We start from the raw sequence: 123,658 nt of genomic DNA on the forward strand, positions 1-123,658 counted from the left end.
TTTTGACTCAGTTTCCTCATCTGCAAAATGCAGGGTGATAATAGTACCTACCTCCTAGGGATGTGGTGACAATCAAAGGAGATGATATTTATAATGTGCTTTATAGACCTTAAAATGCTTGCAACTATTATTACTCAATAAACATTTATTAAGTGTTTACTATGAACCAGCTTTGTACTTGGTGCACATTCTCATTTAAATCCTGATAAGCAAATAAATTGGATTTAAATGATTACATATAATATAATAATATATTTTATATTATAATTCCTTGATGTCATGATTCTCTTCCAGGAGGAAATACTACAAGACAACAACAACAACAACAACGAAGGCAAAAAAAAAAAAAAAAGAATCATTCTTATTTTGTGTGTGTGCAACATGATAAATGTGAAAATATGTTTAGAAGAATTGTATATATTTAACCTAGATTAGATTACTTGCTGTCTAAGGGAGAGATGAGGGAGATGGGAAGGGTAAAATTTGGAACACAAGGTTTTGTAAGTGTGAAGACTGAAAATTGTCTTTGCATGTATTTTGAAAAATAAAAAGCTATTATTAAAAAAAGAAGAAGAAGAATCAGTCCCTTCCCTCAAGGAATTTACATTCTCTGGGGACTTAAAGAAAGGAAAAAGACTTATCTAAGGTCACTTAGCTAGTCAATAATAAAATTTAGTTAAGGAGCCAGATCTCTTAACACTCTATCTAGGGCTTCTCCACTCCCTCCAAGGAAAAGGCCTAAAGACATTTCCAAATGAACAAATAATCTCTTCCTTCCCTTTCTACCTCTTACTTCACAGGCTGCATCATGGACAAAGGCCTTGATTTGGAAACAGGAAAACTTGGGATTTAATTTTGCTGCAGATAATTCATTTATTAGCTGTGTGACTCTAGGGAAGTTTCTTGTCCTGTCCTTTGTAAAAAGAAAATAAGGGGCAACTAGGTGACCCAGTGGATAGAGGACCCAAGTTCAGATCTGGTCTCAGATACTTAACACATCCTAGCTGTGTGATCCTGGGTAAGTCATTTAACCCTAATTGCCTCAGCAAAGAAAAAAAGAAAAAGAAAAAAGAATAATAATATCTAGAGCACTACCCTCATAGTATCCTTTTGAGGATGGTGTGACAACATAAATAAAATATTTTGAGGTTTAGTAAAGAGATTTATAAAAATCAGTTATTGTTATTGTCACTCAGCATCCAAAGAGAGGACTATTGGAATTGAATGTGGATCACAACATACTTCTTTCACCTTAAAAAATAATAAAAATATATATTATCATTATTTGTTTAATGGCAGGTGTGCAGAATAGATGCAAATCAAGCCTTCAGTTAGTCTCTTTTTAGGTTAGTGTCACTTTAGGGTGTCCTTCTTTAATGTGTCTCTTTTCTAGTTACCTACTTTATAAAATTTCTCAAGGACAATGACTGAATCTTGTTCCTTTCTGTCTCTACTTTAGAGGCTGAGAAATTGGGGCTTAGTAAATGTTAACAAAGGCCTTCAATGCTCTAACCAAAAGGACTGAAATTCTAAGGGTGGGATTTTAGGCAAGAAGGAAGACATTTAGGGGTAGGAGGATCCTTTTACAACACAATATGTGAGCCATATAAGCAGTTACAAATTCTACCAGTTGATACTGACCATGGGAGTGAGGGCTAGCTCTCTTGGATGACTAAGGACATTTGAACAACTCCCCCTCCTCTTCTGAGTCACAGGTGTGAGTCACAGACCTAACTTTTGATTCTTATGGGGAGAGACCCAAAGGATTCAGAGATGCCATCTGGTGGGTGGGGTCAGCACACCTGTTCCTAAGTGGGACCTAGAGTCTTGTTGAGTGATCCCTAAGGGAGCCGAGGTTTCTCCTTAACAGTCAGCTTTTTAGTAATAGAAACCTGATAGTGAGGGGTGAGGCAGACAAGAGGGCTTTTGTTTAGGGGCATTGTGGGGACTCCTGATGAATGGCTTTTGACTTTTTTTTTACTTCCCTCCAAGCAAAACTATGATACCAGAATGTCCCTTCCCCACACCCATTCTACTTGGACAAAGTAGTGTAGAAATGAGGACACCCTGGGAAAAGCTAGGCTGGACTCTTGCCCAAGGAAATATTGCTCATCCACAGAAAGAGGACTAGGGAGATTGGGGATGGGGAGGAATGCTTGCTCTGGAGATGGGAAACTTGGACCACTTCTATTCATTTATTCTTGCTGGGGTTTTTTTTTTTTGTTTGTTTTTAATAGCTTTTAATTTTTACCAAACACATACAAAGATAGTTTTCAACATTCACTTTGCAAAATCTTGTGTTCCATTTTTTTTCTCTCTCGCTCCTCTCACTCCCTCCCATAGATAGCAAAGCAATCCAATATAGCTTAACCATATACAATTCTTCTAAACATATTTCCATACTAATCATTCTGGGCAAGAAAAATCAGATTAAAAGGCAAAAGAAAAAATGAGGAAAAAAAGCAATCAAGCAAACAACAACAAAAATAAGGTGAAAATACTATGTTTTGATCCATATTCAGTCTCCACAATTCACTCTCTGGATGTGGATGGCAGTTTTTATAAGCCTATTGGAACTGCCTCGAATTACTGCATTGCTGAAAAGAACCAAATCCATCACAGCAGATCATGATATAATCTTCTTGTTGCTATGTACAATGTTCTCTAGGTTCTAGTTACTTCATGTAGCATCAATTCATGTAAGTCTTTCCAGGCTTTTCTGAAATCAGTTTTTAATGGTCATCATCAATCATCATTATCAGTTCTGGTCCAGCCTGTATTTCACTACTAGGAAGAATTTTAAGGGAACTCTCCCAGTGAAGAAATTCTCTTTTTGTATATGTGTTACTGTTCTATAACTTTTAGTATTTGAGAATTCTACAGGGCATTGAGAGGTTAAGTAATTCACTTAGGATCATGACAACAGCATTTTTGCTTCCAGCTTAGCCTCCTGAAGGTGAATTACTCAATGGAAAATTGTTCATGACCCAGGATGAGTCCAGGCTGGCTTCTCTTCACTTCATCTCTGTTTTCTTTCTTTCCCCCACCAGTCGTGCTGCTCTGACTGGGGCATACCATTCATTTACTATTTTAAAAAAATAATCTGTTATTTAGGATGATATTTAAAAAAAACATACTTGAAATAAAAGCAAATTTTGTTATTTTGGATTATCCATGCATTGCAATTAATTAAAAGTCAGTCATATGTTTTGATCTAGCAATTCTGCTTTTGAGTCTATTTCCCAAGGTGATTGAGGAAGGCAGGAAAAGAAGTAGAAATTGAGGGTATGTTCATTAACTGGGAAATGGATGAACTTGCTGTAATATATGGTTATAATAGAATATTATTGTGGTATAAGAAGTGATAAGCTAGTTGATTTTAGAAAAACATTGGGAAGACTTGCATAAAATAATGAAAAGTGAAATGAGTAGATCCAAGAAAAAGTATGCTATAACATACAGCTTTTATTTTAGTAAGTGGAAGGAGACACACATATGGATAAATATGATTCCAAGGCAAGAGCAGCATGCTATATAGTGCAATGATATCAAACCCAAATAAAAACTGGTTTCCTGAGGGCTACATATTGACTTTGAAAACGACAAATTAACATTATCTATGTTTTGTTGTATTTTTATTTATTATATCTCAGAACTAGAAGGGAGCTCAGAGGTCATCTACTCAAGGCTTCTTAAACTTTTCCCACTTGTGACCTCTTTGCACCTGAGAAATTTTTATACAACCCTAGATATATAAGTATATAAATTAAATAATTTGCTGGTAATAAATCATAACCATGACCCTCACATTCAGTTGTGTAGCCCCATATGGGGTTGTGACCTACAGTTTAAGAAGTTTTGATCTAGTCTAATCTGCACCCAATTAGGAATTCCCTTCCTAACAGCATCCCTGAGAAATAGCCATGTTACTGGCATAATAGATAGAGCACCAATCCTGAAGACCAATATTCATATTCAACCTTAGACATTTCCTGGGCAAATCACTCAACCCCGATTGCCTAAAAAACAAATAAAAAAGAAATAGTTATTTATCCTCTATTTGAAGACTCTTCATTTATGAGGTACTCCTTTCTTCTTGAGGGGACCATACTATATTTGAGCCATATGAGCCCATACTATATTCACACAACTTTAAATCTTGGGAAATCTTTATTTCTACTTGAAAATTTTCTTGGAAGCTTCAACCCACTCCTCCAACCCACTCCTGTTCCTCTATGTAGAACAAATCCAGTATCCCTTCTGTAGGAAAGCCTTCTGAATATTCAAAAACAGATCATGTGTCCATCAATTTTGAGCTTGAGAGGGACCAAAAAAGCCTTCCTTTATTTGTGATTTGGGTCTTAATGCTCACTTAGCCTGTTCACTAACCCTTTGCCCTGTGAAGGAACAATTGTGAACAACCAAGTTATTCTGAGTAATATAAATATTCAGATCAAGTATAAAGGAAGATAATATTGACCTTCAAAGCAAGAATTGATGGATAGAAATACACATAGTATGATTTTACACATATTTATAAATCTGCCTCACATGCTGGCTTTCTTTAGTACGAGGGGAGGAGGGAGAGAGATAATTCAGAATTGAAAATGTAATAAAAACAAGAAAGAAATTAAAACAAAATTTAAATTCAGTCAAATAAACATTTATTAAGTACCTATTATGTGCAAGGAACTGGGCTATGTGCTAAGAATACAAAGAAAGGCAAAAGACAGATGATTAAAATTCATTTTAGCAAAAGAACTCTCATATTCTTTCTCACTCTCTGTTTACATTCCTATATGGGAAGATAATACTTTATCATTATAGGATAGTTAGGAGGAGTGTACGTAGTCAGAGGGTACAGGTATGAATTGACTGAAATGGGATTATATCTTAAAAAAATTGAGACATGAAAAGGAGGGATACATTAGGAGAAGAAAAAAAGGAGAGGTAGAATGAGGATGAATTATCTTCCATAAAAGAGATTACAAAAGAGTTTTTACTGTGGAGGGCAAGATGGCAGGGACAGCAGGCAATATGAGAATTGATTCAAAGAGAGAATAACATATAGTTAGAGAGAAATAAAGTAAGAGCAGAGACAGATAAAAGGAAGGTATGGTGAGAGAAGGGAGGTTGTATTTGGGGGGAGGTGATCGTCAGCAGTAAAACACTTTTGAGGAGGAACAGGGTCAAAGGAGAGATGGAGAAGGATAAACAGGAAAAATAAGATGGAAAGAAAGTCACAGTAATCTTAAGTGTGGGTGTAAATGGGATCCTTAAAACGGAAGTAGATAGCAGAATGGCCTAAAAACCAATGTTATTTATAATATGTTTATATGAAACACACTTGAATCAGACATACACAGTAAAGATAAGGAGCTGGAGTGGAGTGAAGTAGCTAAAATAACAAAAAAGGAGGAGTAGCAATCATGATTTCAGAAAAAGCAAAATAAAAAATAGTTAATTATTTAAATTAAATTAAAGAGACAAACAGGGAAACTACTTTTTGCTAAAAAGTACCTAAACAATGAAGTAATATCAAGGTATAGTATCTACATTTTTCAACAGTATTTTCCTCCAAATACATGTAAAAATAGTTTTTAACATTCACTTTTGTAAATTTTTCTCACTCCCTCACTTACTTACTTCCTTCCTCCTCAAGACAGCAAGCAATCTGATAAAGGTTAAATATGTGCAATCCTTTTAAACATATTTCCATATTTGTTACATTGTGCAAGAAAAATCAAACCAAAAGGGGAAAACAACATAAGAAAGAAAGAAACAAACAAGCAAAAAAAAAAAAAAAAAAAAAAAAAAAGGTGAAATTACTATGCTTCAACCTACATTAAGTCTCTCTTGATGTGATTGTCATTTTCCATCCCAAGTTTTAGAATTAGCATCTAAATTCTTAAAGGAGAAGGTAAATGAGTTACAGGAGGAAACAGCAAAACAATACGAATGAGGAACTTCAAATGTCCCCTTCAGATTTAGATAAATCTAGCCACAAAATAAACAAGAAAGAAGTTAAAAAAGTGAATAGAATTTTAAAAACATTAGATGTGATAGACTACTGGAGAAAACTGAACTGGAATAAAAAGGAACATAACTTTTCCCAGTGTACACCATGTTGCCTACACAAAAATTGACCACATATTTATTAAGACATAAAAATCTTACCACCAAATACAGAATGGGATAGGGGTTCTGGGACCTTGTAGACAATGTAATGAGTATAGATCTTTCCATAGGCTAGCTCCTATGATGGTGAGACATTTCCCAGACTGAGGGGTAAGGCTATTTCTCCATGTTCCCCTTCAGAAGTGAATGAAGAATATATAAGAATATTTATATTCTTTATTTATTATATTGTTTATTTATAAAGAATAAACCTATGAAGGCTCCAGCCTATGGCCTGCTGTCCTTCCTCAAAGTAAAAACTGGTCATTAGGTATAACTGACATTTTAGTTTAGAAAGGACTTTTGCATCTATGATCTCGTTTTATTCTCAGAGCAACCTTGAGAGGAGAAGGTCAGGGATTTATCAAAGAAAATCTTCACAATCTTCAATGATGATAATATGGATGAGGAAGAAGAGGCAGAGAGAGAGAGAAGAGACATCATGATAGAATAGGTAGTGATCCAACAAGCATTTATTAAGCACTTACTACATGGTGGGCACTGTGTTAAGCACTGGGGATACAATTAAAGGCAAAAAGCTCTATCTACTCTCAAAGAGTATACATTCTACTAGGGAAGATGTGCTTTAAGTAACTAGGTACATACATGATATATATTGAAAACCCCATGATGGGATTCTGATTGTTGCGCCTAGCCACCACAACCCAAACCTGCTCCCAGCCCCAAGTCCCATAGAAATCACTAATCATGGGTCTCACTAGAACAATGAGTGGGCCAAGATATTCTGTAACCACATCACTAGGCTACCATATGATGGTTACTACAAAACAACAGAAATCAGCCAATACGAAAGTAGCACCAACAGGAATCAGACTAGGTCTTTTGACTGAAACTCAATAATCTTTCCCTTCACATGGCATTTGTGCCCTTCCCTCTTCTTTGCTGTCCTTGGGTGAATCTATGCTGGCTAAATATGATTACCATAAATTAATAACCCCCAAGTGGGCTATTCTGTATGCATTCTGGGGTTACCACATGCAGAGTTCCACCAAGGCTTTAGGACCTCTTCATGCTAGAAAACTCCTGTAACCTCAACTTTTACATATCTTGTGATATAATCAGCACCATTTACTCTATAAAAATCCTTGTCTTATTTTGCTGGGTTGCTGACCCTTTCAAGGAGCTTGGCTGCTCACTGAATGCATAAATCTCAAAAGACACCTTTGCTTGGGTTGGAGATTATCTGAGCTTGAATTCTTTCAGAGATCACATTGCATCATATACCTGATATCTTAATATTTCTGGCACCCAATCTGGGGCAAAGTCTGTGAATCAAATCCTCTCCAACCCAAGGTAAGCCTTCTCCCCTCCCCACATTAGCTGGTGTCACACAAGAACATTAGTAAAGCACACTTGGGCAAGCTTGGTGGGACTACTTGGGTCCCAGTACCTTTAGGACCCTGTGCCTGGCAAATTCCCTCTAGACAGAGGACACTCTTTTGGTAACTTTGCAGTGAGTTCCTGTGCTCTGTCAGCCTCTGTGCTCATTGTCTACCTCTCTTCAAGATGCTGTGTGACAGGTGAATGGCTATAGTGAGGATTTTTTTAAAAATAGGCTTACTAGACTTTAAAGTGAGATGACTTTTCTTTCTTCTCCCTCCTCTCCTGACTGCAGCAGGGTAGGTGAATGAGAAAGAGAAAATATACTCAGTGTAAGTGAAGGTCATTTGAGATATGATGGTAAAAGCATGTTTCCTTGAAAGTTTTAAGAAATGTAATTAAAAGAAAGTTACCTTGAAAGATTTAAAATGCAGCCAGCCAGAAAAACTTCTGAGGTCTAGAGTAAGAGAGTACAGATTTATTAACTTTACTATCTCCCACCTTAAAGTTTCCATGGGAGATTATAAGAAAAGAGATAAACTAAAGACACTTTTTATTCTGTAGTCTCAACCCTTGCCAAGTTAGTGATACAGACATAATGTTAGATAATTAAAGTTGTAGAACCACTAAAAAAAATCCTAGTAGATTCTGGAGCTTTTGAGATTCATTATTAAGGAGTTTGGCAATTAGTCATTTTAAAATTACAGGAAAAAACCTCTGGGGACTCTGGGGATAATTTCAGGAACTAATCCTTTTCTAAAACATCTTAGTAAGTTTTGAGGTACCACCCTGTAGAATTTATTTTAAAGAAAAATAAGGATTAAATCATATAAAAGTTAAAAAAAGATTTTAAAAGTAATTGACAAGATTAATAACTTAATTGTTCTAGGAAATGAAAAAAAGCTAGCTGGCAGAGTGAAGAAAAAAGAGGTAAATAGAAGCTTTTGTTACCTTTTTTGACTTCTTATTTTGTCCCTAAGACCCTTTCTGCATGATTAAAAAAATGATACCTTTAAATAAAGGCTAGGGTAGATGCTGAAAAAGGGAAAACAACCTAGAAAAATATTGAGAGACACTCTCCACTACTCAGCGTGCTCCTTCCCTGAAGTCCTGAGTATATCTCAGTTGTGGAGATTGCTAGCAAGACCATTACAGCCCAAGTCCCTCTGTTAACCTCTCCCATCCCATCTCACAACAAGAAAAGATAATACTGGAGAATTGTAGTGAAACTTAAATTTCATCCCACCTAGTAGAAAGTGGGGAAGCAACTTCAGAGAAGCTCAACGCACCTGACCCACTAGCTCCTCAACAGCCAGCACCTGCAGCGGATGGGAAGGGATGTGATCATCATTCCCTGAGTCCTGTCACCTGGAACCGTGACCAAAGGGAGATCCCAGCACCAGCCACTCCAGCACTAGCCACCCCAGCACTCACACAGTGTCACATCACCCAAAGCCCGGTAATTGACTGTGTCTCCAAAGCAGATCTAGCCCATAGCAGTTGCTACCTCCGGGAGAGTCTGTGCTAACATGACATACAAGGTGAGGGAGCCCGGCAACCTCTGTTCTTGGTAAGCCCACCCTTCTATGTTCCAGTTTGCAGAAAAGTATCAACTATGTAATTTATCATAAGTTACTTTATTTCTGTTTGCCCCAGTTTTCTGACTTGTAAAGAGAAAAATAACAATGGTGGTTGTTCTGAGAGATATAATGATTGTAAAGTACTTAACACTGTGAAAAACATATACTAAGTGTTACATTATTATTATTTCTGTAATTGAATGTATTTGTTACATATTTAATAACTTTAAAGTGGTCTTAAAATGCCAAAGATAATAAGATCAGTGATTTTTATGTGTGATAACTTATAAATGCAGTTGATGTCATCTGAAGTTTATTGTTTGTGTTATTCTAAATTGTAATGTATTTCCAAATTTATGTTGTAAAATTTGAGAGATAATTGTAAAACGGAAATGCTGTTAAGGCAAAGCAATTTTTAAACTGAATGTTGCCACACATGAATTGGGCTTTTAAAAAGATGTGATCATTTGAAAATCTGACCATTATGAAAGTGTATAAAGTGTTTGATATGTAGCTTCAACATATTAATAATGAGTCAAACATCAGGTATTTGCTCTATGTCTGAAATCCCAGAATAAGAGTGTGAATTTAGTGTTTGAGCTTTGATTATTGGGATAGTTATCTGTATTGTCATAAAACTAGTAGTAGAAAATGGCATGTGTGGTGGTCTGAGGAGTGCTAAGGTGGATGTTTGTGCCTGGAAAAAGGTTGTAGGGGCAACCTAGGACACTGCATAATGTTCTCCTAACTCCATTTCCCCGTTGTTCTATTTTCTCGCTGAAAAAGAAAATCCCCCACCTGTTTAATCTTAAACCTGTGACTATATTATTAGCTGTCAGATGCTACTCATGTCTGGAATCAAATAGAGCTAAGGGAGGTTTTCTCCCTGTTATGATATAACTATGTCCCTCTTTTTCCTTATATAGTAAAATTCAACAATCAAGAAGTTTTATAGGTATAGTATTAAATATATTAAATAATAGAGTGATACTGGAATATCTGAATTTCTATAATAGAATGCAAGTATGCTAGTATATTAACAATTTTAAAATTACAATTTTAACCTATATTTCAAATTGTAATATAGGGATGATAGCTTCAAAAGGGAGGAAATGATTAAACATGTTAATAAGACAAAGATGTATTGTAAAAGTTTTCTTATTAAATGGAATAGTAAAATTTGAAAATAGCAATAGGATTAGATTTTTCTCTAAGAATTATCTACAGATGTATATGATTGGATTGGGTTCCAAATTCATCAATCATGGAAATTCAGGCTTTAAATATTTATTGGAATAAATTCTAAGTTTTCATTAATTAAGGATTAATTGGGTTTTATACACAAATTGTATTGATAATGGTATAGAAAGTGAAATTTCCTCCATTTTAAAATATCTCTCCAATAATTTTAAAAGGCAGAAGAATAGATCACAAATGAACTTCCTAAGAAAAAGCATTAGAACCAGACAGATTTATAAGTGAATCAAATATTATATCTGGGACAGTATTGAAGTAAGGATAGAGAAAGCTAATGATATGTAAACTAAAATTCTCTAGTTTCAAAATTTGGGGAACCAAACTTAAGTGATTATATTACAGTAGATAAGGACATCTATATTTGGGATCAAAGAAGCAATTCTCCTTTCAAAGTTATCCTGAGAATAAAATATATAATTCAAGAAAAGATATTTTAAGGGCCAGGTAACTACATGAAACATCTAGGAATCTTTAAGTTTTCTTGGTTACTTTGGTGACATATAAATCTCCCCTCTCAAAATTAGTCCATTGCGATCGTTCTAAGTAATTTAATTTATACTTGAATTTATATAATTATGTAATCATGGGGTTTGTGAGAAAAACTTTATTGTATTGTTTAAAAACTAGATCGTCTGAAGCAAGCCCCTGATCTTGAATGGACAGACCTATCAGTAGTCAATGATCAGATGAGACAGTTGACCCAAGTTCCAGAGAGGGCTGTGTGTACTGTTAACTTTTTTCCTTCATTTTCTCACTCCTTTATGTACCTAACTAGCAAGACCCTAATTCAAGTGTGTGTTGACTTTTTTTCCACTCATATTCTTGGCCCCCTCTCTTTTTCTTATCACAGAAGACCATTCTTCTCCCAAATGAATTTGGGTCTTAGCTCTTTGAGGGGAGAATGATGGAATTCTGATTCTTTCCACAACTCCCACAGTAATCATTAATCATGGGTCTCACTAGAATAATGAGCACACCAGCATATTCTGTAACCACATCACCAAGTTACCACATGATGATTACCACAAAACATAACACAGAAATCAGTCAATAAGAAAGTAGCATCAATAGGATGCAGAACAGGACATTGGATTGCAACCCTCAGACTTTTCCCCCAACATGGTGCCTGCACAGCTCCCCCTTCTTTGCTGTCTTTGCTGTGAACCTATGCTAGTTATAATATTATCATCATAAATTAATACTCCCATGTGAGTTTTTCTGTATGAATTTTGGATCACCACATACAGAATTCCACCAAGGCTTTAAGAGCTCTTCATGTTAGCAAATTCCTCCTATAATCTTAAAATCTGTACATCTTGTGATATAATCAATACCATTTATTTACTCTATAAAAATCCTTGTCTTGCTTTGCTGGACAGCTGACTCCTTCAGGGAATATGCCCAGTTCACTGAGTACATAAACCTCATCAAAATACCTTTGCTTGTGTTGGAGACTATCTGAGCTTGAATTCTTTCGGAGGTAATGTCCCATAACTGTTACCTCAACTCTCCAAGCTATAGATAGAATGACAGAGCTGGAAGAACCTTTAGAACTGATGTTCTAAACCTAGAGCCATGAACTTTTTTTTTTCTTAAAGAAAAAAGTTATCACTTAAGTGATAACTGTTTTAATATCATTGGAATCCTTTGTAATACTGTGCATTTTATTTTATGCATTTAGAAACATGATTCTGTCCATGCATATGTTTTGAAAAATAAAAAGCTTTAATAAAAATAAATTTAATCTAAAAACGGGGAAAAAAACATGATTCTGAGAAGGGGAAAATAGGCTTCACTGGACTGCCAGAAAGGCAGGACACACACACAAAAAATACAAAGATATTTAAGAATCCTTATTTTAGGACATCACCATAATAATAATAAAAGGTGTTTATACACACTTTAAAAGTTGGTAAAGTATTTTATGGGCATCATCTCCTGTGATTCAGGACTTAGTACAGTGTCTGGCACATAGTAGGTACTTAATAAGTGCTTAGTTATTTGACTTGATCCTGATAACAGACTTGTGAGACAGATGCTAGTATTAGCTATTTTACCAATAGTTACTGTAATTTTACTGGTAGTAAATGAAGGGAGATTGTCGAAAGAGAGATTCAGTTAGAATCACAGGACTTCAAAGAAAAGTCATTTCCTTCCTGGGGTAAAGGAAATACAAATAGAATGTTTTTTGTTTGTTTGTTTTTTGTTTTTGTTGTTGTTGTTGTTGGCTTTTTTTTTTTTTTTTGAGGCAGTTAGTGTTAAATGCAGGATCACACCACTAGTAAGTGTCTGACGCTGGATTTGAACTCTCTTCCTCCTCTCTCCAGATCCAATACTCTATTTCATTTCTGAAGAGGACCAAAGACACCATAGAGTAATGGGATAGAATGAAATCAGAGAGGAAGTCATATTTAGTGACTTTCTTTCTGCATGCTCCAATGCCAAAAAGATGGAAGAATTGAGATAGTGAGGAGCAAAGGAGGGTAAGTTCTCCCCTTGTCCAAGTTCTTCAGTCAGCCCAACCCCACCCTGCCCCATTCTTCACCCTCTGAACTGTACTTCCCCTTCCCAGCTGGGGTACAAGGCACCGCTAAGTAGAGTTTCCTGCCTTAGGCGGGGCTTTTGGGAGGAGAGGGAGCCACACCTTCTGGCTAAGGACTGAAAAAGCAGGTGCAGGGCTGCTGATCAGGCTCCCAAAGCTCCAGGAGGGAACAGCTCAGGTACGTGGGTATATTGGCTCCTAGTCCTTCCCATCTCTGCTTTTTTTTTTTTTTTTTCCTGTCTTGCTCCTTTCCCAAATACTTCCAGGGGTTCTCCCTTTCTGGCCCCAATCCCAAACTCTTTAGTTCTCCTCCTGGGGTGCCTTGAATTTTCCTTGATGCATGAATCCTAATCATCCAGCAGTACATGGGCTGAAACTCCCCTAATCCCCAGTACAAAACATTCTCCTATAGTCCATTTGGGAGGTCCTCTGGAGTGAGTCCTCTCTGCCCCCTCCCAGGGTAGCTAAGTGCTCTCAGAGAGACTCGGGAAAGATGGCTTTGTTAATAGATTATCTGTCACAGGTGACTGTTATTGGGTGCAACTACAGCATTTTGGAGGAAGATGTAGAGAAAACTTTGTAAGATAAGCAGCCAAGATTATGTGGGATGAGGAGTTGTGCTGTCTACCCCCAGATTTCTTGCGGATATTATGGGGGAGAATGAGAAGAGGGCCGATGAGTGGCTGTTAAAGGTTTGGGTGTCTCCCTCCTGGTTCGATGCCTTTGCTCGGCATTCAATCGCTCTCTCACAGGGCAAGAGTGAGATCCTGTCCGTGCCTCACAGGATCCTCCCTATTTTTTCCCAAGATGAAAGTAGGATCCAGTCTCGGCTCCATAGAATTCCCCCATTATTCCTTCCAGATCTGTTCTCTGTTCCACTGAATCTCCTTGCTCCTATAGGTCAGATCCTTTCAGTCCCAGAGATCCGATCCTACCTTCTTACTCCCTCCCTATAGATCAGGTGGGCATTGTTCTCTCCCCAGATGGCCTCTCGACAAGCAATGAGCTCCCTCCTCTGTGGTCCAGGGGTCTTCCTCCTCTTCCTGGCACTGGGTGAGTATGGATGGACAGATGAACAAAGAGGGACGATGGGACACTAACTGATTCTTTTTCTTGCTCACCTGAGGACAGGTGTTTTCTTGTCCTCACCCCAGGGTTCCTCAGGAATTCCAAGGATATATTTTCTTTGCTTGGTCCTTGACCTCAGTTAGATTTATGGTCTTAGGGGCAAAATCACCCTACTCAATGTCACTCATGAGTAAACTGAGGCCTATCCAGCCTTTTCCAAATTCACCTAACAAATTTGTGAAGCCTTAAATCCAGATCTTTGTTATTTTAGTACAATTCTGATAATTTCTCTATGTCCTTCTGGGGCTCGGTTTTATTTGTTAGTTATCAGCTTTCCTGGACAGAGCTTTAGGAAACCTGGGTTCTGATGTCTGGTTCAGTCATTAACTCACTATGTAACCTTGGAAAAGTGATTTTCCCACTCTGAGGTGGTGATGGGGACTATACCTGTACCTTAGCACTGTTGTGAAAAATCCAAAGAAATTAATTAATTAAAGTATAAGGTGATGTTTATTCATTATGATCACTAGAAGAACTGAACTCTCTTCTTAGCTCCTCTTTTATAGTTTTCTCAAGTCCTGTAATGAGATTCCTTCCCCTATCCACACTCATCTCCACCCCCAACCCCCAGACAGACTATTAAGGACTTGGGCTAGCCCAGCCATAGTTAGGGATTTGGGGAAATCCTAAATTGAGCACCTAAGTGCCCATAGAATCTGGGCCCCTCCTTCATTCCCTGGGAGATGTTGGTTAGGAGGCCTGCCAGACTGCAATAAAACAATTGGGATGTCTGACCCAGGCCTTCTACCCAGCTGAGCATTGAGATCTGGGTTCTAGAAGAATTTAACCTCAAAGGGAGGTTGAATACTCAAGAATTAGGTTCATTCCATTCATGCTTCTGCTTGTGGCAGGATCACAGTCAACTTCCCATGATGGACAAGCTGGATGCACTCTCAGCCTCGGAAAATTAGGGGAGGGGAGAATCTGGGTCATGAATTGGGGAATCACCTTCTTGCCCCAATTAGACTTAGATGAAGGAGCTTTAGAGACCACCTGGCCCTCTGGTTCAACTTCAAATCAGCGTCCTTTCCACTGCCAATCTGTCCAATAATCCCCAGCCAGGTTTTACCCTGATTGCAAAATCTTGAAAGAGAACTATATTTGAGAATCCTGAGATCTGGGTTCAAGTCATATGTTACAGTATCTTAAAGAAGGAAGGGAACTTGGAATACAACTTGGCCAACCTGTGTCAAGGCAAGAATCTTCAAATTTCAAAAAAGGAATCTTTTTTGGGGGGTGGGGGGTGGGAAGCAAGTGGAATTAAGTTACTTGTCCAGGTTACTTGGCTACTGAGTGTCTGAAACCAGATCTGACAACAGGTCCTCCTGATTTCAGGACCATTGCTTTATCTACTGTAGTACCATAGTGCTTCTAGAAATCTTTTTTAAAACTCTATTGGCATGTTTGTTCTTACATCACCATTTCCCCCCTTTATCCCTCTCTTTTCTCCTCCCAGACATCCATTCCATAAAACAACAATAACAAATTTTAAAGAAAAAAATGGAAGAAGAGGGTAAAAAATCAGTAAAACCAAACAATATACTGAAAAAAATATGACACTGCATGAAATATTCCACATCTGTAGATTCCCCCATCTTGGAGCAGAAATTTTCTTGAGAGAATCTTGGATTAATAAGTTATCCAACTTCTGCTTGAATATATTCTGTGGTAGGAATGCACTACCTCTAAGCCAAATCACTAAACCTTTGTTTACTTCTGTTTCCTCTTCTGTAAAATGAAAGAGTTAGATGATTCCAAAAGTCCCCTCCAGCTTTAAATCTATAATTCTATGAACCCTTCAATTAACTGAGTACAGTGATTTACTGCCTCCCTTCCCCTCAGTCTTTTCTTCTCTAGGGCTAAACATCCATCATATACATTTGTATATGAGACATGGATCATATCTGTATGAAAAATTATCATACTGCTTTGTATTTAGCCCAGGCAATGCCACTTATAAGCTATGTGTAGTCTTGGAAAGAGTACTTTACCTTCCTGAGACTCAGTTTCTCTAGATTTAAATACAGAAGGTTAGACAAAATAATCTTTAAGGTCCCTTCCAGCTCTGACTCTCTACACATCTCTAGGCTCTTTTAGAAGGGAGGTAAGGGGAGAGATTGGATTTTGAAATTGTGTCCTCATTGATTCCCTGCTTTTATACACCAGATACTCTTAGAGCCCTTTTGCCTCTTACATGACAGCCACTTGCTGTGAGCAGAAAGCTTCAAGTCCCAGGAGGACTGCCTTGCTGGGATGCTTGGAGTGCAGAGTGAGAAACAATATGGTGTAGCAGAGGGGGCCTTGGACTGGGGGTCTGCAGAGCTCTTCCCTTCACTTGCTGGAAGGTGATGTTAACAATGTGAGGCTGAAGTGGCTTTTATGGTGTGGGCTATAGACTGTGGGCTGGACCACTAGGTGTTTCAGGCTACCTGGATAGGATAAGGAAGTGGTCTTCTAATAGTTTCAGACATTGTTCCCCACCATCTTTATTCCCTTGCCCCTTCCATGAGGTATAGAGTCAGTAAAGAGACTGAATGGGAATTAGGACTAAAACACAAATGAAGGGAAGCTTCTATGCTCCCATCAAGCTCCAGATTGATGAACACCTGATCTGTTTTGGAGTATGTGAAGGGCTGTCATGCAGAAGGGACACTGGACTTATTCTACGGGGCCTCTAAAGGCAGAACTGAAAGGAGTGGGTGGAGACTGCCAAGAAAATTTTCAGAAATGAGAAGACATTTGCTAAGAGTTGGAGTTGCATAACATAGTACGGGCTGTCTCAAAAGGCAGGGAGTGCCACATCACTGAGGAGTCTTCAAGTAGAAGATATACAACTTTTTTTTTTTTTTTTTTTTAGGTAATTAGGGTTGAGTTACTTGCCCAGGGTCACACAGCTAATAAGTGTCTGAGGTCAAATTTGAGCACAGAGCTAGTACTCTATCCATTGTACCACCAAGATAGCCATTTCTCAGGGATTTTGTAGAATGGAATTCCTTATAGGATATAGATTAGACTAGATCAAAACAAAGCTTTTAAAACTGTGAGGTGTAACCAAATAACTGAATGTGAGGGTCACAAAATTATGATTTATTATTAGGAAATGTTTATTTTATATACCTATTTCATATGCCTGTATACCCAGGGTCACATAAGAATTTCTAAGGTAAAAAGGGGTCACTAGTGAAGAAAGTTAAGAGGCCCTGGACTAGATGAAATTTGAGTTCCCTTCCAGTTCTGAAATACAATAATTCTGTGACTTGAGTTTTACTAGAGAAGACTGTTATCCTGATGGAATGACATATTAATAATAGGATGATTTTCAGCCTTTTCTGGTGGAGAAATTGTGAAGTAAGGAGGGTTCCTTGGAATGGGGACAGTGGAAATGGCTGACTAGACCCCTCTGACTCCTTTGTGTGTTGGGAGGGTTAATCTGAAGAGAAACACACATAGGGCCCTGTCCCAGTCACCTTATGCCCTTTCCCAGGAAACCTCTTCTCCAGAAAAAGATTGGTTCAGATATAATATAGTGTCAGAATCTTGCTCTTACAGCCTTTCATCACTGCTCTTCCTTCCTTAGTATTCATATTGCTCTGGAAAGTGGGCATTAGGATCTTAGTCACAAAGCACCTCCCTCAAGTAGTCTCTTCCAGATCAGCACCCTATGTACAGTTTGGGCTCATATATATGTGCACATATATGTATATACAGAGAGAGAGAATAAATCAATATAGTCAGCAGAACCAAGCATTTATTAACAGTTTACTAGGTGCCAGGCACTGTACTAAAGACTGGAAATATAAATATAAATGAAAAGAAATATAATCCCCAACCTTAAGGAGCTTACAGTCTATTGAAGAAAAATAACATACATAAAAGAGCTGAAAAGGTAGGAGAAGGTACTTACTGGGGACATGGGAGCAAAGTTTGGAGAGTCAGAAATAGAACTGGAAGAAGAATGGAAGATGGCTGACCTGGGGCCCTTTCTTAAAATGAAGATTTTGGGAGGAATTCCCTAATGGGACAAGAGGGTCACAGGGGGAGAGGGCAGTAAGAACGTGGTTGGGGTAAAGTGGCAAACTATGGGGTGTTAACTAGAAATAGAATCAAAGTAGTTTAAAGAAAATGAAAAAATAAGTTATTTACAAAAGAAGGGAGGCCAAAAGCAGTTGGAGATGGGAGAACGGAGTTCCTGAGCTGAATATTAAAGGAAGAGGAAGACTTCATGACGTATGAGGAGAGCATTCCAGGCACAGAGTATGGCTAGTTCAAAAGCATGGAGATGGAAGATAGATTTCCTGTGTTCAGAACACAGAAAAGGCCAGTTTGATTGGATTGGAATGTGGGAAGGGGGACTAATATTTAATAAGACTAGACATTTGAGTTAGGAAGAACTTCAAAAGCTAAGCAGGGCTAGAGATACAGTGGAGTTCATCTTGACCCTTCCTTTACCACTCCCAGATTCATTTCCCAACACTGGCTACCCGTCAGTGCCCATAAATAGGATGAACTATAGCCGCAGGACTTTAAAACTTCAGAAGCTCCACAGCTTCTTTTTCTCTGAGTCTTCAATCAAACACAGCTGCTGACCATTCCTTGGCAAGGAAGAGTTCTGGAGATGCTGGCACTGTAGAATTCCCTGGAGCAGAATATTAGGAAAGAGGAGGGCATGAAAGGGAGACAAAAATGCTCAGAGAATAAGGGAGTAAGGACGTAGGTAATGACTGTGGTCTCAGATCTTTGCCCTGCTTATGGGCAAATATAAGTGGGCTTATGAGTTAGGCAGACCCAGACATAAGTCCAGACATATACTTCAGACATAGAGGGAAATTAACCAAGCTTTTTGTTTCCTAATAGCCTTATTTCCAATTCTTTCTTTTAGGCTGCACCGCAGCTCCAGGAACCCAACTGGTAAGAAGGCCCCTTTGGGATTCTTTTTGATGGAATTAGGTTCTCTTTGGCTAGAGAGGATTCCAGGTCCTTAGAGAAGGAGTTTCTAGGCAGTGGATTCCAAAAGGGATTAAAAGGGTGATAAACCTTTCTAAAGACCTCAGCTTAAAAAGACTAAGGTCCCCGTTTCATCCAGGGCCATCTCCAGTCGATTTATCTATCTTGCCCCAGATGGTTCTGGAGGGGGAAAAGAGGCAGGTGACCTTGTACCTCCCTTACGTCAATCCAATTCACTTGTATGTCACAGGATCATCTCCCTGTTGTCATAGTTCTCTTCGAGAACAAAAGACAAACAATAACAATTTAGTAGGTGGGAGGAGACACTTGTACTAATAGACATACTTCCAAAGATCTAAGCAAAAGCAGTATGGTGTATAGTACAGTGGTATTAAACTCAAATAGAAACAATTCATGAGGGCTGCATGTTAACTTAGAAAACCAGAAATTAGCATTATGCTGTATTGTATTTTTATTTATTTAATTAAATATTTACCAATTACATTTTGATCTGGTTTAGAATAGTGAAATGGATAGAAAGACAGAAAAACCTGGCTTCATATCACATTTCAGATGTTTACTAGTTGTCACTTAACCTCTAATCTCAATGTCCACATCTGTCAAATCAAGAACTTGAGCATCTCAAATCTCTCTTCTAGCTCTATTATGATTGTATGTAGGTATAAAGGCGAATATAGAATACTAATTCATGAGTGCAATGGTAACTGAGAAGAACCAGAGAATCAATTTATAAGTATTTATTAATAAATTCTGACGCTTACATTGCACTGGAGAATTAAAAAGAAAATGAAATAAAACCAAGCAGTCACCTATCCATTCCAATGTTTACAGGTTCATAACTCTTAACTGGGAAAGACCACTGTCAATATAAAGAATATAATTATTTTTAAAGCTGAATTACTAGGTATAGGAATATGGAGAGTCATAGTCAATGGAACGGTACAAGGTGAGAAGCTATGAGTTTATGTTGAATTAAATACATCTTGTAAAACTGGATTTTAAGAAATAGGTGAGAAGATCAAGACAGGCAGCACACCTAGGTCATATAGTGTGACAGAAAGCTTAAAACTAGTTTTAACTGGACAGTAGGGTATGTATCAGGGAGTAATGTGTAGCAAAATTGTACTCTATGCTAATTTATGATTCTCTGTATAAGAACTGTATTCATTGAGAACATGTTGATGAGTAATTCTCTCTGTCACAGCACACTAGAAAGGGAAAGACAGGAAACTTAGATGCAGCTGACTGCAAAGTTGTCAGTTAATAGGAGCAAGAGAAGCATTAAGATATTACTTCTATTCCCAAAGCAATTTGATTTGATTGCAGTAAGTCAACAGAATCTGAGTGGTAAGTCAGTCTTTCTCCACCTCTGAAGAAAACTGGATTGAGAGGAGTCACTTCACTACAAATCTTAGTAAGTGATAATCCAACCTCTGCTTGGAGACCCTATACTTCCTGCCCAGAGATGCTACTAACAAAATTTGGCTTTTGATCAGTCGCTTCTCCAATTGTTAAAGATTGTATGATCTACTGAAAAATCACCTTGTAAGTGCACTACTCAATCTCAGGAAAAGAGCCATAATGACTTTCCCTCTTTCCCAGTAAACTATTTAGCTTTGCTAGTTCTAATCAAAATGAGCATCCACGAATCTATTATGGTCACTCTCCTTCACTTCGACTTCGAACTAATCCTTCCTTCCTTCCTATCAGCATTCTAATCCTTCCTTCTTCCATCCTCCCTTCTTCTCCCCCTCCCTTCCTCCTTTCTCTCCTCCCTCCTTCCTTCCTTCTTCCTTCCCTTCCTTCCTCCCTCCTTCTTCCTCCTTTCTTCCTCCCTCCCTCCCTTCTTCCCTCCCTTCCTCCCTTCTTCCCTCCCTTCCTCCCTCTCTCCTTCCCGTCCTCACTTCCTCCCTCCCTTCCTTCCTCCCTCCCTCCCTTCTTCCCTCCCTTTCTCTTCCCTTCTTCCTCCCTTCTCCTCTCTCCTTCCTTCCTCCCTCCTCCCTTCTCTCCCTCTCCTTTCCTTCCTTCCTTCCCTTCCTTCCTCCCTCCTTCCCTTCTTCCTTCCTCTCCTCCCTTCCTCCTCTTCTCCTTCTCCTCCTTCTCCCTTCCTCCCTTCTTCCCTCCCTCCCTCTCTCCCTCTCTCCCTCCCTCCCTTCCTCCCTTCCCTTCCTTCCTCCCTTCCCTTCCTTCTTCCCTCCCTTCCTTCCTCCCTCTCCCTTCCTTCCTCCCTCCCTTCCTTCCTCCCTCCTTCCTTCCTCCTCCTTCCTTCCTCCCTTCCTTCTCTTCCTTCCTTCCTTCTTTCCTTCTTTCCTTCCTTCCTTCTTTCCTTCCTTTCCTCCCTTCCTTCCTCCCTTCCTTCCTCCCTTCCTTCCTTCCTTCCTCTTCCTTCCTTCCTTCCTTCCTTCCTTCCTCTCTCCTCCCTCCCTCCCTTCCTTTCTTCCTTCTCTTCCTCCCTCCCTTCCTTCCTTCTTCCCTTCCTCTCTCCTTCCTCCCTCCTCCCTCTCTCCCTTCCTCCTTCCTCCCTTCTTCCCTTTCCTCCTTCCTCCCTTCCTCCCCTCCCTCCCTCCCTCTCTCCCTTCCTCCCTTCCTCCCTTCTTCCCTTTCCTCCCTTCCTCCTTTTCTCCCTCCCTCCCTTCCTCCCTTCCTCCCTTCCTCCCTTCCTCCCTTCCTCCTTCCTCCTCCCTCCCTTCCCTCCCTTCCTCCCTTCCTCCCTCCCTCCTTCCTCCCTCCCTCCCTCCTTTCCTCCCTTCCTCCCTCCCTCCCTCCTTTCCTCCATTCCTCCCTCCCTCCTTCCCTCCTTCCCTCCCTTCTTCCCTTTCTTCCTTCCCTTCCTCCTTCTTCCTTTCTTCCTTCCCTTCCTCCCTTCCTTTCCTTCCTTCCTTCCTCTCTCCTTCCTCCTTCCTCCCTCCCTCCCTCCCTCCCTCCCTCCCTTCCTTCCTTCCTTCCTCCCTCCCTTCCTCCCTTCCTTCCTTCCCTCCCTCCTTCCTTCCTTCCTTCCTCCTTTCCTTCTTTCCTTCCTTCCTTCTTTCCTTCCTTCCTTCCTTTCCTCCCTCCCTTCCTCCCTCCTTCACTCTTCCTTCCCCTCTCTCTCCTTCCTTCCTTCTCCTTTCTCCTCTTCCTTCCCTCCCTCCTCTTTCTTTCTTTGAAGCAATTGGGGTTAAGTGACTTACCCAGGGTCACACACCCAGGAAGTGTTAAATGTCTGAGATCACATTTGAACTCAGATCCTCCTGACTTCATGGCTGGTGCTCTATCCACTGCACCACTTAGCTGTCCCCATGACATCTTTTTATGGTCTCTGACCTTTCTAGTTTCCCTCCCCTAGAAAAGCTCTGACTTGGCAATGTCCTTCTGAAAATGACCAGAATGTCCAAAATATTCCATAGACTCACAGGATTTGAAGCTAGAAAGGACCTTAGCGATCATCTTGTACCACTCCCTCATTTTGGGAATTGCTAAACTGAGGCCTGTGGAGGTTAAATAAGTTACTCTAAGTCATATAGGTAGTGCATAGTGGAGCCAGTGTTGGATTCCAGTGTTTTATAAGTGTGGACTATCTAGAGAGCAGAGGGCAATGGAGCTGTTACTTCCAATTACAGCAAACTGAGTCTTCTGATTCTTAAACTTCTGCCTAGGTTGTTTCCATTACTAAATAAAAACAACCTTGCATTTCTGCTTCTGTCTTTGAATTTCACAGGGGTATGTTGGTAAATGTTTAACAACAAGCTCTCTGAAAAAAAAATGTAAGCACAACATACTTTTAAGTTTAATCTGCCTTGTTTACATTTTCCCTATCATTTTCTGAAGACAATCAACAAAATAATAAATCAAACCTTGCTCTTTAGTCTTTGTTAATATGAAGTATAAATACTCACACTGAAAATTTAACAATTGGGTTTTATGAACTAGTTGAAGCTGCTTCCAGTATACTCTTGCCTATATTGCTTGCCAAGAAGAGTATTTGGTAAAAGCTTTATGTATCAGTGCCACTGACAAAGGTAAAAGGCCTTCATTTAATGAATAATTAGCTTTGAGAATGAAAGCATGAACAGAAGCATAATTGATGAATTTGCTCATTTTTCTTTGATGCTGAGGACCTGAGTCATTAACATCAACCCATTTGTATCTTTGAACAGAAGCCACTATCTGTTCCTTGGTGCAGAGGTGAGTGTCTGGATTTATTCGGGGAGTTCCATTTAGAAAATACGGTCTTTCACTCTTAAGCTATATGCACTGCATTTGCTACTGCAGTCTTCTTATTGGGCTAAATCAGGGGAAAGAAGGGCAATGTTGTATGTGGCTATGGGGTGACAGACCTGACTGAAACCTTCCCTTCATTCTGCAGCATCAGTAAAGAGGAAGTCAGGATAGTCTTCAGTGGGAACCATTACCCCTGCCAGCTGACGTTTGCCCAGTATGCCTGCATCCCGGTGAGGATCCAATTTTGCCTGTATGACTGAAATCCTATAGTGATCCCAAAAGCCTCATTATGAACACTACATTTCACTATCTCTTCTCCTTCTTCCTTCTAGCTTTTCCCTAGAACTTCATGTGGTTTTTTTGGCCATAGCCTGGGCTATACTAATAATTCATTATGTGACCTTTTTCTTTCTGCTAAATGAAGGGATCATTGATTCCCCTTCATTTTATATGTAGGGAAACTGAGGTCCAAAGAAGGAAATGGCTTGTCCAATTTTTTAAGCCCTGAGTTCATCCCCCAGTTTCTGAGATTGGAAAAAGCCCTATGTACATTAAGTTAACAGTGTAGGTGTGTGATCCTTGTGTGTGAAGGTGATCCTTGAAGTCCCACACCATCTCGCCCCCAATCCCACAGCAATGAACAAAGGGAAATAGATATTTCTGTGTCCCTAAAAGTGGAAACGGGATGCATTGAATAATCTATACCCTCTTGTAGATGATAAAGGAGGGCATAGCGGGAGGGGAAGATCAGAGGTCATTTTGGGGTTGAAATCAGACTTTAATCTGGGGCTAGAATCAGAGGTTAGTCTGGGGCCAGGTTTAGGGTTCATTTTTGAGGTTCCAAGCTGGAGTACAATTAGGGTGTGAAGCTAAGGATCTCTTTCCCTCAGAGGTCATGGCTCCAGGTCTGGAACGAAGATTTTCTGACCCTCCTATATCCTTGCCTTATGGCCAGTGGCCCACCCAGTGCCCTGGACCCTGCATACTCCATCCTGCTCTTCTCCAAAATTGACCTTTCTGTTCTTGAGGCTGCGCTAAAGAAATTTTCCCAGCAGGTAGGTGGCACAGTGGGCTTCAGCCCTTGATGGGCAACAAAGGTCAGCTTTGGTGATGGGAAACCTATTGTTATAGTTAGGCTATGTGTCCTCTGCAAAAATACCTGACTCCCTCATCTACTTAAGCCTGAAAGTAGAGAAGCAAAGGAAGATTTTTGAAGGCATGGAAGCCCTTCTTCTGCAGGAGGATAGGCTAACATTTCCTTAAGTCCAAAAGCATCTAGGAAAACCTAACTGGAGTAGGGCTGGAATTTTAAAATCCCAAAGAGAGAAGTGAGTAATCATGTGCTTTTTAAAGATATGTGATTCTAGGCTAACAATAATTGCAAGGGATTGCCATTCCATTTTTGCCTCTAATCTCATGTTATCTGCATGATAGGAAACAGCTTTATCTAAATCCCTTCCCATCAAGGGGTGTGGTGTAAACCTTACAATCTCTTAAGAATATTGACCTTGTCCTACAGCCTCTAGGAATGGTCACAAGCCCTTGGGTCCCATATGTGTATCCCATATGTAATCCTTGGATTCTCAGATATGGTCATATTGCTCAGTAACTGTTGGTTGATAGATTGATTAATCCTTCTTGTGTAATCAGGATACCATCCTGGGAATCAGGAGTCCATCATACAAGAGTCAGCTCTGTCCCTACTTAACTTTATGATTTTGGAAAAAGTTACTTCTCTCTGGACTTCTCTTTCCTCATCTTTGAAATAGAAATCATAATCAATGTCCTGCCAAGATTTCAGGGTTGTTTTGATGCTTAAACAGAATAAGGGATTTGAGAACACTTTATAAACTATCCAGATTGGATTTGACATAGTCATTGTTAATTTTTTTTTCTCTCTTGTAGTCATCCTTTCAAACAGTTCTCTCAGACCAGTGGGCAGCAGTATTATTCAATGGCCTCTGGATGAGACTGGGACCAGCTTTCCAGGCCAGGGAAACCCAGGCCACACGGTCCCAGTTGCTGTCCTGGCTCCAGCCTTTCCTCCTGAACCCTGAAGCCTTTGACTGTCTGACTGCCCAAAACACATCCTGCCAGACTTTCCACAACCTGTGAGTGACCACCTGCGGAAGGAGATTTTTGCCTTAGTCAATAAGCTTTCTTCTTGAGAATTCTGCTCCTACCTTAGACAGAAGTAGAACTGATAAAGAGTAGTTATAGGGAGATAAATGAATATAAGGAAAACCCACCTAGCAATAATTGCTATCCAACTGTGGGATTAGCGGCATTGAAGTGCAGAGAATTAGATGAGCTTCCAGTCACTGGGTATGTTCAAGCAGAGGACAGGTGACCCCCTTTCAAAGATGCAAAGGAAGGGATTTCTATACTTTGTAAGAGTTTGAACCAAATTGCCCCTAAGGTCCCTCTCAGCTCTTAGAATCCACTAGTGAGTTTGACTTGCTCTTCTCCCTAGCATCTCAACCCTGAATGACATCTACTCAAGCTTGGAAGTGGAGAAGCAGAGGAAGATTTTTGAAGGCATGGAGTCCTTCCTTCTTCAGGAGGGTAGGCTAACATTTCCTTAAATCTAAAAGCACCTGGGAAAACCTACCTGGGACAGGGCTGGAATTTTATAATTCCAAAGAGAGAAGTCAGTAATCAAGTACTTTTTAAGGTGTGTGCCTCTAGGAAGTCTTTTACACTTTATAGGTCTCATTTTTCCTCTCCTACAAAATAGTTTGAACTACATGACCTCTAAATTCCCTTTGAATCCTGAAGTTCTAGATATATTCCAGGCACTATCCTTTATTAATATGGCATAATGAGAGAATGTGAAACTAGAAGTCAGGGGACTCGGAGTAGCTAGATGGCTTGATGGGTATAAGACTACTCCTGGAACTAGGAAAATCAGGAAGATCTGAGTTCAATTCCAGATACTGGGCAAGTCACTTAACTTTGTTTGCCTTAATCCACTGGAGAAGGAATAATACCTTGAATATTGGATGGATGGAATGGAACTCCCTGAATTGAGACCTACTCCCCCATAGTTGCCAAGAAAACTGCATGGTCATTATGGTCCATGGGGTTACAAAGTCAGACATTACTGAACATGCTGGGCCATCTCCAGTTGTCCTGATCTATATCTGGCCACTGGATTCAGATGGCTCTGGAAGGGAAAGTGAGGCAGGTGACCTTGCACAGGCCTCCCTCATTTTCAATCCAATTCACTTGGATTATTCCTGATGTCATGGTCCTCTTTGAGAACATAATTAGCAAACCAAGTTCTTATGTTCAAATATAATTCCTTTCCTTTTCTTGTCCTTAAGGAATTCTGGGTCCTTTGTGGACATTTGCAAACAATATATTTGCATTTCTGATGTATTTGGATTTCATGGACATTTGATTTTACAAATATTTGAGTAAGACAGTGCCATTGACTAAAGTAAGAGAGCTTACTTAAATGAGGGGTTAACTTTGAGCCTAGAGGAGTAAACAGAAGCATAATAAATGACCTTACAAATTGTTTTCCTTTTCTTTGGCCATAGCTGGCAATCAATTTGTCCTTAACCATAATATATTAAGTAAAATGTACCATCTTCTATACAATATTAGCACTTTATAAAATCCAAAGTATTTCCCTTATCGGAATTCATTTTACAAATGAGGAGACTGAAATTTCTTGCCCAAATTCATGTAATTATTAAGCGTCAAAGCTGGGTCTAGACTCCAGGTCTCCCAGCTTCAAGTTCAGGTTTCTTTTTTCCAGTCCCATTGACTTCATCCCTGGGTATGAAAGAGACACCACTGGTACTTCCATGATATATTGAGCACTGTGGTGGTAGCTTATCCTGAAGCTTCCTTCACTCAGGGCTCTTTTTTGACCAAAGGCAATGTCTGAGAGCAGAGTTGGGGTATAATGGGATGGGAAGGAAGGGAGGAGGACGGACACTTGATACCTAGGCCTTCTCTGCCTCCTTGTGTTGTCAGACTCTGGGTCCCACTGCCAGGATGAGGCTGTACCAGGCTTAAATTCATCATCCTGGTTGGCCAATTATCTGGGCTTCTTCCTGGAACGTGCCACTGTAGAGGAACTCAAGAGATTGGTAGATGAACCCAAGGTAGGTGGAGGAAGTTCTGGCACTAAGGTGTCCCCAGGTGAGTCTGAAGATCATAAAATGAGTCTATGAGCTCCTTTCCCATCTACCTCCTACGAAGGCCATTCCTCCTACTCTGAATTCCAGGGCTTAGGACAATGTCTGACATATGGTAAACACTTAATAAATGCTTGTTGGCTGACTATCCATTGAGACCTGCCTTTTCTTCAAAAGCCAATGAGCACCAGCTCCTGATAACTAGGGGCTCTCCAAAGGCTCTCTCCAGAGAGAGGGAAAGGGAGAAGAGAAAGGGACAGAGGGAGTGAGGGAGAACGTGCAATCTGTTTTCAGACACAATCAGTTCCTTTTCTGGGCATGGAAAGGATTTTTCATCATAAGTCCTTGAGAGTAATCATGGATCATTGTACTGCTGAGAATAGCAAAGTCATTTATAGCTGGTCATTCCAGTACATTGCTATTACTTTGTATATAGTACATTTCACTTTGTTTTAATTCATGGAGGACTTTCTAGGCTGTTTTTTTTTTTGTTTTGTTTTGTTTTGTTTTTTCTGAGAGCATCCTGTTCATCATTTCCCACGGAACAATAATACTCTATTACAAAAACACACTATACTTTATTAAGCCATTCCCCAATTGATGGGCATCCCTTTAATTTCCAATTTTTTGCCCTGGGAAGAGCTGCTATCTTTCTTTATCCATAAGTTACTCTTCTCACAGCTTCTTCTTTCTCAGCTCCAGATATTGGCAAGAGACCCTGCTGCCCTCCGCCTGGTCAGCCAGCTCCACTTGATGCCAGATCTAGCCAGGTTTTACACAGCTCTACTCACCTCCCCACCTAGCCTCAACCTCTTTAGGTGAGATGGTTTTCCCTTGCTTCTCTATTAGCCCCTTCATCCCTGGTCACTCTGGCGTGGGATAAATTGAAGAAAGGACCATGATATGTGATATGGAGAAGTTCTGAGTCTCTCTCCTTGATTCCCAAGGAGAAGGCCTGTATGGCCTTCGAAAAATCCATAGGTTCTTCCCTTAAGGTATTTTAGAAAATTAAAAGAATAAATAGGCTTCTCCCCAATCCCTGGGTCACTGAAGATATATATCCTTTCTGGGCCAAGGAACAATGGTATCTTCTCGATTTTCCTTTAAAACACCATCTTCTGCATAAAGCTTTTTCTGACCCTTCCCAGTAGCCTTCTTTCCAAACTCCTTATAGTTAGCTACTTTGCATATATTTGAGTTTATTTATATTTATGTTGAGTATATTTTTACATGTTCTTTTCATTTCTCCCATTAGCACTAACTTATTGAGAAGAGGATTGTTTCATTCTTTGTATTTGCATCCCCAGGGCACTGACAAAGTGCCACAAGGTGACCCTTAAAAATACATTTGCCTGATTAGTTGATTCTCTCATTAGCATCCCAGACAACCTCATCTGTTACCTCAGTCCAGAGGCCTTGAGAAACACAAAGGTTGAAGATGCCCTGGTCCTGGCCCAGAGACTCAATAAGATTTGCTTTGACCCCCGTCTGCAGCTTGATGGAAATACGTCAGTTCCTGAACCACCATTTTGGGAAGCTAAACAGGTAATGAGGACTGTGTTTTCCTTGGGTGACCAGCTGGGGAGGATGGATTTTCCCTCTCTCCCTAGACTTGACCACTACCAAATTAGGTAACGTAGGTAAAAGGTCTGACAAACTTTAAAGCTCTAGATCAGTGGTTCTTAAAGTCTGGTCCAGAGCATCTTGGGAATTTCTGAAATCCTTTCAGAGAGTCTACAAATTCATAATTAGTTTTTATTTTTAATGTGATCAATATCTATAACTATAAACCACATAAACAAAAACTTTTTGGACAGATCCTCAATCATTTTTAATAGGATAAAGATAAAGATATTGAGAACAAAAGTTTGAGGACCGCTGCTCTAGATAAATGTCAATTATTGTTGGCTATGGTCGTGCTGATGGTATTATCATCTTCAGGCCTGTATTCAGAAAGGAGCCCAGTGGTTTTGGATTATTCCACTATTTTCTTAATTAATTGAGACAGCTCTGCATACATGACTTATTTATTTGGTGATTTTCAGATATTTACCTGCCCCAGGTGTGTCTGTTGGGGATATCAAGATTCAAGGCCTCAGTCCTGTGCCTTAGTTAAGACTTGACTCTCTTACAGATGGCATCTGGGCTGCTGAGTAGCTTTGGGAACTTTTCAGAGGTCATCCTGCGCAGACTGGGTCAAACAGCTGTGGGGCTGTCAGTGTCACAGATTGAGGGGAAAATCAGTGGCCAGGACCTGGTGGCTGCCCTGCCCACCCTGGCCCAGGTGAAGGGCTGGAGCATCGGGCAGGCCCGGGCCCTCATTCAAAAGCTCTTGGACTCTGGCTATGAGGTAACTGAACCTAAGGTACAAAGGAAGAAAAAAGGGTGGGTAGCACGAGGCCTGTGAGGTTATTTATGTCTGTCTCCCCCCATGTAGGTCTCAAGTGCCCAGAATCTAGCAGCTCTGGGAAGCCTGGTGGTGGGTCTCAGTAGCACTTTGCTCCAGAGCCTGCCCCCAGACATAGTCCTGGAAGCTGTGAAAGAGCCAGAATTTGCTCAGCATCTTACCCACATCCCAGCCATGCTGAAAACTGCATTTGTGGAACAGGTGAGGCTCAGGTCTGACTGGTGTAATAGCTGTTATTTCTACTTGCCTGCAACAAAGAATATGGGACACAGAATATAGGTTTTAGAATAGTAGGCTATAGAATATAGCTCTGTAGACTACGGAGCTGGGAGGGGATCTAGGCCATTTGGAAAATGAAGACCAGGAGGCATTAATGACTTTGTCCAAGCTATTGAGGCAGAGCCTGAAACAGAGCCCAGGTGTCCAGAAAGCTCCAGCATCCCACACTCTGTCTGGCTTCTTTCCTTCCTGTGCTCCCTCACTAGCTGGCCCTGGCTGTCCCGAGCCCCACTGTCCTGGTGCAGGCCGTGCCGGACACACTCACCAGTGGAATACCCAATGCAATGCTGGCCTTCGGCTCTGGTGACCACCCCAGATTGGATGACCTCAACAGCCAAAAATGGACGCGATTACAGGTGACTCATCTGAACCTCATCTACCTTGATCTCCCCCTGGACTTCTTGGTTTTTTAAAACTGGCTCATGGGAAATTATCTGAGGTCCTGGAGCCTTCTCTGCTGCATTTCCTCTCTGGTGATCTGGATTCTCCAGAAGAATTTTTAGGAGGTTATGAGATATATTCTGAAGACACTGGTGGAATTATCTCAGTTTTTTTAAAGGGAAGCAACTGTTTAATAAGCATTTTTCAGCATCTCTTTATTCCCTATCTCCTGTGTCTCAATGAAATACCTTCCAAAACCCACGAATGCTACCCTATCCCCAGAAGCACCAAATAGTGACATCCTAAGGATTTGTCTGGCCAGTTTTTCTGAGATTGCCCCGCATTGTGAATTGAATCCCACTTTTGGAGAGGGGGACACATTTGTCAAGAAGATAGAGTTCCAGGTGGGGGGACGGGGGAGAGGATGGAACATTTTGCTACAAGATACTTTTTCTATTTCCCCAGGCAGCCATGTTTTTTGATGAAGTGATAAAGAACGTATCTGACTTTGATAGGTGAGTTCCCCATCCTCCCTAGGTCCTGGCCATGGCCATGGGAGACCCTGGTAAGTGCTTATGAATTATTTGTTCTGCTTAAAAATGGAAGTTATTAGTATCAGATGGATGAGGGAAATGTTATTATGGTGAACACTGCTATCATCAGGTCTCACTATTTTGGTAGATGCATCTATCTTACAAACTCATTCCCACCTTGGCTCCTACCAACTTTTCTCCTAATCCAAACCCTTGCAATTCCTTCTTCTCCTTTTTTTTTATCCATATCATCAATCACAAGTTTAGACCACAAAAAATTCAGAGTTCTTCATTGGGCAACCAAAGATGGAAAACACACACACAACACACATGACAAAGAAATTTGTTTTTCAGACTGAGTGTATATTTGTTGCAAGGAAATTTGTTTTTCAGACTGAGTATATATTTGTTACAAGGAATTTATTTTTATGTTTTTTTTCCCCAAAAGGTTGGGGGATAGGAGAGAGAGAAAACAGATTTCTGTTACATAAAAAAATAAAAATTTAATTTAAAAAGTCATCACTAATTGATAATTATTGATTGTTGAGACATTATGAAAGATGCCCAATAGGAGTGTTTTGCTCCTTGTGATGTAGCTCGTGCTTGTCCTGGACCAGGTCTAGTTCAGACTAACCCAACCTCTTCTTCCTTTCCAGCCTCTCCCCCTATATTTTACACGGTTTCACATGTGCATCAGCCTCTAGCTTGAATGTGGAGCAAGTTCGACAGCTAGCCATGATCATGAAAAGGAAGAATGTCACCTTGAAGGCAGAGCAGGTCAGTGGGCTTTGTCCATATGTCCATATGTCTTTGTCCATATGTCATACTGGCCAGGCTATATGCTTTCAAAGCAATATTTTTCAGTGCTCCCTGAACCAGAATAAATTGTAATTGGGAAATATTTAATAAAAAAAAATGTAAAAAAAACAAAACAATAGAACACAAATTATGCTAATATATCTTTTTTTCTGAGGCAATTGGGGTTAAGTGACTTGTCCCCGGATCACACAGCTAAGAAGTGTTAAGTGGCTGAGTCCGGATTTGAACTCAGGTCCTCCTGACTTTAGGGCTGGTGCTCTATCCACTGTGCCACCTAGCTGCCCCCTGTACTATTGTTTTTTATCTGATATTAGTTAATGTTAATATGTAGTGTTTTTATTTTTATAATAATAGCTTTTTATTTTTAAAACACATGCAAAAATAGTTTTCAACATTCACCCTTGCAAAATCTTGTGTTTCAAATTTTTCTCCCTCCCTTCCCTCATTCCCCTCCCCCAGACAGCAAATAATTCAATATATGCTAAATATGTGCAATTCTTCTAAACATAGTACATAGTTTTCTAAGGCAATATGCAGCTTCAAGACCCTCATACATTGTTTACTGGCCTCCCTTTTCTATCTGAGCTTGATATTACTACCCAAGGCTACTTTCTAGGAGTCTAAATTGCTATTATTATTATTATTTTTTAAATATTTATTTATTTTTATAATTTTTGATTGACAGAGCCCATGCCTGGGTAGTTTTTTTACATTATCCCTTGCACTCACTTCTGTTCCAATTGTTCCCCTCCCTCCTTCCACTCCCCTCCCTCAGATGGCAAACAGTCTTATACAAGTTAAATATGTCACAGTGTATCCTAGATACAGTGTGCAGAATTGAACAGTTCTCTTGTGCTATTATTATTATTATTAATAAAATTAATATATAAACTGATGACATGAGAACTGAACCTGCAGTGCCTTAGCCTCATAGAGTAAAGCTCTGTTGAGAGGATTTCAGACCTGAGAAAGAGATATTAAGGCAACCTCAGATGATTCACAGAGCCTCAAGTAGAAACTTCACTCTCTCTGCAGCTGAGCTGTTTGGCCAAGAAAGTCACTGAAGATGGAATTCCTGAGGACCTGGATAAGTACCCCAGGGACATAGTGCTATTTCTAAGGTAATGACCCCTCCTTTACTGCTTTCACCCTAACTCAGGATTTATGGGATCAGAATAATAATAATAAGTACAATAATAGCCACTAATACTTATGTAACACTTTAAGATTTAAAAAACTTTTTACATTTGGGATATGCCCAAAGTCTTAGGGCCATTTTAATGAGTAGGGACACTTTATATATTAGCTTCTTTGCCATGATGGTAACCAGACTCTAGTTGTGTGACTGAGCAAGTCACTTAATCCTGGGTCACTTTCATAATCCTAGCACCATGTTGATATGTTCAGCTGAATGGCCAAGTGGATAAAGACAGAAAGACCTTACTTACTATGTCTATGTAACATTGGGCAAGTCACTTAACTCTGTTTGTCTCAGTGTTTTCATCTGTAAAATGAGATGGAGAAGAAAATGATAAAACTACTCTGCTAACTCTGCCAAGAAAGCCCCAAATGGGGTAACCAAGATTTGGACATGACCGATTAACATCAAAACTTGACTCTAAGATCAGTGTTCTAATCACTAGACAACCTAGGTGTCTATAGTATGATCCTATGATCTAATCTACCTTGCAAGGGTGAAGGAATTTTCACCATTACCTTTTAGGTCCATCCTACCTATCCTCCCTGCCACCATGATGGGGGCCACAAGTGGCCCCTAGCCTCCATAATGGACTCATAGAAGGGCAAAATTGAGAATAACCTTGGAATCTATTTAGTCCATTTTATGTAGAGTGAAACTGAGGCTCAAAGTCACTTGTTCCGTCACACCACAATTTAATGGTAGTCAACATTTGAACTCCAGACTTCCTGGTTTCCAGTCTAGCATATTCAGCAAGCACTTATTAAATGCTTATTGTATGTAAGATATGGCACTAGGTGATGAGAAAATGAAAAAAACAGATACTGCCTCCAAGGTATTTAAATTTCAGGCTGTTTCTATCATAGCTTACCCCCTGAGATAATGAGGACACAGCATTAGAGATGGGTGTCATGTCCTAGGAATCCAAAGTACCCCAGGCCATATTCAGTTTCCTTCCCTAGGAAGTGTGATAGTTTGATAACATGATTTCCAAAACCCTTTCCAGCTCTAAGATCTTATGAATCTGCCACATTATTATGGTTCCCCTCATACTGAGTGGGTCCTACCTTGCCTCCCCATCCCTCACCCAATTATCTATCCAAAGTTCCACAGATAATGAGGTATTGTTATGGAGGATTCCTGCCAACACTGAGGAAAGGGGCATTTTCTCTGGCTTGGAAGGTTATTCTCAATATGTCATGGGAGATTAGCTTAGATGTACTGGGAGGTTCCTTCCTGCTTTGAGCATCTATGATTCTGTGAAATTCTCCAGGAGTTGTTGTGAGAATATCTTATTGATTCCTTTCAGCCTTTCTGCCTATACAAAGACTGGAGACTGTAAACATTTCTTCATTCGGGTGGGAGAGTCCAACTTGGATATTCTCCAGAAGGATTCGCCCCTGAGATCAAAACTGCTTTCGGAGGCTCTGACTTGTCTGGTAAGGGGCTTAGAGTTTGGGCTGGGGAAAAGTGGGAGAGCTTGGAAGGGATATAAGGAAGGCCAGGGAAGATTGGGCCAAGACTCCAGTTACTTTTTGGTCAGGGCCAGCTCTGACCCTGGTACAGAACTGGCCCTGAACCTTGTATTGCCATTTGGCAAACTATATCCCTGACGATGCTTTAGACTTTGCATTTGACAGGGTGCTGAGGAGACTGGCCTTGACAATGGTCTATAAATGGAAAAGACTACCCAGTCTGAAGTCCCCACCAACACCTGTTGGGATGGTGGTGGGGAAAGAATACTGGGTTTGGAATTTCTGTTCTATTAATTGCTTACAGCATGATGCTAAGCAAGTTGCCTTAGTTCTTCTTCTGTAAGGATAATATAATACTTATTTTACCTACTTCTAAGAAATGTTATAGAAATGTGAGCTATACTTCTCTCTTTTATTCTTCAGAAAGGAGGGAAGGAAAGATTCAGATTCAAAAGTAATTTTTTAAAAGGGGGCTGAGGGAGGGAACCCGGAAATTAAAAGTGCTGATTTTTAGTTATGTGTCCTGCATAGAAATAATATTATGTTACCTTATAACCAAAGGCAAGGGACTAAACATTCTTCAGACATAATTTCTTGATCTGCCAAATAAGGATGTCGGATTAGAAGGTTTTTAAAGTCCCTGATAGCTAAAATAGATGCTAGCCATTATAGTAGTACAGCACATTTATGGGGCCTTGTGAGTTTTGCAAAGTGACATAAACATTAGCTCAATTGATCTTTGCAACAGCCCAGAGTAAGTGCTATGGTTATTCCCATTTTACAGACGAGGAAACTGAGGCTCAAAAAGGTTAAATGATTAATTTGCTTAATTTTCTGAGATCCTTGTTCTTTTCCCTAAATCACATTACCTCTCCAACAGTTGCTGGTACAGTCACAAAGACTCAGAAGTTTTAGATTGGGTGTATCCCAATCTAAACAGAGTTGGATACCTATAGATATATATGTTAAGAAATATTTCTTATATTTTCAATGTGAGAAAACTGTTTTCTGGATGGCTTACAAATAATTACTTGGAACTGAGCTACATTGAAGGTAATATAAAAAAGCCCTAAAACATAAGCTGGATATTAATAAATGGGTTAATTTTTAAGACTCTTGGGGCCATGTCTGGGTTCTGTTCCAGAAAGATGAGCGCTTGCCCAGGGACAGGAAAAAATAGCCAGGAAACTGTCCCCAGCTGTCAAGAACTTGGGTGGGAAAGTGATGATATAAAATAGCGGGACCCTGGATTTGCTTTGGCAGGGATTCTAGATTTCAGGGATTGGGCCAGGCTGAGAAGGCTGGGTTGCTATTATAGGGCATTTCGGGCACACACATCAGCAAGGAAGACATTCGTATCCTGGGCCAGTTGGCCTGTGACCTGGATGGACGCTATATAAACAACTCTGCAGAAGTGCTATTGCCTCGGTTGGAGCAGTGTGGGGGCCCCTTCAGTCTTGATCAGAAGGAGGCCGCCAACCTGGCCCTACACTCTGGTGCTTCTCCCTACGGGTAAGGACCCTCCTTCAGAGCCTGTGGAAGTGTGAATGAGAGGGTCTCTGTGTGAACTTGTAGTGCACAGGCAGGAATATGCACCTGAGAACATGTATAAGTGAACATGTATGTGGGCATATATGAGATCTTCTGTCTTCCTGAGGGCATTTTTGTCTGCTTCTAGCCCAAGGGGGAGGTAGCTGGGCCTGAGCTAGGCTAAGTCAGGGCCTCCCTCAGCCACAATTGGGTCAAACTTTTCCATTTGATATTCTTTTAACTTCTGCCTGTTCATCTGTGCAGCCCCCCCTCCAGATGGTCAATATCTACCCTGAATGCTCTGCGGGGGCTGCTGCCGGTTTTTGACAGGCGCATCATCCAGAACATCCCTCAGGTGAGCTCCTTAGCAGGAGAAGAAAGGAGAAAAATAATCTTGATCACAAATAAGTGTTGGAGGTGATGGAGGAAGGGTGGATGGGTGGGGGAACCAGGATCTGGACATATAAGAGATTATATGAAATTTCTGAGGAGTGGAGCAGAAGCCTCAGAATATATGGACACATTAAATGGCATGAAAGTTGATGCCTGAAATTCCACCTTTAGAGCTTTGTTCCTTTGGTTAAAAGTCCTGAGGTCTATGAGAATAACCATCTGTCATTTTTCAGTCTTTGACTTCTCAATATGAAATAAAATCTAAGAGCAGTTCCTAATGGAGATGAGTGGGAAAGGGTCCAGAAAAAGCCCCTTGGAGGGAAAAAAAAAAAAACTTTGTTGAGTTTCTCACCTTCCTGCCTCTCCCCACCATTTACACTGTTGCTGCCTTCCCAACCCTCCCATCCTTTTTCTCTTTTTCTGCAGTTGGGGCTAAGTGACTTGCACAGGGTCAAACAGCTAGTGAATGTTAAGTGTCTGAGATTTGAATTCAGGTCCTCTTTGTGAAGATCGCGTATTTTAAAATCAGCAGGCGTCCGGAGTTCAGGTTAGGGGAAAATCGGCAGTCTTTATTCTCAGTGAAGAAGGATCGGAGGTGGAAGAGAATCGGCGATAGCAATGTGTGCAGCTGAGTCAAGAAGCTAGCTAGATCACCAGCCACACGAACAGCCACCAGGAGAATGGACCCAGGCCCAATCTCTCCCAGCTTCTCTTCCTGTTCCTCTCTCTGCCTCCACCCACCAAAATCGTCATTTCCTGTACAACACATCAGGACTTGCACAGAGAGTGGGCAGGGACCATTCTTTATCCAATCATGTATATTAATAGAGTATAGCCCAATTACTATTTAGCCTCATGTACTTGGGACCTAAGTGCATCAACTCAAACTTCAGCCCATTACACTCTTGACTCCAGGATCAGTCCTCTATCCACTGCACCATCTAGCTGTCCCTATCCCCATACTCCAAAAAACCCAAAACAAAAAACTTTACCTCTAAACAGAGGACTTGAATGGTACAGTCTTCACCTAACCAAGAGTTTTTGCATTTTGTGATGATCTTAGGGTCAGGGTAATGTTTATTCCAAAGGGACAAGGCTCTAACATAGGAAATTCAGGTGATGGGGGAATTTGAGGAATGGGAGATTTTGGTATCTCTCACATCAGCTCTGTTAGATCAGTGGGGAGGGCATTCTCTGGGTTTGGTGACTTACACAGAATTCCAGTGAGTCAGAGCAGACCTACATCACACCAGAGCTATGTATCAGCTTTGCTACCACTCAGACATGGCCCCTATCTCTCAGAATGTTGTAACCTCCTGGCTGAACCATGCCCTCTTGGATCCCTCCTGGCCCCGGCAGAATCTGAGAGCCTTCATCCAAAACCTTCCATCTTCTCGATATAGGCGGGCTGCTGGTGAGTGTCTATGGGTTCCTGAGGGGTCAGCCCTCAGTGACCACATCTTAATACAATGGATTCAACTATCAGGAACTTCCCAACATGGGATCCTGGTCTGCCAACCTGGGGATGGAGCAAAGGCAAAACCTGTCAGTCATTGGCAGAGACAGGGAGGGGGAACATTTGTGGAAATGGTCAAGGCCAGAAAAAAGGTGAGTGGGGACCAGGGGGAATAAGACTATCAGGTATAAGGGGGAAAGTTTTCATGACTAGGAGTTAAGGAGGAGAGAAAATTGGAGGAGAAAGTAATGGGAGAGAGAATTGGGGGAAGGATAAAATAGGAGAGATTGAAGGAGAAAAGAAGAAGAGAGGAGTGGGAGAAAGGAGGAAGAAGGGAATAGAAGTGGATGAGAGATAAGGGGAGGAAAGGAAAGGAGAGAATAATGGAAAAGAGAGAGAAAGGGGAAAAAAGATAGAGGAAGAAGGAATGGGAAAGCCTCTCCCCTTTCCAGATCTCTGCCAATAATCACCATACTTGACCTTTGCTCCAGAGAGCAGGGGAGAGTAAGAACAAAGGGGGGGAAAAGGGAAGAGAACTAAGCAGATGAGAAAAGAAGGAATGTTGGGATGGAGAAGGTAATGGAAAGGTCAGGATGTAGCAGGAAGAAGTTTCAGTATCTAACTAGTGCTGAAGGAGGGGAAGAGAATGAGAACAGTATCCACAGGCTCAGACTAACGCCACCCAATGTGGTGCCCACAGCTCAGTGCCCAGAAGAGATCACAGAGATAAATGAAGAACTAGTGATTTTCTCAGAGAGGGAGCTGCAGGACTGTCTAAATGCATCTTTGCTGGCAGCCAACCTGGACAAAATAAAGAATCTCCCCTTCACCTATGAACAGGAAAGGGTCTTCAAGAGCAAACTGGATGAGGTAACTGGGCTTCAGCCTCCTCCACCCTTGTCCCAAAGTCCCTCCTTCTTCATACACTCATCAGATCTGTAGTGGAAAGAGCTCCAGGTTTGGCATTTAAATAGAGTGTGGGAGAATGGGAGAGGTTGAATTCTGCCTGTGATCACTACTTAATTTCTCATCTGTAAAGTGGGGCAAATAACAACTGCTCTATTTAGCTCCCAAAGCCCTGGTGAGGACTGAATGAGGTACTGGATATTAAACAACCTCTCAAACACTATCACTGTCAGCTATTGTTATCCTCTCTGGAAAGGTCCCACAAGGCAAGAACCCCCTCTTGTTTGCTATTTGCCTCCAGCTAGAGTCTTTACATGCTGCTATAGAATAGCTATCCACTTTACCCCCTCGTTGGAGAAAACCTGCTCAATACATTGTGGAACAGTGGAAGAAACCTGGACTGGTAATCGGTCCTGCTTCTGCTCTTTGTTATCTATGTGACCCTGGATAAATCCTTTTACATTTCTTCCTTTATAAAATGGAGTTGGACTAAAGGCTTTCTGAACTCTCTTCCAGCTCTGACATCCTGCCACTCCATTTTGACTAGATTATCAGATGGCAGTGCTTCTCAAGGAGAACTCTGGAAATTGTGATGCCAGGGTTTTTGCTTGTAGATTAGCCACCCAAGAGTGATCTAGTTAGTGGATCATCTATAACAGGGGCTTGAATCCCCCAGTTATCCCTCATCAGCCACCCTGCTGTGCCCAGGGAATACAATTCATTTCATATTTTTATTATCTTCCATTAGAGTATAATCTTGGGGAAGATTATCCATCTTAAAATCAAGTGGGATTTTCCACACTCTGCTGGCACAATAAATTGAGAGTTGATTCGAATTCATTTAAGCAAAAGAAATATTCAAAGCTCTCTTACACTATTCTTCCCTTTCCAGCTCTATCCAAATGGATACCCTGAGTTTGTGATCAATAACCTCGGCAGCCTTTTTAAGCTGGTTACCCCTGAAGATATCAGGAAGTGGAACATAACCTCGGTGGAGTCTCTGGATACCTTGCTCAAAGCCAGCTCTGAAAATGATGATTTGGTGATTTCTTGGCTCTCTAATCCTTAATATATTTCAAGACTTGGGTGGAAGTTCTGGGGGCCTTAGTTAGTAAGTATAACTCTTTCCACAGGCTAGTTGCCCAGGATGGAGAGATATTCCCTTTAATTACGAGTCAGCAGAATGAAGTAATAAAGGCCTCAGTCCATACATTGTTCCTTTTTCCCAAAAGAAAAAAAATTAAGAAAAACATTTCTTTTATGCATGTGGCTGGAGCTGTAAATTAGATTATGAAGGGCTTCATGACAGCCCTGGGTAGGAGGAAGGTCCCAAGGTTATTAAGTAAATAAGTATTAAGTAAGAATATAAAGCTGCTCTAATCAATTGATTGGTGAGGATTGTCCTGAGGTCTCCCCTCTCTGTATTAGATAACCCTGTAGGGTGTCTCGGTTGGTATCTCTAAGACAGGGGTCCTCAAACTACGGTCCGTGGGCCAGATGCGGCAGCTGAGGATATTTATCCCCCTCACCCAGGGTTATGAAATTTCTTTATTTAAAGGGCCACAAAACAAAGTTTTGTTTTTACTATAGTCTGGCCCTCCAACAGTCTGAGAGACAGTGAACTGGCCCCCTATTTAAAAACTTTGAGGACCCCTGCCAGCTCCCAGACCTACAGTCCCTAATCAACAGCATCTGACCTTCTGAAAGCTGGATACAAAGTCAGACTAGATGGCCTCAAATTCCCTTGCATCCCCTAGGATCCTAGGCTTTTGATTTCATGAATCCTGTAAGTCTGAGCTTCTGTTATTATAGGCTATGATAGTGATTAATCGCTATATCCAGGGGGGGAGCCCCCTCAATGCCACCGCCTTGAACGTGATCGGTTCCAAATATTTCTGCCGTCTGACCGAAGAGCAGCTCAATTCCATACAGCCTTCTGCCCTCAGGTGAGCACGGGGCTAGGAGCCAGTAGCCCTCCCCACGCCTTCTGGCTAGGAGCCCAGAGCATGTTTTAAAGAACATAGATTCATTGTCTCTTTTTGTGTCCCTGGCACTTAGTACAGTGTCTGACACATTGTTGCTGTTAGTGATCTCAGCTACATCTTCCTGATCTCATTCAGGGTTTCCTTGGCAGAAATACTGGGATTGTTAGTCATTTCCTTCATTTTACTGATGAGGAAACTGAGGCAAATAGGGTTAAGTGACTTGCCCAGGATCACACAGCTGATAAGAGTCGAAAGCTGGATTTGATCTTCCACTAGGGGAAGATAAAACCATTTTAGTCAAACCTAGTTACAGGGCAGCTAGATGGCATAGTAAAGTACCAGGTCTGGAGTCAGGAAAACTCATCTTTTTGAGTTCAAATGTGACTTTAGACACTCATTAGTTATGTGATTCTGGGCAAGTCACTTTACCCTGTGTCTCAGTTTCTTCCTCTGTAAAATGAGTTGGAGAAGGAAATGATAAACTAATTACTCCCAGTATCTTTACCCCAAAAATCCCCAAATGGGGTCACAAAGAGTCAGACATGACTGAAATAATTGTATATCAACAACATATTTCAAAGCCTAATCAAGGTGACTTTGGGGTAATCTGCCAGTCGGTGGATCACAAAAACATTGTCATTATGGGTTTGGGACATTAATTCAAATAATCAAAAGCTTATAAAGAAATGATCCTTTCTGTGGTACTAGTGAAGAGGGAATTCAACTTAATTCAATCAGCACTTATTGAGTGCCTACTATGTGGAAGGCACTGGACTAGCTATTGAGAAATCTAAGGGTATAAACAAAGTATTTTTTATTATCAAAAAAAGCTTACCTTTTCCTGAGTGGGGTAGAGTTGAAGTAAACTGTGCTTATTACCTGATGTAGAGGTTGGGCCCCAGTGCTCACACTGGGGAGTGAGAAGGTCCTGCAATTACTAATGAGGTATTTTCATGGTCACTCTAAGTTCTGATTCCAGAATTTGGAAGGAGCAAGAGCAAAGGGTCTGACCAGATGAAATCATCAACAGACATTTGTTAAGCATCTGCTCTGTGCCAGGCACTGAACTAAGCACCAGAGATAAAAAGAAATGGGGGGAGGGGGGAGGAAACAAAAACAAAAAATGAAGCAGTCTCTGGTCTCAAGGAGCAGAATCTCATAGTCGAGTGTGGGAGACAACATATAAGCAAACAACAAAGATATACAGGATAAATTAGAAATAACTTAGGGAGGAGGAACTAACATTAAGGGGAATTAGGAAAGACTCCTTGCAGAAGGTGAAGTTTTAGCTAAGGCTTTAGCCGAGAAACCAGGAGGTAAAGAGAAGGAAGGAAAACACACCAGGAATAGGGAGGGGATAGATAGCCAGTGAGAAAAGACATTGAGTTAGGGTTCAGTGTTTTATTTGAGGAACATTAAGGAGACCAATTATTGCAACACAGAGTACATGCAGGGGAGTAAGATGTACGAAAACTGGAGAGGAAGGAAGACAGGTTATGACGGCTTTAAAAGGCAAATCTGGAAGAAATAGTGCTATTGGATTTTTTTTTAGAGTTTTTAAAAAATTCTCAGTAATATTTTATTTTTCCAAATACATGTAAAGATAGTTTTCAACATTCACTTTTGTAAGTTGTGTTCCAAATTTTTCTCCTTCTCTCACTTATCTCCTCCCTCCCTAAGACATTAAGCAGTCTGATATAGATTAAACATGGCAATTCTTTTAAATATATCTCTGTATTTGTCATGTTGTGCAAGATCAGACTAAAAAAGAAAAATCATAAGAAAGGAAAATGAAGTAAGCAAACAAAAGAGGTCAAAATACTATGCTTTGATCTGCATTCAATCTCTGTAATTTTTTCTGGATGTAGATAATATTTTTCATCCTAAATCTATTGTAATTGCCTTGAATCACCACACTATTGAGGAAAGCCAAGTCTATCATTCCAAAATCTTGTTGTTACTGTAAACGATGTTCTTTTGGATTTGTTCACTTTACTCAGCACCAGATCTTGTAAGTTTTTCCAAGTGTTAATGGATTTTATCTAATAGGGGAGTAGTAAAGATTACTTTAACAGCTGAGTGAAGGATGGGTTAAGATGGGTAGAGATTTAAGGCAGGAAGTCAATTAAAAGGTGATTGCAATAGTCTAGATGTGAGGTGACAGTGACCTACATCAGAGTGGTAGCAATGTCTGAGGAGAGAAGGGGCCACATATGAGAGATGTTGCAAAGGTAGATTAGATAGACCTTGACAAAACATCAGATATAGGGGAGTGATGAGTTGAGAATGACACCTAGGCTAAGTCTAGATGAGTGGGACAATTATTGTTATTGTTGTTGTTGTTGGTCTTGCTCTTACAGTAAGAGAAAATTAGGTAGAAAGGTGGGTTTTGTGAAAAAGATAATGAGTCTTATTTTGGACATTTTGAATTTAAGATGTCTACAAGACATTTAGTTTGAGTTGTCCAATAAGCAGTTGGAGATGTGAGATTAAAAGTTAGGAGAGGGATTAGGACTGGATAAATAGATCTGAGAATCATTTGCATTGAGATGATCCTTGTTCCATGGGTCCTGATGAGTTTACCAAGGAGAGAAGAGGGAACAAGATAGACTTACGTTAGTGAGTGTGACCTAAAAGAAAATCCAGCAAAGGACATTGAGAAGAGACACATAGATAGAATGAAAACTAAGAGAGTATCAGAAAAACCCGGAAAGAAGAAAATGTGGAGGAAAAAGAGGTTGTGATCAACACAGTCAAAGGCTGCAGAGATATTAAGTAGAATGAGGATTAAAAAAAGACTACTGAATTTGACAACCAATAAATCACTGGTAACTTTGGAGACAGCAATTTAAGCTGAATGATGAGTTCAGAAATCAAATCCCAGCGTTTAAAAAAAAAAACAGTCAGAGAAACATCATTGTAGATGGTCTTCACAAGTTGGTTTAGCCACAAAAAAGAGAAGAGATATAGGACAATAGCTAGTAGTACATTATAACTCTCTATCATTCTATAACTCTCTACAACTTGCTTTAGGAATTTAGACTCTCTTAATTTTCTCAAAATTGATTCATAACCTTTTGGAATACTTCTGTGTTAGCTCTGGGTATGAAGGGATAACTACATGGTGCTTGTAGAGATCTGGTAGGGAGAACATGGAAGAGAATAAAAAATATGTGTGTATGTATACCCACAGGGGTCATGTATATGTGTATGTGTATATACATATACATGCAAATGTGTATTTGTATATGTGTATGTGCATTTATATGTATATGTGTATATATCTCTATCTATCTATCTATATCTTAAGATTGTCCTTTTTTGCCTGATTATGTGGAAGCATGATCCTTGGTACTGGGTTGAGGTAGGAGGAGAAAATAATTGTTAATCTTTTAATCCTTCTCTTTCCCTCTCTCTCTCTCCTGTTCCCAGAATGGCCAACCAATTGAATCCATCTGCCTGTTCCCAGTCACAGAAGAATATCCTCTATCCAAAGGCCAAGATTGCCTTCCAAGACACACAAGTATTCTCAAAATACTATAAGCTAATCCAACCTTATCTAGGTAAGGCAGGATGAGGTGCGTGGTAGGGTTGCACTGGGGAGAGAGGAGGAAGGGAGTAAGATGAGTAAGAATGGGCAAGAATTTATTGGAAATGGGATGGGATGGAGAAGAAACACATGGTCCATCAAAAAAGACACTAGACTTACAGTCAAAGGACTGTGGTTCAAATTCTAACTCTATCACAAATTATTTCTGTGTTTTTGGCTAGGTCACAGAGTTTTCTGAGCTCCTCTGAGTCTTCTCAGGTTGGACTAAATGGCCTCTCCAATTCTAAATTCATGGTCTTACGATCACTATCTTTAATATTGAAGGTGTACTATGGGAAATAGGAATTTAATTTATTCTGCTTGGTGTCAGAGGATAAAACAAAGACCAGTGGAGAAAGGTCATAGGAAGGCAAATATTGGCTTGATAATGAAGAACTTTTCAACAATTAAAGTGAAAGGCAGTATGGTGCCATGGAAAGGACACTGTATGAAGTCAAAAGATCTGGGTTTGGATCCCATCTCTGACACCAGCTCTGTATGTAATCTTGGATAACTTCTCTCACTTTGAAAACTTAATACCTGTATATAGATAACCTCTTTCAAGGTTTGAATCAGATGACCTATAAGGCCCCTTTCAGATCACTATATGTGACCTTTTTATCCCATGAAAGGTAAAATGGGTTGCCTGAAGAGGTGGTGAATTCCCCATCATGGCAAGACTTCAAACAAAGATTGGTTGATCTCTTTTCAGACTTGTTATAAGGTGGGAGCTAGACTAGATGATCCTTGAAGTCACTTCCAACTCTAGGATTCTATTTCAGAGGATTAGAGAAAGGGAATAAAGAGACAGGAGGAAGTGGATTGGATTTGGCTATGGTTTTCCCATGGGATATCACCTCCACTTGATTCTCCTTTCAAATCCATGCAGGTCCTAGCTGAGCCAGGAGTGAAACTCAGTATTTCTGAGCCCCATGACTTCTAAGAGCTACCTTTAATTCTTAACTTCCCCATCACGCCACCATCCCCACAACATCAGAGTGACTCAAGGGTCTGAAAAGTCATGAAACACCAAATATGAAAGGGACCTTGGAAATCTAGTCTAATCCCCTCATTTTAAAAAAAGATGAAACTGAGGTTCAGAAAAAAAGACTTGCAGAGCACCCCAAAGTCCCCTTAGTTGGGCTTTGAAATATGTTGTTATACAATTGTTTCAGTCATATCTCTATCTCTGTCTCTCCTTCCCTCCCTCCCTACTTTCTTTCCCTTCTTTTCTCCCTCCCTCCCCCCCCAGGTGGAGCCTCCACAGAGGATCTTAAAGATCTCAGCCAAAAGAATGTTAACATGGACATAGAAACATTTAAGAAACTACAAGAAAAGGCCATCTTGGTACAGTAGAACCTTCAACTTATTTGGGGATGGTGAAAGGGAAGGGAAGGCAATCAAAGGGAAGCGCCAGCACAGGGGACCACCTTGAGGATGAGGATGGTGTGGCAATGGTCCAGGTTAGGTTCAGGGCTTAGTTGAGGGCAGCTTAAATCTTCAGTTTTGATCTTAATTTAAATTCCAGGCCCTCCAGACCTGGGTGAGGGGAGGATTTATGCATATATAGACCTCTTTTTACCTCAACTATCCTGGGGGGAGGTGTCCTTAGAAATCCCAAGATTGGGCTCTGGGACCCTCAATAAGACACTGGATTTATCCTTCAGCCACTGACCCCGGAAGAGGTACGTGGACTCCTGGGACAAAATCTAATGGGGCTGAAGGCTGAGAAGAAAAACTCTCCAGTCCGGGAATGGATCATCAAGCAGCGTCAGGAGAGCCTGAATTCCTTGGGCATTGGGCTTACTGGGGGGATCCCTAATGGTTACATCATCATCAACCTTGGGAACAAAAATTAGACAGCAGTCTTCCTGATTGGGAGTGTGGGAAGCCTGCACGGGGCTGTAGCCCTCTCTCATTCCAGGAAGTTGTAAAAATAAAAGTAATAACTTATATTCTGAGCCTTGTCATCTCCATGAGGTTTGGCTCCCCAACCAAAAACTCTATAAATGTGAGCTTTTAAGCAGGACAGATGATTTTAATAGAACTGGAAGAGAAAGAGATCTTTAAAGTCATCTGTTACACCTCATTAGACAGAGAGGAAGTGATCTGAACAAACTCACTGGACATGTTAATGAGAGCTAGAACTGGAACTTGGCTTGAGCAAAAGTTGGGGGACAGGGAGAAATAGGTGAGTGCTCCTGACTCTGCCCATTGCTCTCCAGTGTCTTCAGCTCTTTTCCTCTGCAAACCCCAAGTCCTGAGAAATCAGTCTTTATATATTAGTTTAAGGTAGACTCTGTCAGTTCAAAGTGCTCTTGTGATGAAAAGGAAGGGCTAACAAGAGGCCCAGGGTCTGTAAAATCCCCTAGAAAGAGAAACTAGGAGGCCCTGGTCCACCTCTGACAGGCATTTTGGGCTCTGGGGGCCTCTGAACTTTTGGGGGATTGCTATGGGATGGCTCATTGATGGCTGGTGCCGATTCAGAAGGGGGCCAGTGTGTCCTGGGGCTTACCTAGCCCTTATAGGGAGGAACGAAGGGGTAGGAGGTGCTTTTTCAGTGTCTGTGTGGTAGGACCCTAGGTGAAGGACAGGAGGAACTTGGACAGATCTGAGCAATGGTCATGTCCTTCCTCTGGACTTCCTTGATGTTTTGGTTAATGGCTTGAAAGCCTGTGAAGCTTGCAGAAAGGCATTAGTCTCCTGTGCCAAGGACCTGACCAAGTGCTCACCTGGGGTCACTAATCCATATTGACATATCACTGGGGACCTGAGGTGTTAGTTCCCTGTTCCCACCTCCAGTGCTGATGGACTCAATAAATTGCAGAGAGTGGGATTGAGGAAAGGGGAGAGACAGACTGAGTCACCAAACAAAGCTTTAGGGAAATGTTTGATGACTCTAGTGTAATCATAGAAGACCACAAAATGGACCAGTCTCTCTGGGAGTCTGAAAGGGGGTCCACTGTCCCCTCCTCTAAGACACTAAGTACAGGAAAGGGAAGGAGTGGTAGACAAGTTTGAGGAGAACCTCACATTTATTAAAATCAGAACATAAAGATAACAAAACTTGAGCTTTCCCTAGAGAACCACAGTTCTTGGCCAGGGTGCAGTGACTTATTAAGGGAGACCTGAGTATCCAAGGCATTCAAGTGGTTCCTAAGCATGTTCAGCCTGGATTTATGCCCTCTTGGAACCTAAGAAAACTTGAGAAGCACATGACTGCCCCAGGTAAATTGCCTTTTGTGTCTTCAGCTTATGGACAGTGGAGAGCCCTCCTTTTGAGGGTAGTCCAGTCAGCTCAGGTGACGAGCCCAGCCCTTGGAATTGCCCCCCCCCAAACAGCCTTCAGTCCAAATTCTCTCTGGCTGAAGTTCAGGGGTGGTAAGAGCATCTGTGATGATAGCTCCTGTGGGAAGGGAAGGGCAGAAGTCTCTGAGCTGGTCCCTTTGCAGTCCTGTTATCACTTCTCCAATGGGTCCCAAGGTTCTGAGTGCATGTAGTTGGGCCTCCCAAAGGCCAGGGCCAAAGTCAGCCTCATGGCACCCTTGTCCATTTGGAGTCTATATATTGGGAGTATATAGAGGGACCATGTTTTGGGAAAGGGAAGTTTTTGATTCAAAGAGAGCAGTGAAGTTCAAGGTGTGGTTGGTAAAAGGAGAAAATTCTTGTCCAGGAGTCTCAAAGGAGCTTCAAGGATAAGATAAAGGCCATGGGGAAGCCAAAAGCATTGAAGAGGTGGAGAGGTGCCAGGACACAGCAGCCTAGAAGAGAGAAACAAGGAGGAGAAATTGGCACCAGTTTGAATCTTGGAAACATTCTCAATTAAATATACCAGTGTTGGAGGGGAAGGACAAATGTTCTTTTTTAAAAGGGCAATTAAAAGCTTTTAATTGCCCTTTTAAAAAAGAATATTTTTAATTTTTAAAAAATGTGGCTTATAGAATTTGGAATTGGCTTATTTCTTATACTTGAATGTGGGTGTGTCTGATCTCAGAATTCATAACATTCCAGGAACACGATAAAGATCAGCTGATAGCTGTTTCCATTCTTAAATTCACCCCTATATCACCCCTTAACTCTATGTTAGCGGCTCAGAGTACCAGCCTGAGCACAGCAGCCCCCTTTTCCCCTGAGCTTGGTCTCCCTCTGCCTCATAGCTTCCCCTGTTGTAGAAGAGGAAAGTATGTACTATGGCTTAAGCAATGTTTTTTTCCTGGAAGCTGAGGGTGATTGGGGAGCCTTATACTTCCTTCCTACACAACTTCCTCCCGGATAGAAATCTCCATGCTAAGTGAGAGTTAACATGGGATACTAGGGTGTAATAAAAGGACGTCATGAGTGTGGTCAAAGGAGGTGAGCTGGTGATTGCTATAAAAAATGAAGCACCGAGGAGGCCACAGATACCACGAAGGAAATTATAAGCAAAGACACTAAGAGCCTGACGCCGCATTATGGATCAAGGGGAGTGGGGCTGCAGTGTCTCCCTGGCAGCTGCTGAGGGATTGGGTACGTACCAGAGGTAGTGGCTAGAGTGGTGTGCCCACCAAGGGAAGCAGAGTTGTGCCCCTTGTCAGTGACCCAAGCTGAGGGGGGCTTCCCGGGGGTGGCAGGGCTGGCGTGCAGGTGCTCCGGGGCCCGGTCGAACCCCAAGGCCTCCAGAGCCGATTGGTTTTGGCTTTGGAGCCAAGAGCTTACAGCTGGATTGCTCCGGGCCTTCCGAAGGTCGGCTACGTTTCGTCCAAGCAATTTTGCCACGTTGCTAAGACTCAGGTTCTGTAGGAAGAAAAGGAATTTGAGACCCTCTCTTCCTTTATCAGACATTGTCTTGTCCCTAACCCCTACCTCAAACCAAAATACTTTTTTAAAGCTCTATATTGCTTTATTTGAAGGAGGGAAATAATGGAAAGAACCAGATCTGGGACTCAGAAGACCTGTAATCTACTTCCATCTCTGCCCTTATCTAATCCCTGGATGACCTATTTCTCTTTCACTCAACCAATTTCCTGATCTGTCAGATAGGAATAATGATAACCTTTCTAAAAGCTCTGTGAAATAGGCAGGGTAAATATTGCACGTAATCATATGCTTATATAATCCTTTCCAGCTTTACAAAGAACTTTTCTATGGGCTCTTGGGGTGGAAGCACTTTGTAAACAGCACTATACAAACAGGAGGGGCTATTATTCCTAATAAGTCTGGCAAAGGGATCACTCCCATTTACCTTCTTTATTCCCTCTAGCTTAGCCTGATATTAAAATGAACTTGCTTTCCATTGGACACAGAAGAGAAGAAGCCTACTTAAGTTTGGTGGATAATACATTTGACAGTAAGGGGAGAAACTGTGAAAGGATCATCCATTTTATTCTCCTGGATTTTCCCCCAAAACAACTCTAATTCCAGTTTCAATAACTCTTGTCTAGAGAGCCAACCTGGGGCCCAAGTTCAATTCCACTTAACAAATTCCTTTGGAGCACCTTCCCTATGCCTTGGATCCCATCCTTTGCTTCAACTTCTTCCCTCTAATCCAGAGTTCAAATTCAGACATTTTACATTATTTCATCTGATTCTCATGATAGCCTTGTGTGATCAGTCTGTGCTACTGCCATCCCCCTTGTGATGAAGCTGAGAGGTTAGGTGATTTTTTTGTCATTGCTACCAAGCTTTTGGGTCAGCATTTTAATTCAGGGCCACCCAACTGCCAGTAAGCCATATTACCCAATACATTATGCCCTCAAATCTGTCTCTAATTTTCTTTCCTAAGACTTCACACTTAAATCTACTTTGCATACCTCCACTTTGATGCCATCTATGGAATTTGTCATCTTCTCTCCAAAATCTCTCTCTCTTAGCTTCTCTATTTCTATTGAAATCTCAATCATCTCAGTAACTTTAGGCTTGAAATTTAGGATTCATCTACTATCTTCTCTCTTTCTAACCACCTTCCTCCCACCCAACTGTATCCACTTAAGCTCTATGGATGAAGCATTACACCTAGAATCAGGAAAACCCAAGTTCAAATCCAGTCTCAAACATTTACTAGCTATTCAACCGTAGGCAAGTCAATCTGACTCCCTTAGTTTCCTCAACTGTAAAATAGGGAATAATAAAAACAACCAACTCTCAATGACAATCATTACTCTTAGTTGTTAAACCTTTCTACCCTACCTTTGTTAACATTTCTCAAGTCTGTGTTTTCCTTTTGACTATCACCACAACCACCCTAGCTCTAGACTCTTCTCATTTGGATTTTTTAAATAGCCTGTCAACTGATCTACTTGCCTCTAGTCTATCCTCCTTCAATTCATATTTCAACCTGCTATTAAAGTAATTTATGTAGTATTATAACACATAAGTCCACTCTCATCATTCCTCTGCTCCAAAACTTTCAGTGGCTCCCCATTTCCCACTGGATAAAATACAAATTCCTTAGCCTGTCTCCTGGGCTCTTTTACATTTTTAGCTACAGCAGATCACTGTCCTTGGTGTTGTCATACTGTATTATTCATCCCTGTGTTACATTATCCCTTTCACATTTCTGCCTTTGAAATTTTTCCTTTCAAGGCCAGGCTCACTCAGTTACTACCTCTTCCGTGATACATTCCTGATCCTTCCCAGCTAAAAGTGATTCCTTTCTAAATCTTGGCTTCACTATTTGGACTTTCCCTGGACATTCAGCCCAACTTGTATTATAGTGATCTATTTGTCTTATCTCTCCCACTAAATTATAAGCCCTTTGATAGCAGGGACTGTGACTGTTTTTCATTTTATTCTCTGTGTAGCATAGTGTGTTGTACATAAGAGGCATTTAATAAAAAGTTTTTGAATTAAGTTTGTACTTTGTTGTATGGTATTAAGCAAAAGTCTCCAAAGTGAAAACAGGAGATTCAGGCATGATTATGTGATTAATCAGTTAAAGCTGGAAAGATGGATCATATCTGACCTAACCTGGAATAGCCAATTGTGGGACAACTTCAACACAACCCACATCTGTTCTTCATCTATTATTTTCTAATGGTCTTTCCCTCTATCCTCTCCCACTCTCTCCCTCTATCCTGTCCTGCAAGCTCCCAATCTCCCCCCTTTTGCTCCAATTTGACTGCTCATGACAGTAATTTATAATCTAACAATTAGCTACAGGTGCCCAGGTGCCACATTTCCCTAATAATCTTGCCCCTCCTCCATATCCATCCTCTGCTCTACATATTCATGGTTCAGTCAGGTAACCTTGGGAGGGTGGGCTCTGTGCTGTGGGGCAGTGATTAGTGAGTAAAAGCTCTCCCTCACTCTCCCCCTTCTCCCCTGCTAAGTAGCTAAGGCACTTGGGGAGATCATGTCCTGAGACTCTCCCTGAACTTCAGGGGCAGTGAGCAAAAGGAGAGAAAAAGGATCACTAGGTATTACAAAGAAGGAATCAAGAAGCTTGGAAACAAAGAATTCAGACTCCAGATGTCAGCTGAAATTGTTTTTTTCTCCCCAGAAGTTCTAAAAAGTTTCTTCATTTCACATCTTTCTTTCCTTGGCTCTGTTCAGTAACAGGTGCTAATTAAACACTCTTCCCTTTTTATTTAACAATTTCTTCTATCTTCATTTTACTTTATATATAAAAAACCCAAGATCCCCTCATGAAGGCTTATATGTTATTATTAGACTGCTGAGAAAAAGAGAATAGAGGAAGCCTGGAGTTAGTTGGAAATACACAGCATTTAAATTAAGACAGAGAACCTAACCTCTATCTAAATATCAGTAATTTTCTTTTTTATAATATGTATAGCTTGACTTTATTTTTGAGCAATGTGTTCTCATTCCTTCTGGCCTTACTTCTGTTCTATTGTGTGTATTATTACAATCCATCAATTTTCTTCCTTGCTATTTTGGCATGTGGAAGATATGGCAAGGGCAATCCTATTCTTAGTCCCCTTTCTACTGCTATTCTTTCCTATCTCAAACTGGAAAAAAATCAACAATTAAAACATTGTTAGTAATTTTCTTAATTAGGGACTCTGAGCTAATTTATCTGATAAAAACTCCCAAATGAGGCAACTAGATGGTGCAGTGGATAGAACACAGGCCTTGAAGTTTGAAGCACTCGAGTTCAAATCCAGCCTCAGACACTTAAAATATTTCTTAGCTCTATGACTCTAGGCAAGTCACTTAACTCCAATTGCCTCAGCAAACAAACAAACTCCAGAAAATAAAATGGAGAGACCACATAGACCTGAGAACCCTTATATTATTTCTAGGATAAAATTAAATAAATTGTTTTTTTTAATAGCATATGATTAATTAAATTTCCAGAGAAAGGGGCCAGAGAGGAAAGGGAAATGACCAAAGAGGTCACAGTATGAACTAACCCCTAATAAAGACATAAATAAGGTCTAGGAGGATTTAGTTCCACCCCACTTTGAAATAAGTAGAATGCAGACCAACTTTATGTTCATCTTGTGGTACATAGAAATAAAACTAACCAAGCTAGGATAAGATGATACAGAGAAAAAACAATAACTTTGCATTACAAATTTCTGTTAAAAGTTCCACATCCACAATACATAAGGAATATATGCAAATGTGTAACATCAAGGTTCATTCCCTAATAGAAAAGTGATCAAAGCATAGGAATAAACTGTTTTCTAAAGAAGAAACAAAAACTATCAACCATCACCTCAAAAAGCTTTAAAGATCACTGAGAACCAGAGAAGTACACTTTAAACTAATTCTAAAACATCATCTCATATCAAGGGTGTGCTGGAGCCAGACTGAACTGGCTCTCAAGAACCAACTGTTAAATTTTCAGTGTGAATATTTACTAATATTACAATTTAGAACTTGATTTATTGTTTTGGTGATTGTCTACACTTGAAAAAGTAATGGAAAAAATGTAAATATTGCAGACTTAAAAATATTTCACACATATTTATTTTTTCTGACAGCAGTAATTAAACATCTATCAGCATGTTCATAAAATTGAAAAAGAAAGAAAAATTCAACATTGCTGGGACTATGGGAAAGCAAGGGCAGCAGGTGGCACAGTTGATGAAACACTGGGCCTAGAGTCAGGAAGATTCACCTTTCTGAATTCATATTGGCTTTGGTTGTTTACTAGCTGTGTAAACCTGGGCAAGTCACTTAACTCTGATTGCCTTAGTTTCCTCCTCTGTAAAATGAGGTGAAAAGGGAAATGGCAAACCACTCTAGCATCTTTGCCAAGAAAACCCCAAAAGGGATATAACTTTGAATTAGTCATTTTGGAAAGTTATATGGAATTATATAATTAAAAAAAAATTTTAACCTTTGGTCTCCATTATTAGGTTTATACCCCAAAGGGTTATTGACCAGAAGAAAAAAATCTATCATTACAACAATATTCATAGCAGATTTATTTGTATTGGAAACAGTTGGAAACAAACCACATATACAGTGACTGGGGGATGACTGAGTAAATTGTGATATGTGCGGGAAATAGAATATTATTAATATTAATAATAACATTTACAAAGTGCTGTATTTTAAGCAAAGCACTTTCCTCATAATTTCATGAAGTATATTAAAAATATTATTTTCATTTTGCATGTAAGGAAATGGGGACTCCACAAGATTAATGGACTTCCATATGATGACACACACAAGTAGCTAGTAAAGGGAGAGATAAAGCCGGGTCTCCAGACCTCCACATGCAGTGCTCTATACCCTGACAAATGCTGGCTCTCACACACTTTCTGGAATAATACTGTACCAGGATGAATGGGGAATAAGAAGAATTCAGAGAAATATGAGAAAGACTCATAAGAAGTAAAGTAAAGAAAATAAAGCAGTTACAAAAGTTACACACAGTTAACAACACAGTTATAACTGTGTAAATGAAGGCAACATTAAATGACCACAAAAACCTCTGGTCAGAAACAATAGATAATTGGAGCTAATTACCTTTATTAAAATTAAAGCACCTATATTCACAATTTCTTTCTGTGTATTGTTTTTCTTAACTCTTCAGGGATTATACATTTTTGTTTGTAACAACAAAAATGCAAACTGCGCTTTATGCTTTGTAAATATTATCTTATTTGATCCTCACACCAACCATGGGAGGTAGATGCTAATTTCTCTATTTGGGGGTGCTATCCCCATCTTACAGATAAGGAAACTGAGGCACAGAAATGTTTGTTATAACAAAAATTACCAACCCCAAATGCAAAATTATTATTACTTTGTACTACAGAAAAGTAAGAAACAAGTATTTATTAAGCATCTACTATGCATTAGGTGCTGTCCTTTACAAATGTTACTATCTCATTTGATCTTCATACCAAACATGAGAGAGAAAAACACTATTTTTTCCATTTGGGAGATGCTATTCCCATCTTACAGAGAAGGAAACTGAGGCACAGAGATGTTAAATGACTTACACAGTGTCATACAGATAGTAAGAGTTGAGGATAGATTTGAACTCATTCTTGCCTCCAGGCCCGGGCCCTCTTAGTCACCAGCTGACTTTAATTTGCTGTTTAATCATTCAGTTATGTCTAATTCATGCTCCACAGAATACATATAACAGAACTTCTTTTCTCCACTGTCTCCTGAAGTCTCTCCAAGCTCGTGTTCATTGCCTCCCTGACACTATTTATCTATCTCTAGATAGCCACAAGTGTATTTGCACATTCTTAATCCCCTATAAGAATAAACTCCTTGAAGTCAGAGACCAAATCTAATTTATTTTTCTCTCTTCCTCAGAACTCTGTACTTGGTCTGTGGCAAGTATTTATTGAAGGACATCTTTTCCCCAGTCAGCCTGAGAGTGAATTAGGAGGGCCAATGCTGGGCACTCACCTGCAGCACCTCTGGATTGAGACGTGTGAATGTGTCAATGTCCATAGAAATATTGGCCCGAGCCAGGTGCTTCAAGTCTTCCACAGATGCACCACCTAAGTGAGTAAGAACAGAGAAACCCCCATCACCTCCCTATTTGGGGTTCATGGAGAGAGAGGAAAGTGGATGAGGAAAGGCTCCTGGCTTAACAGAATAGGAAGGAGTTCTAAATTCCCCGTTCCCCACAAGCTCGGACTTCTTAACCCTAGGCCAAATAGCACACAGTTTAGGAGACACAGAGGAGCAACAAGCACAGGAGCTGCCTTCAGGAAAGGTGGAGTTTTGGGGAGTCAGAGGAAAAATGGACCTGAAACTAAGCCTTTGATATTGCTCAAATTGTCCTTGGGGCCAAGGCAGAATGGTCCTGGTTAGAAAAGCTGACTTGGTGGAAGCTTAAACTAGTTGGACAAAATCTTCTTAGTCTCTAGAAATGATCAGAGAATCACCGAATTTGAGACCTGGAAGTTCCATTCATCTAGTCCAATGCATCCACAAAAGGAATCCTCATTATAACAAATCTAACAAGTGATTTCCAGTATCTGCCTAAAGACTTCCAAGCAGGAGGAACTCATAACCACTATCAGGGGTCCTCAAACTTTTTAAATAGGGAGCCAGTTCACTGTCCCTCAGACTGTTGGAGGGCCGGACTATAGTAAAAACAAAAAGTTTGTTTTGTGGGCCTTTAAATAAAGAAACTTCATAGCCCTTGGTGAGGGGGATAATTGTCCTCAACTGCCGCATCTGGCCCATGGACTGTAGTTTGAGGACTCCTGACTTAAGGTAATTCATTCCTTTTCTGGACTGCTCCATTGGGGAGGGCCTTCTCCTGGTCTACATGTTGTCATCTGACCCAGATGGCTCTGGAGAAGAAACTGAGGCAGGTGACTTTGCACAGCCTTCCCTCACTTAAATCCAACTCACTTGCATGTTATGGGATCATCTCCACAACGTCATGAACCTCTTCAAGAATGAAGGACAAATAATGACAATAGCTCTATTGGTAGGAAGTTTTTCCTAACATCCAGTCGAAAGTTGCCCATTACTCCTAATCTCCAGGACCAAAAGCCAAATAAAAATGGGAATTCAAAAATAGGGATTTTCTTCCTAAGGCAAGAGTCAGGGTTCAGAAAAAAAAAAAAAAAACTTCCTATTATCCAACATCTATGGATTTCCTGGGGATCTATATTTTGGCTCTGCTTTCCTGCCTCGGTCCTGCAGACAGCTCCCATCTCCCAGAGGCAACACTCAAGCATCCTCTGTATGGCTCTAGAGCAAACACTAAGGAAAGGAACCCAAAACCTCAAAGTCTAGTATATGTTTCTGCTCTTTCTTCTCCTCCTCCAGGAAGCCTCCCATGACTATCTAGTCCACAGTGATTTTATTTTATCTTCCCCTTAACTTAAACACCAAAAGCTTAGACCATAAATTCGCCACATATAAGGCTCCAGCCTTATTTCATATCAATCCTCCCAAAAAACATTTTGTTCCCCAAATGTAACGTGCCATCTCCATCTCCATTCTTTGGTACAGGCCATCCTTGAGTCTAGAATGCATTTTCTCATCTCTTATTTTTATAATCCTCCTCTTCCCTCTCTGAAGAGTCTTCCCTGATTCTCTCCCATATCCCTATAAAGACTGATTACCTCTTCAAATATTCTTTGAATACTTTGTCTGCATCTCTCTTTGTTTAGATCTTCCATTACCTCCTGCCTTATATCATACTTATCCATTTACATATTACATTATCTTATTTGAGCCACTGGAAAGGAGGAATGGTGTCTTTTTGTAGTATTTGCATTCCTTGTAACTACCCTAATGCCTAGCACTTAGTAGATATTTAATTGAATTAGAATTTGGATGGATCTCTAACTTTTCTATGTCTGTCATCTCTCTATTCCATCTCCTATCCACTCCCCTCTAAGACTGTGAGCTTCCCCAAGGATATGACCGAAGTCTTCTTCCTTTAGTAGGATGATGGCTGCTATTTTTATAGCAGATGAAAGCTATTAAAGCAGAAACAAGAAGACTTGACCACATATTGGATATAGGGGTTGACCCTTAGGAAGTTCCAGAGACATCCCAAATTCACCATGCCCAATATCAAATCCATTAGCTTCCTCTGCAAATTCTTCCCTTTTCCAAATTTCATTATTTGCTGTCAAAGATATCACACCCTTCCATCAATAAGATACTTTCATTCCTCTTTTTCCCTCATTGCACATAGACAGCCTGTTGCTAAATCTTGCCATGTCTACTTCTGTAAACCTCTTGTTTTGATCCTTTCTTTATTCACACAATTACTACTTTTATTCAGACCCTCATTATGTGTCTGATCATGTTATTTAGGGTTTAAAGAAATAAACATGGAGCTGAAGGTTTTCCAAACAGGAACAATGATTATGGCTAAAGTACAGAGGTCTTTAAAGTATAGTGAGGAGGCTGGTCTGGTTAGACTGGAATATGGATCTATAAGGAAGTAATAAGAGGGAAAATCTAGCTTTAAGATAGAGTTAGACTATAGGGAAGCCTCCTTGTCTTTAGACTTGCTTCTGGGCATATTGGAAAGAGAATGGAGATCTGATTCTAGGAAAATCTCACCAAGGTAAGGTCGAATATAGTGATAGTAGGTGGTTGAGCCATTGGACCCAGAAAAGGCCTTTTTGGCTTTTTCATAGAGGTCATCCTTCCTCTCTTGAGCACAGGAGGAGATGTCCAGGGCCCCTGCCGACCTAGAAGGAACAAGAATCACCACTCAGTTGACAGGTTCACACTCTGACACCTTTTCCATGTCCTCATCCCAATTTCCAGGTATTCATCCTGAACACAGGATGATGCACAGGAACAGCATGCTTTGTGACTTCATTTCTCTTTCAAAAACAATTCATTTCTCCCAACTTTGTACTGTGCAGGGGAAAGGTAAATATCTAAGGAGATTTAGAAGAGTAGAAAACAATAGCCTCACAATCCTAGCATTTGGGTCTATATCCCAGATTTGACATTTCCTGTCTGTGCAACCTTAAGAAACTCATTATTTAACTTTCTCAGCCTCAGTTTTCTCAACTGTAAAATGAAAACAATAATTGCATGACCCACTTCACAGGGTTTCAAAAATTGCAAATTGTCATATAAATTCAAGCTCTTATCATTCTTATTATATGATCATATTATCATAGATTTAGAGCTAAAAGAGACTTTACAAGCTAGACCCCCCCCCCCAATTTTTTCATTGAGAAAACAGGCTTAGAATAATTAAATGACTGGATTAAGATCATATGGCTAGTATATGAGGCCGGATTTAAACTCCAGTTTTCCTGATTCTAATTCCAGCACTATTTACTGCATTACACAATTGCCTTATTAATTTGCCACAGGAGCTCCTGGGAGATCTATAGTCATGGTCACATGGGCATGACTGTGGGACCCTTTGTGAGACCAATGAGCCCCCTTTTTGGGTCTTTAGTGAGGGAAGCAGAACTGTCCAAAGGTGGGAAGGTACAGGGTTAACACATCTTTTCTGAATTTTCCAAAAAAAAAAAAAAAAAAAAAAAAAAAGAGACCTAAAGGACCAGGAAAATACTCCCTTTACCCTTTTGCCTGTAGAATCCTGAGCTCTTTCCAAAACTCAAAAGACCCAAATCTGGGTATGAATTCCAGTTTATAGGGGGTTTAGAACAACTGATCTCTACGGTTTCTTCCAAGCTCTGATACTCTAACTATCTCTAGATATAGACTCAATTTTAGGAAGTATCATCTACCTCAGGAAGTCATCTATCCATCTGCCCAGAGGTCCATAATAGGGAGCCTTTGTCTAGTTAGGTTGTAACCCAAACCTTAGCCAGTTCAATCCAGGTTTTGGTTGATTTGGAGATACTCACCTCAACTCCGTGGGTCGTATAGCCTCAATCTGCCGTGGGCTCATCCAACAGAGACGGAACCCCCCAATGGCCACCAACATGGCCCCTGTCATGGTGCCATTCAGCTCCAGGAATTTCTTGATGACAGCCTATGAAAAAGTCACATTCCCTTACTGTCACAAGTCCCCTCATTTCCCCAAAATGCTCTTATGGATTCTACAGGGGCATATTCCAAAAGTGGAAAAGGCCTGGGATTTATAGTCAGAAGTCCTGCCTGCAATCAGATCCTAGGTCTGCCATTCCCTGGCTTTGTATTTCTATTACCTTAATGTCCCCCAGTCTTGGGTTACTTACCTGTAAAATAGGGATGCTAGTACAGAATCCTACCAACCTCCCATCATGGGAACAATTATCATCTCACTTAAACCTCACAACCATCCTTCCAGTTGTAGCCTCCATTGCGTGAAAGGGATAGGGATAATTAAGACTTAGAGAAGGAAATGACCCAGGGAATGGCAGAGCCAGAAGGAATAGAAAGTCTGGATTCCTTTTATATGGCTCAAATGAGAGCATGGATATGAAGCACTTTATGGGCATTAAAGTGTTATAATATCTTTATATCTGTATATATATATATATATATATATGTCAAGTTATATCTATATACACACATATATATAAAGTTATATATATGTATATATATATGTATATATAAAGTGTTATTGTTTTATCATCATCATCATCATCATCATCATCCTTTAGTCACTAGACTTCCTGGAGATTGGATCAGGACTCTTGTCCTCTTCCCCCATCTCCTCCCTGCCTAAATGAGTTATTTAGTCATTCCCAAGTAGAAGAAGGAATGGTGGGCAATACAAGTCAGCATTTAGAGCTGCAACCAACTTTTCATCATTCTGTCAAAGATAAAACAGTCACACATTGTCTGCCAATCAATCAGTCGTGAGCTCCCCACTCCCTGTTCACCACTTCTTGGCTCCCAGTTATGAACTCTATACAGTAGGAAAAGGAGAAAAGGGGGTGAGTTGTTCATTCATTCATTCAATAAACATTTATTAAGCAGCTAGCAGATAGAGTTAGATTATGAGCCATGAAGCCCTGAGTTCAAATCCTTTGGGGCACTTTCACTCTGAACAAATCACTCAATTTTTGTCAGTCTCATTTTTCTCATTTGTTAAATGCAAATGAAAGTAATGGAATATTATTGTTCTATAAAAATGATGAATAGACTGATTTTAGAAAGGTTTGGACAGATTTATATGAACTGATGCTGAGTGAAACAAGCAGAATCAGGAATACATTGTACACAATAAAAGCAAGAATGTGCTATGATCAACTATGAAAGACTTGGTTCTTCTCAGTGGTTCAGAGATCCAAAGCAATTCCAACAAACTTTGGATGGAAAATGAATCTGCATCCAGGGAGAGAACTATGGAGATTGAATGTAAATCAACACATGCTATGTTCATTTTTTTTCCTTCTTTTTTTTTCTTATATTTTTTTCTCTTTTGTTCTGATTTTTCTCTCCCAACATGATTCATAAAGAAATATCTAAAAAAATCAAATGTACAATTACAAATTTTTGTTATGTTTTTTGCATATAACTGGAGAAAATAAAAATTATTTCCCCATGAATCATGTAAAAAAGTGAATATATATGTATAACACCCCCCCAATGTTGTTTTACGTGCAAGTGGAGGAAATAAAAAAATAAATATATGCAAAGTTTTTAGAATTGGTAGGAATCTGGTTAGGCTTATTCTAATAAGTGATCCCTGAGTTGAGCTATGAAGAAAGTCAGGGATTGGAGAGTTACAGATGAGGAGGGGGTACATTCCAGACATGAGGTAACCCTTGTCCCCAGGAAGCTCACAGATATTGAGGGGTGGCTAAACAATATCTAACTACACCAGTCCTCATCTCAAAAACTTTCCAGAGCTCCCTATTCCTAGAATTTTCTTGTAGTTGTTCAGTTGTTTATGTCATGTCTGACTCTTTGAGATCTCATTTGGAGTTTTCTTGTCTAAGACACTGGATTATTTTGTCACTTCTTTTTCTGGTTCATTTTATAGATGAGGAAATTGAGACAATCTGGTTCATTTTATAGATGAGGAAATTGAGACAACCATAGTTAAATGACTTGTCCAGGAACACACAGTTAGTGTTTATAGCCAAATTTCAACTCAGGAAGGTAAATCTTCCTAACTCTAGACCTGGCACTCTATCCACTGATTTTCCAGCTTATTTTCATAAGTTATACCTTTCCAGCTTTACCTCACTAGCTACTTCCCAACATGTGCTTTATATTCCAATTCAAATGGATTTCCTGAGTTCCCTTCTATCATCTTCCTTTCTTCTATCTTTCATACAATTTTACTTATTGTCCCTTACTTTGGTGGTACAGTGGATAGAGTACTGAGGCTAAGTTTCAATCTAATTTCAGGGATTTGCTAACCGAACAAGTCATTTTACGGCTCTCTGCCTCAGTTTCCTCAACTGTAAAATAAGGATACTAACAGAATCTATCTGCCAGCATTGTTGTGAGGGAGATGACATTTTTAAAGTACTTATCACAGTCCCTACCACACAATAGCTACTTAATAAATAAATAAAGCAATGTTGTCGCCCTTATTCCCTTTCTGTCTCTGGAATGGATTCCTCTTATATATTCATCTATTGACATCTCTCCCAATTCCCTTGCACTGCTTTAAACCATAGGAATCCCAAGGCTATCCCAATAAACTTTGGATAGAAAACATCATCTGCATCCAGAAAAAGAATTATGGGGATTGAATGCAAATCAATACATGCTATGTCCATTTTTTTTCCTGTTTTTTTTTTCCTCCTCATGATTTTTTTCCTTTTGTTCTGATTTTTCTCTCCCAACATGATTCATAAAGAATTGTGTATTTAAAGAGTTAATATATATGTAAAACAAAAAAAAAATTAAAAATAAACTATAGGACTTAGAACTAAAAGAAAACTTCCTTGTTTGGGATGAGAGAGGGCAAGATCACAACGTCAGTCAATAACATAATTGAGATTCAAAACCAAATTCTTCTGACTCCCAAAAACCACTGGGATCCTTCCAATATAACATACTGTCTCTCACACTTTCCCCAAGAAACCTTGCCTGATAACCTTACCAATAAGCACAACCCTGCCTCCCATCTGGTAATAAATCCTTCCAGGATTATATGATCAGAGATTTAGGGCTTGAAAGGGGCTTAGAAGCTCTTCTAGACCAGAGGCATAACACATACAACTGAACCATATTAAAATGTAATTGGGAAATGTTTAACAAAAGAAATAAAAATGTAATTCAACAGATAATTTTTTTTTGATTTTCTAAGTTAATATGCAACCTGCAGACATCTGCTTCTATTTGTTTGTGATCTAGATCAACCTTCTTATTATACAGAAGCAAGACTGAGGTCTGAAGAGATTAAATTTGCTAAGAGTCAACAAATTACAAAGCTGGGAATTGAATACAGAAGCCCTCATCTAACTCACAATTAACATTCTGATTTGTTACTTTTTAATTGTTAATTGTTTTACATGTAGCTCATTCTTCTTTTGTTGTTGTTCAGTCATTTTTAAGTCCTGTCCAACTCTCTGTGACCCCATTTCAGGTTTTCTTGGCACAGATTTTGTAGTGATTTGAAATTTCCTTCTCTAGCTCATATTTATAAATAAGGAAACTAAGGTTAAGTGACTTGCCCAGAGTCACATAGCTAGTTCATATCTGAGTGACTCTAAGCCTGGAAATATACAATGCACAAGCTAGCTGCACTACTAGGGGCATCCTTACTGGAAGAGATTTTCATGTCTAGTTTTTGTATCCTTTGTACCTTGTACAAAACTTTCCCCATAAACGGCACTTAATAAATATTAAATTGAATTCATTCAATTTGAATTGAATTAAAGATATACTATAGACAAAGGATAATGACCTGGTGGGAAAAGCTCAATACTTTATTAGGGCTTAGAAAAGCAATCTAAAAAAATTTCTGGCTTTGTCACTACTTGTAGGACATCAGGAATGTCACTAGATCTCTTTAGGCCTCACTTTTCCATCTACAAAATGACAAGGAAAGGGGGAAAGGGATCACACTTGGTCCCAAAGGAACCTCCAAGTTCTGCTACTGACTAAGACAGGACGGCAGAGTCAGATGCTAAGTCCCTCACCTGAGTTTGGTTCTCCAGGGCTACATCAGAGCCCAGTAAATACACCACAGTGTCCCTGGAAGTGATGTTCCAGTGACTGATTTCATCATTGGAATACAAGTAGACCAAGGAGGCGATCAGCTTCAGTTGGTTCTCAGGGACACCTCCCGGATAGATCTGGGAAGGAGAGAGAGAGAGTAGCCAAGTCAATCCAGAATACCAACCAAACTCTGGCCAATAGATTTCTTTCAGAAACTACATCTCCATATATGCATGTAAAGGGTTCCTAATTATTTTTGGTAGGTATAATCGTACTTAGATATGATATTCTAATCCAGAATAGTTCCCCACTGCTGAATTAGATCAAGATCAAGCTTCTCTGCCTGATATTCATGGACCTTCATAATATGATCTCAGCTTCTTTCTCTAGCCTTAGTCTCACTGGTTTGCTATTGTTGTTATTTAGATGCAATCAGAATTAAGTGACTTGCCCAGGATCACACAGCTACTAAGCATCAAGTGTTTAAATTAAAGTCCTTCAGACTCCAGGACCAGGGCTCTATTCATTGTGCCATCTAGTTGCCCCACATCTCATTGTTCTCCAACATGCACCCTCTGTTCCTGTTGTGCTAGTCTCCATAACAAGGCTAGGGTACATATAGAGACACTGATTCATGTGGAAACAGGTAGATTCCTACCTTAAATATTTAATTTAAAAATCCTCCATTCTGACCCCTCAATGACTTAGAAAAGAGACTTTGAGCTAGTCTGTGGAGTCCAGAAAAACTGGAATTTCTAGAGGTTATAGGGCACTCACTGCACCCTCATACACTTGCCAAAGATATTCTTGCTATGTAGTATCAGTATAGGGGAATGAATGGAGGAGAATATGTCTTGTGTCCTCTGCCACTGGATATCTAAGTTGTTTATAAACATTGGCAATGGTGTAATATTCAAATAAAAAATTATAATTGGATGTCCATATACTGATTGACAGCTTAGGTTGTCAGAAACAAGGGGAGAGACAGATAAAGAGAGACAGACAGACAGACAAAGAGAGACAGAGAAGAGGAGAAGAGAGGAGAGGAGAATGGTCTTCTCCTGCCACTTTTACCTGTCTCATCACTATTTCTGAGATCTTGCCAACACACACAATTCTTGGGCGCATCCCCTCATTCTCCCCCAGAGAGAGTCCATTCATCCTGCATCTGTTCTGCTCAGGTGATTTTTCCTCATTTCAGACAGTGAGAGGAGATATAAGGGTCTCTAGAAAATCCTTACACACCCTCCTGCCACAATACCACCATTAGAGCTTTGTTCCTTGATGGTAAGCATTGCCTTCTCTTGATTTTGCTTCAGAAAAATTAATGTTCATTACCTCCAAACATAAATAACTCAGGGTTCTAGTGTGCTGAGTCTTTACTGACTTTCCTTAGAAATAGAAGAGAGAATGAGAGCAGAATGGCCTCAAGCACCAGGAAGATAAGACCACAAAGAAGGAAAATGATCCAAAAGAAGGGAAAATCTTTGCCAGGGTCATATTCCTGCCATTCAGGGGAGGCAACTACCTCACTGAGTTTCCCCTTGACAACACTTTGGCACTCCCTTGGCAGAGGGTGCTGGAGCAGTGGGTTGAGATTTGCTTTCAGGACTTTGCTTCCCAAGCAAAACTTGAGCTGTTTGCAGTTATAACGGACCATGAACAATTCATCCTGGATCACCTGTGCTGTGATATTTCCACGAATGCATCTTCTCCCTAGGATCCAAGAGGCAGATGAAGAGAGGAGGTAAGAACTACTCTTCAATGACAACCCTAATCCATCCCAAACCTAAACTCTGACTCTAAACTGAAACCTAACTTCAACCCAACTTTTACCAACTGTAACCTCAACTTCAAGCCTAACACTATCTAAAAACCCAGCCTAATTCTGATGACAACCAATGAGCAAACCCAATCCCAACTTCAGACCCAAACTCTAGTCCCATATCTAACCCTAAATCCAACCCCCATGTCCCATCAGACCATATCAGACTCCCCATATCTAACCCATTAAACTTCTAATCAAACTCTACAAATCCCACCAGACCCCTAATGCATCAAATGTTTAACCCTGATCCCATATCTAACCCCAACTTCACCTTAATCTTTATTTCAACCTGAAGCATAACTTAAATGCAATCTTGATCTCAAATTTACTTCAAAGCTAATCCCATTTTTGGCTTTGGCTTTTCAATTTTATATCTTTAATCTTAATTTTTAATCCCATTCTCAACTCAAAACTCAACCCCAACCCCAGCCTGATTCCTAAACCTAGCTGCAATCTCAATCCTACTCTCAAATCCAGTCACAGTTCCAATCTCAACCCTTCAGCTGGCCCTAACAATTGAAAAGTTCTCCTGCCTCCCCTAAGTCAGTACCCAGGATAAATTTCCTTATGTATGTTGGCCATTTTTAGCCAGGCTCAGGAAGAGAAGTGGTTATGTCTCCCAAAATCTCCAGGGGATGGGACAAGGGCATTGGCTCATGAATATAGAAAACCACCCATGGCACAGGCAGAGAGTGCAAGAACAGAGGGCTTCAATTCCATCACTGACAAAGAATTCTATTTTCTCACTTTTTTCTTTTTCTTCTTTTCCCCTCACTCTTAAGTAGCTTCAATAGAATATAATACAATAAAGAGAATTTCAGAATTTCTTTATTGACAATATCAAGTACCTTTCATTTGAGCCCAAAGACTTATTTCTCTAAAGGCCAGAAAACATTCTCTAATGTGACAAGTCTTCCCACAGCCTCCTCCTCAGTTGTCTTCACCTTTCTATATCCTAGTTCTCCTTACATAACCTTATCCTCTTCCCCCAGAATCTTCCTCTGCCACAACCTCCTCTTTTCAAACTCCTTCTCTTGGCCACAATTTATTCTTTCGCTCTTTTTTACATCCTCTCCCCCTTTTCACACAATATCCTTCTTTCAGACTATTTCTCTAATTTTCTCCTTCCTCTCATTCTATTCTCTCCTTTCTCCTTTTGTTTTCTCTCCTAGAAAACTGCCTTAAATATGAGCTGGTAACATAATGAATAGAAGTGGGCCTGCATTCAGAAAGACTTAAATTTAGATCCAGTCTCAGAGGATCACTAGCCATGTGATCTAGGCAATCATTTAGCATCTTTTTGCTATAAACAGATAAAATGGGGATAATCTTAGCTCCCACTTCTCAGGGTTGTGGTGAGAATATTTGTAAAAGTACTCAGCACAGGGCCTGGCACATAGTAGGTGCTGTGTAGATACTTGTTCCCTTCCTGTTTCCTTCTTCCCTCCCCTACACAGAACATCCAGCATGTATTTAATTGGTACCCCTACCTTGAGATCATCCTCATTTTGTCTTAGCTCTAGTCCCAGAGAATTCTTCTTCTTGACTTACTTGTACAGAAGTAAAAAAACACTGAACTCTATAGGGCTAATATTGGGGAGCCTGGGGAAAGGGGCCAGAACCCAAAGCCTCCACTGACCTTTTTCCTGGTTGGCTCGTGACATTGCTAAGTCCCGAGCAAGGAAGGAATCCACAAAGCTCTGGACAAGGCTCCTTGGCAGGCTTCCTGCTTGGTATCTGGTGACTACATCCCGAAAGAAATCCTTACTCACCTCCTGAGACAAGAGAGAAACCGGAGATGAAATGCCTCTCATCATTTCCTCCATGTTAATTCATCAGTGGCCAGAGTGAATCAATCACTCAATAACCACTTATTAAATACTTATTATTAAATACTTATTATGTGCCAGTGCTAAGTAATGGAGACGCAAAGATAAAAAAACCAAAATATTTCCTGCCCTTAAGGAGCTTATATACTGCTGAGGGAGATATATATGTAAATATATACATATATACACATATTGCAAGATAAAGTGGGAAGAGAAGCACCAGCATCGAGAAGGATCAAGAAAGGTAAGAGGTGTAATAGGTGCTGCTTGAGCAGAGTTTTGAGGGACACAAGGAATTCTAAAACTTTTTCTCATAGGTTAGGCAGTCTCTTATTCTCAGCCAGCGTCCCATGCCCAGCTACCATCCTCCTTAGGGACCTTACCTCATTCACCATCTTCCACAGAGAGGAGTTGATGTAAAATGCCAGAGGTCCAAGACTCCAAAGTCTGTGAAGATTCCAGGATCCAGGAGCCCTGCATCATAAAGAGAAAACAAAGAAAGGCATGGGGGATTTGAGGAGGGAAGTTCCTTTGACTGTGGGTCCTGGGCTCTTATGTTAGTTGGAGGCAATTGGTGCAGGAACATGAAGTATAAGGAAATAGCTTGATTTTTGTGAGCTTTATAGGTGACCTATGTGATACGTTGAATTATTCAGTATTTTTGAGGTGATAGGGACCCTGCACCTACTTTGTATTCCTTTTTTGGTTCCTATGAGCAGAGCAAGGGAAAATTAATTAACTCATTGTTTCAGTAAGAAGGTGGGCAGTACTCCAAATTTGTCATGTGATCCGAAGGCTCCTTAAATGACTGAAAATGAGCCTGTGATCGAAGACTGGACTAAAGAGCTCTGACCAGGGTATCTGAGTTTGGCTAATCCTAAACCATAAGGGCTTATTTGGATAATAAGTGCTAGTCTTGTCTGACGTTGGAGAACATGACAGAGGAACCAGCAATCTAGAGGAGAACACAGGAAACTGAGTTCGGGGAGGATAACTTAGAAAATTAATTATTGTCCATCCATTCTAGAACTAGGTAGCTTTCTTTTTCATGTTGTTAGGCATATTACTTCTGAATTACTGTACAGTTATCCCTTCCACATCATGACTTTTCTCATTGTGGTTTTGATATATCATGGGATCAATGTAAGAAATTAAATGGGAAATTTTTTGTGGAAGCTGCATTTGACACAGAAAGTTTAAAAACTCAGAAATGAATAATATATATTATTGTATAATACTAACATTTTATCTTTTAACACCATAATAATAGTATTGTATAATATCAACATATTATATCTTTTAATACCTTAATAATTTAGATTTCCTCTGGTACAAAAGGGAGGGCCAAAAATTTTTATGTGGATTTTCCAGGTTGCAGGGGCTCAGGGACCCTAATTGCTATAATGTGAAAGGAATAAATGCATTCTCTTTTACTTTTAAAATATATATTTAAAATAATTATGTGGTGTGGAATATGCAGCAGATAGAAGTAAGCAGGCAGAGAAAACCTGGTTGTAGTAATAGAAGAAAAAAGAGGACAGTAATTAGGAATTGGGTCCAGCACATCTCTGAACCCAGAGTCAAACAGGTCACTGGATTAGGAAGATCAAGGAGCTTTGGGCCTCAGTTTGAGGATTAGAAACTTATGAAAGTTGAGAATTTTGCAAAAGATAAAGCCCTAAGGGCTTTTACTGTTCCTAAGAGGGAAATTTGGTATTTGCAGAAAAGATAGTAATACTCTTAAATGTAGCATTGTTATGTGACCAAAACATGGCCAGGACCTAGGGTAGCCCTGAATGGAGCCCAAACTCAAAATCCCAGAACCTCCAAATTGGAAGAGACCTCAGAGATCACTTAGTCAAATCTCCAGTTAGACCCTAAGTTCCTGAAAGATAAAAAGGGAATGTGACATCTAATGTACCCTCTCAGGGGCTTACATAGACCTGAGCATATTGGAGGCCCTCAATAGAAATCTGCTGAATGAATAAGTGAATGACTAAATGGAAGAGCGTGCCAGAGTTTCTGTAGCTTGCTGATCTCTCTCCAGGTGAGGCAAAAATTTGGAAATTGTCCAATGAGTTTTCTCCTTAAGATACAGCTAAGTCAAATTTTTCAGTTTCCTCCCCCTCTAAACTAAGGGGCCACCATATAGGTAGGAGAAGAACTAGAAGAGAAGGAATGAGTACCTAAGGGAAGGCAATGATCAATAAAATTAAAGGTTATCAAAATAACTGTTAACTTCAGGGAGGGCAGTTTCATTTGAAGCCTGGAAACTGGGTTTAAGACGGTTTGGAAGAGAGGAGATAGGAGTCCTAATTATGGACAATGAGTTCAGTCACAAAAGGGAGAAGATATATAGCAGGAATAGTTGGATCAAGAGACCGTTTTTAAGGATGGAGGAGACATAAGCCATCAGGAAAGCAGTAAGGAGGTAGAAATCACCAAAGAGGGTGTAGGGATCTACTGGAGAAGGTGGGATGGAGCAGCATCCCAGGTGCATGCAGACAGGATGACCTTCGTGAGGAGAAGGATCACTTTTCCATAGAAGACAACAGTGAAGGAGGAGATAGTGGGGATGATGGCTGAGGGAAGTGAGATGAGGAGGAGGGGAGAAGGGAATGAGGAGTGTTCCTAGAGGTAAGTACAGACTGCATTAAAATAGCCACATTTGCAGTTTATACACTCTTGTGTCCAATTATAGGCATTTGTAGAAGTTCAGGTGTGAGTCTAAGAATGGAGTTAGGGCTCATTCTTGGGACCATTATGGTTTGATCTGGGATTGGAGAACAGAGTGAAACATAAAGGACCACATCAGGATCAAGTCTTGGCTTTGGATTCATTATTATCAACACACTAACCCAAGATTCTTAATCCTTTGCATATATATCGTGGACCCCTTTGGTACTCTGGTATACCCCTTTTCAGAATAATGTTTTTAAATGTATAAAAAATACCCAGAATTACAAAGGAACTCGTTGGTATATAATATATAATTATATATTATGACATATATAATTATTTGAAATAAATATCCAGTTTCATAGACTCCATAATATCTATCCACAGAGCCCCCTGGGCAGGGGATGGGTACAAGCTTAAGACTCCCTGCTCTAACTACTGGGATAACCAACCATAAAACCACCGATGTTCAATGAATCAGCTAAGTTTCACATCCCTGTGTCCCTTGGCACACTTCTGATTTGTCCTGAGAGAGTCACAGAAGGTCAGAGATAGAAAGGATTTTGGCACCGACTTTCTAATTATACAGAACAAGAAATAGGGGCCTGGAGAGAGACGGCCACATAGCCCACTGCTGTTTGCTAAGTGGGTGCTCTAAAGCAGACCGTAACTGGGAACCTACCCCAGCCATGTGGCCCCGCTGCGAAGGAGAGCATTGAGGGCATCCCGCTGTCCTGCTGTCAGCTGGGAGCAGCGCTTCAGGTTGTCCAGGATGTGGGGGTCTGACTCCAGGATGACCGCCGGCTCCATGTCACAGACCAAGCCACCCAAAGAGCTCAGGTCCTCTTTGCTCAGATTGGTACCAGGATTTCCCTGCAAAGTCAAAAGGAGTGTAAACAGAGGAATGAGTTTTTCTGGGCTTAGCCTGTACAAAGGCACGAATGTCATGTATGGGGAACACCCACGGGGCTAATTCAGCTGAAACATAGAGTACAGCAGGGGAAATAATGCGTAATCATCCTGGAAAGGTAGGCAGGAGGCAGGCTTTGGAAGGTTCTGAAATTTCGAACAGAAGAATTTGAATATTACCCTGAGGGCAATGGAAAGTCACTGAAGTTTCTGGAGGGGGGAGATACATACTCTGCATCTTCTGCCCTAATAATATCAATGACACATTTCTTCTCTGAACCTCAGTTTCCTCCTCTGTCAAATAAACTAGATGACCTCTCAAGTCCTTTCCAACTCTAAAATTCCACAAATACAATAATTAAGGTTCAGGGATCACATTGCAAGTCAGTGGCTGAGCCAGGGCTAGAATTCAGATTCTCTGACCCTGGCCCAGGACTCTTTTGGCTGCAGTCATGGTTTCTCATTACAATTCTCTTTCCTTCCCATCACCATGCAATTTTTGCCCTTTGTCAGCCTTTATTTCCCCCTTCCTCCCACCTAAAGGGGAGAAATGTCTGTACCAGACAGGTCAGGGACATGTTCAATAGCTCCTTCTTCTGAGCTGACAGTCCAGACAGGAGGGTAAGGTTCCCCTGGGAGGCTCTGCTGATGAACTCCCGGCATTTGGCTTTGTCCACGTGCCTCAGGCTGTCAGAAATGAAAATCATTGTGAGTGGTCACACAAGTCCAAAGTTTTCCCCTTCTTCCTCTCTCCCCTATCTAGCCCACACAGGAGAATCTGGGCTGGGGGGAAGCTGTGTCCTAGGAATATCGAAACACAGAAAGAGCTTCGTTGATAAAAAGTTTATGGCAAAGTTTGCTTAGGTCTCACACCCAAGTGTGGAAGACAATGAGCTTTCCATTACTGGGAGAGTTCCATTAGAGACTTGGTTATTTTCCATTAGGGAGATCATTAGGGAGATGAAATTAGATAATTTCTGAGCTGTCTTCCAGCCCTGGAAATTTATGATTTTATGACTCTATTCCTTTTCTGTTCCAAAGAGGAACTGTCTAAATACGTAACATAACAGAATGGAAGCATTTTAAACACTGTTATAGGTAGGTAAGAGATAATTGTGGGGAAAGACTGGGAAATATTTCATTTTGACCCTCTCTTAATACTTCATCCATCCATGGGTAATTTGGTTAAGTTCTCATTAGATGCAACAGATGTAGTGTTAAACTTGGAGTCAGGAAGACTAGAATTCAAATCCTACTTCAGACATTTACTAGCTGTCAAATAACCACTGTTTGCCTCAGTTTCCCCATCTATAAAATAAGGATAATGATAGCACTCACCTTATAGGGTTATTGTAAAATGCTTTGTAGATCATAAAACTTTATATAAATGCTATTGATATTATTATTATTAAACTGATCAGAGGACACTCACTCATAGAAGAGCAGCAGATCCGGCGGATAGTCAGCAAAGTCATTTGTCAAGTTATGGAGAGCCAGGAGGTTTGCCATACAACTCAGCTAGAAGAGAGAAATAAGCAGTGGGTAGGGGGACAGATGTAGCCACTCCATATCCACCAAAGTGTATGAACAAATCCCGACTCTAGCCTGCCCCTAATGAGCAGGAGCGCCAGACCAGGGCTGCAGGGGTTTTAGCCCCAAATCTGTTTCTCAGTAGTCGGATAAATCACTCCCCCTCTCATCTGCCCAAAGCGGGGGGTCACCAAAATCTGGCCTGTTTGGGCCGGCTAGGCTGGGGAGAGCAACATCTAAGGGGACAGACTCTATGTGGAGCTTCCCTAGCTAACTCTTCATCCTTCTGGGAGCTCAGGGATCCCAGCAGAGCACTGGGAGCAAGGAGGGAGCAGGCGGGGTGTCCCAGCCCCAGATTTGAAGGGGAAGTGAGCCAGAAAAAAACAGCCTTTTTTTTTTTAGCACTTAGCAGCCAGTGGCCCCCTGGAAAGGAAACTTGGCCCAGCCTGATGCCCAGGGACCTTGCCTCATAGGATCTTAGCTTGAAACCTGAGAATATTCCTTGGCACATCTCTACCTGAGGTACATATTACCTGGCCATGTCATTACCTGAACACATTGCATAACACGGGTGAGCTCATTACCTGGTGTACATTGCCTGAGCACATAGCATCTGGCACAATCCAGGCTGGCACACTGAATGCGTGTTACCTAGCACTTTTACCATGAATGCATTATTCACCTCAGGTAAGTGCGTACCACGTTATTAACACAGATGTGGCACACAATTGCCTGGCTACATTGATACCTGGATATAATACCTTTGCCATTAACATATTATTTGGCATATATCTCCCTAAGATCACACTTAATTGGCACTATTAAACCTTTGCCTAAATATATTACCTGGGCGTAGCTAGGTGGTAAAGTAAAGCACTGAGCCTGAAGTCTGGAAGACTCATTTTCCCAAGTTCAAATCTGGCTGGTCTCACATTTTTATTATATATAAATTGTATTTATTTATATTGTATATTATATATTTATTTTGTATATAAATTTATATTGTATATAAATATCTGTGAACGTGTCGTATTCTCCTTCATCTTCTTGATGTCATGGACCTTTTGGGTCCATGTGTGAAGCTTGTAGGTCCCTTCTCAGAATAATGTTTTTTACATAAATGAAGAAAAATTTAAATTTTTTTAGAGATTAGTGAAATGAAAACTGTAATCTTTTTCTCATCTAAATTCACTGATGCTCTGAAATCTATTCAAAGACTCCATAGGAGTTTGTAGATCCCAAGTTAAGAACTCTGACCAAATAGATGTAAATTCCTCAATGACAAGGACTGGCTGATTTTTGTATTTGTATTCTCAGCACCTGACACATAGTGGGTATTTAATAATGCTTGTTGATTGATTGTACATATCCTAGGACACTATTACCTGGGTATATCATTCCTAAATAGGCCATGTTATTACCCAAACACATATTATGTGACACTCCTTTAGCTGAATATTCTTTATCTGGCGCATCTTAATTTGGGCAGGCTGTTCCATCATTCTGTCTGAGGGTCTGTGATTAACAACCAGCCATTGACAATTACCTCTTATATCCTTTCATAACAGGGAAGGGGACATAGCTTAGTCCAAAGGGCTCCTCACTCATAAAAGGATGGATTTCTCATCCCATTTTCCTCTCTCAGCTGGGGTGCATGTTGAATCCCCACCAACCCTCTTCTTGAACACCGTGAGAACAGCATAAGGGATTCAGAACAGCAAGAATTAAATTTGCTAAGCATTCAACAAGATTATTTCCCATGTGCAGGAGTAGAGGAAAAGAAAAAAAAGGGGAAAGGAAAATAATTTATAAAATGAATCCAATTAACTTGGAGATAATTAGGTATAGAGAGCAAAGTTGTGTTGTCACAAGCAGATTATATAAATTTTAAATGCAGAATATATATTAAACATATGCAAATGTAACCCCGATCCATCTACGAGAGTGGCTCTGCCTACCTGTCTGACATTTAAGATGGCCTTCTGCTTCTGCACTTCCCTAACAAGGGAAGAAAACTGAGCCCGGGGTAGTTGGCTGACCTCCTGGCACTGGAAACCTTGTAAGATGGAGGCAGAAAGGCTAAGACAAAAAACACAATTAGGGTCATTGGGATCAGGAAGACCAAAGAAGAGAAAGTTTGAGGATGAATTCCATCACAGTCAGCAAAGGCAGCAAAGAGTGAGAGCAATTCCACAGATCAACCACTGTTCTTTTCACTGTTCATCTATGGGTGAAGCAAGAAGAAAGGATTTGGAGCTCTAAGTGTGAGAGATACAAGTTAGACAAAAGTACAATTTCTCAAAAAAGAAGAGATGAGACACACAAATAGGGAATAGTTCTGGTATTCTTTCTTTGAAGATCACAAAAAACCAAATTAACGGCATTGAAGAAATATACTCTTCAATTTAGGTTCAAGTCATTAAATTTAATATTAATTTATATCCAAGGCATTTCTAGCTTACAGAGAATCCAAATTGTACAGTTCTCCTTGCCTTTCAACATGACTATCTCAAGTTAACATTGATTGGGAATGGAAATGAAAATGGAAAAAAGATCATAATATATTAAAATTCAATTTAGGGCTAACATTCTAGAAGAGTGACTATTCAGTTTTTTCTTGAACTATTTCCTCTTAAAAAGAATTCCTTTCTCTGAGCAATATATGAACCTTGAATTTCAAAAGGGAAGATATTGTCCCTAGGTGGGTAAAGTCACTAATCACCCAGAGAATGGGAACTCAATCATCCCAATCAATCAATCAAGTTTGGTTTCTTTTTTTAAGAAAATATTTTATTTTTTCTCAATTACATGTAAAACAATTTTAGCATTATTTAAAAAATTTTTGAACTCTAAATTCTCTCTTTCCCTTCCTGCCCTTGAGAAGGCAATTAGTTTGATATGGATTATATATGTGTGATTATGCAAAACATATAAGCCATGTCATGAAAGAAAACCTAACGTTTAGCTTCCAAAGAAGGCTCTAGCCTTTATTCTTCCTAATTTCCAAAGGGAAATGTCTAGAAAGGAGAAAAATATCTGGAGAAATAGTATTTATTAACATTTTTTAGAGAAATAATATTTTATTAACTAAGATTTAAAAAAATTATTTTAAAGCTTTTTATTTTCAAAACATATGCACAGATAATTTTTCAACATTGACCCTTGCATAGCCTTGTGTTTCAAATTTTCCTTTCCTTATTCCACCCTCTCCCCTAGATAGTAAGCAATCCAACATGTTCTACATGTTAAAATATATGTTTAATCCAATATGTGTAAACATTTTTATATGATTCTCTTGTTGTACAAGAAAAATCAGATTAAAAAGAAAAGAAAATGAGTAAGAAAACAAAATGCAAGGAAACAACATCAAAAAGAGTGAGAATGTTGTGAGCCATCCTCAGTTCCCACAGTCCTATCTCTGGATGTAGATGGCTCTTTTTATTACAAGATCATTGGAGCTGGTCTTAATCATCTCATTGTTGGAAAAAGTCCATTCATCAGAATTGATCATCATATAATATTGATATTGCCGTGTACAATGATCTCCTGGTTCTGCTCATTTCATTTAGCATCAGCTCATGTAAGTCTCTCCAGGCCTCTCTAAAATCATCCTTCTGATCATTTCTTATAGAACAATAATATTCCATAACATTCATATACCATGACTTATTCAGCCATTCTCCAACTGATAGCCATCCACTCAGTTTCCATTTTCTTGCCACTATGAAAAAGGCTGCCACAAACATTTTTACACATAACATTTAATTTTTAAGGAATTTAAAAATATTTCTGGGAGACCAATAGAGATTTTTTTTAAAGCATGTTTACATAATAGAATTACAGATTTAAGAACTGGAAGAAACTTTAGAGATCATCTAGTACAATCTCTTTATTTTTCACTCAAAAAAAAAAATGAAGGCCCAGGGAGAATGGTTAAATTAAATGGTTTGCCCAAGGTTGGAATGAAACAATGAGAAAAACAGAACCAGAAGGTGGGTCAGCTGACTTCTACACACTCCAGGGCTCTTTCCAATATGTCTTGCTGGTAAATGACTTGTTAAATTAAAAATCAGTGGTCAAAAAAGACATTCCCTAATAGATAAGTAGTCTCAGGATGAGAACACATAGTTGTCAAAAGTTGCAGTTGTCAAAAAAAAATTTTGAATTGTCAAAAGAATTGCAAGCCATTAACAACCATGGGGAGGGATATTCCAAATCTAATAAGAGAAACACAAACCAAAACAACCCAGAAATTTCACCTCACACTCAGCAAATTGACAAAGATGGTATGAGATGAGAATAGTACATGTTAGAGGAATTATGGAAAGTCTGGCACATTAAATGGTGGAGCGTGAATTAGTATAACCATTCTGGAAAACAGTTTAGAACTGTGCAAATAAAGTGAATGAAACGTCCATATCCTTTGACTCAGTCAGCTTCATTTTTAAAGTTCCTACTATGTGCTGGGCAATGTGTTAAGTGACAGACCTAGAGATTTACTCTTAGTCATATACCCCAAGGAGGTTTTAGATAGTTTCCCATAAATATCAAACTACTTAGAGCAGCATTTTTGTTGTAGCGAAGAATTGGAAATGGAGGAATAGCTAAATGAGTTGGGCTACATGAATATAATAGAATATTCCTGTGTTGTCAGAAATAAGGAATATTCTGATTAGAGAGAAGCAAGGAAAACCTTACGTGAACTGATCACAAATTGAAGAAGAGTAGTCAAGAAAACAATATATGTAATGATTACAATAATATAAATGGGAAAAGTAACCACAGAACGATAAAAGATGAGCAACTTGACCCTATAGAAGAGATATGTATTAGTATTTTCACCTTCTTTGGTTGATGTTTGTTTGTTTGGTTTTTTCCTTTCTCATGTTTTTTCCCCTTTTGATCTGAATTTTCTTGCACAGCATGTTTAGAAGAATTGCACATTTAACCTATATCGGATTGCTTGCTGTCTTGGGAAGGAGAGGAAAAGGAGAGAGAAAGGAAGGAAAATTTGGAACACAGATGAATGTTGAAAACTTTCTTTGCATGTATTTGGAAAAATAAAATACTATTTAAAAAGTTGGTCTAAGAAAAAAAAAAGAAGAGATATGAGAATAATAGCTATCATTTACTATTCACCACACTGTGATAAGTGCTTTAAAATTATTATATCATTTAATCATCCCTGAAAGGGAGGTGCTATTGTTATCCTCATCTATAAGATAGATAAGGAAATGAGACAAATATGAAGTAGGTGACTTGCCCAGAATCACATAACTAGTAAGTATCTGAAGCTGGATTTGAACTTTGATTTCTTGATTTCCTGACTCCAGGCCAGGACCACCATCCACTGAATCACTTAACTGAGAGAATACATCTCATCTTCTATTTACAAAGATAAGAGGTTCCACAGGTATAGAACCTATGTCTAATATGTTAACAAAAATGTCTAATGCACTAATCAGCTTTTTTCTTTAAAAATATTATAAAGAATAGCTCTTTGGGAAAGTGAAATTTAAGTGATATAAAGTCACACTACCCAAAAGTATAGCTGGAAACAGTCTGATTCTGGCAGAAAGACACAATTCAAGTACTAAAACTGAAGAGATAAATTAAAAACAAAAATAACCAAAAAAAACCCTTTTGCTAGCACCAAAATTCATCATAAATTTAGAGATACTGCCCAAAAGGAAAGAATAACTAATAATCTGAAGCACATCCTCAAAGTAAATATACTTTCCATAAGGAATATATGAATACCTACATGAAATAAAGTAAGAGATAAAAAATGAAATAAAACTATTGGAGGAAAAAATTGGGAAAAGATTAAATAGTTCTGAAGAGAAAGTGGCAAAATTTCCAAAGACATGAAGTCCTTGAAAACTTGAATAGAACAAGCAGAAATCAATTACTCTATAAGACAACAATATTAGAAAAAAAGTAAAAGATTAAAAAAACAGAATAAAACATAAGATATCAAATATTTTTAAAATTTATCTGGGAAACAGGAGAAAGAGAGAAAATTTAAGAATCACTGGACTCTCTGAAAGTTATAATTTATATGTACATTTTATATAAAAATATATATTTGGTATATAAAAAAGATGAACATTATATTTCAAGAAATCATCAATGAAAATTGTCCAAATCTATCAGAACTACAGGGCAAGATAAAAATAGAATCCACCGATCACCTCTTAAAAGGAATGTGAAGAGGAAGAGCCTCAGGAATGTCTTAAGCCAAAATTTTTTACTCCCGTATCAAAGAAAAAATACTGTAAACTTTGAGAAAGAATTAGTACAAGTCTCACAAACTAAAGTTAGGTTTGTGCAAGAGCTGGAAGGACTCATTATAAATAAGAACAGATTTTGGAATGTAATATTATAAAAATGGAAATATTCCTGTAAGTTTATAACCTAGATTAACTTAGTCTAAGAAGCTGAGCATAATCCTATAAAGGAAAATAATTGAGGTTGGATTTGAACTCATTTCTTCCTGATTCAAAATCCAAAGTTCTATCCATTGCACTATTATGCTACCTTTAAAGATAAAGATCACAACCTGCTTATATTGTGGTACCCAATATATATCCTCCCATAGGGAGAATATGTGGTCAAATAACTTGTTAATTCATGTTAATTAATTAATGTTAATTCAACATGCTGGGGCCATCCTGGGGTTGATGGTGCACAGAATGACCACTAGTTGTCTTTTAGAGATGACAGCTTGATTCATTTTCTTTTACAATTGTATTTGTTTGTGAGCATCCTTATTCCATGTCTACTTTGTAACTTCCTGTTTATAATACTTTATGACCTATTCACATCCACCATGTGCTCCTCCTTTGCCTGCTGGATATTCTTCATCCATGACTTGCAATTATACAACATTGCCAGAAGTATATTGGGTACTGTTAGGCTATTGATAGGGAGTCTTTATTTCAGGGGAAATGTGATCATTAAAATCATTTTACAGATGCTCAAAGGTAATCCCTCCTCTCTCTTCCTCCCCTTCAATTCTAGACCCAACTCATTCATTGAAATGTCTGTCCAAGAAAAATACATAAAGTTCCATAGGTTGTTCATCTGATTGCAAATTATAGCCCAGACAACAAGCATTTTTCGTCTCCTCAGTCTTTCCTATGTGAATAGTAAGTACAACTCTTTTGAATTATCACGGGATATTATTTGGAGGAGAAGTCATGTTCTGGGATGTGATGCTAATAGCATGGATCCAAAAGGGGAAAAAAAGGAGTGTCTGATGGATTTCATCCCTTTAAGAAATTTAGGAGAGAATCTATTTGAAATGCAATTGGAAAACATATAACAAAATAAATTTAAAAATAGAATACAGATAATGTTAATATGTATTTTCTAAGTCAATATGTGACCTTCAGGGATCTTTATGTATTGTTAAATGCCCCCAGTTTCAATTTGAGTTTAATGTCACTGCTCTGATTGTGGTGAATATTTTTATTGGACACAATCTATCTCCTTTTATTTGTTTTTATTAAGAGGCTTGATAATTAGCTTATCTCTGTCATTTATTTCTCAAGAAATCTCATGTAATTTTGACTCTGATATGGGAGGCACCTTGTTGGAGAATCTTTAAGATGGTATTTTATCTCATCCAACTAAATTCTTTTTTTCTGATCAACAAAGCTCAGAGGGATCTTGTATTTACCTTTCAAACACTTGTGTGATTGTAAAGATGTGATCTACATATTTGCAAACACTTGCCTATTCCCATCTGATACAGAACATTCTTGATGCGTACATGGATTATTTTCATAAAAATTTTATATAAGAAAGCAAGAAGCCGGTTGATAGTTACTGAAGTTCTTTTTTGGATAATAATAAAATCTGAGGTGTTTTTTTCCTCATGCCTTTATTATCATCCCGTGTTGACTATCAGTCTCTCAACGTCCTTGACATTGTACTTCTTTCAGCACAGATCTCTTCTATATAACATCTAGTTGCTTTTTCCATCTTTGTTTTCCTAAATTAAAACCTTGTTCTTGTATAACAAATACAAGATTGTGATCAGAATCCAAATTGTAGTGGTTTCTCTGCCCTTTATGATGAAAAGAATTTGTTATAAACACTGTTGCCTAGCCTTCCAGTTTTGTCTGTTGTCCTTTCAGGTACACCCTTAAATGCTCTTGGGATGACTTTGCTTAATTGGATCTCTCACCAAAATTTCTGGTTTTCCTTCTATTGTTTATCATCACTTATTGAAGCAATATTGTTCAGAATCTTCCACTGGCCTTCTCTGTAAAATTTCACAAAAGAGTTTATATTCTATTTATATTTAGAACTTGTTTTGTTCTGGCCTTTCACATATCTCAGATTGATAAAATATTTACTGGCTAAGATAGCTTTAGCAATGACACAGAATTGTTTTAATCAGTATCAATGCCTTTTCTGCCATCCATTTTGGCATCAATAATTCTAAGTTAGGGTAGAATTGCACATCACAATTTTTCTTATATTTATTCTTTTTTCTAAGTTTTATATTAATTCTTATCTTTACAAAGTTGGTAAATTGACTCTACATAGATCATTCAGAAATGACTCCCAATCAATATTAATTATTGCAAAATTGCAATTAAAATCCAATCAATTTCAGTTTTTTTTGATAATCTAATTGCTTGACCTGTTCAGCATCTCCCAATTATTTTTCTTGATGGGAGTATTAATGCTGTATGAACACGAGCCTCTCGGTAGTTTACAATCTTTGACCTTAGTGCTGAAGCCTATTTCCCAACACATTTTTTGCTGCCCTCACATATGCCTACTTTAGGATTGAAACCATGGAGGATCTAAGGATATGCTGATTTCATTTGGAGGGCATTATGAAACTCCTCCCTGGAAGAGATGTTGCATAAGCTACAGTTATTTTCATGTTTGTCTATTAGAAAATATTTATCCTGACTACTGCAATACAAGATGACTCATGAAATATCTTATGCCTTTGGATATAGGATAAAAACCAAGCCTGCCAACCTTTTTATCTGTCTCTCTAAGAGAAATCTGTGTGCCATCCTTTTCCGTCCAGCTGCAACTTTCCTTTTTTATGAATGCATCTATAGTGAGAATGCCGACCTTGTTATAATTAACTTCCTTCAATAATATGCCCACTTATTGGTCACTGGACAAAGATTTCACATTTAGAGTACCAGCAGCTCACTTTGTTTATCAGTGACCTATAAACTATGAATCTCTTCTACCTTTGCTGTAGAAATGGAAGGAGACTGCCCAGGACCAAACATTTCGCCTTTATCTCTGTTTTCTGGGTTGGAGTAGCCACAGAATTTATCGGCAAGTGGCCATTAAGTAAGGGTGAGCCTATCCATACTGAGCCAGGCTGACTGGTCCTCAGAAAGCAGACACAGTCTCTTGCCAGAGGTAATTTCCAGGATGGCAAAAACGGCCAGAGCTCTCATTTCCTCAGCATAGCCTTTGAGAACCCAGGATTAGCACACACTATAATGAAGCATTGGAGGAAATGGGGATAATTAGCTTTAAATCCACTAGTATTTTGAAGAGTAGAGAAATAATTACTGGGTTGTGAGCTAAATGCTCTGACACACCAAGGGAGAAAGAGCCTCTCGTTTAGTGGTAGCTACCGTCTACCACATCGTCAGGACCTCCAGGTATATATAAAAGCGCCCAGGAGAAAGTAACCTTCTCTAAGATGACTTGTCATCTACTTTGTGTGTACTCAGGAAATGAGTTTTTGATACATAGAACTGTCTTTTTATTTAGACCAAGGGCTCTTCAAGGAGGAGTTATTTATAACAACGCCTCCATATCATCCCCAAAGCCTTGTCCATTCCATCACGATGCTCACACACCCACCTGATTCCAATGGTTCAATAGAAACAGCACTAGCTTTGGAGTTGGATACCTGGGTTCAAGTCCTGTCTCCATCCCAGCTGCATGGATCTGGTCAAATTATTTGTCCTCTGCCATACATTATCCCCCATTATCATTCTCTCCCCCCAGTCAATGAGTGAGACTGGACCACATCATCTCTAAGGTCCAGGGTTCTGTGACTCTGACTTCCTGCCCATCTGGTGCAACATCCCTGAGTTTGAATGAGCCAGTATAGAATCCTTTGGGTTCCTCTTTTTTACTTTCCTCATTGGCCTGAAGTTCATCCCCACCTATGGAACCAGATGGTCTCTCTCCCAAGGGACTGTTTCTATCAAACTCACAAACAACTAATTGCTCCCCTGGGGTTTTCCCTTTCTCTTCCTCTCCCTGGGTTGCTGACGTCTATGTCTCTTTCATTGAATCATCCAAAGAAAAACACTGATTTCATCCTTATCAGAGAGAATCTAGATTCAATTGCTTCATGCCCTACCTAGCAGGGAGCACCCAGGCTTTGTCTTGTCCGGCTTGGCCCTGACCTTGGGGACCCTTGCCTTAACTTGGGGGCTTTATCCAAGTTCATCCTGGCCCTGCCCTTCAAAACTTCCTAGTTCTGAGGGCCACATCCAGCCCAGCCTATTCCTTTTCCCAGGGCACGTCTGGGGAGTGTCGAGGTTCGATCGTAATGGGGTACTCACCGGGCCACTTGGCTGCCCACGCTGGAGGCCAGCCCTTGCTGGAAGAAGCCTGAGGCCTGAGGAGAAGAGCAGTGTGCAGTCAGAGACATAAGAAGGACAAGGCCCCGGGGCACTACGTAACCTGGAACGAAACCCAGACATGAAGAAAGACAGGACTTCTTTCTAAGTAGTAGCTGTAGCTACCCAGGACCCCATGCACCTTGAGGTCAGGTGGGCCGTTTCCCCTCAGTGCTCACCCTAAAAATCTCACTTACTTTGGGAATCCTTCCTTGGTCCCACTCAACCTAGTCACTCCATCACCTCATTTTTCCAGGACGCTTTATGGTCTCCCGTAGTGTTCTGAGCACGTTTCTTTCTGTCCAACTTATATATATATATATATATATATATATATATATATATATATATATATGCTGCTTCCTTCCATAGGACAGGGAGTCCCTTATGCCCTGATCTCAGACTTTTCTTTTTTATTTCTCTTATCTGCTACCCCTTTGTACAAGGTAGGGTTTTGTAAACAATAAACACTCATTATGTGTTGTGGACTGAAAGATCACTAATGGAATCTCTCTCCCTTCTCACTAACAGGACATAGAAAAGGGTCAAGGAATTATCTGCCACAGAGAAAAATCAGAAGGCCATCCCCATGGAGAAGTATCAACAAGATCCCACCACATCCTACCATAGGGAAAGGGGAGCTGTCCAACATGGAGAAAGATCAATGAATGATCTCTTATGGAAAAAGATGAATGGATTGCCGGTCATGGAGAAGGATCAGTGTGTGGTCTTTCATGGAGAAGAGTCAGTGAACTGTCCTCTATGGAAAAGGGTCAGGGGGTCTGCCTTTCATGGTAAAGGATAAAAAGATGGCTCCTTTATGAAGAAGGAAATGATCGTCTGGTCCTTCTTTCTTGTCCACGGGAAATAAATAGTTATTCACTTCTTTCTTTGGAAGTGGCTTCCTGACCCTTCTCTTTTTTTTTTTTTTTTAAATTATTTAGTCATTTATTTATTCTCTGAGGCAATTGGGGTTAAATGATGTGACTTGCCCAGGGTCACACAGCTAGGAAGTGTTAAGTATCTAACGTTACGTGTTATATGAATTCACATTCTCCTATCTAAGTGTTATGTGAATTCAGATTCTAAGACAGGTTCTCCTGACTTCAGGGCTGCTTCTCCATTCAGAACTATCCAGCCATCTAGCTACCCCTTGACCCTTCTTCTTTAAGGAAAATTACCTCACTTTGTTCCATGGATAGCATGCGCTTCCCTGACCTTAGTCCAGAGGGATTGCTCCCTGATGCGTTTCCATTTAGGACAATCCCCCAAACCTTCTCCATAAGGTTCTACCTCTCTTTTCCCCACAGGTGGAGATTTATGAACAAGTGGGCATCTGAAGATTACTCCTTGATCCTTTTCCATAAGGGGGATTCCCCCTTGAAGGGCCTGTGCCTCAATGCCGCCCTGGAGGGCAGTCAATAATTATCTGTCCTCACAGAGAAGGATCAAGGTGTTATCCCTCATGGAGAAGGGTCTCAGCCATTTCTCCCGCTGCTCCCAAGGTGGCCTGGATTTGGAGATGCTGGGTTAGAATCTGTGTGAATGGTGACTCGTTACCTGTGTGGAGCTGAGCTAAGTCCCTGGGACTGTGAGTGCTCATCTCTGCTCCAGGAAAGCTCCAGGGTACCCCTCCTCTCCTTGAACCTCGGTAATGCTATTGCACCTCGGTCTGTAGGCTTGTGCAAGATTGGCTCAGGCAGCCCTGCAGCCAGGCCTCAGACCCACATGACCTGCCATAGAAACTCCGCTGCGTCAGCCGGGACACAGCACCCTTTGGGGAGCTCCCTTATCTCGTTGGGGCCCCTCGGGGACCATTTAGTAAATCACTTCTTCAGCACTCCAGGCATCCCTGGGGACCCAGAGGATCTGCCTCAACAAGACTGAGGGCCAGGAGGAAAGAAGCAAAAGGACTGGAAGGAAAGCAACCTTCTTTCCTTCTCCCCTCATCCACCCCTCAGGGGGTCTAGGACAATGCAGCCCTCCACCCTCAAGCAGAGGGCAGTCTTGTCATGGGTCCAGAGAGAACATCACTCTTGTGTTTACTAAGTCATTACTGAGAAAATAGAAATGGGAGCCCCTAAACCATGCACATGGATCCCAGCAGCATTCCTCTCGGCTTAGAAAACCACACAATAGCATCATCTATGTTTTGTTGTCAGTTAATTTACTTAGTTAAATATTTCACAATTACCTTTTAACATGGTTCTCAGAGTTCCTGGGGCAGAGATGCCCTAAAACTTAAAAGAACTTGGTCTCAAAGGCCATTTAACTCAGCTTCCTCATTGTATAGAGGAGGAAACGAAGGCCCCATATAAGTTAAGTTCCAAAATCATGGAAAGAGGGAACTCTATATCTTCACTTCTTCCCTTCTCCCATTGGCTGGGTCAAAACTGATCTTCAATTCATCATCCCGGCCCTACATCTGAGAGAGATGGACCCTACGGGAAGGTCAAGAGCACTGGGTTTGGACCTGAACTCTGGTGCTTCAAACCTATGTGATTTATATGTGCCCCTCTGTCAGGATTTCCTACCCTGTAAAGGAGGGCCGCACATCAACCAGGAAAGCACTTTGTTAAACTTTAAATCAACTAAGAAGTGTGAGCGAGGGTTATTACTGTTGTTATCATTTTTATTTTACTGAGAGTCGACTTGGTTTAGTGCAGAGAGACCTAAAAGGGGAAATTAAAAAACCTGGATTCTTCCCTTAGCTCTGCCACCGACTCATGATGGCATTAGAGCTTTCCTAGCCCTGTGATTCAGTGTCTTTATTTGTAAAAAGGAAAGAAGTAGACTAGAATTATATAAGTGGAAAGAATACTGATATCTGGGTTCAAATTCAACCTCTGACATTTACTACCAGTATGGCTTTAGACAAAATCACTTAGCCTCCCTAGGTTAACCTTTCTTATCTATAAAATTAAGGGAGTTGAACCTGATGGCTCCCAAGGTCACTTCCAGATCAGAACCCATGATCCTATAATCTATAAAGTTTCTTCCATCATTAATTCCTGTGGCTGTGGTCCCTACTTCAAGCTATTGGAAAAAAGCTATAGTTCTTTTTTTATCACTGTCACTGGCGGACTCCCAGCCAAGCCTGGATTCCTCTTTCCCTCAGAGACTCAAAACAGAAGCTGGGTATTTGCCTCTTAATCCTAGTGTTTTTTTTTTCTTTTTAGGACTTCCTATTTGTCATACACACGGCTTGCTTTATGTATGTTTGCATGTTGCCCCCCCATTAAGATCATAAGCTAATTGGGGACAGAAGCTCTCTTTTGCCTCTTTTTGTATCCTTGGTACTAAACACAGTGTCTGGCACTGGTAGGCGTCTAATAAATGTTTATTGGATCAACTTTTGTAAAGACCTTTATTAATGAAAAAGAATTCTTGATTGAGAATCAGGAAGCATCCTCAGCACTGCCACTACCTTATTGAATGATTTTTGTCAAATCTTGTTCCCTCTTTGGTTCTCATTTTCCCCATCTATAAAATGAAAGACTGGGAAGTTCTTTCTATCTTTGATTTAGTGATTGTATGACTGGATGGTTTTGAAAGGTCTTTACCCCTCTAAAATTCCTATGAAAAATAGGCTAAGAGAGTTTAGAATCATTGAGTTCTAGAGCTGAGGGGTGTGTTACCAGGACATTATAGGCTAATGTAGACTTTTGCATTTATTAGATCTGTCCCTTCCTTCCCTTTTTCTCTCCCTTCCTCTTTTTCTTTCTCCTTTCTTTTTTCTTTGTTCCTCCCTCCTCTTTTTCTTTCTCCTTTCTTTTTTCTTTGTTCCTCCCTCCTCTTTTTTCTTTCTTTCTTTCTTTTTTTCTTTCTTTCTTTCTTTCTTTCTTTCTTTCTTTCTTTCTTTCTTTCTTTCTTTCTTTCTTTCTTTCTTTCTTCCACTCTCTGAATTTCTTTCTTTTGACAAAATAAACAAATTATAGTTTATTTTAGAATTTTGCTTGTTTTCTTAAAATTATCAAGTTTTACTAGGTTTTATATGTGACCAAGAAAATGCATGTAAAATTGGTTCTTATAGCTCAATGGATTTGTATATTTAATAAAAACTGTCATAAAATATTTGTGGTTTGTATGGTTAAATCTGATCCTTCCTAACCAGGTTTTGGACCTTGCTCATAATGCCATGAATATTCCCCATGGTTAGATTTCTCTCTGTAAGGGAAGGGCCCACAGCATTTCCCAGATCCATATGGCGCAGCAGCCTAAAGGTAAGCTGGGAGCAAAGTCTGTGTCCAGACACATCACCACTTGAAGGCTTTGTGTTACTGATTCCAGTGAAAACTGCCCACAAAAAAGCGTGGCATTGGAAGAATCCCATCAGACTCTTCCTTCTCCGATCCTCAACGTGGATCTTCTCACTTCCTTCCCTCCTTCTATCCGTGAAAGCCAGGCTTATTCCTGACTCTGTACGGCCAGGAATGCCCTTCCCCATGCCTGCCTTGCTGATATAAATCCTTCCTGTGCTTCAAAGACCCTTCAGCTCCTCCAGAAAGTCTCCTCATCCTCTTCCAGCTCACAGCAATCTCTCTCCCTTCTTATAGTTCTTTAGAATCCAAACCCCAGAGTTTAACACTGCCTTATTTTCTCATTGATCTCTGTATGTGAGTCCTGCCTCCCCGAGACTGTGAGTCCCCAAGGACAGAAGCTGAGTCTGTTTCTGTTCTGTCTCCCCCTGACTATGGACTCCCTGAGGGCAGGGCCTACATCTGTTTCTCTCTTTCAGACCTCAAGTTTCATGAGGGAAAGACCTGGATCTGTTCCTTTCTGCTTACCCTAGACTGAAAAAAAAAAAAAAAAAAGTTCTGGACCTGCTTTTCTTTATAAGCTCCCAAAAGACACATCTGGTTGTTTATTTTTCTTTCTTTGTTTTTTCTTTGTTGCCTCCCTTTCACATGGCCTTTCTGAAAATAGGGTATGGGCCTGTTCTTCCTATCTCCTTTCCCCGGCAGGTTCCAGGCTCCCAAGGGAAAAGGCTGTGATTTTTCCTTCCCTTCTCTTTTACAGTGTCCAGCACTGGACTGCTGGAGTACTAGGTGAAGACTGGGAGATTGATCTAGGTACAGTGAAAATGGATCGGGATGAATTGGCCCCAATTCTGACCTTTTCTGATAGTGCCCCATCTGCCATCTTTAGAAGAGCCTAACCAGCCCCTAAGCTTTGGTGGGAGGGCTCAGGCTGGGTCAGATCAGCAATCTAGCCTGATTTTAGTGACCAAACGAGACAAGACTGATGAGTCTGCTTCCGTCACCATTTTTCTTAAATGATCACTGAGGCGGGACTGAGTGCCTGGAGGCACTGACATTTTGGGAGAACGGACATCTTGGGGAGAGGGATTATTTGGAAAGAGGGATGCTCTGAGATAAGAGGTACACTCAGAGAAGGGATAATCTGGGATAAGCAATGGGATAGGATGGACACTCTGAGAAGGGGGATTACCTAGGGGAAGGGATAGCTTGGGAAGAGCAACAATCTAAGAAAGGGGATAACCTGGAAGAAAGAGAAATGGATCCACTAGAAAGAGGGATATGTTTAGAGGAAGGATAACCTGAGAGAAGGGATATGTAGAGATATCTTGAGAAGAGGGAAAAACTTGGAAGAAGGAATAATCTGGGGGAAAAGAATCTGGGGGTGGAGCAACCTGGGAGAAGAAGAATAAAAAACATAGTAGAAGAAATCAAATTCTAACTCTATTTTGAATTTTCCCTCTGGAGTACTTGGCTTCCCTGGAATCTAGAATAAGCTTAGATTTGTCTCTGTCCTCTTTTGTCCATCATCATCATTATCATCATCACCATTATCCAAGGTTCTACAGGGATTGGTCTCTACAGTCCCTGCCCTCAGGGAGTTTAGGGACCCATTGCTTGAGGCCAGGTGAACACTATCACCATCAACCCATCATCTGACTTGGCTGAGAAAAGATATAGCCTTGGTTTCCGGGGCAAGATAGGGGAGGGAGAATGGGGGCAAGTTACTTTGAGGATCAAGCCATAGTCCCCCACAGTGGGATTTCCCCCACTCATCTCCCTTTGATATAAGCATCAGACCTCACCTGTTCTGGTTCCCATGGTTGCTCAGTGATGGCTGACAGGTTGGCTGTAGTGAGATTGTCCCAGAGCAGGAAGGAACTGGGGATCAGGGGCACCAGCTCCGGGGGCACAATCTCCACAATTTTGGTGACGGGCAGCGCGTGAAAGACAATCTAGGAGGCAAGAGGAGGCAGATTCAGCTGTTATGGATATTTCTTGTCGCCCAGACATTGCTGTCATTCTGCTAATCCAGCGACCTCACATCTTCTACCCAGCGGGGCTCCTCTGAGAGCTCAACGCTCATTCCCTCCACGGCCTCATCCTTCCCCAACGGGGTGTGTGAGGTATGGAAGATGAGGGACTTGCCTGGGGTCACATAGAAAGTCAGATGTCAGATCCAGGATAAGAACCTGGGTCTCCTGACTCCCTGTCCCCCAGCTCCTACTACTGCACTCACCAGTCGCCTCGGGTGTCTCTGGGGAGGAAAAAAGTCCCACAAACAAATACCTGGGTTTTAGGAAAAAGGGATTAGGCAGGGAGGGAAAAGCCTGTGAGAATAGGCACCTTTCTCAATCACCAATTAAATCTTATGGGCCCCCAACTTGATTCACAAAGAGATGCTTATTTAAAAAATTAATGTACATGTATAACCAGAAAAGAAAACAATAAAAATATTTTTAAAAAATATTGTGGGCCTCAAGAGTACAATTTGTTTCTAGTCATCTAATCAGTTGGCCGACAAGTATTGATTGAATTAATGTGAAGTAATATGCAGGGTAATAAGGAGAACAATAATGACAATAAATCATAAAAATAATAAATAATTTAATAATTAGTAATAAAGGTAGACTTCCTGGACTTGAAATATTTACTGAAAGGAGGGTCTGGTGGAAGGAGCATTGAAATAGGAAATTAGAAAATGTATGCTCTAGTCCTGAATCTGCCCCTACTCTTGAGGGCCTCAAGAATACAATTTGTTTCTAGTCATCTAATCAGTTGGCCAACAAGTATTGACTGAGTTAATGTGAGGTAATATGCAGGCTAATAAGGAAAAAAAATATGGAACTCAAAAGTGAATGTTAAAAACCATTTTGCACATAATTAGAGAAAAACAAAATACTATTTTTAAAAAATAAAAATAAATGGTACTTGAGATAAGACTCAAAGAAAGTGAGAGATTCTGTGAATACTATTTTAAGGTCCCTTCATATTAAAAAGCATTGGATTTAGAGTTAGAGGACTGATTCTGGTTCTACTGTTTACACCTTTTGTGACTGTGGGAATTACTACCTCCCCTGGTCTCAGTTTCCTTAATCTGTAAAATAGATAGTTTTGACTAAATGGTCCCTGAAATCCCTTCCAACTTCCAGTCTATGACTTTATGACCTACTGTTTTATGTTCTAATATTCCTTCTAAGGCCTTGGCATTTTATGTCCGCAGTCAAAGGGCACAAAAATTCCTTGTGATTCTGTCCAAAAGGCAAACAGAGAAGGTTTGGATGTTACAGATTGGATCACAGGACTCCAGAATTAAAACCAGAAGAGATCTTAGAGGTCATTAGTCTGACCCTCTCATTTTACAAAAGGAGGAAACTGAGACCAAGAGAAGTTACTCGTTCAAGGACAGACTTGGACTAAATCACTTAGTAAGATTCAAGCTCAGGTCTTCTCATTTCCAAACCCGGTGCTTTTCCCACTGCATGACAGATAAGCCCTTCAAGAGGGAGATAATTGGAACTACAGTATAATCCAACTGGGGGCATAGTGAAAGAATAATTAAACAGGCTGGTCCTCTGGTATATTAAGTACAATGTCACTTAATCTCTCATTGTTTACAGGCAATTCTAACAATTCAAACTGTAGTTCTATATAACAGGCAATTCAGTGGAATCACAGAAGATAGCTGGACAGATGGCAATGAAGATAGAAATAGAGATGGGGATCCGAAGAGAGAGACAGAAAGTGAGTGAGAGAGAGAGAGAGAGAGAGAGAGAGAGAGAGAGAGAGAGAGAGAGAATTTCCTTATGATTCTTTCTATAAAACAAGAAAAGAGGCTTCCTCTGTTGCAGAGAGGAAGACTGGATACTAGATATTAAAAGAGACCTCTTAAGTCATTTAGTATCCTCTCCTCTTTTCGCAGATGAAATAGCTTTACAGAAAGGGTAAATGATTTGCCTAAAATCACAGAGGCAGCAGAGCCTAGGTCCACGTTGTTTCTTTTGTGTCTCTGAACCCCAAACTCTTCAGCCATTTCTCCTACCCCACCTAAGGACTGAATGCTTGGGGTAAAGCCAGGCTAGCCTGGGCTGGAAAAATGCTCGGTGGATCTATCCCAGATGCCCCTGCTGGGTCTTCTGGCCTCAAGTAACAAGGGGTAACAAGGGTGGGAAGCAGCTGACTCCAGCTAGTCCCAAGTCCCTCAGACCCTCCTGCTAGAGAAAGTCCAGATAAGTGTATTCTCCTCCCAAACTCACCTTGCCAAGGACCTCACCCCCAGACTCCCCCTTCCAGAGCACGCCGAGCTGAGACTCACCCCAGAATTAATCCCAAGCTCAAAGGGCCCCATCCCAGACTCACCCTGTCAGTAAGGACCCTCTTCAGATAGGCGGGGGCACCTTGGAGGCCACGGAGGAAGGTGGGAGCTCTGGCAAGGTGAGTGGCATTTGCGGGGGAAAGGGCACAGAACACAGCAGTGGGTAAGCCAGGTACCAGGGATCCCAGCGTCTCCAGTTTGCCAACCTGTGGAGGCAGAAGTATGGGGGCAAGAGAAGGGTACTAGCTTCAGCAGGGGCACAAGCTGGCCTGCTTTGGCTCATGCTCCCCCGAGCACCCGCTTCACTCATTCTGGGACTGGCAACAAGACATGGCACAGCTTCTGCCTACAGCTGTAGGAGCCAGGGGCAAGCAGGACTCCTGGAGGGCAGCAGGGAAGGGAGTGTGTGGGCTGGTTCTATGAGACAGGTGATACGGTAATATCTCCCCAGGGCCCCCATGATACAATCCTGCACCTGCTCCTCCCTTTTAGCTCCCTGGGGGGACATCAGGGGAGGCTGAGCTCACTGTTTTCCTTAGGTCACACTCCTCTGCTCAAGGATTCACCCATCTGCAAGCTTCCTCTCATTCCAGAAAAAGTGTAAAACCTGCTGCTTCCTGCAGGCAGTCTTCTATGATTGATCCCCACCCCAGGGTTCCCTGCTAGCTTCTCACAGCTTATATCACCTATGATTTGGACTCTCAGGTCCCTAGTTTGTGTCTCTGTGTGTATGTATATATGATGTGTATAGATTGGACATACCCATAGACACATACATAGCCCACACATACAAAATTGATAGTAACCTTAGCAGGAAAGGCTTCAGCAGCTGGGGACCTCCTGCTGAAAGGGGTATTGGAGCTGTTTTAATAAGAATATGGGCCAAAGTTTGCAAAGTGCTGTACATATCATCTCATTTGTGAAGTGGGTGTAGTTATTATCCCCATGTGGGAGAAGTTCTCTGAGAGAGATTGACTGGCCCAGCAGAAGTGAAGCCTAGGAAGTCTCTGAAGCAAGATTTGAAGCCAGTTCCTTCTGATTTCCACACTAAGGGAATGCTGGCTCCAGGGCCACCCACCTGCTTTGAAGGTAAGGACCTCCGATAAGAAACCCTCTGATGAAAACTGTCCTCCAGAGAAGCTTTTCTTCCTCTGAACTCCTATGTTTAGTGTCGATGTCCACAGTCTAGCTTTGTGTTCACTGTTCAGTTCTTTCTCTGTACTAAGATTTCCCTTGAGTTTGTCTAGAGCAATAAGTTCTCAAACTTTTGTTTTCAGTGTCTTTATGCTTTCAAGAATTATTGACAAATACAGAGTTTTCATTTATGTGAGTGATATTTATAGATATTTACCATATTAGAAATTAATTAGAAATAAAAACAAATTTGGAGTTTGTAGATTCTCTGAAGGGGTTTCAGAGATCCTCAGGATTTTCTAGACAACATTTTTAGAACCACTGGTCTAGAAAAGAGCAAGAACTAAGTTTCTTCCTTTCTCAGTTTCCTTGGGAAGAGTACAGCACTAGGATGGCTAGGGACTAGAGATTTAGTAATAAATGTTATAGATAATAATGATGATGGCATTTATTAGTACTTAAAGATTTGCAAAGTGCTTTGCAAGCATTATCTCATCTTATTCTCACAATAGTCATAGGAGGAACATGTTCATTTTATCAGAAGAGGAAACTGAAACAAACAGAAGTTAAGTAATTTATTAAATGACACAACTAAATAAGACTGAATTTGAACTCAGCTTTTTCGGATTCCAAGACTAGCATTCTATCTAGTGCTAGATAGCACTGTGCCCCTTGGTGGGCCCATGAATGCAAATAGTTGAAATAGAATAATGAGGAATAATGTGGAATAGAAATGGGAGATGGAATATAATGGAATAAAATTGAATAAAATGCTTGGGGCTGAATGAGAAAGAAAGAAAGAAAGAAAGAGGCAAGGAAGGAAGGAAGGAAGGAAGAAAGAAAGAAAGAAAGAAGGAAGAAAGAAGGGAAGAAAGAAGGAAGGAAGGAAGAAAGAAGGAAGGAAGGAAAGAGAAAGAAAAGAAGAAAAAGAAAGAAAGGAAGGAAGGACGGAAAAGAGGAAGAGAGAGTAAGAATAAAAAGAGACAGAGATGGAGGGAGGGAGGGAAAGAGGGCGAGAGGGAGAGAGGGAGGAGAGAGCTGTGAAACTTCTTACCAGGAGCTGCTCAGGTGTAAGCTTGGACACCAGCTCGTTCACCTGGCCCTGGTCCCATCCAATGACTTTCCCAAGAGCCTCCACCGAGGCGGCCACGTCCTCCTCAGACAGCATGGCGATCTGTCCCTTGGTCAGGCCCACTGCTTGCTGACCCAGGGCAATAAGGGTGCTCTGGTTAAATGCCTGGATCTGACCCACAAGCAGAGTGGCCAACTAGGAGAACAAGCTCATGGTTACTGCTCAGTTAAAGCACAAAGGAAGAAGAGGAGACCAAAGTAGAGACTTCTGGACTTGGAGAGTTAGGAGGCTGGGGAGCCATCTCAGGGGAAGGGCTCTCCTTTTTAGGATGTAAAACTGTCCTCTCCTTTGGGATATTCCAGAAGCATGCTCTGCAATTCCAGTGAATTCAAGGCTTAGAATACAGTGTTAACATGGACAGCTCACAGTTTTGCTCTTATTAAACATGATTTCCCTGCCACAGACTGGCTCCCATCCCACCCTAACCCCAGTTCCAACCGTGCCTTAAACCCTGGCTGCCCACTAACTCCCTAATCCCAGTTTAGGGAAAAGGAACCCTTTACCTGGCGAGCAGGGGGCAAAGGGGCTCGCAGGGCCCAGGCATCCGTGTCAGTCCTATGGGAAGGCCCACAATTGTCATTCAGTTTCCTTATAACCTTCCACAGGGTCTCTTCTCCAAGGGAATGGAGGGCAGGGGCCTCAGGTGAGAAGCAGAGGAGCTTGTCTGGGAGCCTGTGGGAGAGATGAGTGTCAGTGAAGCTAAGTGGTGGGGAAATTTTGATCTTTCTCCAGGCCAAGGAGTCTGGTTTCCTTTAACACTTTTTTTTTTTGTGTTCTGGACCCCGTCCAGCAGACTGATAAAAGCTTATGGACCCCTTTCTCAGAGCAGTAATTTTAAATGGAAAAACTAAAATACACAGGATTGCAAAGGAAAAGAGAATCAAAATGAAATGAAAACACAATTTCTCTTTTTTACTTAAGTTTACAAACTCCTTGCAATCTGTTCACAGGAAACCTGAAATTAAGAATACAAATTGTCTTCAGTTGAGGCTCATGGTTTAGAGGAAAAATACTAGTGTATCCCATATCACCTTGGGCAAATCACCAATCTCTCTTTGCCTCAGAATTCTCATCAATAAAATAAGGGGGTTCGCCAATGATCTCTTTTAGCTCTTAATCCTATGTTTCTAGGAATGAAATGAGAGTTTTTAGCAACATCAATGGGTACTACTTGCTCTTTGGGGCCAGCTAGGTGACACCAAAGTTAAAATCCAGTCTCAGGTACTTCCTAGCTGTATGACTAGGTAAATCACCTTCATAAAATGGGGATAATAATAGCACCTAACTCCCAATGTTGTGAGGAGCAAATGAGATAATAATTGTATAGCCATTAGATAAGTGACTAGCATATAATAATTTATATATATATATATATGTGTATGTGTGTGTGTATACATAAGTATATAATTATTATTATACGCAAAACATTGCTGGATGACATCAGAATATATCACATTCATAGGTAGTCAAATGTGTTTATTTTACCTTACATGTTACATTTTATTCTATCTGATAGCAAAATGTATCTGCTTTTCCCAGCCTGGGAAAGGAAATTAAATTTGTTTTCTGGGACAGGAAGAACCGACCCCAGAACTCAATATTTGCTATTTTTTAAAATCACCCACTGAAAAAACTTGACACAAAATAAAAAGCAAAGGACTTTCCCAGAAGATCTACCACATGGGAAATGCTCTTCTTTCCAAAAGTTCTGTGTTCAGATATATATTATTTGCTCTAAGCAGATTCAGTTTGTTTGGAATAGTTGAATAGTATTAGGTAATAATTTGGGTTTTTAATTATTTAATGAGTCAGGCTTATAAAAAACCCCACTATAATAAAATGTGTTTGTTGCTTTAAAAAAAAAAACCAACATCTGTAAACAAGTTGTTTTTTGTTTTTAGCCTCCTTTCCTTCTCTGTTAAATAGGGGGAATCATGACACAACCCCCTCCCTCTTCCCCTTACTTAGAGATGGTGATGTTAGGGGTCTCAGCCAGAAGAGCAGAGGTGAGTGTCCACATCAGGTTCCTGGGGATGTCCTGCTGACTGAACAGCTGGAGGCTGTCCTGTTGAGAGGCTAGCGTCTGCAACTGGAGAACGAACCAGATCAAGAGGAAGAAAATCAGAATAACTTTCTGCCACTCTGGCTGTGAAAACCGGATAGCAGTAAGAAAGCCCCACTCACCAATTGCTGGTCATAGTCCAAGAAGTCACGGATGTCATCAACACTGCTCAGGTGGATATAATGCCCCAAATAGGCTGTGAACCAGCCATGGCCAAGGGGATCACTTAGATTGTAACACCGGGGTCTGGACTGGGTACCTGGGGGATTGACCACAGGAAATCATCAAAATGGAGTCACAGGATCAGACTTCTGCTTAAGTGGAATATACATAGGCATAGAAGGAGGACCAGGAGAGACTTTTAAACAGGGGCATGGTGGAGCCAATTGGAATGATAAATGATAAAAGTTTCTGTGAGAAATTGATAAATGCTACAAATAAGTGCTTGGTTTATGGATTTGCTGTTTGCCTAGACTGAAGAAAATGATCAAGAAAATGTGAATAATGAAGATTAAATTTTAAAATGTGCCATGCTTATATCCCCCACCCAAACTGGCTTTTAAACATTTACCAGCACACATTTATTCTTTAATTAGAATTAGAAACTTCACTCTTTGGGATAAGACCTTGAAGGACACTGTTAAAATGCACATATATTACCTGAGAGGTAACTCATTAACCTCTTAGTTTATTAAATTAGTTCTCAATCTTACGAACCTATGATCTGATACAGAGGGAAGAGGAGGAAGAGAGGAAAAAGCATTCATTTAGTACCCACTACATGCCAGGTGCTGTGCTAAGCCCTCACTTGATCATCTCATTTGATCAGACTTTGTAGGCTCAGCTTTCTCATCTGTAAAATGAGCAGTCTAAGTGAATTGATCATCAGGATCCACTTGAGTTGTAAATCTTATTATTCCATCACTTGGCAAAAAGCAGGATCCCCAGATGTCATAACACAAAGATTTAGAGGAGAGGAGGGGAGGTAGAAAGGAGGTCAGGTAGTGGTGGGGGAGCTCAGGGCACAGAGAGGGGAGGCTTGGAGACCATTTCTGTCTTCCCCCGGTTCCTCTGTCCTTCCTTCGGGCCCAGGAGTGCTGTGCCTTACCAGTCAGGTAGGAGTAGATATGATGATATACCTCTTCTTCCCGATCCTTCAGGATACTTGGACCATTGCTCACACTAAAAGCGAGAGATGCAGAACAAAGAAAATCAGTCTGGTCCGATCCAAAGCTGAAAAAGCAATCCTCTTTACAGTGTCTGACAACTGGTCCTCTCACTTTTGCTTGAACACCTCACATGATGTAGAACTCACTACCTCCTAAGCTCATCCACTGTCTGAGGTGATGATCAGAGCATTAGAATCAGAGAACTAAAATTCAAATCCTGTCTCTGATACTGCTGGATGACCCTGGTTCTCTGAGCCTTGACTTCCTCATCTGTAAAATGAAGGTGTTGGATTAAGTGACTTCTAAAGTCTTTTACAACTCTAGACAGGCAATTCTGTAATTATTGAACAGTTCTTGTTTTTTAGGAAGCTTCTCTTTACATTTTGACCAACCAAGTGTTTATTAACTCCTGCCATCTGCTAGATAGAAAGGTACAAAGAAAATCAAAGCAATCCCTGTTTTCGAGGAGCTTCCATTCCTGTGCTAAAAGCCACCTTCTTGCAACTTCCACCCATTAATCTTTTCTCCAAGCTAACCCAAACACATCGACTTCCTTCAACTGACCCCCACAAGCGTGGTTTCAAGCCCCCTAAATTTTAAGCTTCAGCGGTTGTCCTGATCATTGTCCTGTGAATTAGCTCCAGTTTGTTCATTTCTTCCCAACTAGAAGCTGGACACTGTGTGCCAGATAAGCTCTGTCCCATCCCTGCCACTGGGCCCCCTCCCCTTACTCCCACCCTGCCAGAGATCGGCTCACTCACATGGTTTGAAAGGCTGGGCAGCTGGTGTTCTCTGTAGGGAGGAGTTTACTTTGAAGGAAATAGAAATAGAATAATGTTCGTACTTCTGTCCACGTGGCCACAGAAACGCTGCCATTGGTCAGTAAAGAAAGGCTAATCTCAATGACCTCCTTGGTCCTGTTCAATAATGACTCCTGGGAAGAAGGAGGGAGATAGGCAGAATGGGCCTGGGCATCCTACCCCATAGGGTGGCAGAAGATGCCCCTGACCCCTCCCCACCCTATCCCCAGGAGCTATCTGCCTGCCTGGAGAATGACCAGCTCTAGACTTTCAGGCCCCCATCTCAGGCTATAAGGATGAAATTTTCTTCTAGGTTAAACATGTTCTTCAGTTCTGCTAAACATATTTCTATATTCATCATGATATACAAAAAAAATCATATCAAGAGGGAAAAAACATGAAAAAACAGCAAAAAAAAACCCCAAAAAGGTTAAAATATTATGCTTTGATCCACATTCAGTCTCCACAGTTCTCTCTCTGGATGTGGATGACAGTTTCCATCACAAGTCTATTGGGATTGTTGAAAAAAGGATGAGATTTTAGACAATATCCAAAAGTATCCCCAGGAACCAAAGTCCTCAAATTTTGCCTCAGAGAAGCAACATAATATAATGGGAAGAGCACTGAATTTGAAGTCAGAGTGTGTGGATTTAATTATGACACTTACTATGTGTGTGACCATGAGGCCCTTCCCTGGGCTTCAATTTCCCCATCTATAGAATGAGGGAATGGGACTAGGTGACTCCCAGAATCAGTTTTGTCAGTTGTTGTTCAGTCATGTCTGACTCTTTGTGATACCTTTTGGGGATTTTCTTAGCAGAGATAATAGAGTAGTTTGCCATTTCCTCTACTAGCTCATTTTACAGATGAGGAAACTGAGGCAGACAAGGTTAAGTGATTTGCCCAGGATCACACAGTATCTGAGACTCAATTTGAACTCGGGAAGATGAGTCTTTTTGACTTCAGGTCTATTACCTAGCTGCCCTCCATATATACCTTACCTTTCCTAAATTTATAGTCCAATTATCTTATATAATTTTTCCAAGGGCTTATAGGTAAGTAGTAAGTTCAAGGGCTGAGTTCCTTCCTCTTTCATCTTCCTGAATCAATGCAGCTCAACTCGTTCCCAAAATCATTCTGTAGATCCCCAGCTCTCTGGATTGAATCTATGTCATGGTGAAGAAGGAAGAACAGGAAACACAGCCAGCCCCTACTCTCAGGAAGCATCAGACACTTACTAGCCAAGTGATTCTGGGCAAGTCACTTAATCTCTCCCTCACTTTCCCCATGTCTGAAATGGAGATGATAATAACAGGGTTGTTTAAGCTCAAGGGAGACAGTATTTGTAAAGTGCTTTTCTGAATCTGGAAGTCCTAGATAAATGTTAGTTATTGTTATTACATTCAATTTATGTATCTTTTTTTTTTGTTTTGTTATTTTTTACGTAGCATCTCCTACCCTTTTGTTTCAGAAATGTTAGTTATGCTTTGTAAATCCATTAATTAAAAAAATCAAGTGCTTCCTTCCTTCTCTGTTTTTCCTATTAAAAAAAAAGAAGTATTAGTCACTGTGACCACAAATGATTTCAAGCTCTGAAGCTCAGTGCCTTTAAGAGGGCTCACCTCCAGGAAGCCCTCTCTAACATAGGATTAGACACACACAATCAGCATCCAATCAACATAAATAGAGAATTGAGGGTACATAATGGGAAATTGTAACTATTGAGTGTTCCAGGCCTCCAATTCCATGGAGTATGTCACCTGCAATCTCTCCTCACCCTAGAGAAACATTTGGGACCAAAATACCTGGATTTTATTTCTCACTCTCATATTGGTCCCATTGTGTGACTGACCCTAGGAAAACATCTTCTCCTCTCTGGGCCTCAGTTTCCACAGGTTAAAAAAAAGGACGTCTACCTCTAGACCAGTGGTTCTCAAATTTTTATTGTCAGTATCTTTATATACAATTGAAAATTATAGAGGCTCTGTCCAAAGAGTTTTTGTTTATGTGGGTTATATTTATAGTTATTTACCATATTATAAATAAAAACTAATTTTGAATTTGTAGATCCTCTTAAAAGGTATCAGAGAGTCTCTCAGGGTTCTCTGGCCCACACTTTGAGAACCAGTGTTCTAGATAACAGAGTGGGGACTGTGAGAGATGAGAAGTGGGGTGTGTGAAAAAGCATGGAGATAAGGAGACTCTAGTCCCCTAGTCCTGGATGTGAATTGCTTACAGAGCAGGGCAAGAGGGAACTGAATTCCCTGCCCAATGCTCCCGAGGGGGCCCATTTGCCAAATACCAGCTGCTAGGTGATAAATGAGCCCTTGAGGATAGCTGAGGGTTGATGATGAGTCTCTCTCCCGCCTATGTATTTCCCCTTCTACAAGGGGGGATCTTGGGAAAGGAGCCAAATAGATGGGAGGACCTTGACTCATGAAAGTTACCAGGAAACTCAAGGTGAAAAGGTAGGTTCCAGGTAAGAGCAGTGAGAGATGTGAATAGAAAATCCCTCTCACTTGTGATTGGCAGGAGTTGTGTGTGCTTGTAGCTATCTATGTGTTGTGACCCAAACTGTCAACTTTTGAGGTGATTCTTCCAGCCCGCCTCACATTCAGGGTACAGGGTTTATATAGGATATGGATCTAGCTCAGGCTTTGGAAATGGAAGTTGGCAGGTGGAATGCATGGCACTGAGCTGGCAAAGGGCCCCTAAAAGGAAAGAGGGTGACTTGTACACTGGTGTGTCACTTTTTTTGGGGAAGTAATCAGGCTTAAGTAACTTGTCTAGGATCACATAGTAAGTGTCTGAGGTCAAATTCAAGCCCACCTCCTCTTCCTAGGAGAGGGAAAGGAGATGCAGAGAGCAGGTTGAGCAAAGTTACAAAGGTGACAGAAGTAGGATCTGAATACAGATTCTCTGACTTCAGAGAGTGTTTTCTTTTCACTTTACCACATTGTTCCTATCAATAAAGCTTGAAAAAGTCAAGAACTGGAAGCCGTGGAGGCAGGGGAAAGGTCCCTTTGATTAGTGACAGAGGAGCTATTGCTCTAGGAATTTCACCAAGAATCAAGAGAGATATCAGGATGACGTGTGATCCTTTACATTCATCCTACATACTCCTCACACCCAAACCCCTACAACAAGTATAGTAAGAACTGTTCTGACTTTGGATGCAAGTAACCTGACTTCAAATCATGGCTGGGCAAGTCCCTTCACCTATTTTCTTCATCTATAGAATGATGCAGTTGGACTTGTGTTATTCAGTCATTTCAATTATGTTCCATGTTTGTGACCTCTTTGGGGTTTTGTTGGAGTGGTTTGCCATTTCCTTCTCCAGCTGAGGCAGAAGACAGGATTATGTGACTTGCCCAGAATCACATAGATGATTTTAACTCAGGAAGATGAGTCTTTATGACTCCAGGGCTGGCACTCTAGCCTTGCCTTTGTGACCCTATTTATCTGTAGAATGAGGAATATGAATTAGATGACCTCTAAATTCTATCCCAGAGAAGTCTGTAGCTTAGAAAAACACCCATAGTAAAAGAATAATGTTAATTATTAAATTATTAATAATAAAATAGAATAAGTAGGATAACATAATAAAATTCTTATCATATTATTAAATAATAATCTCATAGTATCATAAATCTAGAGGTCTTTTAGTCCAAATCCTCCATTTTACAGATAAGGGAACTGAGCATTTCAAGCACTCCAACATCATCACAGAATCATAGATTGAGTGCTGGAAGATGAAGTGAAACCATCTCCCCCAAACTTTGCCTGTTTCCACCAGTCAGGCTGATCCCAGAAATGTGTTTGGCTTTTATTTGCCCTGCCCTCCCTCCTTTCTGTGCTTTTCAGCCCTTCCTAGCATTAGTGCGAAGATTCTAGAGGCACAGCCAGGGCCTGAGGGAGCTGTGAGTGATGGAGGTCACAGCGGTACTTACCTGACGCGGGAAGTTGTTTGGAAATTCCTCCACCATGGTCTCATTTAAGGCACCTTTGGCGGCTGCAAGCTGAGCCAGCTGCCTCAAAGTGAGCTGGTCCAGGACTTGGAGCTGGGGCAAGCCAAAGGGAAGGAAGATAAAGGGGTTAGACTAAGCCAACTTGGACCATCCTCCAGGATGGGAACTGATGGAGCTCTGACTCTTAGGAAAGAGGCCTCCAGGTGGCGTCAAGCAACAGCCAGCAGCCAAAACTCTGGGGAAGTGTGTGCTTATTAATTGTCTCAGTCAAGGTCAAGGGGAATCCCCTTAACTCATCAGTTATTTTTCCACTGGGAAAAACTTGGTACCAGAATGACTCCTAGACTCAGGACTGACCCCTATCTCTAGTTATGCACTGAGACTTTGGGGAACAACTGATTTAACTGATATAGACCTATCTATCCAGTATGCAGGCTGCCTCTCTTTTTGAGACCCAATCCGAGGCAAGGGCTGATAGAATTTAGGACACAGACTGTCCTCTAACTGGCCGCAGCTAGCCTAGAGATGCAATCCCATTCCAGGCCATAATCTAGACTCTGAAACAATATCTGGTCTGGACACAGGGAGAGAGGTGAAAAGCACAGTGCCTCTGTAATCAGAGAACCGGGTCCAATGTCTGGTTCTGCCTTTGGTGTGACTTTGAGTTAATCATTTAATAAACCCCTCTGGATCCTGTTCTATAAAATGAGGGTTGGACTATCTGGCCTTTGAGAGCCTATCCCTTTCTAGCTCTGTGATCTCAAGACCTCTAGTCCTGGTCCTAAACTGACTCCTATTTTCATGTGTAGATCTCAGTCCTGGAATACCTCAAGCCTTAGCTCTAACTGGAAACTGCTTCTACCTGGGGCCACTTTTAACTCCAGCTGTAGCCCTGGACTAAGAGAGAGTCTTAATGCAAGCCATAGATAGACTGAGACCAGCTCCTGGATCTTAACTTTTTTTTTTAGCCAGCAAAAGTTTCCTATTTTTTTCAATAACAGCCTTTTATTTTCAAAATATATGCAAAGATAGTTTTCAACATTCATCTTTGCAAAAGCTTGTGTTCCAATTTTTCTCCCTCCCTTTTTTTCAACCTCCCTCCCCTAAACAACAAGTAATCTAATATAGTTAAACATGTGCAAATCTTCTAAGCATATTTCCACATTTATAATGCTGCCCAAGAAAAATCATATCAAAAGGGAAAAAATGAGAAAAAAAAGCAAACAACAAAAAAGGTGAAAATATTTTGTGATCCACATTCAGTTCCCATAGTCATTTTTCTGGATGCAGATGACTTTCTCTAATTGAAATTGGCCTAAATCACTTAATTTTAACTTCTTTTCATTTATTTATTTAATCATTCATAATTCATTTATTTGTTTATTTTTATGGAAGTTTTTCATTTTCAAAACATATGCAAACATAATTTTTCAACACTGACCCTTGAAAACCTTGTGTTCCAATTTTTCCCCCTTCCTCCCCACTCCCTCCCCTAGATGGCCTGTAATCCAACATATTTAACTAACTTCTTAAACTGGTTCTAAACCAACCCAGCTCCAGACTAACTCAGAATTCTCTCTAATCCCAAACACTAATTGATCCCTAATTCTGGAACTCAGGAGATTCTAAATGTGGCCAGTGACTAACTACCTCCACCCTCATTCTAGTTCCCTATCTCATTCCCAGCAGTGTGATTGAGCAAAAACAGCTCTGGATTTGGAAACAGAGGACCAAATGATTCTATTAGAGATCTTCCTCCTTTTCCATGCACCAGAATTGCCCTTTAAGTCCTGGGATGAACATGACTGAGCACTAGGAAATCTTAGATACCCCTGGAATCCAAAATTCCTCTATTTCCCTGTTCATTCCACATACTGGGACTTACCCCATCAAACTCAGTGTTGAAAGTAACCAGGTCCTCATATTTGGCAAATTGGCTAAATTGGCCCAGGTTAGCATCCAACCAGGCTGTGCTGCTGTTGGCCTCTGGAACGCAGGTTAGCCCTGGCAGAGACACGGCCCATCACCAGTTGTCCTTCCCCTCCCTGCTTCAGATGGGACACATCCATAGTAGGACATGTGGGGTGGGATACTGGCAATCAGCATTAGGGCAGAGATGGGAAGGGAAATGAAGTAGACAGAAGGAGGAACTGATAAGCAGCCATCTAGATCTTCTCTGTCCATTTCTACCAGGCTACTTTGATTGATTTCCTCCTTTGCTCTATTTTCCATTTCCAACTTTTTTCCCCCTCTCTTAGGTTCATTTTTCATCTCTTTTTTTCTATTCTCTTTCCATCAGCTCCCAAGTTCTGTATTTCTCCTTCTGTTTGTATTCCCCTTTGCTGTCCCAGTCTAACCCACCCATTTCTTCCTCTTCACCACTACCACTTTCCACTCTCCTATGCCTTCCAAACTCAGTTTTTCCTCTTTTTTCCTCCACTATAAAGAAAGCCAAGAGGAGGAGAAAGTGGGTGAAGGGTGAAGGATCCTCACCACTGGTGTTCAGGCGTGTCAGGACAGGCCGCTGGAAAGTTGTGTAGACAGCTTCTTGGGTCTCTTGGCTCATCCCCTCAAATTCCATATCCAGCATTTGAACACTGGGACACAACCCCAGGGGCTTTTTAGAAAAGCAGACACTCACATGGTGCAAGACCCCAACATCCCCTAAATGATCCTTAGATGGCCCCTGCTTCATCGACCCCATCAGAGAGGACAATGATAGCATACCTGCCAGGCTTAATTAGGTATGACAATTGGGATCAACAGTCTACAAAAATGTGCTATGTATATATGGGGGGGAAGGCACCTTCCCCTGCTCCAGGTTGGAGTAGGAGAGGTACCTGTAGGAGATGGGATATAGGCAGGAGACTAGGCTGGTGATAAAGGGGAAAAAAACAGTACCAGTAATCTGATGCTGTAATCTAGACTGATCTAGGATGGGTGGACTCTCTCTCCACAGAAGGGCTCACCTAGTTCAGTCTCAACATAACTCCTTCAGAGACTGGTTATCTGGGGCTTGCTTGATGTCCTCTCATGACAGAGTTTGCTACCTTATGAGGCAGTCTTTTATTACTAATTGTTAACAAGAACTATGTTCTTACCCTTACAGTTCCTACTTCTGTTCTCAGGGGCCAAGTAGAGCAAGGCTAATAATACCTCTTCGATATGACTGACCCTCCTCCACCCAGACGCTGAAATCTGCAATTTCTTCAAATGATCCATGTCTGTTGTAGTTATGGGTCCCTGGATCACTCTTTTGGACACACTTCAGTTTATTAATATTCCTCCTAAAATATGGTGTCCAAAACTGGAAGCAATATTCCAGTTGTGTTCTCATCAGGTGATGGGGTGGAAACTTTTTTCTAGACAAGATGCTTCTATTAATATAATCTAAGAACACATTTGCTTTTTTTTCCCTAAAAATCAATGACATTATTGATTTGTATGCAGCTTGTAGTCCAATAACAGCTTCAGGTCTTTTCCTTGTGAATTCTCCCATATACCTGTATTAATCCTTCCATGCTCTTCTACTCACATCTGTATGGAATCTTGCAGTGACCAAAGTATTTTCAGAAAATAGTTTGAGACTTTTGTGAGAAATGAAACAGTAGCCATAGAGAGACAGGGTTTAACTGGACTGATGGGACAGGGCTGGCAGGTTCTAAGTAAACCACCAATTCCTTGCTTTTCTACACTTAGCAAGAGACAGATTTGAGCCTTTAATGGAAATGTGTGTGAGGATGAGACAGGACACATGAGGCTTTAGGATGGGAATCTGATTGGGAAAATAGTTTTTGTGCTCAATAATGGAAGCCTCCAGGTTCTGCTTCTGGTGGTACGGGACCTCACTGTGTCAGTTTATCAAAGACAGATTGGATTTTGTTTCTCTTAGGAAGGGAGTTCCCTGAGGACCAGAACATTTCTCTCTCCCTCAGACAGAGTTCCCTGGGAGTGAAGGCTATTATCCTCCCTTCAGACATGAGGACTGTGTCTCCTCCTTCAGATTGGGGGCTCCTTAGAAGCAAAAGCTATGTCACCCCATCAGAAAGGAGGAGAAAGGGCAAGAATACTATCTCCCTCTCATGCTAAGGGTTCCCTCAGGTGGCTCCCTAAGGGTAAGGGGCAGCTTGGGAGAGCCCCAAGAACAAGTCCCCTCTGGAAGGGGCTCTCTGAGGGCAGAGGCCATATCACTAACTAAAACTGGAGGCACCCTGATGGAGGATTATGTCTTGCTCTCATACTGCAGGCTCCCTTAGGAGGGGGAGATGTTCTGCTTCAGTAACAAAACCAGGGATGTGGTTCCCCTTCAGACTTATGGGAGCCATGTTGCCTTTTGAGTGAGCAAGGACTAAACTTTCCCTCAAAATGAAAGATTCCTGGTAGGGGAAGGGGTAGAGAATGAAGATCTCAGACTAAATATTTCCCAAGGATGGGAAAAGGGTCTTCTGAGATTTAACTCTCTAAGGATGGGGGCTATATTTCAACCTGCCCAGACCAAGAGCTCCCCAAGGACAAGAATACCACCTCCCCTCATATTAAGAGCTCTCTCAGGGGACTCCTTAAGGTAAGGAGCAGAGAACTATGGGGCAGTAAGGGCCATAGACCAAGGGTTTCCTTAACTACAGAGCCTTCTCCCCTTCTCTATTTCTCCCTTTCACCTCCCAGCCACAACCCAGAATGATCGGTTCTGTATTTTGAGAAAATAAAGCCCAAACACCTTCTATGTTGGGGGAAATAAAGTTGTTGATTTTGATTAGCCTCCCCATCTGGGTTCTGGGAAGATGGAAAAAGAATCCAGTGTCTAGCAAACCTACAAAGCCTGGTATTGTTTGCAGTTCAGGGTATTGAGGGGGAAGCATCGTTCATCTCTGGATAGTGATGTCAGAAAGGGCTGGAGGAGACCCTGGAACCACCAGCGCAGGGATGGGGCATCCTTAAAATCCAGTCGTCCCTGTAGCATAAGGGTCCACAAAGCTTTCCTAGTGGCAGCGTGGCAGAGAGAGCCATTCAGCTGAAATAAACACAAGTATTTCCCCAAAAACATGTTATCTGCTTGTCAGTGAGCAGTCCAGGGCCTGCCCCTGCCCACCCCAGCCAGGGTCCTCCAAAGGAAAATAAAGGCAAGAGACCCAAGGAAAGGTACCAGACAGTCTAAATGGCAGGCCATTTCCTGGGTGCAGCTCCCTCCCTTCATCACATCACTCAGCCTGAGAGCTAGAGAAGACGTGTTAAAAATCCTGGGTCACTAGGATTTATGAGACACCAGGCATTTCCCGGTCCCCTGCCCAGAGCCCATTCTTCTATCTCCCACCCCGTCCCTCAGGGGGTCTCCCACAGGTACCTGGACAAGGATGTCTTGGAGTTCTGTGAGGTTGACATAGCTAAAAATCAGGGCCAAGGTCTGTATTATCCCTTGATCTTTACACTTGGCCCTGCTTAATCTCACGTCTACTTCTCCTCTGTTCAGCGGTAACCCTTGGGCTCTCTGGGGATCAGAATCCAGAGGGCAATTTCAAAAAAGTTACAGAACTAAGCCCCCCTCCACTTCCACCCACAACCCCCCCCACACCCTCACCCCCTGGTTTGCTGCTTTACAACACCACTAACTTGTCAAAGCTTGTTTTCAAGACCTTGTCACCTTCCCTATGCCCTGCAGGGCTCTTCTCTTCCTCCACAGGACCCCCTATTCTTGTTGTTCAGACCCTTGCCCCATAGTCCTCTACCTTTCATAACTCCCCAATTCAAAAGATTTCTAGAAAAGTAAAGTACCTGATTCATAAAGAAATGTGTTTTAAAAATAAATGAGAATTTTTTAAAAAATAAAGTACCTTAAAGACCATAAAGTTAAAGATCCAGACTTGAGAGTATTGTTAGAGACTACTTAGATTAACCCCTTTATCTTACAGATGAAGAAATTATAGCTAAAATCACAGATAGGAGATTGCAGAGCTAAGTGCAGAGTCTGTGACTATAAGTTCTACATGTTTTCTCTCCACAAAGCTGTTTCATAGAATAATAATAATATTACTATTCACAAATAATATTATACATACAATATAATAATAATTACATGCATAGAAAAATAATAATAGCAGCCAGCATTTATACAGCACCTATTATGTGCCAGGCACTAACCTATATGCTTTACAAATATTCTCATTAAGTCCTCACAACAACTCTGGGAAATCAGTACTACTATTATCCCCATTTTACAGATAAAAAAACGGAGGCAAATAGAAACAAAATGGTTTGTGCAAAATGACACTGCTATTGAGTATCTGAGGCTGGATTGGAATTCAAGTCTTCCTGACTCCAGACCCAGTGCTCTATCTACTTTATCATTTAATTACTTAGTCCAACCCGTGAATTTAGAGATTAGGAAACTAAGGCCCAGAAAGTTTATAATTTGCTCAAGGCCACTTCATCCCAGGGCTTTTGAGGAGAAACTAGGAGAGAATTCCCAGAACCATTGGGATAAATGGAAGAAGAAATGGGCTCCATCCAAACACGTTCCCAAGAAGCCAGGAGACTGTGTGGAAGTTTCAAGGTCAGAGGTATAAGGAGCTAGGGCTTTTGGAGAGCAGAAATAGGACTTTGGAGGTGAGATTTCTAGTCTCCAAGGGGCCAGAAGAGAGGACATGGCAGGAGAGGAAAGTTGGGAATTGGTATCCATAGGACCTCCTACTTACCTTTTGGCAGATAAAATCCCTTAGGCTGATGTCTTCGGCACTTTCTCCAGAGCTGAGATACAGATGAGAGAGAGAGAGAGAGAGAGAGAGAGAGAGAGAGAGAGAGAGAGAGAGAGAGAGAGAGAGAATGAGAAATCACTCTATGGTCATCACATCTAACCTCTACTTGACCATTGGTCCCTCTAAACACTGTCTATCATTAAACATCTGGGATGAATGCAGACACTTTTCACTGGAAATCAAGATCTCCTGGGACTCACTGGGAGAATCAGGGCTTCAGGGACTGAAGGATACCTCTTCCCCTACTTTCCTTACCTTTCTGAGGTTCCAGAGAGTGTAGTATACAACTTAATATGATCCCTACTCTCCTACCTGTTCCCTCCTTCCTTTGAGAAGCCACAGAGCATGGTTAGAGTTCAGGAAACACTACTTTCTTATTAGGAACCTCTCAATTTTCTCTCCTTTCAATATCCTCTATCCTCCATGACGATCCCTGGACCTCCCAAGGGTGACAGCAGGAAACACGGGATAGTTAACAGCAAAAGACTATGAGATTTGGTTTTGTGGCAAAGTTCTTCCACTGCATCTTAATAACTATAAAATCTTTCCATTTAACTCAGAGCCAAGCCCTCATTCCCATTTGAGAGCAAGAATAGTCTTACTTTGCTATTTGTATACCCAGTGCTTAACAGAGCTTTGTACATAGTAATCACTTGATGCTTTTCCACTTACTCACTCACTCACTCAATCACTCACTCATTCATTCACTCTTTCAAAGGCTTTACTGAAAAGCCTTTGCTTTTTTGCCTTTTTGCTGGCTGGGTGAGAAGTCCTCTGCCAAGTGCAGCAGACCTCCTGCTGGTGATGTGCTGAGGATGCTAAGAGTAGATGAAAGAGTGAGGACTAGGATAAGTTTGTCAGGGAGAGGAAGGAGTAAAGGGCTTAAGAGAACTGGGCTTGCTTGGAAGGTGTTCTGCTAGAAATAGGTGTAGGAATAGCTGGATGTACTGAGGCACTAAGGAAAGACTTTCTCCTTCCAGGCCAAGAGAGTGTAGGAGGGGTTTGGACCAAAGGTGATTTGTAGTGGGAAGGGGACAGAAAAAGAAGATTTCTCAAAGACCAGGGGAAGGGGCAGAAGGGTCTGATAGGGGAGACATCTCCCAGCCTAATATTGTTTTTCCTTGGTCCCTGGGATACAAGTGAGGGCAGAGGCTGTGCTGGGGGTAGAGTTGGGGAGATTTTGCAGCCTCAAAACACCTGACCTGAATAAGGGCTACTATCTCTGCCCAGCCTTTAAGTGGAAGAACAAGCAGGAGAGATAAAGAAGCTAAGTCTGAAGGGTTTAGAACACAAAAATGGGAGGTAGGGGAGTAGGAAGAAGTGACTATAAAATAGAATATGAACTGAGGAGTCTAGAGATGAACAATGAATAAATGCTTGTTGATGTTTAACATATATATTTTGGATTGCTTGTTGTCTAGAGGAGGGGATGGGGGGAAAGGAGGGAGAAAAGTTTGGAACACAAAGTTTTGCAAGATTGATGTTGAATTGCATATATTTTGAAAATAAAAAGCTGTTATTTAAAAAGAAAAAAAAGAAATTCTTGTTGATTGATGAATGATTGCTTTCTAGGAAAAATACAATTATAAGCATATATCTTCTATAGAGATAACCTGTGGAGTCCCAACAAATTCAGGTTGCTGAATTCCTCTTTAAAGAGCCCCCGGCTTCACAGAACTCTTACCCCTTTCTCCCTAAATCCTTACCCCGCTAGAGCTCTGGCTACCCTGACTTCTAACTTTCAGGATTCTCCCATTCCCACCCTCTGTTCCCCAGACCTTTGGTTTCTGACTCCTAGATCCCCAAATAGCTTTCAACTCCCTCCCTCCCACCTGAGATCCTGGTCTGGCTTGATCAGAAACTAAGTAGCACAGTGGATAGAGCACTGGCCCTGGAGTTAGGAGGATCTGAATCAAATCTCAACACTTACTGGCTATGTGACCCGGCCCCCCCAACTGCCCTGACCCCCCCAAAAAAGAGCAAAATAATGTGCTCCTTACCTGAGCTCACCACGGCACAGTGCTGTTTCTGATGGAGAGAAAGGAAAGTATAGTGAGGAATATTGATTTAGAATGTCCCAGGAAAAGGAAGGAAAATAGGAGAAGGTATGTGCTTCTGAGAGATCAGACACTCACCGTTTATCCCAGAATCCCGGCACTAAGGGAGAAAAGAAACAAGGAATATCTGATGAGATGAATCATGGCTTTACTCCCCACCATCCTGCCATCTTTCCTAAGCCACTTCCTTGCCTATTCTGGGTTACGCTTTGGGGGGATCTAGGAGAAGGAAGAGACATAGGCCACGCCTTTAGAACAATAACATACATAGCAATAGACAGAGCTTTACAATTTAGAGACCATATTCCCAACTGTTCTCTCATTTGATTTCTGGAGGAATCCCCAGAGGGAAACAGGTGTCTATCACTTTCGTTTGACAGAAAGTGAGAACAAAATCCCAGAGAAAGGAGGTAAACTTTAGCTCCAAAAAAAAAAAAAATTAATGGCAAAGGTACCACCAGAACCCAGGAGTCTTGACTCCTACCCAGTTTAGCGTTCTTTCCTTTGAATCAAGTTCTTCCATGTGTTAACAGCAAGTCCCCAAGCCCAAACCAGTGTAGCTCAGTTCAAGTTAGTCCTTCATATGCCTGTTCCTCCCCATGCCACAAGATACCCTGGACCCCAGCTCTGAGGGGGAGGAGGATGATAAATACTGATAATCGCATTTTTCAGAGGCAGTGTTCTGTATTCCAGAGCTGGCCTTGCAGAAAGGAAAATCTGGATTTATGTTCTATTTCTAACCCATCCTAGGTGTGTGGTCCAGGCAAATCACTTAATTTCTACTCAAACCAAAGGCTTTAGATTAGCTTCTTAAACTGTAGGGTGCAACCCATGAAGGGTCTCATAACTGAATATGGAGGTCACAAAATCATGATTTCTCATCAGCAAATGTTTGATTTGTGTACTTATTAAATACCTGAGGTCATGTAAAAATTTCTCAGGTGAAAAGCTGAAGAAGCCTTGGGATCTGTAGTTAGGGAGTTTCCTGATTGCAAGATCCCGCTACCAAAGAAATCATGGCACAGGTCTACCCGCTCCCTCCTAGGACATGTTTGCTAAGCCCTGGGAGGGCATTGCTCACCACAAGGCAGAGCCGTGGTATGTGGCTGTGGATGCTGTGTTAATTTTTCTGGAGAAGCTCAGAGCCCAGGAGAGCACATGGGAGATAGGTGATTCAGAAGGAGCCTTGGATCATAGCATCCCCTCCCTCCAGCCCCGTAGTTCTAACTCACCCGTGTGTCTTCCTCCAAAGGGCTGATAGTCTTCGCCAAGGTTTTGCTCCCTGTGTTGGCGCTCCCCGTGGTGACATTGCTCCCCAAGAGTGGAAGCATGGTAGCATTGTTCCCCAAGGTGTCTCCGCTGGTCCCCGTGGAGACACTGCTCCTTGTGGTGCCTTTCCCCAGAGTGACGTTCTCGGAAATTTTGCTCCCCATGCCGGGGTTCTCTGTGGTAAGTCTGCTCTCCAGAATGGCATGGCTCTCGGTGGTGGAACTGTTCCCCACGGCAGTGTTCTCTGTGATGATATTCTCCAGGATTTTGCTCTCTGTGGTGGCGCTGGTCCCCAAGAAGATGCTGTTCCCCAAGGGTGTGCTGGTCCCCATGGAGACGCTCTCCTGGGTGCCGGTCCCCGCGGAAACGGTCTCTGGGGTGATGGCGTTGGTCCCCCAGGTAGCGTTCTGCGTGACTCGAGTGCCGGTGGTGGAACTGGTCTCCGAGGTACCGCTGCTCTCCGTGGCTTGGGTCTCGGTGATGGAATGGCTCCCCAAGATATCGCTGTTTCCCGGGGCTTGCCTGTCGGTGGTGATATTCCCCAAGATATTCTTGTTCTGCAAGGTTTGGTTCCCGGTGGTGACATTGTTCCCCATGGAAGCGCTGCTCTCTGAGCTCTTGTTCCGCAGGGTCCCTGCGACGGTAGTGCTCCCCATGGTACTGTTGGTCACCCGGGTTTTGCTCCCCAGGTAGATATGGATCTCTGCGATGGTACTGTTCCCCATGATATTGCTGATCCCCAAGATTTTGGTCTCTGTGATGGCATTGTTCCCTGTAACCGCATTGTTGTTCCCCATGGTAGCGTTGTTCCCCAAGACATGTTTGGTCTCTAAGGTGATTTTGTAGTCCCATGTGCTGTTGTTCCCCGTGGTAGCACTGTTCCCCAGAATGGAGTTGCTGGCCGGGGTGCCATTGTTCTCTGTGATGGCATTGTTCCCCACGGTGGTCTCTGTAGTGGCGTTGGTCCCTTTGGTGGTAGTCCCTGTTCTGATAATCCCCAGGATAGAACTGTTCCCCATGGTGGGGTTGTTCCCTGCAGCCCAGGACAGCCCTGTACAGCAGGGGTGAAGACAAGGAAGGAGCTACACATGTTGATCTCAGGGGGAACGGAGGAAGGGTGGACACTGGGGCTAGAGGGAAATACTCTCAGAACAAACAGGTAAAGGTATTTTCTGGGGACCCTTTGGGATCATCACAATTGGCTAGAGTTATCTTATCCTAACTCCCTCTCCTCCAGAAGCCTCCTGAGCTTAAAGGAAGTCAATAGAAAATGGGGGGATAGAAGGGAGGCAAAGATGGCCCTGAACTGGAGAGTCAAGAACCCTGGATTCCATTCTCAGCTCTGCCACTAAGTGACTTTGGGCAAGATTTTTCTTCCCAAATTCAATTTTCCTCACTGATTAAAAAAAGATGGGGATGGATAGACGTATGGACTAGAATCAGGGGTCCTCAAACTTTTAAAATAGGGAGCCAGTTCACTGTCCCTCAGACTGTTGGAGGGCCGGACTATAGTAAAAATGAAAACTTTGTTTTGTGGGCCTTTAAATAAAGAAACTTCATAGCTCTGGGTGAGGGGGATAAACGTCCTCAGCTGCTGAATCTGGCCCACCAGGCTGTAGTTTGAGGACCTCTGGACTAAATAATCTTTGAGGTCTCTTCCATGTAGGAGATTCTATGTTTCCCAGAGAGAAAGAAAAGATTAAAGAGACAAGACAGAGAAAGGACATAAGAAGAAGAGGAAAGGGTAGAGAGAAGGCTCACAGGGTAAGGTTGCCCAGCCACTCAGCTCACCAAGGCATAGTCCCAGCAGCAGAGCCAGGAACTGGGTGGGGAGGCCCATGGCTTCTACGTCCTCTTCCTCCCAAGGAACAGCTCCTGAGCCTCAGAGCAATATGGGGAAACCCTCACACACAGTCCCAGATGTTCCCTTCTCAGCCCTGGGCTGAAGCAGAATAAAGGAATTCTCCTAATTGGGGCAAAAGGGGGTGGGTGTGAGCAGAAAAAGGTCTCAGTCAATCACCCACCACCCTCTCTCCGTACTCCCCCGACTCCATTCTTTCTACCACCCCTTTCTATCTCATCTACAACCCTTAGTCTACTTACCTCAGGCCCTTGGCCCTATTTCAGTCTTTGGATATGCTATGATAAGAATAAAGGGACCTGAAGGAAGAGAGGAGCAACGACTGCCCTTGGAGTCCACTTGGGAGTCAACATGGCCACTGAACCTTCATCTTCCCCAAGGAAATGGATACAGGCTCCTGCTCAAGTGAGAGCTATGGCCAATTCAGCCCCACTATGCAGACTGAGGATGGGTGGGTGGGAAATCAATTTTATTTCCCACCATCTCCTCCTCCTCTTCTTCTCCTTGCAAGCCAGCCCCATCCCAGTGGTCATAGCCTTAAGCCAGGTCCAGGGCATCCCTGAGAAACAGTAGATACCAGCCCTGGGAATACGATGAATTCATTTACTGTATAATAACAGTTATTAATGATGGCAATTTGGTGCATTGGGCTGAGGGTTCCTATTTCTGTTCAGCAGTATGACACCCACTCTCTAACTCCCAAAGCAGGAGACAGAACCCTTATAATAATAATAATAAAATAGGACCTTAGGCTCTGGAGAGCCAAAGTTCTCCTTCACTCACTCATCCACTTTGGGACACAGATGTACTCAGGTGGTCTTACCTGGGAAGGGGAATGTATGTTGACCTAATGGATGGGATCCAGGTCTGTGTGTCCCCCAGCAGTAAAGAGTTTGTGCTGAGTGTACTGGACAAGATTTTATGGGATGGGAGGTACTGAGGAGAGGGGTGTGGTGGGAACTAAGCCCACAGGTTCTCAGGGAGAAACGAATAGCAAACAGGACAGCAATTTCATTAGAAACTTCCTTCTGAGACAGTGTGTCTTACTCATGCCCAGGGTGACCTAGAGGCCAAAGACTAGCCCCTCCATCTGCCTTCAATCCTTTCCCTTCACTCTTTTGCCCATGTTCCCCCTCTTGCTCCTTCTTTCTTTGTTCTGTTTTTCCATCCCTTTCTCTAGAACAAAGACAAAAAATAGTACAAAGGGAAACACAGCAGAAAAAGAAATAGATAGTGGAAGAAAGAGTAGAGGAGAATCACAGAATCCCTCAAGATTTGGGAAAAAACCTCAAAGATCATCTAGTGTCCAGCCCATCGCTGAGTAGGAATTCCTTTCTGTGACATCAATAAGAAATGGTCATCCACCCACCCTGCCTGAAGGCCTTCAGGAAGGGTCACCCAATGCCTTCCAAGATAGCACCTTTCACTTTGGGAGAGCCATTTTGTTAGGAAATTTTCCTATATGTTGGGTCTAAATCTGCTGCCCAATTGCCTCAGTTTCTGTCCTCTGGATCTAAATTGAATTAGTTTAATTCACCTTGTTTCCCCTGGCAGCCTTTAAAGTATTTAAAGACAACAATTATGTTCCCACTGGGTCTTCTCCAAGTTAAACAGCCTGGAATCCTTCAATCAATTCTCTAATGGCACAGGGTTTCCATTTCCCTTAGTACCCTGGTAGTCCTACTGTAGAGTCCCAAGCTTGTCAGTGTCCTCCTTAAAATATAGTTCTTTACATTAAACACAGTGTTTCAGATATGGTCTGGCAGGGCAGAGGGAAGCATAAATGGTACCCCCTTCCTTCTGAACCTTCCTCCTCTTGATGCTATTTTCTACAGTTAAATTGTCATACTGCTAACTCATATTGAATCTGAAATATACTCAAATTTATAGATCTTTTTGACATAAAATGTTGTCTAGCCACAGCTCTCTATCATTCTTGTGAAACTGTTATTTTTTTTTAGTCCAGGTATAAGGAATTTACATTTTTTCTCTACTAAATAATTAAGTAATAATAATTACAGCACTGTGCCAGGAACCATGCTAAGTATTTTATTAGATTATCCCATTTGATCCTCATAACAACCTTAAGAGATGGGTGCTGTTATTATCCCCATTTTATAGTTGAGGAACCTGAGTGGCTCATTAGATGGAGTACCTGTCCTGGGTTTGGGAAATTGTTCTTATTGTTCCATCTTTTCAGTCATGTCTGACATTTTGTCACCCCATTTGGGATTTTCTTGCCAAAGACTCTTGAGTGGTTTGTCATTTCCTTCTCCAGTTCATTTGACAGATGAGGAAACTGCGGCAAACATAGTTAAGTGACTTGCCCAGAATCACCCAGCTAGTAAGTGACTGAGGCTGAATTTGAACTCAGGGAGATGAGTAAGTCTTTCTGACTCTAAGCCCAGCACTCTCTCCACTGTACCACCTACCTACCCCAGAGTCAGAAAGACCTGAATTCAAATCCATTTCTTCAACAAAATAGGGTAATAATAGCATCTATCTACTAGGGTTGTCATAAGGATCAAATGAGAAAACATTTGTAAAATGCCTGCCATATAGTAGGTGCTATATAAATGTGATCTATTGTTCTTGTTATTATTATTATTATTATAAAACAGAGGTTAAAAGACTTGCCCAAGCTTATACTGCTAGTATTTGAGGCTGGATTTCAATTCAGGTTTTTGTATCAGTTTACTCATCTGTAAAATGAACTGAAGAAGTAAGTGGCAAACCATTCCAGTATCTTTGCCAAGAAAACCCAAATGTGGTCAGACATAAGTGAACTGCAACCTAAAAAAAAACCCCACAAAAAAACCACTTTCTGACTCTAGAGATCATTTCTCCCTGTCTCTTGCTTTTGATGTCTGCTCCATCCTCTCCTAGACGTGAAATGAAAGGCTTAGGTCAGATCATCTCTAAGAATTCTTCTAGTCTTGAAAGGCTGTGTCCTGTGATTTCAGAGGCTCATGAAACAGAGGCACAGAGAAGGGTTCGTATTACCCTAAAGTCAAACATTGAGTTAGAATGGAAAAGTTGGGACTCAAACTCAGATCTCTGATTCTGAGTACAGAGCACTTCCCTACTAGAGTGGACAGTGAAGGTTTTGAAAACTGGAAAGGAGAACAATGAGTCCTGGTCCTGTAGAAAAAGTAAAAGGCTCAAACAGGAGAACTTCTACAGGCCAATGGATAGGACCTTGTAGGAACCAGGATTTGAGTTCAAACAGAGAGGGTTGAAAAACAAATTCCCTCTAAAGAGGATTCAGGCTTGACCAGGGACCAAAGCACCAAGCATGGGTTTGAGGGAAAAGCAGACTTCTGTAGGGAAGGGTCCCAGAGGCTTCTGGGAGTAGCATCTATAAAAGCAGCACAGTACAAACTGGGCGGAGGGGGTGATGGTTTAGGTCCCATGGGCAAGGGCTGACCTACCCCAGGTCAGCCTGCGAGCAGAGACAGAGGTGGTTGATTGATGTCCAGTTGATAGTGATTATAAGAACAAGGCACTATAAACCATTTCTTTTCTTCAGCTCCTGTTCACATGGATTTTAATATTTCCATGGCTGCCTAGTAAAGACTGAATAATCTCCAACTTTGCTTTGGGTAAGATAAAAGGAGAAAGTTTCTCTGTCTAGTTTCAGCAAGCTGGAGTGGAGAGAGGAGCTGAAATCTCCTTGGAAGTCCCAGACTGGGGGGCCGTCTCAATAATCTCAGAATGGTTATGGAGACATGAGTCTATCGGATAGGGTGAGAGAAGGCTCAGGTAGGATGACCAGAGCTTCAGCTGCCATTTTGGAGCTCTCACCTCTTGGGAAGAATGGCAGGTCATCAGTTTACTCACAATCTAAAGGAAGCAGGAAATGCTTCTGTGGAATAGATTAGACTTTCAGAAGCCTATGTTCCTGAAAAGACCTTAAAGATCATAGAACCAGAGATTCAGAGCTGGAAGGGACCATGGAAGCCAACTCTTCCAGTCTCTTAATTTTAAAGATGAGGAAACTAAGTTAAATAGCTTGCCCATCATCTCATTTGGCATCTTTTTTTTTTCTTACTAGTTTAAAAAGAAAGTTCAGGAGTAACTAGGTAGTACAATACATAGAGCCTTGGACCTGCATCCAGGAAGATGAGTTCAAATCCAATCTCAAAAACTTAATAGTTGTGTGATCCTGGGCAAGTCCATTTACCTCAGTTTACCTCGTTTACCTCTATTTACCTCAATTTCCTCAATTGTTAAATTGAGAAGAATAATAGTACCTGCTTCTCAGGATTGTTGTAAGGATCAAACAAGCTAATATTTGTAAATCACTTAGCACAGTGCTTGCTACATAGTAAGTGCTATATAATGCTAATTCCCTTCCCCTTACTTTCATTCCCTTGAAGTGACATGTCCATATAATGTAAATAAATGGCCTTGTTAGACATCTTACTCTCAGTCCTAGTTCACTTTCCCAAAATACTTGGTCTTCTTATGACATAAATTGAAATCAAATGGTATAGATAAATTCAGGAAGAAAAGAGTTCCTGAGATTCCAGGCCAAGGGAGACTTCCCGGAGGAGGTAGGAAGAAAAGGGATCCCAGTGGTCTGAGATTCCAGGCCAAGGGAGATTTTCTGGATCTAGACCAAAGGTAGGAAAGGAAGGGAGAATGAGAGCTTTCATCTGAGAAGATTATTATAAACAAAAGCATGTAAGAGGAAATGAACTATGACAAAGTATTCAGTTTAATAGTCAAAGACTATAGATGTCTCTAGCTGCCATTTTGGAATTGTCTGGATTTCTGTTTGGCCTATATTCATCTCTAAATTCTTACTGTTATTTTGAAATTTCTACTCCTCGTTCCCTACCCTACCAGCTATGAAGTTCTCTATCAGCACCAAAAATATTCACAATACCCTACCAGTACCCTGACCTTTCTCTTCCCCTGGCTCAACATGGAATTCCCCTCTTTTCCCCTCCTTGCTGGCTCTCCTCCATCTCTACCCCATAAATATGTGCCCTGTTTGCTTGACTTTAGCACCAGCTTGTTGTTTGTTTATATAGCTATCCTCTACCGACCTGTCCCTCTACTACATGATTTTGAAAAGTTATCTATTTTAGATTGAAATCTAGAGATATGGCTAATCCTAGTAAAATACCTACTCCACCTTCTGGGTAAAAGGGAACAAGTTTATAAGTTCATAGATTCAGAGCTGGAAGTAACTTTAGTCATATTTGATCACTTTGCAGATGAGGAAACTGGAATCTAGAAAAATAACTTGCTGAAAGTCAGTGTGGGACAGTGTTTTGAATTTGAACCATCATTCTTGCGACTTGATTAATGCTTTCTAGTTGAGTAGAATAAGGCCCTGGGGTCCTGAGAGAGTTACTGAACAAAAGTTTCACTGGAGAAAGTGAGCACTTTTGGATAGGCTCAACACTTCCCAGATTAAAAAAAAAAATACATTTTAGAAATTTCTAAACTTCACTCTCATATTAAAAGTTTTATATCTAGAACAAAGAAGGTGATAGTCTTAGAACCAAAGAAGTTCAGAGTCAGAAGAAATCTCAAAAATTAATATTTAGTCCAAAGGAGAGCAAATCTTCTTAATATCACCAAGTAGTCATTCAGCCTCTGCTTAAATACATTTATTCTTCCTATAATCCACCAAAATCTGCCTCCCTCTAACTTCCCTTTATTAGCTCTAGAGCTCGCCTTCTCTTCCCCCCCCCCCCACTAAAAATTGAATCCCTCTTTCTCTTAATGGTCCTTCAGGTATTTAAAGACTATGGTCATGCTTTCTTCCAAATCTCTTCTCCAAACTAACCCCAATTCTTTTAACTCATCCTCAAGAGACAGCTTCAAGTCTCCTCACCATTCTGGTTAAGTGCTCAGAATGGGAGTATTCTGCCCTGGCCAGACCATGATTAGAGCATTCTTTCTTGTTTGGATGCCAATTTTTTTGGGGGGAATGAGTGTTAGGGGGGAAGCTAGAGCTAGTTTGGAGAAGGGTAAGGATAATGAATCAGTATCTAAAGTATCATGATATAAAATTCTTAATTAAAGGAACCAGGGGTTTTAATTCTGAAGGGAAAGATTTCAAGGATGGCAGGAAGTACATAATTGTTCTCTTCAAATATCTCAAGACTTGTGATGGGGAAGAGGAAGGAGAAAGTCTGTCTATCTCCAGAAGGCATCTGGGAGCAATTAGAGAAAAATTACATAGAAGGTGATTTCAGCTCAATAACAAAAAGAGCTTTCTGATAGGCCACTATATGGTGGACTATGGTGATAGTCCATCATAAAGGGGGTGCCTCTAGGTTAGTGCATTCATCTCTGGAAGTATTCACACAAAAGCTGTAGAGACAACTGTTAGGGATACAGCAGAAGGACTTCCATCAAAAGGAGGGAGGTGATCCCAAGGATCCCTTGTAGCTCTATACCCTCTGAATCTAGGATTTGAAACCTTCTGGAAAAGATTAAAAAACCTGGTTGAATTTTTCATCTGCTATCAGTGCCCCCATTTTTCCATTGAATCCTTCTTTTCTGGCAACTGTTCACACTGCCTCTCTTTATCCTTGGTCTTTTAAACCTCTTTATAACTTATTCCATTCGATCCTTTTTCTACTCTCTCCATTCTTATTCCTCTATTCACCCATCCCTCCTACATACTAGACACTGAAGGGGATGCAGAATTTCCAGGCTGGTAGAAGTGATAAAATATTCATTACATTAATAACTATGATAGGTAAAATGTGATAGAATTTCCTTTGTCATTGATTATCTTATTGGATCATTATAATAACTCAGTAAAGGAGACAAGGATTATTATTCCCACTTTACAGAGAGGAAACCTGAAGCCCAGATTGAGGATCAATTTTCTCAAAATCATTCATTCAATGAGTCAGTGGCACAATGGGGAACCAGAACCTAACCCTACTGGATTTCTGTGTTTCCATCCCAACCTTAGGAACTCAAAGTTCTCAACAATGCCTCTCTCTCTCTCTCTCTCTCTCTCTCTCTCTCTCTCTCTCTCTCTCTCTCTCATCCTTCTCATACTCTTTTCCTTTCTCTCTAGAACCCCCATCTCTCTTCTTCCTGCCTCCCTATCAGGGTCAATCCACAGAGGACAAAATTGTCAGGAGCCTCCAGCTTCATTTTTAGCATCTTTTTCTCTATCACTTTCTTCCCAGAGGAAAATAATATATTCATTCTCACTTTGGAGTGAGAAGCTTTTCTTTCAAACTGGAAGGGACCTCAGTCCAATCCCCTCATTTTAGAAATAAGAAAACTGAGCCCTAAGGGGGTTGAGTAAATTGACCCAGAACACAAAGTTTCTAAACATCATTGGTGGGATTTGAAGCTAGGTTTTCTTACTCCAGAGGCAGTAGTGATTGTGCTTTTTAGAACTAGCTCCAGCCTCCAAGCTAAGAAATCCTGAGTTAACACCCTCTGATTCACACTTGCGGCAAGATTCTGGGACAAATCATATTTCTCTGAGCCCTAGGCAACGCTTTGAAACCATAAATTTCAGATAAATGCCAATCTGCCTAGGTAGAAGGAGTCACCTCATTGGAGAGTTCCCTACACCAACCAAGCCACAATTCTGATTTCTGTCCCTTAAGTAACATAATTATTAGCCCAAAGAGACGATTCTCGAACTGTGGATTGTTAGGAAGGCAATGTGAAGCGGCATCTGGGGCCGGAGGGACCTTTCCAGTCTCCCTCATTTCACAGTTTCATAGGTAGCTGGTGAATCTGTCGATATTTAGAGCCCAGCCAACTACCACACTGACCACAGGCATAAGCCGGGGCTAGTATGAGTGCCGAACCTCTCCCTCCCCTGGATGAATTCCAACTTGGCAGTTCATCCCCATCCCAGGCCCCATAGAGCCAGCTCAGAGGGAACCAAGGCCCCAGAGCTCGCGGCACTTCCTCATCCCCCAGTGGTTTCCAAGAAAGAACAAGCCAGATCCCCTGCCCCCTTTTTCTTCCCACCCCTTCCCACCCCACTCTCTTATCTGGTCCTTTAGAAAGGCTGATTTCCACACCCCTGATTGCCGAGGGCAAACACGCCAGGACCCCGGCCAGAGCCCATCAGGAGACCAACCCAGAACCTTTCTTAGAATTAGAATTGTGGAACTATAAAGGCATAGAATGTCAAGGCTGGAAGGGGCCTTAGAGACCATGTAGTCCAGCCCCCTCCATTACAGAGGAAGAACCTGGGGGTCTAGGTCAGGGAATGATCATACCATGACATAGTGACAGAGCCTGGACTAGAAAATCCAGGTCTCTGGTCTCCAAGCATCTCCCGGCTCTCCCACAGTTAAATAGACCCACTCTCAGCTCATGGAGTCACAGAAATGGAGGGGATCTTAGACACAATCTAGAGCACAGACTACCCATTTTTTTTTTTTTTTACAAGATCTTGAGACCCTCCACGACTAAATGGGAGATGTGTTCAATTGTCAGTTAGCCAACGTGTGGATCGTTGTTAGTCCAATGGTATTTGCTCCTCCAGAGAATTCAGTTCACTGTTTCTTCCTACATATATACCCAGGGAAATTATTGACTTGATTGCCTTCATCTGGAATGCCCTTCTTAGCCCATACTGCAAATCTTATTCATCCTTCAGGGATGGAGCTTTCCTTCTCTTTTCCCACTGAATTAGTTTATTCCCTATATTCTAGTACTAGGGATGGATTACCCAGGCCATCCCACATCCCATCTCTCTCTCTCTCTCTCTCTCTCTCTCTCTCTCTCTCTCTCTCTCTCTCTCTCTCTCTCCCCTCTTTTTTTCTCTCCTCTCTCTTCCATCTCTCCCTTTCTCTCCCTCTCTCCCTCCCTCCCTCATTCCTTCCCCCTCTGCCCGAACTCCCCACCCCCATCTCTCTGATTTGAGTTCTCCTTGACTACCAAAGGAAAACATATGTATAATTTGGGTTCTCCTTAACTACCAAAGGAAAATATATGTATAATTTCCTTTTTTCTCCTTCCCTCCCCTTTCCTCCCTCCTTCCTTCGCTCTCCATCTCTCTCTCCCTTTATCTCTATCTCTGTCTCCGTCTTCCTGTCCCCTCTCCTCTCTTTGTCTCTCTCTTCCTCTCTCTCCCCCTTTCTTTCTCTTTCCCTCTTCTCTCTCCCTCGCCTTTCTCCCTCTCTCTCCTCTCTTCCTCTCTCTTTCTCTAACCCCGCTTCCTCCCTCTTTCCTTCTCTTTCTTACCCCTCTGATTTGGGCTCTCCTTGACTACAACAAAAACATATGTATAATTTGGGATCTCCTTGCCAAATGAAAACATATGTCTATTAATAATTAATAATAATGATAGATTTACACAGTGTTGGGTAGCCCTTTTACAAATCAGAAAGTAAGTGGGATCATTATCTACCTTTGACAGATAAGAAAACTGAGGTATAGATCAACTAAATGGCTGACCTTGGCTCTCATAGCTAGGCTGTGGCTGAATTGGGACTGGAACCCTAGTCTCTTTATCCCCCAGGTCAATGGTCACTCCAAAATACTATTCTTTGTGTTTCTGTTGCTACCAGCTTCCCATTCCATCCCCACTATATGAGTCATTGATTCTTTGTCAAGTCCAAGTTTTCCACAGCTTCACACCCCTCCTCAAAATTATTATCCCCTCAGAAATAGACTTAATCCTCTGTCCAGAAGTCTTAATATTCACAGAGTGACTTTGTGGGGAGACTTGAACAGGGATTAACTAATGCACTTTTAAAAAAGAATATATTCATAACCCTGCAAAGACCAAGGACAAATAGACCCAGGTACATGGGAATGTCATCACATCCACTATCAAACCAGAAAAGGGCCAACAGGAGACCAGAGTGTCCAGGCTGGAGGAGGGGGTGAAGTTATCTCTAATAGCTTATTTGCTTTCTTTCAATCCTCAGCCCTTGATTCAGTGGGGAAAGACCCTGAATCAAACATAGGAACAAATAGGGAGCTAAGATCCCACCCAGGAGAGGATGGAAAAGGACAGATAAGATGCTAAGGGCAACATTAAGTAATAGAGAAAGCACAAATGAGGAGCTGGGGAGCCAGAGAATCTCCATTTGACTCCCAGCTCTCTGGATTATGTGATATAGGAGTAGCAACACCCTTTGGGATTCAGTTTTCCTCATTTGAACAAAAAGGAATTGGACCATATAGATTATTGGACCACATAGATTATCAAGTCCATTCCAGGAGTAATTTCTGAGATATGATAGACAATTATATAGCATAGGATTTAGTGATTTCTGCTTTGGGT

At 41.0% G+C, this 123,658-nt stretch overlaps 3 protein-coding genes and 2 long non-coding RNA genes across 6 annotated transcripts; 2 read left to right on the top strand and 3 right to left on the bottom strand.

Moving 5' to 3' along the window:
• The first annotated feature begins 8,835 nt into the window (after positions 1–8,835).
• On the top strand, positions 8,836–18,988 carry LOC116420482. The gene is made up of 4 exons (XR_004230822.1): positions 8,836–9,088; positions 12,683–12,838; positions 13,881–13,950; positions 18,905–18,988. It is a non-coding gene; the product is annotated as an uncharacterized LOC116420482 (long non-coding RNA).
• Positions 18,989–23,095: 4,107 nt separating this feature from the next.
• MSLN (mesothelin) lies at positions 23,096–46,271 on the top strand. Its single transcript, XM_031945736.1, has 24 exons — positions 23,096–23,154; positions 23,336–23,420; positions 24,081–24,245; positions 25,096–25,301; positions 25,664–25,755; positions 27,178–27,308; positions 28,038–28,159; positions 28,718–28,886; positions 29,476–29,691; positions 29,779–29,949; positions 30,234–30,383; positions 30,874–30,923; positions 31,598–31,718; positions 32,796–32,881; positions 34,268–34,397; positions 35,752–35,945; positions 36,228–36,318; positions 37,659–37,770; positions 38,513–38,682; positions 39,611–39,760; positions 40,531–40,664; positions 44,136–44,266; positions 45,545–45,639; positions 45,960–46,271. Exons 3-24 carry the CDS (start codon positions 24,138–24,140, stop codon positions 46,149–46,151), a joined length of 3,021 nt encoding a protein of 1,006 aa, XP_031801596.1. The 5' UTR covers positions 23,096–23,154; positions 23,336–23,420; positions 24,081–24,137; the 3' UTR covers positions 46,152–46,271.
• LOC116420483 lies at positions 29,224–41,718 on the bottom strand. The gene is made up of 3 exons (XR_004230823.1): positions 41,539–41,718; positions 29,910–29,995; positions 29,224–29,701 (listed from the first exon to the last, which is right to left on the bottom strand). It is a non-coding gene; the product is annotated as an uncharacterized LOC116420483 (long non-coding RNA).
• A 1,032-nt stretch (positions 46,272–47,303) lies between the features above and the next one.
• On the bottom strand, positions 47,304–104,326 carry LOC100931991 (mesothelin-like protein). The gene is made up of 25 exons (XM_023497783.2): positions 103,970–104,326; positions 103,362–103,480; positions 101,459–101,569; positions 97,470–97,642; positions 96,648–96,721; positions 95,662–95,798; positions 95,442–95,566; positions 93,981–94,149; positions 93,400–93,612; positions 91,256–91,417; positions 88,702–88,851; positions 82,581–82,636; positions 73,965–74,085; positions 71,909–71,994; positions 71,037–71,163; positions 70,250–70,440; positions 67,272–67,362; positions 66,699–66,834; positions 64,760–64,947; positions 63,213–63,368; positions 59,028–59,155; positions 57,751–57,881; positions 55,114–55,208; positions 48,807–49,065; positions 47,304–48,053 (listed from the first exon to the last, which is right to left on the bottom strand). The coding sequence occupies exons 1-25, from the start codon at positions 104,199–104,201 to the stop codon at positions 47,971–47,973; spliced, it is 3,513 nt and encodes a 1,170-aa protein (XP_023353551.2). The 5' UTR covers positions 104,202–104,326; the 3' UTR covers positions 47,304–47,970.
• A 1,873-nt stretch (positions 104,327–106,199) lies between these two features.
• LOC100927324 (flocculation protein FLO11-like) lies at positions 106,200–121,545 on the bottom strand. Of its 2 annotated transcripts, none has more exons than XM_023497784.2 (7): positions 121,440–121,545; positions 111,515–112,602; positions 110,361–110,382; positions 110,226–110,253; positions 108,166–108,217; positions 106,818–106,961; positions 106,200–106,487 (listed from the first exon to the last, which is right to left on the bottom strand). In XM_023497784.2, exons 2-7 carry the CDS (start codon positions 112,568–112,570, stop codon positions 106,287–106,289), a joined length of 1,503 nt encoding a protein of 500 aa, XP_023353552.1. In that variant the 5' UTR covers positions 112,571–112,602; positions 121,440–121,545; the 3' UTR covers positions 106,200–106,286. The 2 variants fall into 2 exon arrangements, with proteins under 2 accessions (XP_023353552.1, XP_031801597.1); XM_031945737.1 differs by lacking the exon at positions 121,440–121,545 and adding an exon at positions 113,343–113,406.
• Positions 121,546–123,658: the final 2,113 nt, after the last annotated feature.

This window comes from Sarcophilus harrisii, chromosome 1 (genome assembly GCF_902635505.1).
Source record: "Sarcophilus harrisii chromosome 1, mSarHar1.11, whole genome shotgun sequence".
NCBI lineage: Eukaryota > Metazoa > Chordata > Mammalia > Dasyuromorphia > Dasyuridae > Sarcophilus > Sarcophilus harrisii.

Bases quoted from the DNA above. Each gene is read 5' to 3' on its own strand.
- MSLN (XM_031945736.1), top strand. From the start codon at position 24,138: ATGGCCAGTGGCCCACCCAGTGCCCTGGACCCTGCATACTCCATCCTG. The intron at 34,398-35,751 runs GTAAGGGGCTTA...TTGCTATTATAG, and splicing joins CGGAGGCTCTGACTTGTCTG to GGCATTTCGGGCACACACAT. The intron at 37,771-38,512 runs GTGAGTGTCTAT...TGGTGCCCACAG, and splicing joins TCGATATAGGCGGGCTGCTG to CTCAGTGCCCAGAAGAGATC.
- LOC100931991 (XM_023497783.2), bottom strand. From the start codon at position 104,201: ATGCTATCATTGTCCTCTCTGATGGGGTCGATGAAGCAGGGGCCATCT. The intron at 101,570-103,361 runs GTAAGTCCCAGT...GGCTTGCCCCAG, and splicing joins TCAACACTGAGTTTGATGGG to CTCCAAGTCCTGGACCAGCT. The intron at 93,613-93,980 runs GTAAAGGGTTCC...TTGTTCTCCTAG, and splicing joins CTTTGCCCCCTGCTCGCCAG to TTGGCCACTCTGCTTGTGGG.
- LOC100927324 (XM_031945737.1), bottom strand. From the start codon at position 113,391: ATGGGCCTCCCCACCCAGTTCCTGGCTCTGCTGCTGGGACTATGCCTT. The intron at 110,383-111,514 runs GTGAGTTAGAAC...TTTCTCCCTTAG, and splicing joins CTTTGGAGGAAGACACACGG to TGCCGGGATTCTGGGATAAA. The intron at 110,254-110,360 runs GTGAGTGTCTGA...TCTCTCCATCAG, and splicing joins CCGGGATTCTGGGATAAACG to AAACAGCACTGTGCCGTGGT.